We start from the raw sequence: 144179 nt of genomic DNA on the forward strand, positions 1-144179 counted from the left end.
CAAGATACTTCAACCACTCGCTTCCTAACTTTTTGAAAACTAACCCGGATAGATTCTGGCGGTACTTGAGCGATGCGCACAAAACACCAACCGAGATATCAGTAAATGGTTGTATTGTTAACGATCCAGTCAAAATTGCAAACCAATTCAATCAGTATTTTCACTCAGTATTCACTCAGGGAGATCATGCTGACACAAACATTATTTCTCTGTCTACTATATCTGCCGATTTCATAACTGTCGAAGGTGTCCTTTCACTGTTACTGAATGTTAAGACTAAATCTTCCGACGGTCCCGACGGCATACCTAATGCATTTTTGCAACGTTACGCCGAACCTATCGCGCATGTCTTCACCCATATTTTCCGTCTTTCGCTTCATAATTCAATTCTTCCCGATGATTGGCGAACGGCACGTGTTATTCCCGTATTTAAAAAAGGTGATCGCCTAAATGTTGAAAACTACCAGCCAATTTCATTAACTTTTTATGTGAAATTATATCAAAGTAGTGCTATTCTAGGTGCTCTTTGTAACTTTCCTTTGGTTCACTAATTAATTGGTTGACTATTTCAGCATTTCTCCATTTATTACTTCTCCATCTTTTCTCTTCCGCCAAACTCAACGCCATAAATTCTGCCTTCTGGTAACCATTGAAATTCCAATGGTCACCAAAGTATCCAATGTGCTACACGTTAACGTGTAGTATACTGGCACATTTCTATAAACAAACGTCCCAAAGTTGTGCGTTCAGACGCTGCCGACAGAAACAGTGATTTTTCAATAACTTAGTTTGCTTGGCGAGTCGTCTCATATCGAAAGGAAGAGGAAACCAGCGAAAAAAATAAAACAAACGAAGAGAGTGATTGAGAACAACCATATATTCATAACGCTTTCGATTTCGCGTAAGCGTTAACCATTTCAGTCCGCCTCATTATTACTACACTACAGTGAAAATACAGTTCGCGTCCGCTGTGATCTCACCTCTACACATTCGCACCTGTCTCAGCACAGATTAAGCATAGAGTAATAAAAAAAACTTTTGCTTTCTCTATGGATAAAGTGCAACAGGGGCGTAGCCAGAAATCTTTTTGTTGGGCGTGGGCAAGAGGTGTTGAACTATGTGTGTTCGTGCGCCCGTTAGTATGAATATGCGTTTATATACATATCGATAATTTTCGGGTTGTTCGAACCTCTCTGATCCTACCTTGGCTACACTCATTATGTGCAAGAGTGTTACCACGCAAGTTTCTGCTAATATATAAGGTCGGCCGAATACCGCTGATGGGTCGCATCCCAAGAACTGCCCGTTTACTTCCTGTCCTGGGAAAGTCGGTGATTTGATCAATTAGGGCTGGCCCGTTGAGAGAAACACGTCACTACACTTTATTTCTATTTTCACATCAATTGCGAAGAGTATTTGTTTTATTTTTTCTTACTCGACCAATTTGGGAGAAAAAGAGCGTGCTGCTGTAAACTCGCACCCCCCCTCCCAATGGAGGGCCCTGAGCACGCACGCATACGAGTGCATAAAAAAAAATGCCCGAACCAAATGGGAGCACTTGAACTGCCACATTACAATTTTCAGGCTTTCTTGCTTTCTTATTCTTTTTTTTTCGTTTAATATATCAATGGCGTAATATCTGGTTACTTGCAGCAGAAAGAAACCCATTAACAAATTTATTTATTTATTTATTTATTTATTTATTTATTTAATTATTTGGGTATTTTAACAATATGCCCACGAAGGCAGCAAAAGGAGAGAGTGTCTCCTGACTTAGCCCGCTCTTCGTGCGGCACCTCGGGCAGGTACAGCAAAACGGTACATAGAAATATTCAAGATTATACATGCAAATTATAAATAAACGCGGAACACTAAAACAATCTGAAAAATATCGGTTAAATATTCAAACAAATATGTTCCTTAGCAATACACACAAAAGGCGTCATCAGCATTATTAATGTTGAAATACATACAATTGGAATGTATTATGAAAAACAATGATAAAAAACAATGAATACAATAAATATATTTTATACATTGCCAATCTGCATCACACACACAATATAGGTGGGTTTCATTATTACGTTCATATTTCACTTCTTAAATTCTGTAATGTTTGTCGTCTCCCTAGCGTATTCAATTACTTCACGAATGTTGTAGCACAGTAAAACCATTTGGTTATCAATTCATTGTATGTCATAGTTAGTCCGACACATCAGCCCCACCAACGCAACAGTACGGGTTAAACCCATTCGGGGGGTTTAAACAGAAAGAAACGATTTAAACTGTGCGCGGTATAGGTATGGCCCCTAAAAGATACTATTCTGGGGACCATAGTATAAGAAAACCGTGGCTTTGCTGACGCAAAAAGAAATCGTAGTTTTCTTGTGTTGAGGTTTATTTTCGCCAGCTCGAGGAATAATTATGTGTTTTGTTAATCATACTTATTCCTCAGATATTCATGCATAGCTTGTGTGTAACATATTACTGCTCGTTTCAGAACTACGTACGTTACGAACGGTCACTGGAGTTTGTAATTTGCACGTTAAAAAAAAGTGGTCAAAACTAGTACGATGTGCTCCCGTAGGGCACACTGCGGTTTTGGTTCGAAAACCGCCAGAATTTCGTTGCCCTCTTTTCATTTACCTCATTCACTGCGACTCTTTCGTAAGGTGGCCATATGACAGATAATTGGAATGCTGTTTGAATCACATAAACAGGATCAGTGAGGACACAAGTATGGGATACGTGCAAACAGTATCCCCCTCCCCGCCACGCCCTCAACCCCCAAAGCAAAATAGATATTGCACTACCCCTGATAAAGATGATGCGAAATCGCTTGGTCGCGCAGCGTAGCAGAGCGCTGTCTGCTACACTCCGCGACGCGATCGCAGCGCCACTTTTGTACCACCATGCTTAAGTTTGTGCTGCCATCTCTGAAGAACTACTATAAGCTTTATGTGAAACGTTTTCATAACTTTGTAAAACTATCACTTATTCTGATGCCGTTTGACCTCACTTATTTAACTAAAAAGTTATATTGTTACGTTTTCTTGTTTGAATCGTAACCAGTGTGTTTGATAAACACAAGAATTGATGGTGGACGCCATGTTGGACCTGGCTGGTCAATCGTGGAAAGTCGAGCCCCTTCCGTCAGCTGCCGCGACGGGCCAATCGCCAGCAGCAAGTGTAGACACACCTCCTGTTCGGTTACGCGCGTATGACAGCTTTGCAGTGACGTCAAGACCACACGTGACGCCTTACATTCGCCCGGTAATCTTCCCCGTCGCGGCCAAGCTACATCGAGCTTCAAAATGCACTAGCGAGGCTCTCCCGACTCCAGTGTACGATTACTTTAGCTGCCCGCATCTCGGCTGCCCGACCTGCGCTGCCCCGAATGCAAGCAATTTGTCGTGGTGCTCTTTGACGACAGCTTCCATCCGTAGGCCAACATGAGAATCACAGCTCGCCTACTTAAGGACATCGGGAAGATGTTGGACAAATACTCGCGCTTCCACCCGTCGCCGCTTTCCATCAAGCAGTTCATCGATTTCGGTGAGTATTAGCCCGCTATTTAAGGCGATGTAGGCTTCTGATGGGGGAATTTCCAGCAACTTGGAGCAGCTGATCCAGGTGATCAAGCTTCGCTGAGCAGCGGTGCTCCATGTTGGCACGCTAATTAGTTTCAGAGTTTCGTATCTCGTTCCATAGAGCAAGCTGGGCATCAAGTACGGAAAATTTGCATGTGTTTGCTTGTTGTAGTGAGGTAACACATTGCCCATAAGGCACTTCTCTCTCAGAACGCTCATACAGGCTGTGTCTTCTTGTTTTTCTGTTGGGACAACGCAGTAAATGTTGTGGCATCGTAGCACCTTCAATTATGTTTGTATACACAGCGTTCGCAGCGCATGGACGCGGCGTTGCTCTGATTCTCAGGTTACGCTCCATGATAGCTGGTATTCTGGTTCCGCTGTCGTCGATCGTATGTAGGGCACCACACAGGGACGATCAAACGGAGGCCGCTAGCTGCAGCAGTCTGATGCAACTCGTAGCGTAATCGCTCTACAGCGCGAGTGCGGCTGGAAGGGAAACACGCGCCGTATCAGGATTTCGCGAGCGTCATCCAATGCGTTTCCTTTGCAGAAATTGCCCCTGCTGTTTCCTTTTCCTTGTTTTTTTTTTCCTTGCATCACTTCAAAGAATAAACGAGCTACTTTTGCTGGGTGGTCGATACTGTTCCCGTGAACAAGTTGGAGTACACTCATGTGACGAATTAAGAGGTCAATTGCTGCTGTTATTTGAACACCTATCTCATGCATTGTTTGTAAACTAGCGTTAGTTTTTAACATTTACGCATCATCGTACACTCTGCAAACGACTTTAACGCTTCAGCTTGTTTCATGTTATTTTTTGCCCCGCCGTGGTGGTCTAGTGGTTAAGGTACTCGGCTGCTGACCCGCAGGTCGCGGGATTGAATCCCGGCTGCGGCGGCTGCATTTCCGATGGAGGCGGAAATGTTGTAGGCCCGTGTACTCAGACTTGGGTGCACGTTAAAGAACCCCAGGTGGTCGAAATTTCCGGAGCCCTCCACTACGGCGTCTCTCATAATCATATGGTGGTTTTGGGACGTTAAACACCACATATCAATCAAATCAATCAATCATGTTTCATGTTATTTTCATAAGTGTTGCCATTCTTCTAAACAACATTTATGCCAATTTATATAGTTTTTCATTATTTGCCTGTGTGTGTGTGTGTGTGTGTGTGTGTGTGTGTGTGTGTGTGTGTGTGTGTGTGTGTGTGTGTGTGTGTGTGTGTGTGTGTGTGAGAGAGAGAGAGAGAAAGCAGCTGCTGCTTTATGCTATAGTATTATATGTAATGCAACATGAAATGAACTCAAATATATTAAGTATAGTCACGCGCGTTTGTTCATTGTGCTTTTTTAGCCAATTATAGTTTTTTTAAAAATTGGTTCGTCTTTCTCGCATTGTCAATTCGGCATGGTAGCACGCTTATATTTTGCAATAAACGCAGAAATGTTGCGGACAAAATAAAAAAAAACTAATCTTACAAGTTCGTTTGATGTCAGGGATAAATAGATACTGGTTACAGCTATTGTGAAAAGTTCATACTGAGTGGATGCTTTCGACAGCTCGATACTATTCCCAGTTCTACCAATATACTTACGATCACCTCAACTTACGTGGGAAAGATATTACGGTAGTAGTTATTCAGTGCTTTAAAAAAAAAACAGATGCTTTAGACGAAAGCGCTGCTGACGTGATATGTGTGTTTAGGGGAGCTACGATGCGTCACCGCTCCAATCAGTATGAAACGTCATGTGGGCGCGCCATCATTAGACAGACAGAACATCTGCTCAGCTAGTGTTTGTTTACAGTGAAATGTCCTCCGTGTGTCCATCATATCTGACTCGCTTCCGTTCCGTTGCGCCCTCTATCCAGCCGGAGTGCGACTGCTTTATTGCCGTTGCACCTGTGTTATACAGCAGGCTCGTGTAGCACTGTGGAAGCAGCTTGTGGCCGCAGCAGCAGGCAGCCATCCGGTTTCCACCGGTCTGTTTTTTCCGTCGAGCAAACCGGCTGACCGGCACTTTCCGCCCTGCCTCTCCCTGCTGTAACGAGAAAGCCACTCGCACTGCTTCGCTTTTGCCGACTTCGCGATCTGAGCAAGTTCAAGTATTCTAGCTTATCTCTAGCGCATAACCGTTCAAGCTCTCTTTCGTTGAGTGTCGCACTTGACATATACGCAAATTGAGAGGCGTGTCTCTGCCGAGAAAAACAAGGTTGGAAAAAAGTATCAACCTCGGCACAGGTAATCTCAGAACGATAAGCTCGAGAGGCTCGGCGGGGTCGAAAGTGAGGAGAATGAAGCCTGTTATCAAAGGCTTGACCGAACTGTGCCAGCTACGGGGTGACGTAGCTTCCTACTGATGTTATATGACTCTGACTGCTCGGGAAAAGAATGCATAGACATAAGTAGAAAAAAATAAAAGCTTTTGTTTTCGTGATCTTGTCGGATCTGTGCGATTTGTTAATCCTTGAGATTGGGAAAAATTTGTTTTTAAAAATCGATGCACACACCTACGCTGCGTTGGCTGTCCTGCCGTCGCATTGCGTGCTAGCAAAAATAAAAAAAGAGCATAAAACTCGACTGGCGTAAAATATTACAGCTTGTATTGTTGAAATGATCATGTTGGAGTTTTAAGAAAAATAGTGTTCTGTAAGTACGGTGGTTGGGGGGGGGGGGCGAACAACAATTAAGAGAGTTGTCGTTGCCTATTTATATATGTACTAGGTTACAAGTATTCTTACTAACCTGCTCATACGTTGCACATACAAAACAAAAACCCCAAGAACCGAGACCGCGCTTTTGTAGTCCGAACTTTCCTTTTTCAATAAAAGTGACAGCAAGCCCGTCAAGTTCGTCGGTCGACGACATATGCGACCCTGAGAGACTGCCTTTTCGTAACAGCGTGACATTCGTCGAGATTCGTTACTCAATCATGATGCCTTCAGCGCGTAAACAGAGTGCCGAGCGGCGTGCGAAGGCGACACGTGGGCGCGCATGCGTAGAGTTTACAAACAAACTGGCTCCTCCGACCGGTGACCTTGAGCGAACCGGGTCGGTCGTGTCGGTCGCTGTGGCAACTTCCTGTTCGCCGCCGCATCCGTCGTGCTTGCTTCCAGGATCGTCTGTACGTCAACAAAGTGTCCGTTTCTTTCTCCGTGACCGAAAAGCGAGGCTCGCCGGAGCCGTGAAGAAAAAAAAAAAAGAAAAATGCGGAGTTGTAGTAGAACGTAGACGTGTGCAGGGCTCTCCATTGAGTGGCAGAGGGGGTGGTTCAGACTTGACGCCCTCCTACCCCATTCCTCCCTTTCCCTGAAATACAGAAGCTCCACAATTGATACGAAGGCGAGGAGAATGCGATGACTATAGCTTCTCGCAAAGGCTTGCGATTGGTTTCAAGCTTTCCGGCCACCCGTCCTATCTGTTCTCTTCGTTTCCACCTTTACTCCCAGGGTAAAAGATCCAAGTTAACAGATTTTCGTATGGCATTATCGTAAAAAAAAAAAAAGAAAAACGAAGCCGCTCCTCTCCTTTGCTCGCGTACGCCTATGTAGTAGCATATATAGTTATAAAATGCTCGCCACAATTTCACTTCGCGTTGGATACGCTTTTCTATCTGTTTTCTTGCCCATACCTGCATCCGTGCTTTCGCTTTCAGGCCCGCTTTTCCGGTGAACGCGCTTACTGTTATGCCTAGTTCACACTGAAACATCCGCTTTCTAGAGCGACCGAAATTCCCCTGCCGCCGAAACGCCGAATATGCCATTCATCATGGGGCGAATGCTGGACGGATGCGCTGTCACCCGGTCGTTGTCACTTCTCGCAAACGCTACTACGCTATCCGGTGGTGTACAGTTCGACAATTCTCGTACGCAAGAAGCAAGAAAATACAGTACTGCTTACTTTGCTGGCAAGGGGCTGTCTTGTAATGCACGAAGAGCAGAAAAACCACCGACGCCAGCGGCGTTGGTGGGTTCGTTCTGCTCTGCAAGACCGCAACAAGCTCGGTCACCTCTTCCACGAAATACGGACGCGAAGTAGGCACAGAGTAGGTTAAACTCCCGTTGGTTACAACATTCAGTTACGTGCACTGCGACACAACAGGTGAGTAGGGCTTGGCCACCATTTTTCAAAATTCCTTGACTAGCCCTCCTATTGGTCCGCGGTGACCGATTCGGCGGCAGACGCCGCAAAAATCGGTCCGAGAGCGATCGGCGCGGAGAGGGCCCTTTCGGCGGATCTCGCCGCCGCCGAACCGGATTCGGAGCACTTTCGGCGGCCGGAATGCTCACTGTGAACGCGGCCTTACACGTGAACTATCCTACATAGACGTTTCCAGACTTTCCCGAGTAGTGAGAAAAAAGGATGTGAAGTATGTGTACAAGGTACAAGCTCGTTTCCGCGTATTCGGTGAATGGCGTTGTGGACGATATGCAGGTGGCATGCAGCGGGCGAAAGAGGGGGACGATTGTATTGGAGATATTCACGTGACTTCATCCACACGGGGTGGTAGCGCAACAGTCGCCTCACCAGTGGTCTCGCGCACGAAAACCATCGTGGTGTTATGTTTGTATCTTTTCCAAGAAAGCGGGTTAGTGAGGTGCAGTGCGGCCAAAGATAACGCTGTCATATGCTGGGTCACTGACAGAACACGGTTATGGCGGCGCACTTGATGGCACCGCCAGCTGGCTGGAAGAGCTCAGTTGCAGTGCAGATAAAAACGGCTAATTATGACTGTTTGCACGCTCTGTGCGACTCTCATAATAGGTAACACGGTTAATAAATGTTCTCCTTAACGTGGCATGAAACGCTATAAATGACTCGTACCATAACGTCGTGACACACGCCACCAAGTTATGCATGTACAGTGCTAAGTTTTGGTTCGATGATTATCATTGCCCACAATACCCATATTATGATATTTTATTCGGAGTCCTCCAGGACCTGATCCTCATGCCTCATCATATTGTTTGGGCACTTAAAATCATCAAAAATGTTGTTAAGAGGCTTGTATGGCCTTCTCGCTACAGGTCGTTATTACAAGCGTTCGCAGTGAACCTGCAAGTTCATTGGAGTTGCCGTAACGCAAATTCTTGAGTCAAGCAATGAAAATAACCGAAACCACCCCTTTTGCATCCGTTTGTGTTTTGCGCTAATTTCTCTGCTTGCCTGTTGTGAGGTGTATGTTTATACACGTGGAAAATGTACTGCGTTCGTTTTACTTTCCAGTCCTATACTTTCACTCATATTGTACACTCGCATTCCGTGGTTTGAGAGAGTCTAGTGTTAATTAATAAATGTTGACACACGGCTACAGTTTAATCACAGACCGTTCCCAACGTGGCAGCAAACAGGCCTTTAGAACATTCATGGTCACTCGTGACGCAATCGGCCTCTCTCTATTACACTTGTCTGCAAATTTCTCAGCACGTCTCAAGCTCCCTGGATGCAACTCCTGAGATAAGATAGCCAGCCAGCTAGGCAAGCGACATGCATCATCATCATCTCTATCGCTATCGTCCTCATGCATGCAGTAATGGCTAAGCACTGCGAAATTCTCGAGGACTCTTTCTCTTATCGTGCTTCTTCAGCTCCGCACCGCAGAAGCGCACGTTATCGGCTTCGGCAACATCATACGTGCTGTCGTAACTTCGGACGCCCATTCGTCATGGTATTATCGACGCATAATCATCTATCTTGTTTAAATTGTCCTACTGCAGTCGTTTAACTGAAAGACGCGCTGTCTGTGTGTCTGTGTGTACGCGTTTCTTCATTTTCCTTTCTTACGTGGCTTAGTATAACGATGCGACCAACTGTACACAAGCAAAACAAGGAAAACATCGCACTGAGTGTAGAGAATGGAGAAAACATTTGGCAGTGGTTCTGTCAAGTTAAAGACCGTCTGTCTTTTTTTTCTTTTTTGAACACTGTTGTGCAGATGAACACGCTTAGCGCCTGTTGCCGCAGTCGTGGGACTCGTTTTGTTCCGAATGTATGCAGCCTACCTAGTAGACACGCGCTTGCTATACGTGGTGTAACGATACAAACGTCATCGCTTGTTTAGACCAATAAGCTTTAAATGTTTCCTGTTCTTGTAGTGTTATCGGACGATTTCTTCCGATTTGTCAATTGATTCTTCGGTTCTTCCTTTATTATTAAACCGACCCAAACTAAACGTAACCTCATCTTTTTAACGGAACTGTCTAAGCCAGCCTTAATTCGTCGCAAATGCACCCGAAATTAGGGTACCCCGGGGTGAGAGAGAGCAACAGGGACAGAGGAGGCGTTAAAAGAAAGAGACAACAAAGGGGATAAACACACCGATAGATAGAAAGGCAGAGAAAGACATATACATATGGACACTGAAAGAAACAGATGAAAAAAAAAGAAAAAGGATATAAATGAGAAAACAATCAGATAAAAAAATACGACGAACACACGGAAAGAAATTTAAAAAAGAGAGAAACAAGAAACGCTGCGCAGCCCCGCTCTTCCTTCAGGCTTGTCACCGTTATGATGCGAAACTGGCATTTTTTTTGTTTATTTGACGTGCCGCTTTTTTATTTGACTTACCTCGTTAATCAAGCGAGAGCACGCGGTGAATTGTATTTCTTTTTGTTTTCGCTGAAATCCCGATCAAGTCGGGCACAACCCATGCACTCGTTCGCTGGAAAGTGTTTGTCCACATGGGGCTTTGTCCACATGGAGCTTTGGCCGATCTCAAGCGCGCGCTTTGGATGGCTGCACGTGCTTCGCTACACTTCCATATGCTATCTATCGGCAATGCTTTCGTGGCTGCTTACCGTCGTGAAGGAGAATATAGTCAGTATTGAGGGTCGCGTGATTGACCCTGATACCGCTCGCTCCGCAGTGTCTATTCTTCTATAGGAGTTTGCAACATGTATAAAGGGACATTCGAAGACGTGCTGACAGGGTGCTGTGGGGATTTAAAAATAAAAAATAAAGGTTAGTCGACGCCTGAATTACTAGGCTGAAATAGAATGAAGCCAAGCATGGTGTTATAACCGTAGCATTTAGGCAATACTCGTATTAGCACTCAACACTATAGGGTTAACCAGCACTATAGCCAATCAGTGCTAGCGAGGGCTGGCAGAACGCTAGCAAATACGGTATATTTGAACTCTCGTGCTCAAAGGCGTGCGCAGGGTCCCCTTCAAGAGGGGAGGAGTCGTCTAGCGCCCCCCCCCCCTTCCCTATTATATAGTATGAGGCTTACTTTGCGCCCCCCTCACCCCCCTTCCTTCCGTGCACACGCTCCGTTAGACTGCATTATATATATATATATATATATATATATATATATATATATATATATATATATATATATATATATATATATTACTGGATCGGCCCATAGGTTTTGTCCGCGTTCGCATATTGCCGTGCTGTAAAAGAATGTGCGTGAAAAAGGCCAGTGATGTTAGTGTTGAAAACACACATACTGTCTTTCTATCTCATTGCCTCGTAAACTTCGTAATGGTGTTTTTACACTCCGTTCACAAACAGCCTTTTGACGTCACTGATGTCAGTGTTCTTGACTTCACGCTATAGCTCTTGTGAAAGTGAACCGGTACGACTGCATACCAGTAACAATGAACGCATTGTATTTCGTGCGAATAACGAGCTGAACTGAAGTGAACCGTATAGGCCAACAGACACATTCTGTCTCGTCGGAATGTATCCTCCTACGCGCTTTTCGTCGCGGCCTCATCCATCATTACCCAGTGAAGCCTTCAGTGTCATTTTTCTTCATTCCGTTACCTTCGCGTTTTTTGCCAATTCCTCTCTAGACAGCCGGCTCGGCAGTGCTAGCTTATACAATTAAAAGCTTGCTGGCCGGCTGGCAGCGGTTCAAAACGTGTCCCCGCTGTCTGTTCGCGATAAGCGCCGCGCCAGACAGCGTCACGTTAAGCTCTTGCAAAAGCAACGCTGTCGCCTGTCGTTGCCAGGGTTAATGCTACACGCTTTGAGGTACGACGCCCACAATGCGGGAAAGGGCGGAGCGCCCTTTCAAACCGTCGGTATTCGACGCGTGGTTGCAATTGTGACGCCGCAGATTTTTTTTTTTTTTTTTTTTTTTTGCACGAAGCTATTAAGTTTCATGGTCGGCGTCTGTGCGCATATCATTTCCCTGGAAACTTGCTGTCGGCGCGCATACCTCGAAACTTGCGATGAAGCTAAATTCACGTTGAGCGCGTAAACGTCAAACATCCAATGTGCAGTGTAGATTTCGCCATCTACAGTTAAGCACTGAGTGAGGAGGAAACGGAAGTTCGCATTTTTTTTTTCGTGGAACCCGTGCTCTATAGAAACTTGAGTGACGGAGAATACGTTTAGCGCCTATGCTGCAGCCCTGCTTAATTGTTTAAGGGGTGAATTCGTGTGTCACACTTCATGCGCATGCGTAATCCACTCGCGTAGAACGCTATGCACTGACGTTAATTTATTTGTTGTGCTGTGGAGCCGCAGGTGTTTCTGAGCCCGCGTACGGAGCATATGTCTAAATGTACGTTAAAAAAAATAAACAATAAAGATAGCGTGTCGTGAAGTTTCAGTGAGCCTTGAGTCCCCATTATCTCCCTCCCTCCGTCCTTCCCATGTGTATTTCTTTCTGTTTTGTTTTTTTATGATTCATTTTTGTGCTGTCCAACATATTTCATGGCATTGATGTTCTGCAATGTTGTTTTAGTAGGCGTAGCAGCCGGTGGGGGGGCCCTGAGATTTTCGACAGTGGTCACTCTTGGCTACACGCTGGTGAAACCAACTATTAAGGCGTAGTTTTCCATCACAACAGTAATCACTTAAATATATTCTTACAGGAGAATGAAGTTATTAGGAGGCTATGCTCCAACATTATTAAATTTTGCCTACATTTCCGCTGTGATGATTTTTTTTCTTGTAGGCTTATATATATATATATATATATATATATATATATATATATATATATATATATATATATATATATATATATATATATATATATATATATATATATGTGTGTGTGTGTGTGTGTGTGTAGAGAGAGAGAGAGAGAGACGAGCGAGTGAAGTAGGCTTGCCCCCCCCCCCCTCTCGTGAAATAGTTGGTACGCCACTGGTTGTTTTGCACGTGTAAAACCACTCCAGCCTGAGCATGAAATTTCCGTTTTGGGCAGAAATGTGTTATCCGCACCATATTAAAACGACCGCAATGTAAAGTGGTAAGTTTGGATTATTAACCTCTTCGCAATAGACGCTGCTGAGACGCAACCGGGCACTATCGTGGTACAGGAAGAGTGATTCGCCAGTGTTTGTGTGCTCTCGCTCCTTGTCGGCTTTCTTATCGGCGTGCCGCACATCGCCCGGTGTGGAAGGTCGCACGCGCCTCCAACGTCGGCAGTCGTGCGATAACGTGCGCGGTCATCTCCGGTTTCGCTTATCTCGCGTCGTGCACTGTTACGGCTGCGAAGGTCAAAAAAAGGCGTTCTTACCGTATTACAATAACGTTTAATAGTAGTTGCAGCAGCTGTTGGTGATTTATTATAAAAACGACCTTAGCCCGGCCCATTAATCTGCCGTACAATTAGTAAAGTATTTGCATCCATCCATCCATCCATCCATCCATCCATCCATCCATCCATCCATCCATCCATCCATCCATCCATTCACCCATCCATCCATCCATCCATCCATCCATCCATCCATCCATCCATCCATCCATCCATCCATCCATCCATCCATCCATCCATCCATCCATCCATCCACCCATTTTGAAACCATAATATACGGCTATGAGAGACGCCGTAGTTCTGGGCTCCGGAAGTTTCGCCTATCTAGGGTTCTGTACCACGCACGCAAGTCGAAGCACATGCGCACACGGGCATTTTGCCACCATTTTAATGGGGCTGCTGAGGCCGGGATTCGATCCCGCGACCTTCGAGTCAGCACTCGAACAACTAAAAATGGTGGGTGAGATACGGTATACTAAACTTTCACACGTCTCTCGCTACATGGAATAACAAATGCACTATCAATTTCACTTCTCCATGACACTTTTCTATACGACAACACCCAACCGACAAAGAGCCACGTGTGCGTCGAAGCACGAGCTCTTTTAATCCTCAATCAAGTAGCCGACCAGCCGGCTGCCTATGTTCGTCAGGCATTGTCCCTGCTAGCCGGAGGATGAGACGTCGTGTCGCCACGACGCCGTAAACCGTCCGAGTGAGGACAACAAACAGCATCTTCCTTGGAAGACACCGTGGCGGCCGCCGCAAATCGCCCCGCTAATTGAGCGAACAAATCGGCGGACCCTTTGATGTATGCTGTCAGGAGCTTGGGACTTCTCGACTAGCGGCACACACACGACGAGGAAGAGCACCGCTGGCGCCACCTTGCAGTGCAGTGATCACGACTCAATATTAGACGTTCACGTGGGCCGTGCATGCTCGTCCCCCTCACCTGTTGTGTGTGTGTGATTGGTGTTCCACTCGGAGAGGAGGAGCCCGACAGGGCTTAAAACGATGCCGCCGAGTGTTGGACGTCGCTCTGAACCATGTAACGTTTCAACCACCACGCTCGTGGTTTGTGAAACCACTAACCTTTCTTTGCTGTAAATAAGTGTAAATAGTGTCATAAACCTGTTTGTTTTCGTATCCTCTTCTTGTCAGCGTTCGTTTCCTCCACCCGGTTACACCACGCTACCACAAGAGACCGGGTAGACCCCCATTCGCAACAACTGGTGGCAGCGGTGGGATGCCATCAGCAACTTCCTCCTTCCGACCCTTAACAGTATATGCAGCAGTGCTAACGCCATCGGCACCGGCCACGGTGGTTTAGTGTTAATGCTCTCTGTAACACTCAAAGGTCGCAAGATAGAATTCCGGCCTCTGGAGGGGACACGCGAGCCCCGTATATTTGGATTTAGATGCAGGTCGAAAGGGCCCCAGGTGGTCGAAATTTCCGGAGCACCTCACTATGCGGTGCCCCTCATTATCATATCGTGGTTTTGTTTCTTTAAAACCCAGCAGCGATTATTAACGACATCCGCAGGGCCATCTTTTGGCGGAGTGCCGTTGTAGCGCATGGCCACTGCAGGAATACACACGTGAGGCGCTGTCTCCTACATTCACGCATACGTCACGTGTGTACCCTTGTTGTGCGTTTTGTTTCAATCGTGCGTGCACGTTCCTGTAGAACCACTTATGAATACTTCGCATCGTAGAAGTATATATATGAGTCTTCGTTATCATCATCATCATCAGCGTGACTACGCCCACTCCGAAGCATCTCCCGTGTATCCTTTATAGTGTGTCATCATCAGCCTGACTACGCCCACTGCAGGACAAATGCATCTCCCATGTTCCACCAGTCAACTCGGTTCTGTTCTTGCTGCTGCCCCTTATATACCCGCAAACTTCCTAATCTAATCTTCCCATCTAACTTTCTGTCTCCACCTCACCCGCTTGCCTTCTCATGGAATCCAGTTTGTGATCCTTAATGACCAGCGGTTATCTTGCCTTCGCGCTGCGTGCCCTGCCCATTACCATTTCTTCTTCTTCGTTTCGACGATATGATGTCCCTAACACATGATTGTTCCCTGGCCCTCTCTGATCCTTTCTGGTTCCTTAGGTTTACACCTTAGGGTTGTAATTTATATATCTGAGTCATTTACAGACTAACTATGCAGCGTAAGCGGGTAACGCAAAAGTATTGTTTATAGGATGTCCGTCCTTAAAAGCATTGCGGTAAACATCGACGTGGTGCTGAAATATACCGTATAGTTCAGTAAAGTGAGCTCGGTACGTGCTTCGATGTCAGTAATGATGGTAGGGTGCGCATACTTTACTACGCTCTGAAATATATCAATAAATAGTGATGACTAACTACTGTACCAAACTTTACACAAGCTTGCCACGTGATAACTCGCAGATCTCTCTACAGGCGAAGCATCTTCATGGATACAATGGTTATTACGTGTGCGGGACTTGCATCCTATGTATACGACACGAGCAGGCGTACGACGTGATGACACCGCCTTTACATACAATTGTAAAAAGCGATTCTATAGCCGCAGGCAATCGCCATTATAGGTATACATGCAGCTCGTCGCGCGCACCCTTGGCAGTTCGTTCACTCGCGTGAACCATTTACTTTCACGAGTCTTTGAAATGTCTTATACGCGAAGCATCATATATCATTTGCGAATGTATATACGCTTGTCGCTTCGGCAATCGTCTTCTCTGCCGCATAAAAACGGCGGCGGACGCAGTGGGTATATACTGCTGTCTTTAATGACATACGCTGGCAAAGCACTGCTTCTCGTGAACTACTTTTTTAACATTGTTTTATTTGTACCCTTTGATCTTTACGACGAAGCGACTGCGCTCCTTTGCGGGTGTTATCAGTAACGCGCGACAGACGGCGACTTCCCGCAGAGACGATATCTTGGCGTCCTGTTACTGTGGCACGTATACGCACTGCCTCGGGCTGCCGCAGGCATGTGTGTGGTATACATTCACGAGACACTGCAGCCAGCGCTCTCCTGCGAGCCGTTTATTTCCTTCTCACTTTCCCGTCTCGTTTTCATCCTCTCCAGCTGTCCTGAGTTGTCAGGTGCTGTTGTCTGTATACAGTCAAGGCTGTATAACGCCCCGTGCAGCTGGGCGAAAACCTGTTTTGAGGTGCATTGCCGCGTCTTTCGTAAGTGAGGAATTGAGGAATCGCAGGAATCGCTCATTATGTCTGTCTACTTTTGTCTGTATGGTCGCTGCGTCGCTGTATTCGCCCTTGGCAACGTCGGCCAACTTTGATCAAATGTGTGTCACGTGTGCTTCGTAGTTAGCTCGACCTGGTCTCGTTTGTACGCCTTTTCGGCTTACGTGGCAGCGGAGACAGCTGAAGACTTTCAAAAGTCAAAACGCCCGCTGTGGCAGTGGCAAAGCTCTGTCGCACCAAGAGAGAGTGATCATTACGAAAGCGACTCTTCTGAAAGCAGCTCGCGCGATTTGGAGATGTTAGACAATGTTCACGCCATGAAGCGTTCCTCATCTACCGTGGCATACGGGCGAGGAGGGTAGAGGGGTATCCCCGCATATGTGATCAACCGTACGTGGCCAGAGTGTGTGATTGGTCAGAGTGACCTATCGCACACAAAATCGCGACGTTGTTCGTGTATACAGAAGTTAGCAGTGATTGGTGAAATAAAGTAAGCATTAAACACGATTCAAAGTGCCTAAACGAAACCGCCTCTTTTATAGTGCTGATGTCGCTCCAATTTGCCTCCTTTGATCACTCTGTCCGTTTGGTGCGTATTGTGTAATTGTGCAATATTGTGTAAAAGGATTGTGTAATTACATGGCACTCTAATAATATATTGAGCGCCAAGTGTCACTGCTTGTGACTGCTTTCACTGTCGGTCGGATCTGCAACTTGTTTGTGTGCCAGCCTGATCGCCTATACGGGAGAAGCCATACGAAAAAGTCTCGCTGAGCACATAATGCTTTGCGCATCTATTCGCTTTGCCTCCCGTGAAATCGTGACAACGCTGTCAGCAAAGTATATATGGTAGCAGCCGACGCACTCGCCGAAAGCGAACCGGGAAAGGTAGCAGTGCCCCTCCTCGAAGGAAACTGTTGCGCATTACCTGTTCCTATGCGCCTACGCCTATACCATGCCGCAATTCTCCTTTGCTGCAGGGTCGTTCACGTAATCGGAAAAAAAAGACGGATAAGATGGGATGCAATAACTTTGCAAGCCACTGTAAAGTCGCATAAGCTTCCGGGACGTTTTGGAACGTAACGGAACGTAAACATTTACGAGCACTCCTTTCAGTGCTCAATGCAAAGTTTGTGTTAAAAGCAGAAAAAAAAACGTGTGCGTCTTGTGGAGGAAGTGATAACCGTTGCGGTTTCACTAACCTATCACTTAATCGTTTAATAGAAGACAGACGTAAAAGAGGGGCCAATACTGACTGTCGCACAATTTCGATATCGATCTTGAGGCGCTCCTGTTACAAAGTTGTGTGATAATCAGGACTCATGGCGCACGTTTTAGGTCTTGATTTGATTGATATGTGAGGATTAACGTCCCAAAATCACCATATATGATTATTAGAGACGCCGTAGCGGAGGGCGTCGGAAATTTTGACCACCTGGGGGTGCTTTAACGTCACGTTTTAGGTCTGTTTTTCGTTACGCGCAAGCGAAATCCGCTCCCCTATAACTATACCGCTACAGGATTCATTGATTTATATGTGGGGTTTAACGTCCCAAAACCACCGTATGATTATGAGAGACGCCGTAGTGGAAGGCTCCGGAAATTTCAACCACCTGGGGTTCTTTAACATGCACCCAAATCTGAGCACACGGGCATACAACATTTCCGCCTCCATCGGAAATGCAGGCGGCGCAGCCGGGATTCGATCCCGCGACCTGTGGGTCGGCAGCCGAGTACCTTAACCACTAGACCACCGCGGCAAGGCGCCACAGGATTCACGTATTACGAATCATGCTTCTTTAGCATCGCTTAGATTCGATACATCTTAACGGAATGGCATTATTCGGATTCATTTGACTGTGTTTAGACAGACTCGCTATCTCTTAGGACAGGAATGGCACGGTTCTTACAAGAGACGGCTATCTTTATTACTGCACGCACGCGTTTGGATAGGGACTCTTTTCTTTTTCCCCTGGACGTCTGAGCATCCCACTGCGAAGTGCATGCGTGATACGAAATTGTTTGCCATATATAGGTCGAGAAAAACTGCGCTGAAGGATTTGCGAATGCTATAGGATCATCTTTCCTCGCGATGATAAAACCGTGAACGGATCGCTTTAGCCTCGCTGTGCACCAAAACTGTTAATATAGGCAATAATGAGGACATATTGTAACGGTAGGATGAGAACGACGAAGAAGACAAAGAGGAGGACGATGTTGTCAGATCTGTGAGCCAACTGGGCGCCATCTTGTCCACCACCGAGTTTATTCCTCGTTTTATAAAGTAAAGTTATTCTCCCGTAACATCATTGGTGGAGGTGCGGGGTACTCACTTCACGCAAAACGGAGCTTCGTAGCGGGCGCCTAGTGGTCTCCCCCATGGCGACTGCAGTCAACAATGCCGACCCTTCCCCCGACTACCGTGCCTTCTCCAACTACGTCCGTGCTTTCTCCAACTGGACCGTCAACCCTCATCTTGGAGCCTCCGAGAGATCCAGGTACCTTTTCTGGCACTGATGGCATTGACGTAGAAGCCTGGCTGAAGTCATACGAACGAGTGGGTGTACGTATGCGATGGGATCCAACGCTCATGCTGGCCAACGTGATTTTTTATCTCAGAGGTACCGCAAAGGTCTGGTACGAGACGCACGAGGAAGAACTGACTAGCTGGGAGTTATGCAAGCAAAAGCTCCGGGAGCTATTTGGCAGGCCTGTGGGAAGTCAACGCGCCGCCCAAAACGAGCTCGCACGTCGAGTTCAGACGTGCACCGAATCATACCTCACGTACATTCAGGACGTGCTCGCTTTGTGCCGCAAGGTAGACTCGCAGATGTCCGAAGCCGATAAGGTTGGCCATATTATTAAGGGCATAGCAGATGACGCCTTTCACCTTCTTGTGTTCAAGAATTCATCTACGGTCCACGACATTATTTCTGAATGCCGGCGCTTTGAAGAAGCGAAGAGCCGCCGTGTTCTCCACCAGTTTGCCCGGCTTCCAAACACGGCTGCAACATCCACATGCGAAGACCCTCGCCTGCCTTCTACGGAAAGTCCCGGTGACGTTGTCCGTATTGTCCGTCGGGAAATAGAAGCCGCAGCTCCACTCGTGTCAGCCTCCCCCAACTCCGAAAGCTATCACGCCACCGTCTCTCTCATACAGACCGTCGTGAGGCAAGAACTGGCCAACGCCGGCTTAAACGTCTGCTCCATTCATCGTCCAGACTACGCCACACCAAATCCACCCGTGACTGTTCCGCCCAACCGACGTTTTTCTGCCAGCCCACATTATCGCGACCCGGCGGTATGGCGCACCCCAGACGACCGGCCGATATGCTTCAATTGCGGTCGTGTAGGCCACATTTCGCGTCACTGCCGTGCTTGGTCCAGCTCTGCTCCGCCCCATCGCCCACCTGTCTGGAATTCACGCTCATCACCGAAAACAGAGCCGCTAACGCCTGAGAATTCCTCGCGCCCCCGATCCAGCCGCTCCCCTTCGCCACAACGCCGTTTCTCCCGCTCGCCCCCATCTCGCCGATCGCCGTCCCCAAGCTCGTTCCGGCGTTCACCTCCGGAAAACTGACGGGAGCAGCTCTTGGAGGTGATGCTGCAATACCGACCCGATGCCAAAATCCTCTACTGACCTTGCCCGCACATCAGAACCTTATCAATGTTGACGTCGACGGTGTACCTACTACAGCCCTCATTGACACTGGCGCACACGTGTCTATCATGAACGCTGACCTTAGAGCACGGCTGAAGAAAGTCCTTACTCCTGGCCCAACTCCTGTGGTCCGAACGGCCGATGGTGGAAAAGTCGCCGTAATTGGTGTGTGCTCAGCTCGCGTCAGCGTCGCCGGACACCACACATCAGTTCTGTTTTATGTTTTAGAACACTGCCCTAATGACATAATTTTGGGCCAAGACTTTTTGTCTGAACATTCGGCCTTGATAGACTGCTCTGCCGGTATAGTGCAACTCGCTCTACCTAATGTTGTTGATCCTCCAAGTTGCCCTCCAAGTCGGCTTTGTTCTACAGAACACCTGCGTCTCCCTCAACGAACAGTAGCTTACATAGGCGTCTCCCCTGTTCCACCTGTCCCAGACGGTGTTTATATTGTGTCCCCCAATGTTGACGTCCTGCTTTCGCACAACGTTGCGTTTCCTCACACCGTCATCACTATTACGGCCAATGCATCCTGCCTACCCTTAGTGAATTTTTCACTATGTACACAAGTCCTCCCTCGTGGTATATCTCTAGCCGAGATCGTGCCGGCGGCAGAGTGCCATATTTGCACTCTAAGTTATGACAGCATCCCGAGTGCCGAAAAAACTTCGTCTACTCCTCCATCAGACCAAAGTGTGTTAACCAAGATGATTGCCCCCGACTTGCCAAAAGAACAAGCTAACGACCTGCGTTCCCTGCTTGCATCTTTTTGGGACATCTTCGACCTTGGCGACCGCCCACTCGGCCAGACGTCCGTTGTTAAGCACCGGATTGATACAGGCGATACGAGTCCCATCCATCGGAGACCCTACCGTGTTTCCCATGCAGAGCGGCGCATCATCCAACAGGAGGTCGACAAAATGCTTTCTCGGAATATCATCGAGCCTTCATGCAGTCCCTGGGCGTCCCCTGTTGTACTTGTAAAGAAGAAGGACAACAGCTGGAGATTTTGCGTCGATTATCGCCATTTAAACAAAATAACGAAGAAGGACGTCTACCCTTTACCACGCATAGACGATGCCCTGGATTGCCTTCACGGCGCAAAATATTTTTCCTCCATTGACCTCCGCTCTGGGTACTGGCAGATTGCCGTTGATGACATGGACCGTGAGAAGACGGCGTTTATCACTCCCGACGGCCTTTACGAGTTTAAAGTGATGCCATTCGGTTTATGTAATGCGCCCGCCACATTCGAACGTATGATGGACGCTCTGTTGCACGGCTTCAAGTGGTCCATCTGCCTGTGCTACCTGGACGACGTTATCGTTTTTTCGCCTTCTTTTGCGACGCACCTTGAAAGGCTATCGAAAATCTTATCTGTCTTTCGTAAGGCGGGCCTGCAACTCAATTCGGCAAAGTGCCACTTCGGCCGTCGTGAAATTTCTGTCCTCGGACACCTCGTTGATTCCGTGGGGGTTCGCCCTGATCAAGATAAAATACGCGCAGTAAGAGATTTCCCTGTACCAACCTGTACCAAAGACGTTCGCAGTTTCGTTGGCCTCTGTTCTTACTTCCGCCGCTTTGTTAAAAACTTCGCCGACGTAGCACGCCCTCTCACTCAACTTCTCAAAAAAGACGCTGGCTTCATCTGGGGCCCTGAGCAAGCAGATGCGTTTCAAAATCTAGTGTGTCTGCTTACGTCTCCGCCTATCCTCGCCCACTTTGATATTTCATCTCCAACAGAAGTTCGTACAGACGCAAGTGGCTATGGCATCGGTGCAGTCCTCGCCCAGAAACAACAAGGACGAGACCGTGTTGTTGCTTATGCCAGCCGTCTTCTTTCGCCTGCTGAAAGAAAATATTCAATAACCGAACGGGAATGTTTGGCACTTGTTTGGGCAGTCGGTAAATTTCGTCCCTATTTGTACGGCCGGCCATTCACAGTAATCACAGATCACCACGCCTTGTGCTGGCTTTCCTCCCTTAAAGACCCTTCAGGCCGTCTTGGCCGTTGGGCGCTGCGCCTTCAAGAATTTGATTACTCAGTCCTGTATAAAACCGGCCGCCTGCATCAAGATGCGGACTGCTTGTCCCGGTATCCTGTCGACCCTCCAGACGGCGACTCCTCTAAAACCACCCTTCCTATCGACGTTTTCTCTCTATCCGCGTTTCATGACATTGGAATCGAGCAGCGACGAGATACTTTCTTGGACGGTATTATCCGAAGGCTCACATCGGTGAGGCCCGACCCTTCCCTTCGAATGTTTGAAATACATGATGGTGTATTGTACCGTTGCAATATGCGTCCTGACGGCCCCGAAAGACTACTCGTCGTTCCCATTCAATTGCGTCACACTGTTCTCGCCCAGCTTCATGATGCACCTACAGCGGGTCACCTCGGCGTGTCACGGACCTACGACAGAGTTCGCCGGCGCTTCTTCTGGCCTGGCATGTACCGCGACGTCTGCCGTTATATTGCAGCCTGCGACCCTTGTCAACGACGGAAAAAACCAAATGCCCCTCCGGCCGGACGTCTTCAGCCACTGCACATCCCACAAGACCCATTCTACCGTGTTGGCGTGGACCTGCTTGGCCCTTTTCCTACGTCAGCTGCGGGTAATCGGTGGATTGCAGTAGCAACCGATTATGCTACCCGATACGCGATCACACGGGCCCTTCCAACCAGCTGTGCAACTGACGTGGCCGATTTCCTTTTGGAGGACGTCATCTTACATCATGGCGCCCCTCGACAACTCCTTACCGACCGAGGCAGCTACTTCCTTTCCAAAGTGGTTGATGACCTCCTCCGCTCCTGCGCCACTAAACACAAGCTCTCGACTGCTTACCATCCACAAACAAATGGTCTAACGGAGCGCCTCAATCGCACTCTCACCGACATGCTCTCCATGTATGTCTCCGCCGATCACCGCGACTGGGACACTACGTTACCGTTTGTAACATTCGCGTACAATTCTTCCAGACACGACACCGCTGGGTTCTCTCCTTTTTTTCTGTTGTTCGGCCGTGACCCTGCGCTACCTTTCGACACCCTCCTGCCGGCCGGACTAAATGACAAGTCTCAGTACGCTCGTGATGCAATAATGAAGGCCCAAGCGGCACGCCAAGTTGCTCGACGACGCTTACTGGACTCCCAGGACAATCAGAAGAGCGTATACGACGCCCGCCATCGTGACGTCCACTTCACACCCGGAGATCTCGTTCTGTTATGGTTCCCCTCGCGCCGCGTTGGACTTTCGGAGAAGTTACTCCCACGCTATTCAGGTCCCTACCGTATCTTACGCCAAGTAACTGACGTCACATACGAAATCACCCCTACGGACCCCGCCATCCTTCACCCTCACACTGACGTAGTGCATGTTACGCGACTCAAACCGTATTACTCCAGTGCCTCCTGATTAGCACCGGGTCGGTGCTCCAGCCGCCGGGGAAATCATGTAACGGTAGGATGAGAACGACGAAGAAGACAAAGAGGAGGACGATGTTGTCAGATCTGTGAGCCAACTGGGCGCCATCTTGTCCACCACCGAGTTTATTCCTCGTTTTATAAAGTAAAGTTATTCTCCCGTAACATCATTTTTGTGCACGCACAATTTATGGGGTCGCGGCTCGTATTTAAATTAAGGTATCTTTAGTACAGTCTCTTAATTACCGATGTCGAGAAACTTCCATCTCTCTATGACATGCGATCCCAACGAAGCAATGATGTGCACGTGCTTGTGCCTATATCGATTTGGGTGCACGTTAAAGAACCCCAGGTGGTCGAAATTTCCGGAGCCCTCCACTACGGCGTCTCTCATAATCATATGGTGGTTTTGGGACGTTAAACCGCACATATCAATCAATGCTTGTCCCTATATAGACGTCATGCGAGTGGCGTACGGATAATCGTCCTGGTTTCACGTGCCACAAATCGTATGGTTATGAGAGACGCTCTATACTGGTGGACCTGAAATTGTAACCGTATGGTGTTCTTTAACGTGCGCCTAAATCTAGGTACTCGGGCACTAAGCATGTCACCTCCATCGAGATACGGCCACCACGGCCTGGATTAGATCCCGCGACCTCCGGGCCAGCAGCGGAGAACCTCCAGGAAACTGCGGCGGGTCCGAAACACTCGCTTCCAGGGAACTTGCTGCCAGAACTCTCCAGTGGGCCCGTGTGGCGGAAGTTGCCAGCGTTTATGCGACCGTGAGGCAAGTCCACTGCGGACGGCGTGTTTACAGTTGCGGCATTCTCGGAAAGCGTCGACACGCAGCGATGCGTTGCGTACGTGGGTTCATCGTTCGATGTGTCATTACTGCCGGTGGTAGGACGCCGCCACCACGTCCGGAAATGGGATGCGGGAGCGTGGGTGACCTCTTGGGTATACTGTACGCACCACTGATCCTATAGGCTTGCAGCGCGGCACGTCGGTATTATCTGCCGCATCTGATAGCGTTATCTCGTACATCAAAAAAAGGCTGACTAAGCTGGTTCTGGTTACTGTCGTTTTGTAGGCGTGGTCATTACTTGAAACTTCGGAGGAATATAAAGAGAAGGATGAAAAGAGATGCAACTGGTCACGTCTAAGCGCTAATGTATAGAGGCTCTCTGTGGAATTATACAACTCATACTGCGTGTATGTATACCGCACGCTCGACGACACGGTCCTCAAATGAGGTTTCAGCTTGGCTGCGCTCGGTAAAGGGAACGCGGCGTGCAGTAAAATCACACTCAAAATACTTGGCAACGCTGTGCCAAGTTTCGTATATATATATATATATTTTTTTTTGTTACGCAAAGTTTTCTTCGCCGACGTACAGGTCGGTCGGCGGGGTTCCCGCCAAGTACACGCTCAGCAAGAATGCACTGTCGCTTAGTTAAAGAAGGCATCTGCGGGCTTCACAGCGACAGTGATTATGAGGTGACAAGGGTCCCCGTGCGCCGTAATCGTCTGCCGCCGCCGCCGGTGTCCGCAACCACTATCGCGCGAAAAGCTAATAAAAACCACCAAGGACACAATGAGATCCCAACCCGGAACCCCTGCGTGCCAGCCCGGTATTCTATCACAGAGCCACGTCGGTGCTTGAAACTTTGTTGCAAAGTGGACCTAGGCAGGCTTGGTGTCGGGAAACGAATCGCGTTAGCATGAGTAATAAAGTGTTTTAGAACAGCAAAGGAATAACCAGGCATCGTACAATGCGAATTTCGTAACGAGTGGGTCGTCGGATGCTCTCCAATCCATTACAAAAGCTTCAGGCATAATTAATCATCGTCGTCAGCCACAGCATCAAAAGAAAAACTGCTCAAAATTTCTTGCAATGTGTGTAGCGGGTACCACGCTTTTTTGAAGAATGACGAAGAATGGCATAGTGAACGGCTCTTACTACACACAAATTATGACGATTTATGGTGTAGTAGGTACCCTGCAAATGTGCTTGTACCAGTTGCCCAAAGATTTTTTTTTATTTTTTAAGGTTTTGAAAGGCCTTTCTTCTAGCTTTCTCAGAAGTGTGGCAGCTTGGGCTAGTTGGTATGACATGACGATAGTTATAGCGACGAAACAGAACGACGACAAGAGACAAGAAGGACATGACGATAATTAAAGAGTGAGAACAGAACGACGGCAAGAAACAAGGACACCAAGGACACTCTTTCGCTCTGATTGTGCGGCCTGGCTTTTTTTCTTTTTTAAATCGAGGTTCTAATATTTCATGCGCAACATTCAATTCAAAGCCTCATAAGGCTCATGACGCTCTCAGCTTTATGTCGTTCTTCGCCCGGAAAATAACAAACGGGATTGACAATCGCCCCTGAATCATGCGATTTTGTGAGTTGCAAGTTGTCGAAGCTTTCAGAGAAACTTTTTTTCGATTGATAGAGCTCGCGAATTTTGCACAGTATACACTACTTTTCGTAAAACATCTGGGTGCCGCCATCTTGGACTGTTAAGCCACGGCTTTCTCGTTTCTCGTTTTTTGTATATCGCGACTTGAATTAATAAGGCCATGAAACATTGTATGCATCAACCCAACCGTTTTATGTGGATGGGTCTACCGTAACACTCGCCGTTTAGTTGACAATGCAAGGCACAGAAGTTAGCAGCCCAATATGGCGGCACTGGGAACCCTTCCGTAAAATAGTCTATAGAATATTGACCGTTTTGTCGCAGCCTGTAAAAAAGTCCCGAAACTCGAGCTAGTCTGCTTTATTTTTTTCATCAGTACCTGTGTTTGTGTATGTGGGGTTAGGGCGTAGTTGGGCTGAGCAAATTGAGGCACACAAACAGGACAGATCAACAGAATGAGACAGGCAGACAAAAAAAAAATTATGAACCGCAATAAAAAGTATTACACGCGCGAACTTTCTTGGTTACTTTTAAGTTTTCCTTTTCACGTGTCCACTGAATTTTTGTACAGCTGTTTCTATCGGCGATCTAAGCAGTGGCTTCAATTCCTGTTCGGGCCTAGAGCCTCATTGATAGAACCCGGCGAACAGTGTATACGAACAGTTCGGTGCCGTTCCACTCTTCCGTGCAAAGGTGTCCGCAGTGTTCCTTATTGAAGCGGGGGAGGGGGGAGTTTCATCACAGCGTGCCCGCCCCCTTTTCTTCCTTGGTCGATTGCGAACGTGCTGCCCCGTCATGGATGCAAAAATAAAAATGAGGCGGTGACTTTTTTTCTCGCAATAGCCTGCCGTCAGTCTCGAATCATTCAAAGGATAAAGGCTATGAAGTAAACCGTTCCGTGAACGCAACATCAGGGATCCTCGATCGCCATTATGACCAAACATGCGTAACCATACCTCTGCGCTTTGAAAAAAAATAGCGCGGAAGGCCCAACTGAATGAAAGACTAACCCCCGTATTCTAGAGCGTCCCTTCACTCAGTGCTTCACCTTCACTCGAGAAAGCCGATGGGAGCGCCATCTCTAAGAACGGCAAGTCACTGCATATCAGGGATAATCTGCTGCGATTCTAGAGTAGCGCAGCGTCAGTTTCAGCCGAGCAGTGGCGCACTGCTCAACTCTGTCAAGTGAAGGCTGAAAGTCGAGTCGAGGAGCGTTTGTGAATACGGGGGTGAATCCGCGTGGCCACCCCTGCGTTTCTATGCATCCGACATGTGAAACTGTGCACGAATTGGGCGAGCATTTGCCAATCGTAAAAGGGCCAACGAGCCGGTCCCGCTCGCTCCCTTTCTCTCCGTCTGTCTCGTCCACCTTGATTTTTGCGTTTTGTTTACCACGCGCTCGTGGCACGTGCATGACACCTGTTTGCTGCGCCCTGTCGTCCCGCCCGATCCGGCCGGCTCCATGCCAGGTCTCAAATCGTGACGTAGTCGTTCGCTGACGTCACGCGACCGCCGTCGCCGCGACACCAATGGCATCCCTCCTGCCACCACGCGACCCAGGCGCGGTCACGTTCGCATTGTGCCCGCGTGAACCGAGCCACGATATTCGCCGCCCCCCTCTCCCACTACGTCGCGTGTTTTCGCGTCTCGCCGTCGCCCTGTTTTGTTTACATTTAGTAGGGGGCTGACCGGGGCCTGTGTTTTCGCATTTTATTTCGTAATTTACATTGTACGCTCTCCACTTAGCACCTAGAACGGGTGTCTTTTTTTTTTTGTTCTGTATAATCCTCCATCATTCATGCCTTTCCTTGCATTATCGCCGCGCGCCTTGCGTTTCCTTGTCGCTAAATACAAGCGCGTTATCGGCGTGATGGTCATTTTAGGAAAATAGAGAGCGCCGAGTTTTCAAAAAAGAAAAAAAAGAGCCAGCCAGATGACGAATATTGTTGTAGGAAAAAAAAAACACATTTTTTTTTTTCTTTTTTGCTCGATTTAGTGTGCAAGTCGAACAGTTCTTTTGGTGGAGTCCTTAAGCAACGTAACAGTAAGCGTCCGATTCCCTTGCGATTGCTTTTCACAAAAAAAGACGCGCAGTGATTACGCAAGGAAAGAACAAAACACGGAGTTTTAGAATACCGTTTGCAAGCGCTGCGGGCGTTGCGGGCGCCATATGAGTTTTGGAATAGCGTTTGCCCTGCTGCACCGCAACGCACGATCGCAGCGACACCGTAGCCCCGAAACCGGCGCTTGCGGGCCACATGCGGGCCGTGATCGCCGCGCGCAATTTCGGATTTTCTGCGTGTGGTCCGCGAACGCGAACTCGCGTCACGACGCATGCGCAGTGGCAGCGACCGTACTGCAAGGGCTCGCGGTGCGCTATTCTAAAACTCCCTAATATATATCGCGAATATGGTTGTTGAGGCGCTTCAATATGCGTTTCTCTCTCTCTCTCTTTCTCTCTGTGTGTTCCGCAGGTCGCGGGATTGAATCCCGGCTGCATTTTCGATGGGGGCGTAAGTGCTGTAGGCCCGTGCGCTCAGATTTGGGCGCACGTTGAAGAACCCCAGGTGGTCAAAATTCCCGGAGTCCTCCACTACAGCGTCTCTCATAATCATATGATGGTTTTGAGACGTTAAACCCCACATATCAATCAATCGATCGTGTAGGGGGGAGGGGGGTGTTAGCGTTTTATTTTTCCACCTCGTTCCATATAGCGTAAAATGCACGTTATGATGTTTTCTTGGACACAAAACAAAAAAAAAAACACTAAAATTCTATTCAGCGCCTCCACGCCATTAATTCCACGGTTAGCTCGCCGGGCCAATCTTGCTGGCATTTGTATCGGTGTGGCAGCTTGGGCTAGTTGGTATGGCATGACGATAGTTATAGCGCGAGAACAAAACGACGACACAGGAGACAAGAAGGGCTTTCACGGCCCAAGATTCCTAGATAGTGCACTACAATACGTACGTAAGCGTTGGCGGCTACCGGAGAGTTCAGTCTTTATGCGTCTATTTCCTTCCTCGTATTTCGCAAGACAGGTTCTCCTCCGCGCTTATTTTTGGCACAGGAAGCCATTTGATCGACCCTCTCGAATCGAGTTCCACGTGTGGGCCGATTTCCTCTCCTCGCTCGCGTTTTCTTTCTTTTTAGCGATAGTGAAATTGGGCGACGGCGTCGTGGTACAGAGAGAGACCCCACGATGTGTCTGGCTGCCTGATTATTCTGACGCGTGGCGAGTTTGAATATTCAAATTAACGTGGTCTATCATCACGCGGGGTTTAATTGGTGCTGCGAAAGAATGCCAAAATATGGCACTTAACTGATCCACTTTGTTCTTGGCTCGCTTGCAGACAGGACAGCGCTTATAATTGAGACTGTGTAATATATATATATATATATATATATATATATATATATATATATATATATATATATATATATACGTGCAGGGAAGTTCATTTTACTGGTTGAATACTTTTTCGCATCGAGCGCTACAAGGTGAAACACTGTTGCCGTGCTGTGAAAGGAAAAATGAGCGTGAGAACCAGCAACACGATATCCCGGCGACCTACTCGTCTCGCGCAGGCGCGTTCGGTTGGGCTTGTAGCCTAGTTGGTCAACGGCGTTAACCAACTTGGCTACAACGGAAACTGCTGCAACTGACGTCATGCAGTTGGGTTCGGCTGTATACTGCGCGAAAATGAGTTGTCCAGCCGAAGTAGAGTTAAGCACGGCGAAAGATGGGCGAAGCTGCTTCCTGGCAGCTTCCCTCTTTCTTATTGTTGTTTGTGCATCGCGCTCCGGTGCGTCACTCCGAGGATAAGTGAACCGTTAAGTCAAGGACGCCGTCGTTTCGTCACGTCTCTTGTCCTCCTCTCCCGCTTCCCCCTGAGTGCTTGTGCGATTGGACGCCGGCCAAGACGGCGGCATTCCCACTCGCGCCTATTGCTTGTGCTTTGCTGCCGAAAAGATATCAGTCAATAGGGCGCGCGACTGACAAACGCGTTTCCGTACTATCCCACGAATTTCTTGGCAAGCTTAAAGGGGCTCTGCAACACTTTTCGAGCATGGTCAGAAAACGCTGCCTATCGGTAGTAGAGCTTCCCGACAACACGCGAGCCAAATATTATAGCACAGCACGCGGCCTGGAATTCACAATGAATTATCAGTCAGCTAAAAATTGATTTCTCTTCTCTCGACAAATCATGTTATATGCCCAAAAATCACACGTCAACGGCCCATATATCAACCATTGGCTGATTTGAACATGGCGCGCTCGCTCGTTACAGAGATCACCGCGAGAAGCACTGAGATCACACTGAGAAAGCCGCGCATTCGAAGAAAAAAAAAGAAAAAGTGTTCAAGGTCGCGAAGCGCACGTGACGTTTTTCTGTGGCCCCGCCATCCCTCCCTGCTTAGCTTCCAGTGCTTTCTTCGGGACGAGAGAATGCAATTTCAGCATGCGACAAACTATTGTAACCCCACTCGCACTGGACGGATTCTTAAACTTTTTTTGCGGCGTTGAATTCGTAAGGAAATAAGCTCTTCCAGTGAATTCATTCCATGGTTACTTGAAGAAAAAAAAGTGTTTCAGGGCCCCTTTAATAAACGACAATGACGAATGTGAGACCCAATCGGAAGAATAGCATTGTAAATGTGCAATTTTGGAAGAACCTATCTTTGACTGCTATATGCGCAGCCCTTGTTGGTTGTCACAGACATTGGCGTAGCGCTTGGTGAACAGGCTATATCAGTCCGCCCCGGTGGATCAGTGGCTATAGGGTGCTCGGCTGCTGACCCGAAGGTCGAGGGTGCGATCCCGGCAGTCGCGTTTCGATGAAGGCGAAATGGTAGAGGCCCGTGTACTGCATGTACGTTGTCAGTGCGCGTGCACAATAGAGGACGTTGTCTGAAATAGCCTCTTAATAATAACATGTGGGGTTTTACGTCCCAAAACCACTATATGATTATGAGAGACGCCGTAGTGGAGGACTCCTGGAATATCGACCATATGGCGTTTTTTAGCGTGTATTCTCAGAAAAGCGAGAATGGAATACGCGCATTCCATGTAACACACGTGCATCTGGCAACAGGACATTGGTAAAGCAAAATCAAAGAAAGGGGATGGGAGAGACGTCGCTCCTTCCACATTGCGTATCAATTGTCAGTTGTACTTTGTTCTATAGACATGTAGTATACTGTTTGGATGAACCTGGCGCGAACAAGCTTATAAATTGGTGATATCACAACTATCGCACGTTTACTATGTGGACCTCACTGTCATCACAGTTAGTCTAACTTCAACCTCACCCACTTCTGTGCTTTCAAATAAAATCCTGCTTTTACAGCCCTGGTTACGTGAGCTACTCAGTTTTTCAGGTCTCGTTACACAAATAGCTGTATCCATTCCATAGCGGTAGTTGCAGATGGACCTTAGCAATGCAGCAGACGGATGAACGACGCGATTTCATGATTTTTACGAAGACGTCTGAACCTCTTGTCTGAACAGACCGCAACAATGTAGTTTGTGCGAACGTATTCCCATAAAGGTATTAATTCCGCTATCTGAATTGTCTGTCGCAATCCCTTGGGTATCGCTCACAACCTGGAACAAAACAAAAGACCAGACCGATCGTGTTTTCGTAGACGCTTTCACCTTCCTTATCGTGGATATCTCCAGAGCACTAAACAGGATTAGCCGGAAACCCCACGAGGAAGGCCACGCGGTGGTGACACCGTTCTCTGTCAGCCGCATTTGTCAACGTCCATCCGTTGCTTGCGTCATCGTGACGTCGGGATGCTGCGGAATTCTGCTTTTGGACTGTCGCCATGGCAGCCGCGGTCGCTCGCGAAACCGCGACTCTCGAGCAGACAGAATGTGCGTGCGTGCGCCCCAAGACCGTCTGCTTTCTACGAAACGCAGTGCATAGCACGTCGCTTGTTTCGAGCGAGACGCGCGTCGGCGATCAATAACGGTATAGCGGTAGCTGCGCTGATCTCTAGGTAGCCGTGCTGTAGGGGCCGATGGGAGGAGCGCGTGGATGTTTGGCTCCGATAATGTTTCTCTTTTTTTTTTGTTGTTTTGCTAGCGGTCTACGCGACATTATCCACGTCTCTCGGTCGGCGTGTGCGCCCGTTTCGTTTAGTCAAATGCTTATCTTTTCCGTGTGTCCGTGTTCAATCATATCTCGTATTGTTGGCTTTACTAAAGCTCTCAGTGCTCTGTTGACCGAAAAGCTTAAACGTATAGCTCTCATTTTACGCGGCGTATTGTTACTTTTTTTTCTTTTTTTTTAATCGTTTCTGGTTTTGTATAAAAGCCACTCCTGCAGTTAGCTGCTTGTGCATATGTGAATGGTTAACAAAACTCGGTACTGGGAAAAAATGGTGCGTAACTTTTGACAGCCGGATGGTGGTGCCTGTCCTGCGCATCTCGGCTTTGTGAGTGTCTACTTTGCGCTTACTCTTTCCCAGAAGCTTCTAAATGCGTTGTCTGGCGCCAGACGACGCGCAGTTAGTGCGAAGCCCAACGCCGCTTCGCAGAGCTGAGAAACGGTCGTCCCTATATATCCGAGCACAATGATGGCACGACTGAGTACGGTGATGGCAGGAACTGCGCTCTTTCCGGTCTCCCTTGTTGTTTTTTTTTTTTTCAAGTTTGCGCAGCAAGTCGACTTTAGGCGAATGTTCATCACAGCGCCCTCCCCCCCCCCCCACCCACCTGTAAAGTAAGTGCATGGGAAAGCCCTCTCGTGCTCCCCTCCTCACGTGTTTCAAATCAAACCGAGGGGAGGGGGGGGGGGGGGCGTGACCCCCACGATTCGCGCCAGTGGTGCACGCTTTCTTGCATCGTGGCTGCAAGCCGTGTGGCAGTCGTCGCGCAGCGTCTGAGTCAACGACGACCCATATAAACATTGCGCCGAACCTGTTGACGTGGGCGCTGTCTAATCAACGTCGGTATACTGTATACCGTTCGCGCTGTCAAGCGCCAGAGTCTGCGCGATATGAACCGCGCGTGTACCCGCGACCGGCTCGATAAGCAGTTCTTTCGCTCAGAGATATGGAAGGGGGAGAAAAAAAAAACGCTGAATGTTATCGGTCGGGTCACTGCTCCACAAATGCTTCCTCAGCAGCTGCGCGATTGTGGAATGCGCGCAGTCACGGTAGGTTGGACTAGCGTCATGTATAACATTCACTAAAGCTGCATCTTTTGTAAAAGGAACGAAATTGATTTGATTGATTTGTGGGGTTTAACGTCCCAAAACCACCATATGATTATGAGAGACGCCGTAGTGGAGGACTCCGGAAATTTTGACCACCTGGGGTTCTTTAACGTGCACCCAAATCTGAGCACACGGGCCTACGACATTTCCGCCTCCATCGGAAATGCAGCCGCCGCAGCCGTGATTTGAACCCGCGACCTGCGGGTCAGTAGCCGAGTACCTTAGCCACTAGACCACCACGGCGGGGCTGAAAGGAACGGAAGCCACCGTAATAAGAAAGTGTCAAAGGGAGCAATTGTCATATTTTTTTCGAGACGCCCAGAATGAGCGAGCATCGTTATATCTACAATGATAATAATATTAATTATAGGAGTTTCACGGCGCCCCGAAACTGCAATATGGTAATAAGCAGCGGTGCTCCGTACTGCGACATCCACTCCGCCCGTCGCGCTTGTCTTTCCCTGCGTACACTACCGGCCTGGCGCTTTTGCCTCCGCGGTCCCCAAGTCTCGGTGTTAGGCCCCCGAAACCTCGAAAATAGCGGCCTCCCTCGACTCCGCGCGCCCGCTGCTGTTTGTGTCAGGTTCCGGGCTTCCGACAAGCGCCGCGTAGTCCTCGCAAGTTGCGCGATCGTTACTGCAGCGCATGCTGCCCTGCCGGAGGCGGCGTTGTCTGCGTGCGCTCGAGATATCCCGTACCCGCTAGCTGGCAATGCCCCCGCCGCATCCAAGGCCGCGGAAAGGTACACAGTGTCTAACGGACTCGCTCGCTGGATTCCGTCCCGACCGGTTGTGCCCTGGCGATCTCCGACTACAGCGTAGCTCTGGTCGACTGCGTTGGTCCTACGCCACCTCCTGCCGCTGGTCCCCTACAACGATAGCGTAGCTCTGGCCGACTGGATTACCCCTACGCCGTCTCCTGTCGCGACAAGAGCTCTCGCCAGTGGTGCCCCGTCCTCGGACTTCTGCAACCGTGTCCTTCTTTCCCGTCTTCTCCTCTCTTCCGTCGCTCCCTGTCCCACCACCTCGCTCTCTCCTTCCTCTCTATCTCTCTACCTTTTAATCCTATCCTTTTATTCCCTTATCTACCCACACCCCTCGTGAGCTACTGTTGAGGTGTCCTCCCACTGAGAGACAGTTACGGGGGCTCACTTTTCTTTTGTTTTTAAAAATCACTTCCCCCCCTGTTTACTGCACCCGTGTACTCGTCGCGTTTACGAAGCCATGCGACGGCATGCGTTTCACGTGCGAGCAGCGCCCATGCGAAACTTGGCTTGTCATGGCTTGTCATCATGGCTTGTCATCACTTGGCTTGTCATCAGGCTTGTCATGGCATCGTTTGGCAAACCGTTAATAGCTGACCTCGACAGAGCGTATGAGCTATGTAACGGAAAGGTGCGCATCTTAATTGAAGCCTGTCAAGTTGTCAATTGGTTGGAGTGCACGTGTTTCTGGCGCGCCCTGCGGACAAGGGCAGATAAGTGGCCACACACTCTACATGCGACAGCAGCGCTGACGCACAGACTGACGAGAGGAAGCGGCGAAGTTGGGCAGTGGCTACCGTGGCCGAAGACGGTAGAAGGACCCAACGCGCGCGCAGTCATGATAAGACCCGATTCTGGCCAGTGCGCGGTGTCCGTAGAAGTGGCGTTCCCCATTTTTTCCCCACGTTCTGCAGAGTGAGGATGACGCGCGAATTTCGAAAATGGCGTTATCTGTGCTGCCACAAATAACGGTCAGCCGCCTCGACGCACCCGTACCGAGAAATAAAATGAAGACAACCAAAAAGTAAAGCGTGCGGCACGGGCTCGTAATATGCGTGTACTGTGCAGTAAATGCAATCTGCCATGAACGTAGCGTGTATTAGCGCAGTACATAAAAAGAAAGGGGCACGACACAGACGTAGAGATAGGTAGGCGCTACCTATCTCTACGTCTGTGTCGTGTCCCTTTCTTTTTATGTACTGCGCTAATACACGCTACGTTCATGGATGACCAACTCGCCCGATCAGCAACCCAGTCTGTCATGGTAGATCAGTGGTTGCGGTGCTCGACAGACCGGAAGGTCGCGGGTTCGATGTCGGCCGCGGCGTTTCAATCTCGGTGGAAGCGAAATGTGTAGAGGCCTGTGTACTGTGCGATGTCATAGCGCTTGAAAGAACGCCAGATGGTTGATATTTCCGTAGGCTGAACTTCACTACGGAGTGCCTCAAAATCATGTGGTGGTTTTGGCACGTAAGACACCAGGCATCATCATCACGCCTATATATGATTGGTTGCGCCCGCGAGCGAGCATCTAGCCTAGCCTAGCCTATGCTGTGTGTGTGTGCGTCAGACCGCGCGTGTACGTGCTCGAGGGCTCCGGTTTCCGCGTTGTCGAGCGCTGGAAGGTCAGTCAGGCGTAACGTCCCCGCCATGGCCTCGGAAGGCGCAGATGGCGTCCCGGACCGATTAGGCGCGCTGTCATTTACAACACTTTCCCTGTCTGAAGCTGCATCGCCGCGAAATTTGAAGAACCGATACACAGGCGCGTTGTAACTGCGTGCACTCGCTGATCAAATGCGCTCGTATACGTTTGTCCATACAGTATGCTTCAGAGAGAGAGAGAGAAGCAAACGTTTATTTTCTAATTAGTGCCCCGAGCAATGCCCGGTGTCCACCCTAAGGTGGGAGGGCTCCTTAGTCCAGGGACCCTCTGGCTTCTACTGCCCTCTTGGCCCTGGCGACGAGTTGTTGTTAGTCTTCCAGGTCCTCGAGAACGAGCTTCACCTCCCACGTTTCGGTTAGGTCTTCGTTCGTCCGTCCTGCTTCATTGTCAGTCGTGTGTTGTTGCAGATTACGTCTGGCAATACGCTGGCATGCAAGAAGCAAGTGTGCCAGGGTGTCCGTTACGCCGCAGAGCGGGCACATAGAGCTATATCTCGTTGGGTACTTTCTGTGTAGCTGGGCAGGAATGTGGCATATACACCTTTCCACATAAGGCTGTTTGGGCACCAGCAGCGTAGGCAGAAATTTTTTCGGGGAGAGAGGGGGGGGGGGGGCGAGGGGCGTTCAACTATACTTCATAAATAAATATTCGCGCGTGAGTTTGTATTTGTATGTGTGCGTGGATATATAAATATGCGAAACTGAACAATTACTGGTAAGAGGGTGCGAATACCCTCCCTCGGCTAGGCCAGTGCTGGAACCAGGCTCTGGGCTCTGGCAAATAGGCGTGGCCTCCCGAAAATGCGCTGCCAAGGCCATGACGTTAGCCTTCGTACAAACATGCCACAGTCCAGATAGAACGTGCTTAATTCAATCCTGCTCTTCTTCTACTCATCTTTCCCATGAAAATAGAAATTCAATAACTCATACCATTGACACTGAGGGCAGTTCCAACAAAGGATTTTGGCATCATTAAAAAAAAACTAAAAAGATTTTGTATAGGAGAGTAGAAAGAAAGCTTTCTACTCTCGTATACAAAATCATTTAAAAAACATGTTGCACCCTTTTCAAATAAGCCAGTGAGGTCATTCAGTATTTGTTGGGTATACTTTATACAGGTGTATGCAGATCATTTAAATGGATCCTGAACTGCCCCACAGGCTTGGTCAAAACAAATATTCTATCAATAAAATGCACTGCTATGAACAGTTCATTCAATGTTTGTAGTTGTGTGAGGCATGTATACTTTACAAGTGGAATGCGAGGTTGCCACTTTCTCACACGCCCTTTCTCCATCATCACAGAGGCACCGTCCTCACTCACTTCAGTGGGTGGGGCGCCATCTATCTGTGCGTCATCCAATGGCAGAGACTGATAGCTGACATAAATCGGGAGTGGCATTTTGATACTATGCACATTTTGTCAGTGTGTGTCCCCACATGCCCGCTTCAGGCTCTGTAGTGTGCTAAAACTACACAGTTACGCAGCATGCATAGGAATTGCAGGAAAAGAGAATGATTACGTTTTATGGGTGTGTGCTCAAGGTCACAATGTGCACTGGCACAGCTTCTTTTCCCCCTGTCATTTGTACCTTTGTAGCTTCCAGTCCACTTTTTGGGACAAATGAAGAGCGAAAGTGCTTAAAGCGTGCAATGAGTCCTTGTAGCCTTGCTCTTTCTTGATGGACTTGAGAAATGTTTGTGGTGATAGACTCGTGAGGCAGCAATTGCCAATACTGAGGTCATTAGATTGATGATTACGTGAAGAAGTGGTTCAGGACCCCTTTGACAATTACTGAAAGTGTAATCTTGCCCTGAAGTCTTAGTATTATTCATATTATGACAATGTGGGAACAATAATTTTTAATTGTGATTGTAATAGAGTTGAGTAGTGCCTAGGAGCAACTACTTTTGTTCTGTTTACATTGTAGTTGTAAAACAGCAAAATGTTTGCCGAGTCATCATAGATATACGTTGTAGTTGACTTGCTTTCAGACTAATAGACATAGCAGCTTTACACTTGCGCATCAAGCTAAGGAAACGGCCCACAGGTCAAATTAAGCAGCGTGTACCGGACTTTGAATTTGTGATGAATTATGTGTGCTGCAAATCCTTTTGAGCCTTTGCTTCGTCAACCTGTGTGCTCTGGCAAGTGATGCAAGACTGGTTCTCTACAAAGTTCTACTAAGACTGGCTCTGTACAAGCTCGCAACTCAACCAAAGTTACACTATTTGATCATATGGCTCTTTTTTCTTTTCACAGGTGAAAATGCTTGCGAAAAGACGTCATTTCTCTTCTTGCGCAAAGAACTGCCAGTGCGGTTGGCCAACATAATGAAGGAGATCCACCTGCTGCCAGAAAATTTGCTGAGCATGCCTTCTGTGGAACTTGTCAGAAGCTGGTAAGTGGTACAGCATACTGATGTTATCTGAAAGATAGTTGTTTGTTTTTTGCTTCACTCCTTTGAATGCTTTCATTCAAAACACAAGTAGGCAGCACGGACATTCTGTATTAAGGCGAGTAAAAATTGTGTGTCCGACCTTGCTGTCATTCATTTGCCAAAGTTATAATACCAAACTTGTGTTTGCCATTCAAAATACATGTGCCAGGTGAATGCAAGTATGGAGTTGTTATTGATTGCGTAATGTTGGGACAAAAGAATACAAACTCATGTGGCGGTGAGTAACGACACTGCTAAGCACCAGCCATTGGCCATGCGTATGATAAAGCAGTACTATACTATATGCTATTTTTGCATAGACAATGTGCTGCTTACAATTCTTCATGTCCTCACTTGTCCCAACTGTTTATATCAGCCAGATTAATTCGCTGTATGGTCCTTTACTATTACTTTTCTTATTCAAGATTGGAAGGTTGTCTTTCTGCTTGAAAGGCCCTTTTCTTTTTCCAAACAAATTGTCATTACATAATGAACTTACAATAGATGGCACCTCATCTCGCAGCCCACGCAGGGGTAGCCCAGCAGTGCTGAACTTCCAAAACATTAAAAAATATCTACATTGCGGAGAAGTTTCTTTTCATTTTGTAGTGCGTGTTCAGCCAAGGTCCTATTTTCTGATAAATTGTTTTACTTTTCATTCTACTTTTCTCGCCCTCCATCTTTGTCTCAGGTACCACTGCACAGTTGTTATCTCGAGGGTCAGCGACTCAGCATGATAAAAAAAAAACAGAAAATTCAGTAGAATGTTATCAAAAAAAGATGGCCATTGTTTTTGTAGCACAATATAATGAGCTCTGTTTCTTGCTCTTTTACTGCATTTGTGAAATGGGCCATTTCATCATTTCATCGTGCTGTATAATAAGGATGCACTTCGCTACTATACATTTGTACATCACTGAGTAACATTTTTATACATTGCACGAAAGCACCAAACAATGCTCTTAGTGCGAGTGTACTATTACAATGGACTCGGCATTTTGTTGGACTGCATGTGCGGCATTCATTGTGTCACTGGCATTGTTCTCTACAGGTATGAACGGAGTTTTGAAGAAATACTTGAATTTGAGAATGCTGGGAGCGACGATCAAAAAGCCATGACAAAGTAAGTTGCTGCAAAATTACGCTCCACAGATTGCATGATGGTTACTGCAGCATCACCTAGTGATGGCAAATGTTTACCTAACTGTGCATCTGCAAAACAAATCATTAAGAAGGCTGTTCATACTCTCAGTGCACACGAATGTTTTGATGCATTTAATGGCATTTTTTCTTCTTTTTGATGTAGAAATCCTACGTTAAGATGCACAATGTGGGAATTCTGTCATTCCAACATTTAGCTCTGAAACAAGTTCGGTAGGCTGAGCTGCCCTCTCCCCCCCTTTCATAAAGGGCTTGTTAGCAATTGAGGAGAGCTTGCCTAATGGGGATTCTGTAGATAGCATAATCTCTAAAAATGTCACTCACTCTTCTTATGTTTTTTTATATTACCTGTGACACATAGAGGAAATGGGTAAACTTTTATTTTTAGTACATCATGTCTGCACAGAAGTGCATCCACACCACAGCTACACAATGAATGAAGCATGAGACTCGCAAATGTGCTGCCTTTTGTTTTAGAATTTTGTTTCAGTGCTTTGTTTTACCTCTGTGCGTCACTGCTAATTTCTGTGCACGTTTCGAAGGGGAAACACTCGTTTCTTCGCGCGTCTCATTTAAGGTTTTGCGAGGCGCTGATCAAGATCAGGAACCGCCACTCAAACGTCGTTCAGACGATGGCCCAAGGAGTCATTGAGCTGAAGGAGTCGCACGAACCAGATCCAAAGACGGAGCACAGCATACAGTACTTTTTGGACCGCTTCTACATGAACAGGATTTCTATCAGAATGCTCATAAACCAACACAGTAAGGCCTGTTGGCACTTTATTATATGATATGCACTGTATGCACTCAGCAACAGTAATCACCTAGCATTGATCTACAATTAGTAGACATAGAAACTACTCTGAGTGATGGGAAATGTTTTTCCAGGAAAAACTTATTTATGTTTTATCAAGCTCTTGAATGTGTATGTATGTGTAGCTTTACACAGTTGGCATGCATTAGTATCTTCCTGTAACAAGGTGCGGGGTAATAAGTAAGATAATTGTTGTCTATTTTCATTATTATTAAGTAGTTCAGAGTTGATGGATACAGGTGAGAATTTTGCATCTGGCAAAATTGTACTCATCTGTATAGAATTGCTGCCAAACTGGTTCACATTTGCGGTAATCTTCAAAGCAATTTGTCTATCATCAATTAACTTTGCCAGTGTAGTGTGGCTGCTTCTCATTACTTGACAGGGTTCTAAAATGGGACACTAGTGATCTTAAATCCAGACAGCTGAGGAAAGCTCGAGCTGTATATATAGCAAATGGCAGATGATCAGCACACAGTAAAACTGTAATTAGAGGCAAAGTTCCAGATGAATAGTACTTGGTGTGCTCCTTTCTTGCCAAGTTTATTTGGTAGTTTCTGCACCTGCATTTAATTACTAACTTCGGCTGTCATTAATATTTTAATTACTTTATTAGGGACAAGAACTAATTTTCTGGGTCTACCCTTCTTCAGTGTCATGCTCTCGGGAGGTGCATATACAGTGCGAAAAAAGGAACAGTGGCGTGGAGCCACGTGCATTTATTGTAGCTGCCGATTTGTCGATACGTTTTTTTTTTTTCTTGTGGAATTGTGTCTGTGCATTCATTTTACTGACCGTATAATTACATAGTATTTATACCTGCGGATCATACTTTCTCCCTCTAGCTTCCTTGTTTGGAAACGAGAACAACACCCATCCTCGTCACATTGGTTCCATCGACCGTAACTGCAACGTTGCGAGTATAGTTGAAGGTAAATATTTGTGATTGCGCACAAATTTGTAATTGTGTAGGACAACCTTTGCCTGCTGTTTATTGATGCAGCAGGAATGACATATAGCTTAAGTGCGATAAAGGTGATTGGTGGACTTGTGTTTTCAAATGACACAGATGTGCCAATATCGTGGCACGATTATGAGGGACGTTTTAGGGGGGGGCTCCACAAATTTCAACTTGTGGTGTTCTTTAACGTGTACTGATGTCATACAGTACATGGGCCTCTGCAGTTGGTCTTCTCCGAACCCGGAACATTTGGGTCAGCAGCCGTGCACTATAACCGCTATACCGTTGCGTCGGACCGTGATACAAATTTCAATTATGTATCATGAACATTGGGTTAAGGAGAAGTAATCGGCAATAATGGCAGAAATTGCTGGCATTATTGTCTATTTGTTCGCCTTAATATTGTGCCTAACAAAGAAAAAAGGCCCTTACATTTGCACTTTCTTTCACGAATATAGCATGGAGTGTATGGGTACATATTATGTATACATTTTTTGTTTTGATGCAACATGATAACGATATTTGATTGCATATAATAATTACTTTTATAAGTTGGCTTGCCTATAAACCTAGCTTTCTTACAGTTAATAATTCAGAAAAAAAATGTGAGCATGAACTTGTATAGTACTTGTAAAACCGAGATAGCTATAATGTTAATTTTTTGTTTGTTTATGTTGCATGATTTCTTCCATAAAATGTTGAAGCTGTACTGTTGGCCGCTGCCACTATAACTACAATAGACAATTTTGTTTACTGTGCTCAAACTAAGTGTTATTTCGCAAATTTTCAGATGCTTACGAAAATGCAAAGTTCCTATGTGACCAGTATTATCTCACATCTCCTGGCCTCAGAGTTGAACAATGCGATGGTGGGTGCCCCACTTTAGCCTTTTATCTGTTTGCCATTATTTTTCATTCTGCCCGCTAAAGTTTTTAGCACTGGCATCGTGGCACCTTTTTTTTCTTTCTTTGAGTACGTATTTATTTCTGTGCTCTCTTTCTTTTCCAGTGATAGCTCCGAATGCTGCCATCTGTATAGACTACGTACCATCACACCTGTATCACATGCTGTTCGAGCTTTTCAAGGTGAGCTTCTTGAACATAACATTGTCTTTGCATTGGCTCTTATACCGAATTGTGTAGCAAGTACATTTCAAAAGTAGTTAATCACCAGTTTACACACACACACAATCTTCACTCACGACAGAACAGAGGTTATTTTTGAAGTTTTCAGCAGATGAACCTTAGTCATCACATATCGTGCATAAAAATGCATCTTGATATCCTATATCTATTATAAGTATGTATGTAATGCAGTACTCATGTTAGCAAAACCTAAGCTCTAGGCTTGCCTCGTTATTTCCAATGATTTGTTGTATTCATGTTTGGTACATAAGGTTTGACACTGAACAAGGAACACATCCTCAAAAAAAAAAAGGTAAAATGTAAAACTTTTAAAGTGTTATGTAACTCTGCTCACATCTGTGCAACTGATGTGAGGCTCGATTTTTGTTTTCTCGTAAACAGAACTCCATGAGAGCAGTGGTAGAGTACCATGGGGCCGACACCGAATCCAACGACTTGCCCCCACTGAACGTGCTCATTGCTCGTGGACGAGAAGACCTGACCATTAAGGTTTGTTTCACACGTTTGCATTTGAGAATGCTAGGGGCTGTGTTTGTAGGTTTGCTTCGTCAGAGCTGGTACTATTTATGAAAGTAGAGCGTTCCTTAAAGTTTGTACGAGAGAAGCACGAGCATAGATGAAAGAATCAAATTGAAGGTAGCGGCCGGTTTGATTCTTTCCACCCCGCCTGTCACAAGGCCTCAGTTGTGACCACGCTACTTCAGAGAGCTAAGATTTTATGCTCCAATGACATGGAGCGAAAGAAAGAAGAGGCCCGCTTAATTGTGAACCTCACAAAAAACGGATACCCAAAAAACTTCATTCGAGCCGCCACTCGCCGTGTAGAGCAACAGAGGATACGAAAACCCCAATTAGTATTAATTGGGAGCCCTCCGAAACGTGCACCAGTCCCATACATTAGGGAACCAGCGAGAGGTTGGCGCAGATCTTCAAGAAGGAAGGGGTTTGCATCACGCACGTGCCGTCGTGTACGCTGGACCTCCTCCTCTCCCACCCGAAAAACCGGCCAACAATGGACAGGACCCCCGGTGTCGTTTACAAAATCCCGTGCGCCGAGTGCCTTCTTCGTATATTGGTGAGACGAAAAACCTACCGGAACAACTCAAGCAACATGCCGATGATATGCGGGAGTTCTGCAAAGAGCGCAGCGCACTCGCCGAGCATGCCGAGACGTTGGACCACCCGGATAAATTTCGAAGCAACAACCATCCTTAAAAGCAAAGCGAACTGGAGGAGAAGGTTACTACTCGAGTCATGACATATACAGCAGACAGCCCAAAGCATCAACCGCTCTCTCGGAGCCCTTCCCCCAGTTTATACACATGGACTGCGTTCCACGGCAAAATGAGAGACAGAGAGAGAGGGGGGTCATTATCCCCCCGCTAGTGCTTTGAAGATGCCGCTGCTACGTAGTCCTGCAGTCTCCCCTGAGGAAGGAACCAAGTCGGTTCCGAAACGTCGAGTTTCTTCAAAAACTTTAGGTTGGAGTTTAAAAAATCTCCCAATACGGAAGCTAACGTCACCGTATTGAAGGCGTCTCTAGTATCTTATACAGTAGACTCTCGTTAAACAGAATCTGAAGGGACCAGTAAAATGTGTTCCATTTAACAGTAGTTTCATTTAATGAGAAGTGAACAAGGGAACCAATCATGCTTGAGGCGGTTCTGTTTATCGGATCGCAGTTTTCTGAGAGTCTACTGTATATGAGTCATTTCCAAATGCGACTGGGTGCCAGGATTCTAACAACATTCTAAGGACAATGTACTTCGTTTGTAGGACCTAGTAGATGCTGTCACAATCTGCAACCACGGTGTTTGGTGCGCAAATTTCAGGATAGTGTCACCACTCGCAGTTTCTTTTCGCATGTTTTTTTGCTTACCAAGCGTCTTCTCGCAGCAGGTGTGGTGATTTTGGAATTGTGGATGAGTTATTCATTAATGAGAAAAATTGCTTGTCTCTTTAGTGTCCCTTCAGAATCCACAACTTCAGCTGCACTGCTTGACAGTTTGCTTCCATTATATATTTCCAGCTGTCCGACAAAGGCGGAGGCATCCCACGGTCATGCACAGAGATGCTGTTTCAGTACATGTACTCCACTGCTCCTCAACCCTCGGCTTCTGGACTCAACTCTGCACCTCTGGTAAAGATTGTTGTATTTCATGCATAGTTTGCACAGCTTTTGTATGTTTGATGCATGGTATACTTTCTTGCCAAGTAGAGAATCTCTAAGTCGAGTCCCATGACCTTGAAGCCGGAATAGTGTTCCCAGGTGCATGCTAGGGAAGAGATGCTCACTTCAGCATTGTATTTACTTGTAGCCTATCATTTTTCTTCCTCAAACTTGTGGAGTTCTTGGGGATCGCTTCCAGCTACTTATAAATAAATCAAAGCTTCAGAACACATGAAGTATTTCACTGTTGACATGTGAAACATGGCACTATCCATCTCACAGTGGTCATAGTTTTTATCTTTTTCTTTTCTTTTCTTCTGGTTACGAGCATCCTTGTTAATGTAGCCTTTACCCATGGTAATACAACATTTACAGTATTTTTCATACTTTGTGACAACTTATTTTTGTGCATTTGTGCATTCAGGCTGGCTACGGCTATGGCTTGCCCTTGTCTCGGCTATATGCCCGCTACTTTCGTGGGGACCTGATCCTAACATCCTGTGAAGGTTATGGAACTGATGCCCTCATTTACCTTAAGGTAAATGCCTTTCAAATATAAAGTGTGTACATAGCCTAATCAATGCAGCAGCTGAAGCTTGCATATTCTGTTTTAATTGTGGGTAGATGGTGTAGAAAAGTTTCGAGTTGCACTCAAATTTGTCTGCTTAGCTGCTGTTCAAAGGCTGTTCACAAAACTGAAAAAGCAGCATTAACAAGATTGCCTGCTTTGACCATTAAGCTGGCATTAACAAGGTATCTTGAAATTTGTTGAGTGATGCATGACCTTGAGATGCAGCCTTGACTTTACTTGATGAAAGGGTTATTTTTTAAAGAAAATCAAACGCTGGACTTCAACTATTTACCCTGTGCACATTGCAGTGATGTAAGCATCATTGTTGAAAAATTCATGGCATATTTTTTTTACATCAGTCTTTGTGGGAAGTCTACAAAAGTAGGAACATATTGTTATTGCTAAACCTTTAAACAAAAACTGCTGGTGTGAAATCATTGTTTAATTCTTATTTTTCATTACAGCAGTACACCAAGCCTAGCACACATGTATTTATGTTATGTATGTATTATGTAAACATGTATTATGTTTGTTAATCACTGAATTTTAATCTGCCTGTTTTTCTTAGCTGATAATGACTTATAATGACTTCTTAATTAAATATCAGTCTAAAAAACAGAGCACAGTGTCTCTTAGGTACAAGTAAATCAGGTTTAGCAGGTCATAATCGTTGGTAATATCAACCCATTGTATCTAAATCATTAATTTAAAACTCGCCTCAAGTGGTGGGCCACAGTCACTAAATTTAGTCTCCTGCAAGGGTCGGTAAAGTAAAGGAGATTGTGGGGTGAAGTTTGAACAAATTTCCAATGAACGTTGCAGGGTTGTTTCACAAGGTGGTGACTGGATCAGATGTCTCACGGGAAAAAAAATGTGTTTTTGTAGCTCATTAATATACTTTTAAAAAAGTAAAAAAAAAGGGGGGGGGGGGCAATGACCATTATGTGCGATCAGGGCCTCTAGCAAAAGGTCCACTAGCCACGTGTTTGAAACTTCTGGTATAAGTATTGCCCCAAGGCGAACCTAATAGGCAAACAATCAAATTTTAGAAATATTGCATATGATATTGAAGATTGCATGGAATCTCTTCTAAACAGAAAAGTGTCAACTGTAGTAGTAGTGCTGAAAACAGACGGCACTATAAACTGAATCAATGAAAAGTATTGAAGGCTGGGCCAGTTGGTGCAGTCGTGTGTTTGAGTACAGCGCGAGAATGACTACGGTAGAGTCCCTTCTTTTCTATTCCATCTTCGCCATTCTCGCACCATACCCAAACGCGAATCGTGAAACTTGGGTTTTTTCTTTTTATAATATGTAGTACTAGTACAGCTATCTCTTCTTCAAAGCTTGCCACTGTGAAATGTTCTTGTTGCAGGCACTGAGCAATGAGGCTAATGAAATGCTGCCCGTGTTCAACAAGACGTCGAGCAAGCACTACAGCTCGGCTGTGGGCGCCAGCGACTGGATTGCACCGCCTCCGCCAGCACCAGCCGCACCCTCGCCCCAGGGCCTTCGCCAGATTTCCAACTGGCCCTTCAACGTCGCCAAGCAGTCGGTACTTGCACGCAAGTTCTCTCAGCAGCACAAGAACAAGTGAGTGAGCAAGCACATAGGTTTGGCTTTGGTACCATAGCAAAGCCCAATTTTTAATGCTCTTAACAGAAAATTGTTACTGATCTTGCCATCATACGCTTTTATTAATCTTCCTATGATAGGCTTGTTACTGGTAGAGAAAATGGCAGCAGCAGTTTGGCTTGGGCACCATAGCAAAGCCCAATTTTTAATGCTCTGAACAAAACATTGTTACTAATCCTTCTACCAAGACAGGCTTGTTACTGCAAGAGAAAATGGAAGTTTAACAGTTGAATTTGGCTTGAGATTTTATCAATTGAGTTCGAGTGTGATTGCAGGAACGTCGCAAAAAATATATATATATATATATTTGTATTTTGGCAATGGGAACTAAATTTACTAAAATATGCAGCGTTGGGTTCGTGGCAAGTTGTCAGTGCTTTTTATTTTCTTCACAATTTTATTTCTCTCCATTCCAGAACTCTGTGAACAAGCAAAGGGCCGTCATGGATTGTTCTAGAAATTGGACGGTGTCTGTAAATACATTTTATTTAGAACTGTACTCTTTCATACATTGCGTAAAAAAAAAAAAAGCGTGTGACCACTGTGTATCCTCCACAATTGTTTTTTTTTCGTTATATCAATGTTGTGCATTTTGGTTGGACAGGGTGAAAATGCAAATTGTTCGTCCTTGGGTAACATGGAAACTCAAGGTCTCTTGGTAGATGCGTTAAAAGTACAATGCACTTGTCATGCAACGGTCGATAACGCGAGTGCTATGCGCTGGTTGTCACGTGTGATGTTTTATCATTGCTTGCATCGAAGAGTTAAATGTGAATGTCTTGGATATGTTCGCAGGGCTTCTCATGTACATAAACTTTATAGGACAGCTGGAGGTTTAATTACAGCTGTAACGAATGAAATGCCTCTGTGATTACAATATGAAATCATTCATACCTTCAAAGACTTTTGTTCATTTTCATACTGTTTATTTTATGTGTTATGAAGTTACTCAAGTCGATTAAATAGGAAATATTGACCAATGTAATCAAGCCACAAAAAACAGAAAATGAAAGCAGTGTGCGATTTTTATGAAATTTGTCCGATGTGGTATACTGCTAATAAGAGAGCAGGAAAATTAAGTTGAAGTATAGCAAAATACCACTAGTTGTGCATTACAGACAAATGCACCAATCTGTTCCTTCAACTGATGAGTAAAAATTGTAATACCTTTTACTAGTTTGACTGTGGTTGGTTCTATATTTATTTGCCTTTAAGTTTTAACAATGCGGCAGTGTCTGCGGAAATAGGTACCAGATTGAATGAATGGGAGAGAGTAAACTTAAAAATTTAGGAAGATTATGGATTTTCTATTCACCTGGGTTTCGGGATGAGAGCTTACAGTAAGGCCCGTATATTGTGGGTACTATAGAGCCAGTAAGCAGGATGCATTTCTGCCTGCATTCTTTATATTCAACACTGTTCACTGTTGTATGCACTGTGTGGTGTGGCTTGTCACACCGAAGAAGAGAGGAGAAAAAAATTGTGTAGAAATGTAACAAAATGAATACTTCTGTCAACTCGATATAGTACATTTCATTCATTGCAGGCAATGCTACACAACCTAAGTACAATATTAATGTTGCATCATAGTACATGATGCATGCCCATGTCTATTTCACATGTTCCCTATTCTATGGTTGCGAACTTGAACTGCGACAGCACTCTCCATAGCTTTCCTAGCAATGCCTGCTATATATCAAAAGTTTTAAAAGTCAACTTACAAAAGACAAAGGAAAAGGCAAGACAGTCGTTCAATACCAGTCAGCGATTGCAGACTTTTGCCTGTCCTCATCAGCAAAGCACTGTTTCCGTTAGCCATGCGTCTAAAGATACCCAAACCTCTCACATTGTAGTTTTCTAGTTTGTTACCATAGTTTAAGGCCACTGCAAACAATGTAATCTCTTTTCTCGAGAGTTAAAAAGACTGTTCTGCCACTATGTGTAACACACCCTTATACCCAACACTTCATAGACGTTCGTGTCATTAAAAAAAAAAATGCAGGACCGAGGAGAGAGAAGACGCAACGTACCTACTGATTTTTATCTTGCACTGTGCTGGTTGCATTTGGGCTTGCCACCTGGTGTTTGAAATAAAGATGTCATTGTTTTGTTGTGAGGGCCGGGCGGGCTAGGCATGAAGGCTGAGAGGCGTTGTGAATCGAGAAGAATGCGCTTTATTCGAACATGAAAACGTGCCGACCGCGCCGGAGGCGGGAGCGAGATTGATAAAAACGTGACCCCGGCCCTCGCTTGGGCTTGGAGTTTATCTGAGTAAAGGCGCCGCAGGTGGCGCTGCCGATTAGATAGGCCGCTACGCTATAGTGCGCATGCGGGCGCTCACATCCGGCCCCTCCTTGTCTGACCAAGTCCCATTGGTCTAGGAAAGGAGCACTACTTGGTGGCTTCACTGCGAGAGAGAATAGTCCTTCAAGCGCTCGGGTGGGCGCTTTTGGCGGTGAGGTCGCGAGGAGGGTACCGCTGGAGGCAAAACTGCAGGGCCAAGGGAAACTGGTGGTTGAGATAACTCATTGCCAACACTGGGAGAGCCAGATAAGTCACACAAAGGCCACTCTTGGGTTTTCACAATGTAAGGCTCGACATAAGGTGGCACGTAGTGCTTGAGTTGAGAGACGTGCACTATCCTGTCTTGGAGTCGATCACGAGGACCTTGACCAGTTACGCGGCTAACGACAAACGTAACGGGTGTTTTCTGGTTGGTGATTTGGTATATTCCCTTGAATTTGGGTGCCAACTTTCCAGTTCCATCTGCTACAGGCTCTTGGCGGCGCACCCAGACGAACTGGCCGACTTGGAAGGAGTGGTCTCGATGGGACTGATCATATGCTGTCTTCCGTTTCCCTTGTGCTTCCTCGGTATTACTTGCTGCTACGGCCCGGTTCTGAGACAGCATTAGGAGACGGTCTTGTAGGGTCCTGGCTGTGGCGGGACGATGGCGTTGATATGGGAGCTTGGGGACGTATCCATACAGTAGTTCAAATGGAGAGAAACAGCTGCTGGCGCTATAGCTTGTGTTGATGGCAAAAGCAGCTTCTTCGAGTTTGCTTGCCCAGGAGGTCTGGTCCGTTGGACACAGCTTACGAAGAACGGAGACTAAAGTCCCATTGCTTCTCTCTACAAGACCATTGCTGGCTGCGCGGTATGCCACTGAATAATGAATCTCAGCACCGTGCATGTGCATGAAGTGCTTAAACTGGTGAGATTCAAAGGCTGCTCCATGGTCAGACATGCAGTCATCAGGACAACCAAAGCGGAAGAACACCGACTGTAAATGTGCTATAACTTCCTTAGCTGATGTTGAAGTTACAGCCGCTGGGACAATGAAACGCGTGGCAAAGTCAATGACATTCAAAATGTACTTCTTTCCTGAAGCAGCCGGCATTGTGATGTGATCAATGGCAATTAAGGCAAAAGGAACATCCGACACTGGCATGAGACCCATTTTGCCAACACTTTTAGATATTGGGCGGTTGTTGCTTTGGCAGATCTGGCATGCTGTGACGTAGTGGGTCACTGAAGACGTAAGGTTTGGCCACCAGTAACGTTCTCTCACTTTGGTCAGTGTCCGGGTTACATCCATGTGGCCTCCACCGTCATGAACAACCTCCAGGACAGCCTGGCGCATCTTTGCTGGCACTACAATAGCTTGAGAACCTGAAGTCGCGTCACTATGGTACAGGATGTCATCAATTATGGCAAGGTCATGGTCCCACGATTCTGAAGATGACAGAGAGCGACGAAGGTCCTGGCACTCTTTGTCTTCTGCTTGCATAGCTGCGAGAGACTGTGTCTGATGGAGGACTGCTGCAGATAATCGTGACAGCATGTCAGCAACCACGTTTTGACGGCCTGGATGGTGCTGCACAGTGAAGTCGAACTCTGTAAGATCCATCAACATGGTCGTAAAACGACGTGAAGGCCTGATGTTGGCTGTTAAGCATGCAACGGTCCAGTTGTCAGTCAACAGGCAAAATTTCTTGCCGAGCAAGTAGTGTCGGAACTTGATCGTAACCGCCCAGTGGACACCAATACACTCCCAAACGTTGCTATGCAACTTCTTCTCTGCGGCCGTGAGTGCACGACTCGCATATTCGATCACAGTTTCTTTTCCACACTGTTTCTGAGAGAGCACAGCACCAATTGCGGTTCCTGAGGCATCTGTTGTGACTGTGGTTTGGGCGTCTGGATCAAAATGACCCAGTACAGGTGCCTCTGTTAATGCTGTGCGAATTCGCTGAAAGGCTTCATTGCAGTCGCTGGTCCAGGCAAACTCCTCAGACCGTATGAGACTCTGCAACGGTGCTGCTATCCGAGAGAAATTCCTCACAAATCGGCGATAGAAGTTTGCTGTCTGGAGCCATGACAAAACTGCTTTGCTGTTTGCAGGCTGTGGGATTTTCATGATGGCTTCGACTTTGGCAGGGTCAGGCTGCTTGCCGTCCCTGCTCAAAATGAATCCGAGAAACCTGATAGACTTCAAAGCAAACTTACACTTGTCAAGTGAAACTTTGAATCCACTGGCAAGGAGTGCACCAAGTACTTCGTCGAGTAACCTTGCAAACTCGTCAAAAGTTGGCGCAAAAACCAGAACATCATCCAAGTACACCCGCACACCGCACTTTGGGCAATGGGGCTGCAGGTTAGCAAAAATTGACTGCATGGCTCGCTGGAAAGTGGCAGGTGCGTTCTTCAGCCCAAATGGCATGCGGGTCCACATAAAGGTGCCATAGTGGGTCACAAAAGCAGTTTTTGCCTGGTCTTCCTTACGAACGCGAACTTGCCAGTAAGCAAACTTTAGGTCAAGGCAGGCGAAGTACTGTGACCCAGCAATGTCATCCATGATGTCATCCGCATGTGGAAGTGGTTGCACGACGTTCACAGTCATCTTGTTTAGGGGCACATAGTTAACACAAAGGCGCTTCTTGCTACCTCGGCTGACAACCACTGCGGGGAATGCCCAAGGTCCTAAGGCTGGTAGAATGATGCCTTGCCGAAGGAGTGTGCTTATTTGAGCCTCAAGAAAACGACGGTCTGCAGCAGAGTAACGGTAAGGGGATCGACTGTATGGCACAGCATCGGGAAGAAGGTCGATTGAGTGTTCAACACCCTCGTACAGACCTAAGTCATCCTCTTCACGAGCGAATACTTCAGCGTGCTTCGAAAGAATGCTCGTGATTTCCCGTTGTTGATGTGCTGGCAAATGGCTACCAACCTGAGCGGCAGGCAAGGATGGGTCAATGCAAACCTCTATTGTTGAAGAAGCACCTCGCCTGCATTCAGAAGACGGGCCGTTGGTGTTTGAAACCTCATATTGACAAGATAGTGCTAACCACGGGGGTTCATCTGGGCCTGGGAGTGGCATTCGCTGGAGGCCTGCTGAGCTGTGGTGTCCAGATACATGGTAATTGAAAGATGACCCCTGGATCATAACAGCGTTCGACATCCTGGGCAACAGTCGCTCATAGCACCGCACACTTGTTCCTGTGGTGGGATGACGAATTTCAGTTGGCATGGGTGGCTGGAACACCAACTGTGCGTGACTGGCAGCAAACCAGTCTTCCCCCAATATAAGTGGCATGGCATTGTTATCGAGGACGGCGGCTTCCACCAAACCGGTGATGGGTCCCACAGAGATCTTCAAGCAGATAGCACCAGCAGGAGCCACTGTCGTTCCTCCAACGACAACTAGAGGGGGTCTGGTCCAGGGCAGGAGGGGCAAAGATCTGACAAGGTGACGAGAAACAAGTGTCACCTTGGAACCACTGTCTGGAAATGCGTCCACTTGGCCGCTTCCAGCAATTGTGGCGTTTACAAGGGCGCATTGGACCAGCGATCCATCAAGGGTTTCGGAAAGTGTGCTGTGAAGAGCTGGCGAAGGATGCGTTGTAGACTGTGTGGCAGTAGCTCTGGATGGGCACTTTGAAGCTAGATGTCCTTTTTGGCGGCATTGAAAACACACGGCTTCGGCCAAGTTCTGGCCAGAACGGTAGGCAGGAGCGCCGTGCCTCGTAGAGATGGTCAGGTACCGAGCCTCTTGTTGGTCTGGTGGTAGGGCTGCGATTCGCTGCGGCTGTCTTGTTTTGTCTGGTACCGCCTGAACATTCGTGCCCTCTTCACTGTGGTGGGGCACCTGTGGGCTTGGCATTACTAGTTTGGTGCTTGAATACCCTGGGCGTGGGAGTCGACGAGACAAGTGGCTCAATGTTTGGTCAAGCTGCGTTACGATGTCCATATAGGCGGCGACGGTTTCTGGCCGTTGTGCTGCTATAGTAGTGGCCAGGTTCTCGTCGGAAATGCCCTGAAGGGCGTACTCTATGCGCTGAGTGTCGGTAAGAGTGACTGGGCATCCCGAAATGAGCTTCAACTTCGCCAAAGAATAGTGGACCAGGTTCTCTCCGTGCGCTTGCACGCGACAAGTAACAGCTTGTTGCCACTGTAGTAAGGTTTGCTTGGCGCTGAATTGGTCCAAGAAAGCTTGCCTGAAGGCTTCCCAGGTGGGACACTGACGGCCAATGACTGCTTTCCAATCCGCGGCTGCTCCACGGAGCTTTCCCAGAGCGACGGCGAGTACGGTTGAAGGCTCCCACGAAGCTAGGTTTCGAGTTCGTTCCAACTCTTCAATCCAGTGGGACGCTGAAATGCTGCCGTCTCCATTAAATGTAGGAAGCGATGCGGACAGGTCTGGAAGGGTCGTGACCTGAACTGGCGCTGCAGCGCGTTGTGACACTTGAAGGAGCTGTTGAAGTAAACCCGTCAGCAACTCGGTACTTTGGGCTGCATCGAAGCTCGAAGGAAGCGGCGTAGTGTTCGGGCGCTGGCTGGACGCTGAGGAGTCTGGGGAAGGCGACAAAGGCGTCATTGAGCGGTTTTGGGCTATATCGGCGAGGAGACGATTGATCACTTCTTCCTTCGGCCCCGTAGCGTCCAGGTTTCGGCGAACCAACTCTTCACGGAGGAAGTCTGCTGTAAAGCCGGCGAGGTCCTCAGGCGTAGCCTCGTTCCAGTTCACAAGCGGCATGGCGTTCACAAGAAATTAGCAGAAGGAGCACAAGACTCACGAGAGACGAAAAAGGCGGGCAGGTCAAGTTGGTTCGGCTCTGCAGGCGAGCTACTTCATCGGGCGGGTGGGCGTCAGCACGACGGTCGGCGAAACAAAAGGCAAAGGCACGAAATGACTCGGACGAAGCGGCCGAAAGGCGTATCGGGCGGCGGACGGTAAACACAGGACGGAGCGCCGCGCGGCTAGTCCGGCGGATCACTTCACGAGGCGGGCAAAAGGCGACGTTCCAGGCATGGTTCGGAGTCGACTGCGCCAGTTGTGAGGGCCGGGCGGGCTAGGCATGAAGGCTGAGAGGCGTTGTGAATCGAGAAGAATGCGCTTTATTCGAACATGAAAACGTGCCGACCGCGCCGGAGGCGGGAGCGAGATTGATAAAAACGTGACCCCGGCCCTCGCTTGGGCTTGGAGTTTATCTGAGTAAAGGCGCCGCAGGTGGCGCTGCCGATTAGATAGGCCGCTACGCTATAGTGCGCATGCGGGCGCTCACATTGTTTAACCATTTGTAGCGCAGACCTTGTATCTTGCAAAATAATGTGACAAAAGCCTATTTTACTTCTTTCAACCAATCTAGCATGGCTATTGTACAAACAATAAATGATGCTGGCACTGATTGCACATGCGCGTTAGAGGTATTGTTACCTACTGTGTTGAAGACAGTCATCTCGCTGTTCAGTGTTTGCTAACGAGTACTTCGAGGCTATAACTGCAAGTCATAATATTAAAGGGACCTCCAGGTACTTGACCCAACACTTCAAATTTTGCACAGTGCCAAATGCACTCGTGCGAAAATGTCATTTATTAAAACAGCACATAGAATTGTACACATATAAAAACATCAGCACGGTTAACATAAAGTCTAAACACGCCATCTAAGACAAAAACTGAATGAAACAGCATAATTGAGAATTTTTTTTTTGAAACCTCCAGGAAGTGCTGTGAATGAATTGCACTGTGCTGCCAGTAAATACGGTGCAACATGAAATCCCTGATCAGCTGGATTTACAGAACACAACTTTTAGCATCTGTACAAAGCAGGCATTTTTAGTAGGGTACAAGACAGAAAAAATGTACATGCCCCTTCTCACCTTTTATTTTCCTGCTCTAATCAACGCATCCACTTTTTTTTACATGCACTTTTAAATTTGACAAAATATAACAATGTCGCAAACTCTGCATGTGCTACACCACATCAATCTACATGGGAATCGCTTAAGGCATGATTGGGCCTTGTTGAAATGATTATACCACAGCAAATTGCTTGGCAAACACATCATTTAAGCCATAGACAGCTCGTTATTTTTTGGGTATAATCAGGCAAGCGATTTTTGTGATGCATAGTTTGTAATTATGCAAACATAGACTTTGCTCCAGGGCCTGTGATCTTGGCAATGATGGCAAGCATGTTAGCAAAAGATCAGCAATCTTGTATTGACATTAACATTTGCCTTTAGTTTGCCTTTGTAGAAATATGCATCCAGAACTGTAGAACTCCTTTCACAGCTGCCGGAATGCTACAAATAGCGCATACTAAATCATCTACACTCTCGCGACTTTCAGCATTGTTTCTACAGTCAACTGCAACTTTAGAAGTCTGCAGCATTTCTTCCTCAAACGCACACAAGTCTGCACCGGTGAGCACACACACCAGACTTGTGCCTCGAGCTTGATCGCCGGCAACCCCACCTTCAAGCAATGCTGCCAAGTGTATAAGCGGGTCTGCTGCTCTTTGGTTACCCAAGCCTGGACTCGGGACTTTTTAAGTTGTAGTCGACAATAGTGTCATTCCGGTCAAGCACTGGCTGAGAACTTGGGGCGATATTGCACTAAAATAACCTCGAGTTGCCAAAGTGCCAACTGGGCAAGAAATATGTTGGGAATGTTCGTAGTAACACTTTAAGAAAAGCTGGGGATGCCCCATATCTACATAGATTGCAAGCTGCAAAATATTTATGAATGCTGGGCGGGTGCTACTCTAGATCACCTCCAATGTACAAATGCAGTAGTCCACACTAGGCTAGTACTGTTTGCACAGTACCAATAGCACTGGCAGCAGTAATCGTGTTGCCTGCCTCAATGCTCGCTGCATTGCTGAAGATTTTACGATAACTTGACAACGCTAGTTCATTTATCCATGTTGCGGCACAATACCTGCACGCAACAATGAAGACAAGATAACTGCAGTCACTTTGAAGATTAGCACTGCCCTACTGCTGCCTTATCATTACAGGACTATTGCACAAGCGTTTTCTTTGCCCTTGCACCAAAACCTTAGCAATACTTTACACCTCAAGAACCTTTTCCACCTCGACTTTGTCTCGACTCAAATTGTGGTTAGCAGAGTCCACCTACCAAATCAACCAGTTGTCCTTTCAAACAGTTGATAATCTATCTGGTCCCATACTGCAGCGAGTAGTACACAAAGCCCCAATGAAGAGGCCATTTCTTGACCACCTTTTATGGGAAAAATAAAATAGCCAGATGCAATTATAATCATCATTAGAGGCAGCTGTGCCATTACTGTATTTTCGGACGGAATCGACAGTAACATCGCATCAATGGTCCAGGAGGTACATGAGCAGATGTTAAAAAATTTAAAAATAAAACCTGCACGCAGTTGAAAAAACAAGAACATGGAGATACTTATCTATCATAATAAGAACGCATACAGTTCTTGCTTGCATTCAACAATAGAAGCCTTGTCAGATATCGTGTTTTTGCCAAGTGATGCAAAAGCAAATACTCGGAACTCTCAATGACCTAGTAACAATCATGTTACAGTTCTGTATCAATGAAACCACAAAATTTACACAGTGGCAAGCGACTTCTCAAATGACACCTTGATCAAAACTGCCCTTCAACAAACTGAGCAATGCAATGAATGCCTCATCACGGTTTCAGTATTCTGGCAGGACCACCAGCTGTCCTGAGGCATCTATGCTTTGCTGCTATATGCGGTATTAAATTGATCCAGAGGAGGCACAATGTTCTTACTGACAGATAAGCTGGAAGGTACTGCATCAGAGGACTTGCAGAGTTTTTATTTGTAAAACGTTGCATGATCAGTACTTTTGTTCGCATGTGTAACATGCATTCAATTCTACGACTCGTGCCATGATGGCACACTGAGCTACAACCCGTTGCTGAGCCAATGGTCCCAGATTCTATCATCGGTTGTAGCAACCGCAATTTCAATATGGAGGAAACGCGAAATAACTTTTTGTATACTCGGAGCATGAGAATGTCATTGACCAGCTAAATCTTGTGCCTCTCGTACCTGCAGTGTTATTTTACAGTATCAAGTTGCACAAGTCAATGGGCTTTTATTAACTGTTGACAAACTTTTACAAGTTGTAGTAAAGGCATGCGAGTGGGGACCTCATTGTCCTGCATTTGCAAAACGTTTGTGCAATGCTCCTTTAATGCTTGTGCCATTTTTATGTTTCTTTGAGTAAATTACGCTTCTGGTGTTAGTGACACAGATGTTGTTTTCAAATGTTAATCTACTAATTCAACTTGCGAATTGCACTTTAAGTCCCCTTGAAATGGGAGTGCACACTATTTCTCCCTTAGCACTCGGCACAGACGATACAGAGGATTTGGAGAAACAACTTCCTACATTAGTTCATTGCTGAAATTACCACCAAGTATTCAAATGCGAGGGGTGCAACAACCAAAATAGGATTTGTAGCAATTTTGGGAGCTGCAAAATGCTGCCTTTGGAGCAGAAAATTCCAGATTGAAGTAGTGGAATTTTTTTGCATGAAATCCGAAATTTGGAGCAGTGTAACAAAGAAGGCTTGCTTTTAGTAAAGAAAAAAAAAATATTGCAACCTACTCTCCAGTTTCGCCTTTGAATGGGTTGCGATAGCATAATCGAGCCTTGTGCACATCTGCCTTTTGAACCGCTAACCTGCTTCGGTTCTCGGTGCATGCCTCAACCGTGCCACAAGGAAATGAACGATGAACGACTGTGCATGCAACAAACTGTTTCAAAGCATCACTGAATGCCTACTGCAAGCACAGCTGTCAAGTGCCTACTACACCATAGCTATTCATTTCACGAATCAGCGTAGGGCCCACTGCATGTCCGTTAGGCAACACTCAAACCTACGCAGCTGTTCACTTTGTTGATGGTTTTGCTGATGACAATAATTAAATATGTGTGAACACTTAGTAATGGATGGACCACTCACCACTTAATTTGCATCTTTTGACGGCTTGCGCGATTCTATGTATCTGCCACACAACATATGTTGAACTAAGGAGACTCTTTCCACTACATGGCATTTATATGGTGTTTCTTAGCAAAGAACTTTTCAACAGATCTCGTAGCTCTGTGGTAGAACAGCAGCTTGCCCCGGGGTTCGACCCACACTCGGACCCAGTAATTTTTATTATTAATTTTATTTGCATCTTTTTAGATTTTTCAGTCATGAACAAGACGATTGTCACTCACAACCAACAACACCGGAATTTCTGTGAAACGAGCTCCTTAGTGCTATCATGTCAAGATGTACAAGCCATTCAACAAACATCAGTTAAATCGTGCAAGCGCACATAAGCCCTGCTATATCAATAAAAGCAGAACAATGAACCACCCCACAGTCCTAGCAATGACTAAGTTCACATTAGCATTCACAGCGTGCTTGAGATCACTTGACAAGCGCTGCAAATCCGAATGCAAATTTGCTAACCTGGTGACCTAGAAATTCAAGAGATACGTAAGGCAGGGGCAAGTGGAAGTGGCAAAAAAAAACATAGCATTTATTTATTGTCTTTCAGAGTCGCAGCAAGAGATACGTAAGGCAGGCGCAAGTGGAAGTGGCAAAAAAAAAAAAAACATAGCATTTATTTATTGTTTTTCAGAGTCGCAGAAACATCATACACAGCTCTGAACGATCGCCACTGATTTTCTATATTTCAGCGATCTATAATCATCAGATGGCCCAAGCATGCATAGGTAATGATGGAGCAAAATGTGCTGTGTCCTGTGACAGCTAGTACGGATGGCCCCTTCTACACTTAAGCACACCTTTCTGCAGGGCACTGGCGTACCGCGGCAAAAGTGGCTAAATAAAAATTATACTACACATAATAGAACAAGGCCAGCAAATTGTAGAACCACTGTTCCTTTAGCTTTTCTTTCTCAGTTTGGCTAGGATTGAGGTGATGACCTGTGCATCCGGATGGAACTGCATGATGCCCAAACTTCATGATGCCCAAACTGCACATGGCCATCGCGGCATCCATTTCTTGCTAATTTTGAGCAACTGATAAAATTTTTTGAAGATGGTGGGGAATTTCAGCACAGCATGGTGCCATTTCAATATATTTCGTAGTTTTGGCTCAGCATAGTGCAAAAATAAGGAATCGTATCAAATCAACGCAGTCAGTTCAGCTGTTGCACCCTAGCAAGGACCACGCAGAATGATAAGCAGATGTACAGCATATACAAAAGAGAATGCTTACAGCATACAAAAAAGTCGTTTACATATTGCACATACTCGTGAAATCTCGCAAGCATAGAAGATTTACTAAGATAGCACCTAAAGATGGCAAGTTTTAGATAAAAAAAAAGCTATACTAAAAATAAATGCAAAACTAAAATTCTGGGAGTCTTGTGCATTACATAACTTCTTCCACACGCTAATGCTCCAGATGCTATGTCACCAAACACGACTTGTTCTACTCACGGGCATAAAATTAAAAAAGATCATTTGTGCCAAAAATACCATCAACTGCAGTGGACCCAATGCACTCTAGGATGACATCGCTCGAACAGTAAGGGAGCACATGTTGCAGTACAGTGTGCTGGCAAAAGGTAATAGTGGTGGTGCCTTGCCATATTCATGGACAAGAGGACATGCGAACCACCCAGGTATGTTTCTGAAAAATATGCGATCCACTGAAATGGGATTCCCTTTTTTTTTTTCTCAACTATTTCCCCTCACAAATCAGTGTCAATGTCAGCACACAACGATTCTTGCATCAAAAAGGCATATGTTAGACTGGCTACAGCTGTATGTCTCACATTACAAGATACGAACGAAAAAGGCTGCCATATAACCAGTGTGCATGGAAACTGCACTGAAACAATAACAGCCAGCTTTCGTGCATGAGGAATCCAGATCCTCCTTTTTTTTATGTGTCGCATTCGTTTGGGCTTTCAGTTCTGCGTTCATCTGAGATGCCTGCCTCTGCGATGACTGAGAATGTAAAAGGCAAGCTGAAAAACCACGGGCCAGGCAAACAAGAGCACCAGGACGTGTGGTGCAACACCTCCAAAGAGCCACCAGCGCTGGTTTTGCGGTGCCTGTCGAGAAACAACGAATACCAGTGAGCCGACGGCACTGGCTAACGGTTGGCTACGGCGTTCCAACATTCGCAAAGTGCCATGTCAATCGACGCTTACTAAATGTGCATACCAGCACTAAATACTACTTGTAATACAGTTGAAACCTTTTATAAGAGACATGCACCGGAAATCAATCGTCGTCTTTCATATGAGGCGTCATATGAACAGGGCACCATGTGTACATTTCCTTATTGACACCCATTTCAATGTAGGCACACTGATGTGCCCTATACCCATTCGTGTATAGATCAGCATCTCTATAAAAAGGTCAGACTGTATATCATAGAAGTGGGTGCCTAATAGAAGAATCATAATAATGCCATAAGTAAACTGAAGATGCCTTCAATGTGCAATATATTAGTTTTATATTGGAAGATGAAGCCTTGAAGTAAAAATAAAACATCGTTCAACAGCAAATTTTGCTGCGGTCAATGTTCTGACAAAGGGGCTTGTCAGGGCAGCGACTGTATCAAAGCGTTACCTCCAGTAACATTCACTAATGAACAATTTTTTCATGTACATTTAGTTATAAGTATATATACATTTCAGCCTGCTTATAACAAATACCGGTTTTACCACTACATTAGTTACAACAATTAGAACCTGCAACTTTTTCATGATTTCCAAGGTAAGATAAACCACTTACTACAATGCCCCTATACTGCATTATCAATTATATAGCAATGAAGTCGGGCAGTGGGGCGTCTATTCTGAAAGGCAATGGAATGCAAAATCCTCTATCAAGGCACAAAAAATGAATTTTTTTCATTTATTGAAGCATATCAACTTTCTAGGACAAATGTTTGTATCATTGCTATCTATTCACATCACTTTTTCAAAATCTTTATACAGTTTGTATTTATCGTTATAAAGTTTATCTTTATATGTTTTGAATTTATATTTCTGTAATGACAGCGACATCGTTTACGGAAAACCTGACGTTGGGGTTGTACAAAAATAAAGTTCCCGAAGGTGTGCCGGTTACACACGTATTTGTAAGTGTCATTTTACAATTACTGATGCTGTGTCAATCATGGGTTATTCAGTGATCAGCCAGTCCTGATACTATCATATATGGCAATATCACCGTATGTCGGTTGTTACGTCACGCAGCGACGTTGCACAGATATGAAAGCACGATGGTTGTTGTTGGCCGCAGCAACAGAAGTGTTGCGCTGTTAAAGCACATGAATGGAGGTTCAATGCCTGGCATGGGTGGAGGAAAAAGTTGGAAAGGTGTATTGCACAATGTGGTAGAAAGAAAAAAAAGTATTCAAGTGGGCACACACGCCAAGCCACCATTTTCCTAGTAGAAGAGAACGCATCCCGAGTTTTTTCTTTCCCCTATACAGTGTCGTTATTTGGTGGGCGCAATCACCCAATTCCTCTAAACGTAACAGCGCAACATTTCCACCGCAACACAAAAATGTAACAAGTAGCAGCTCGACTGAGAAAGTAACAGATCTTTAGATAGAAATTACGAGAAAAAGTTGCTTGTTAATGGGACTCTGCTATCAGCCAGTGACGCACCCACCTTGGCATGCTGAAGGAGGGTCTCGAGAACCTCGAGGCGCGCCACTACCTCGTCCATGGTGTGCTGCAGCCGTAGCACGGCCACGGCAAGCTGCTCACTCACTTCCAGGGCAAGCTGGGGCCTGCCACCACTGCCGCCACCGCCACCCGTGCCACCCGTCGCACCAGGCAGCCGGCCAGCTGCCCGTGAAGGCCACGCAGACCCTTCGGCTCCACCGTCTGCGAGCACAGACACTGAACCTCAAGCCGAAGCAACACGAAGGCAGGAAGCTTCGCCAGTGTAAAGAGAGCCACACTTAATTCTAAACAATTTCATTACACAGTTATTGTCCAGCACTCGCAACAATGTATTCTGGTAGTACAAAGTCAAGGTGCCACTATACGCCATGAGAAGATTGACCAGGAGGAGGATCGGTACAGAATCGCTGTAATACTTGATCCCTGATGCCGTATTATGTGACTAATATTCCAATTTATCTTTGTCTTTTATCATTTGTACTTTAACATATAAGTTTACCATTTGCTTTGCTCTCTTGTGATGTTGTACTGACCCCTTGCTTTCATAAAGCTGCTGTGTTAGCAACTTGCGGCAATGAGTGATATGAAGTTAACAGAACCAATGAAGAAAAACTCTTTGGCAATACAGTACACAATCGTTGAGCGGAACCCGAGGGGACCAGAATAAATATTTTCTGTTTAATGGGAGTTATGTTAACTGACAGATATACAAGGGCACAGACATCCAAGTATTGATTGATAGATATGTGGGGTTTAACGTCCCAAAACCACTCTATGATTATGAGAGACGCCGTAGTGGAGGGCTCCGGAAATTTAGACCACCTGGGGTTCTTTAACGTGCAACCAAATCTGAGCACACGGGCCTACAACATTTCCGCCTCCATCAGAAATGCAGCCGCCACAGCCGGGATTCGAACCCGCGCCCTGCGGGTCAGCAGCCGAGTACCTTAGCCACTAGACCACTGCGGCGGGGCCAGACATCCAAGTATGAAACCAATCATTTTTGAGGCCACAATTTTATTTTTAAAGAGATACTGGTGGAAAACTCGAAAAACAGATTACAACATAGAAATTCCACTTGGAAGATGCCACTGTTCCAATAAGCAGAGTGTATGTCATGTATTTTTGAACAGTTGACAGCATTCTTGGTGCACGAGCACCCAAGCCGTGATGTCACATATTCTGATGCGCATGCGTGGTGCACGTGTCCCTGTCCTTTCTCCACCTTTCCTTTCATCCCACTCTTCCCCTTCCACAAAAAGCTGATGCTTTACCAAGGTGTGGAGCATTTTTCACTACCTGGTGGTTTTGGGAACCGTAGTGGGAGCTGAGCGGGTTGATAGTGCAGGTGACTGCTGACATTGTTGGAATGCCCGTTTCCAGTGAGTGTAACACCGCCAAACGTCAAGTTTGTGGCTGTTTGTGAAAAAATCATTAGATTCATTATTTTCCTGTAGTTTCTGTCTGAGGTGGAGGTTGTGTGTATTGATTTCAACACCCAATCTTTCAATTTATACAGAACATCTGTTGACAAACATTTTGTTCAGTATCCCTTGAGATTTCCATTTACAGAGAGTCTACTGCATGTATATTCCTGCAGCTATGTTACAAAACAAGATGGTTAGCAGAAACTCACAAGCTGGCAAAATAATGCAGAGATACCACATCCACCTGACCACTCTCCACAAAGTGGTTTCAACAAATTAAACAATGGCACTCGCCTCTACGGCGATGTGATCGGGGCAGGCGTCCAGCCCCAGGTCCGGATCTGGGTAATGGCGCACCCCTGTGAGGGTTGTCGTCACCTCCTCCCCTCACAAAGGCTAGCTCTCCATTGGGCGGCTTAGACCCATCTGGGTAGAATGCCCACAGCTGGCTTTTGCTGTCTTGCACCAGGACCCGGTTGGAGCCATTCATGAGGGCCTCATTAACCGCAGTGGCCACCATACCAGTGGCTTCTCGTTCTCGAGGCTCGGGTGATCCACTCTCGTCCTCCTGGTTCAGTACGTATGAAATTTCCTTAATATACCAATACCAACATACTTTTCAGATATTCTTGACGATTTGGATGCCTCTACAGCATTTCCACTACATAATCGAACAAATTTACAAAGATATCTGAAGTTCTGGATGCTGAGAGACTTTGCTGTCCCATTGTTCAAACATTCTGCAGCGATTGCAGGTCCCGAATGGCATTATTCGAAGTCACCATTTCACTCTTATAGTACCAGTGTTTTAAAGACGATAGCCTTTCTTGGAAACCGACGAAAAAATTTTGGTCTGTCTGTCTGTACGTTTGTCTGTTTGTCCACCCCAACAATGCCTCAAACGGCACCAAACGGCCAACCCCATCCGCAGTGCCAACCAATATTGCTCAAGGTTTAGCGTTCATAGTCGTGCAACTGTCAATTAAAAAGCAATTATTGCACATATCTGAGGCACCACAACAACGCTTCGATGTTTTGTATATATACCAGAAGAAGCACACACAAGTAACTCTAAGGAATGCAGCGTTTATCGCGCTGCGCTGACAGTTTGAGTTTGAGTTTATTCAACCACGTGACAAGTACACGAAAATACACTGTATACGTTGTGTGGTACGAAGCGAAAAAAAGCTGCATTTCACAGCTTGACTAGCAGCCCCTTCACCCAGAAAAAATCTAAACTACAAATTTACAAAAATTACAGGCAGCGGAAAGCGACAATACAAAAAAAAAACACGCATGTGGCCCATGACAGCAAATAATAGAATGACAACTCTGAAATACATACAAAAACATCATAACAAAGCAATGTATGAAAGAGTAAAAACTGAATAACCATTACAGAAATCACCCAACATTCATTTACAACACAATCAGCACATCCGATTTAACATTTCAGTTTTAGACAATATACGCAGATTATCAGTTGTTAGTTTCTATTTGTTCATCACACTTCGAAGGCGGTAATGTAGTATTTGTGCGAGGACAACGTAGTTTGTGCGAGGACAAGGTACGTGCCAAGTCTCCGTACACCGAGTAATGCGACTGGCAGGATTTGGGTTGCAAGGTAGCCAAGGTGCGTAAAAAGATACTTCCTCTGCGTATTTCTGATTTAAAAGCTGACAGAAGCTGGTATTCGTAATAACAGATAATTCTTAAAATTCTATATTTTGCAAATATTGAAGCAATGTGTGCGTTATAGGATACACCATCAATGCACCGCAAGGCATATTTTTGTAACACGACCAGGTTCTTTAGAGATGTTTTAGAGCCTGTAGACCAGACCAGATGACAATAGTGTAAATGTAAAGAAAAAAGAGCATTGTACACTAATATTTTTTCTTTCACAGGTAGTATGTTCTGGCATCGATGCAACACACCTAAATCTTTACAAAGTTTGTGACTAATATGTTCGACATGGTAATTCCATGCCATGTGTTTGTGAAAATGGACATTGAGAGTTTTAACTGTTTGACAAATTTTAACTTCAACGTTATTAAGTATTCATTTGTGAGACGTTTCGCACAGAACAGTACAGCCTTGCTTTTAGAGCAATTAATGTGTAGAGAATTTGCCACAGTCCAGGCATATATTTTATTTAGTATTTCATTAGCAGAAACAATGAGGTCATCAGCCGTTTCCCCAGAAAAAAATATACTGGTATCGTCCGCGTAGATTACATATTTTACAGAGCTGTCAATACGTACAATATCGTTGATAAAAATATTAAATAATAGGGGTCCCAAAATGCTACCTTGAGATACACCATTCTTAATGTTCATGGATGATGATAGCTCTCGATTTATTGATACACATTGTTTCCTATTAGATAAGTAGCTTCTTATTAAAGCTAAAATGGTACCGCGAACTACATAACAGCCAAGTTTTTATAGCATAATATCATGGTTTATTCTATCAAAAGCTTTCGAGAAATCTAGAAATATTCCTAGGGTAAGTTTTTTTGCTTCTATATTTCTTAGAATCAATTCCTTTTGGTATAGTAAGGCACTTTCGGTGGAGAGGCCTGACTGAAAACCAAACTGTGACGGCGTAATAATGTTGTGTTTATTAAAGAAATTAGATAACCGAATAAAAAATAAGTTTTTCTCACCCCTTAGAGAAAACTGGTAAAATCGAAATTGGCCTGTAGTTTCCTAAATTGCTTTTGTCCCCACCTTTATATATAACTGTTACTTTGGCGTTTTTCATTCTCGGAGAAAACAGCCCAGTGGTGAACACGAGATTATAAATATGTACTAAGCAGGCGCATATGAGACCTAAAATGTATATTATAGGTTCTAATTTTAAGCCATCTATGTCCTCGCTTTTACTCAATTTAAAATGCTGAAAAACGCTGATGACCTCTTGTGCGTCTGTAGGATTAGCAAACACAGAATTATTTAAAGCAGGAGGCAAATAACCTGATGAATCACAATTATGACTACTGTCAACTAGTGAGGTAAAGTACTCGTTAAACTTGTTTGCTAGTACTGCACCCTTGTATATTTTATTTTTGATCACCAGCTCACTAATATCATTAGACACTTGTTTGGTAGATATAATAGCATTAAGTTTGTTCCATAATTGCTTAGAATCGGTGACACCGTCAAACATCTTGAAGTGATAATCGCGTTTAGCTTGTTTTTGTAGTTTAGTGAGTTTATTTCTGTAAACCTTAAAAAGTTTAAATTTATCCGGGTCTCGCTTTACCAGAAACTCTTGATACAACCTATTTTTTTCTTTTATCATTTTGAGTATTGCGGAAGAAATCCAAGGTTTGCGTGCCCGTTTTGGTCTCTTCAAAGCTTTGTAAATAAAATGTCTTTTATACACAGAACGTAGAGTATCAATAAAACAATCATAAGCAAGATCAGCAGAAGAACTAGATAGAACATTGTTCCAATTTAGAGTTCTAATTTCCTCTCTAAAAGAAAATAGCGTTCGCGGATTAATTTGTTGAAAGTGAACGGCAGGAAGGATTTGACTCCTTAGACTGGTTATGTTTTCTATGACTATGATATATTGGCAAATGATCACTTATCGAGGCACGCAGGACACCTGCCTGTAACGCACTGTTTGTACAACTTGTGATAAACAAGTCTAATAGAGTATAAGTGGTATCAGTAATACGTGTTGGAATGGTAATTATGTTTGTTAAGAAAAAAGAAGCAAGAAGGTCTGAATAGTCTCATCTGTTTATGTGTGTCACACACCATATCTATGTTAAGATCACCTCCCAGCACTAGCTAGTAATTAAATTGGTTTACAACGGAAAATAGGTTTTCTAAATATTGAATAAATGAATCGAAATTGCCACTTGGTGGCCTGTAAATTGCAACAAAAATGTAGTTGTAATACTGTAAAGTTAACGCCTCAAGGTCATGGTGCACAGAGACAGATCTCCACGATACTCATACATTATTTCAGCTTTGACATACAAGCATACACCCCCACTAATTCTCAATTTTCTATTTTGGTACACAACATTATATCCGTCAATACAAAACACGTCTGTTTCACTACGGTACCAAGTTTCAGTCATCATAATAACGGAAAAGAAAAAATTGAACTCATCAAGAAACAAAAGAGAGTTTTCTTCTTTCGAACGAGCTGACTGCATATTAATGTGAAGGAATGTCATGGGCTGCCTATAACGGCCACTAACATACGAGTTCAATTAAGAAACGCTGGAATACATTGCCATTGTTCACAGCAGAAATATAAGTCTACTATTAAGCTAGACAACTTTAGCCAGATCCGCCTCAGAAGTTACATTTAAAACAGGTGTCCTGTCTGCTTTCCGCATGAAGATCCTGCCCTGTGATACCCATACATATTTCCATTCTCTTTCACGCCTTGCTTGCCGCGCCTTACTGAGCAGAACCTTTATTTCCATGCACAGGTGTTCATTTATATATACAGGGTTACTGTTGTCAAAACCAAGACGAGTGCTATCTAGTTTAATCTTTTTTGCTGCGGACAACATCTTGTCTCGCGTCGTTCTGGTGAGGAATCTGACGACCACATTTGATTTCTTTTTATCTTTCGATAGTACACGGTGCGCGACGTCAATGTCGTTTACTGTGACATCAGTTTCTAAGCACTTTCGCATCACATCAGTTTCTAAGCAGTTTCTAAGCACTCTAAGTTTTCTCCAAGTTTTCTTTTTCGATTAGCGGAAGACCTTGGATTTCAATATTCATATTCCGGCTGTATTGCTTCAGCTCAACAATTTCCCGTTTAGCTTCTTTCAGGTCCCTCCGCAGTGCAACGCGATGCTCAAAAAGGTGTTTCCAACGCTTCGCTACGACATCACGGTGGTGGCACTTGCCCGTGGCTTTGCGTTCTACACCTTATCACCTCCGAGACTGGCGCGAATCTTTCTGCGTGGGCTGCACGTTTTCGTTTTCGAAGATAACTGCCAGATGGCACTTGTGTCTAACGTGCCTCAATGCGCTCGTTCCCCTCCGCTACACGCTCGAGGCACTCTAACGCAGCGTCTCCAGAATACCATTCACCGATTTTCTTGCACAGAACATCAAATAAATGTCTTGTTCACTCTCTCCAGACGCAAAACTATCGTCTTTTTTACATGCTGATCTGTTGGCAGCAGTAGCACGGTGCGTGGTCTGCACAACGGTTGGCCTAGTTGAAGCGACATTTCGTATCAAGCTTCGTGTTGTTCGATATTGCTCCGCAAAATCTACTGACGACTGCAATTAATCCTCAGTATAACAAATGCTGGTGAAATTGATATTCACTACAATAAAATTGGGCCTCTTTGGAGAAAATATAGACACATTTTTCGTTTGCTTTTTCGTTTACAAGAAAGCAGGTGCCAAGACGACTGAGCAAATGCAGAACCCCAAAGTTCTAACTTACTTTCGCACTAAACTATAAATAATATTGAATATAACAATTAATAGTACACAAATAATACATTTCACAAATTAAAATAGAAATTTACTTAAAAAGATACTACAAGCTACACCACCTAAAACATTGCAAGAGACAAGAGGTGGCCAAATGCACATTAACAAGGCTGACTTTAAATGTAAATTATTTTTCCCCTTAATTTAAATGCTAATGCAATTGACTGCTAGAGCAATGTACACTTCACAACATTCTTAGTATAAAATACTTTACAAATCAAATACGCTGCTATCTTATTAAAAAGAGGCAAATGTGTAAGCCCGCAAGAAACAATGGAGACGAGATGAATGTGAGAAAACTTACATCTCCCATGTGGTCATAGGTGTCTGAAAATTCATCCTCATCGCTCTCGAAGTCAGATCCATGGCCATTCATTCCTCCTGCTAGAATTTGTAACAAGCGGAATACAAAGCACACTTTCAACTACAACATATCACGTTCAAGGAACAAATGCTAAACAGCTAAACAACATATTCCTGGCCTCCATGAACAGATTTGAAAGGCCATCCAGTCGATGGCCATTGAAGCATTGTCAGTCTATTGGCCACTGAGTGACTCGGGCGTTTTTGCAGAAACGGTGCGGCCCTGCCGATCTTTGTGTTTTTTCATATTAATGCCAGCAGAAGGTAAATTAGATAAAAAGATTATCACAAATATGTCAGTTATTCTTGGTCAGACAATTCCATAAACTGTTTAATTGTAGTTATGACAGCATAATTTGTTTTTAAGAGCTTCACCAGCAAAACTGTGGAGAATAGGACAGAGCCAGACAGCCCAACAAAGACAAGCACTTTGCTGTTATTTTATGTGCAGTTAGCACAATTCAAGTATCAGGTATGCCTTATGTAGTTCATAACACTCAAATATACTGTTTTTTTTTTCTTTTTCTCTATCGTGAGTACAAGCATACCGTGAATGAAAGGGCACATTTGCACTGTTTTTGATTCTGTCACTTAACGCAGTTTCGATGGTGGTGTGGGATTCTCTGTTGACTTGATGGCCTCCGAAACCCCCGATGTGGCAGATCGCGTTTGACCGCTGATTCAATAAACCATCAGTTGGAAGGCCTATCAAACATCCATGTGACAGCTGTATAAGAGATCTAAGCACAACTAAGTGCTGGCTGAATGATAGAGGCCATGTTGAAGGTCATCTTGCACAAACATACCATAAGAGCAGTTAAAATATGTTTAGCTATGCAACCTGCAAATAAGAACCACCCAGAAGTCGAAATTCAGTTGTGGTGGGGAAGTAGTGCACAGGTGTACAACGAATACGGGGCAATGAGAATTTTTCGAAACGATGCCGTAATAGAGTTAGACACATTTGATTATCCAAACGCGGTGATCACTCGTTGCACTTTTTCCTTTGCTACCCTCCATTGGTATCCTCTCCCAAAGCCGCTATGCCCTCTCGCAGAGCGCCCCTACCAATCTCGCGCGGCATGCATCACCGCCGACACGCTGCTCGAAATGCCGTCTACTTGCGCTTGCCGCGTCTCCGTCTCTCTGTAAACTGCATGCTCATACGAATCATGCCGGCTTGGACTCTGTGTTGCGTACAAGCCTTCAAAGGATCGCCAATGTGATTGATCCGTACAGCACCAAGCTGTGCCAGAGCACCTCCGCGCAATATGAGAAGTCACCACCACTGCCTTCCGCAGATTGTGGCGACGATGTGGGTTGGTACGTACATTCCGCGATGGTTGCCCACTCGTTGCTGCCCGTCCCACTGCAAGGGCATTATCAATGCAGGTGCAACATGACGAACAACAACACGGCACATGGGCGACAGGACGAACAACAATAAGCAGTGCGGACAGCGGCTTGCAGAATAAGCGGAAGTCGTCGACTCCTGCTCGATCAATCGCAGCATATATGTATTGCACATCAGAGATTCAACTTTTCCACGCTACATAGAAGCTTGAAAGGCCCAGAGAGGAGGAGGGATTGTTTTGTGAAATTTGTGGCACGCCGGCAGCCCGTAGCATTGCCACGATGCACTTGTTCACTTGAAGTGTTTGAAAAAAATAGCAGAGCTGGTTTAGGGGCCCTTCAAGTGTGCCAGCTCGAGTACAACAGCGCAATCAAAGATCATGTGCGCCATGGTACAAATGAATGCGGCCGTTCAAGGGTACAACACAGTCATTACTAGGCATGAACGGTGGCATGCCCCAGGAGAATGTAACTGTAAACAGCCCGACAGAGAGTTATTTTTCTTGGTCTAGTACATTTCATTACGTCACAATAAAAACGATGGTTAAAAAAATGCACATACTTGGAATGTATTTACTACAGCACTAAACGAGTACACTTTGCTGGAGCACAGATTCCATAACAAGGCCAAACGAAAGAATCTGAGAGTTTAATTTCTAAATATATGCGTCACCCTTACCCGTTGCTTTTCGTTCTGGCTTATCTTCACTCTGTTTCTTGTCTGCCTTAGAGTACAATGGCTGCTCTTGTTCTGCAGCTAGGAATGAAAAAAGACAGAAAACCTAATTACTGAACTTTCTGCGTATAAGACAGCTTGCCACAAAACTAAGCATTATGGTTTACACACAAGAAAGAAAATGGGGGCTCGCTGCCAAACTTGCAATAAAATATGCAAAAAAGGTCTTATTCTGGCTAGGAAACCAGCAGATCAGTGTATAAAACCTCACGAAAAAAAATGCTGGCACCAAAATTTGACACTTCTTCCAATTTGCCGGTTTCGACAACTGATTAGCCGTACTTCAGGGTCCCCATGGTTAATAATGTTGTTGATTATAGCTTGATTGCAAAATTATGCTCTAATGTTGTCGATTAGCTTGATTGCAAAATCTTGATTTAATGTTGATTAGCTTGATTGCAAAATTAGCCCCGCCGTCGTGGTCTAGTGGCTAGGGTACTCGGCTGCTGACCCGCAGGTCGTGCGATCGAATCCCAGCTGCGGCGGCTGCATTTCCGATGGAGGCGGAAATGTTGTAGGCCCGTGTGCTCAGATTTGGGTGCATGTTAGAGAACCCCAGGTGGTCAAAATTTCCGGAGCCCTCTACTACAGCGTCTCTCATACTCATATGGTGGTTCTGGGACGTTAAACCCCACATATCAATCAAATCAATGATTGCAAAATGATGCTAAGTGGTTCGATTTACCAAAATGACACATCATTATGAGGGATACCACAGTGGGATCATCCCAGTTCATCTGACCCCTTGCATTTTTCTTTATAGTGTTCTTAAATATAAGTATGCGAGAATTTTTAGTATATCGACCCCACTAATTTTCACTAAATACTGAGCCTATGTCCTAAAGCCTAATTGTGCCATTTCCTTTTAAAGCTACCAATTTAGCCCGTGATTACCTTCGATTGTCTCTATGTCATCTTCAGACTCTCGACTGCCATTCAATTTGACCTGTGGAAATGCAGCGGCCATCTGAGGAGGAACAGGAACAGAGTCAAACAGGGGCCCAAGCAGATCCACAAACTTGGCCACGTGATCGGTGTACGACATTGCCTCGACAATCTGAAAATAGAAATGATGACATGAAAAACTAGCAGGAAAACTTGTTGCACAGAACAGGAAGACTGAAGGGCCATGAGCTTAGCGTGAAGTTTCGGCTTTTCCTAGCAAGGCACAAGGTGTTCATTACCACAGCTCATTATGTTCAAGCAACAGTGCAAACGTGACAAAGACCCTGCCAATAACCAGTCTGCTTTCAATGCTGTAACTCTACCACCGCAAAAAAAAATTTCCAACTAACACTACCCAGCAGGCGTTCTGACATTTTCATTATTGGAGGGGTCAATGGGAAAAAAAGATTCATTTGTACCCACCAGGAGAATACGATACAAATTTAGCCGCTGCATCGGCAGCATTATTGTCCTTGCTATTATTGTCACGCCAGTATACGAGTGCTTTACACGAGACACGTCGATTAACTCGTCTGAATCTCTACAACTTGGGATGGCCAATTAATCAGCAACCCCCACAGTCCACTATCAACATCTGCACAAGCTGCAGGTGCCTTTGGAAAAAAAACTTACAATGACTAATACAACTCACAATTCTTGATGCAGGCAACATAGAAATAAAAGCTGCACAAGACATGCAAACGAAATCACATGTGCGAAGCCTACTCAATTTAAATTATCACTCATAGCCCCTCAGAATTAGACATATCAGTGCAAAAAATAATAAATACTGGCACCTGCTGTCAACTGCAGTGTTATGTAAACCCACAAACCCCTTATGTACCTAGCACAAGTGGTGAAGTGTATATTAGTAGTAAAAGCTACTGTTTTCACCACCCAAAACGATTGCCCTCTGACTGTAGCGTGATCACACTGACTTCGAGATTTAGGGCACGGGCAACAGAATCCAAGCAATGGATTACCATACAAGAAGAAAGATAGCACACATTGAACATATTTTTTATAATGTGATCACTGACAAGGGCAATCTTGTATTCCTTGCATTACCTTCAGCGAGACATCATGCTGCTGCACGAGAATCGCGCTCTTTTACAGTGAGCTTCGTAACTCACAAGTGGGACTGCAGTATGCACTGGTAGTAGTAGCCAAGACCTGCAAGGCATATCACTTTCAAAAAGGTGCTTATGTCACCTACTTCACTCGTCTTTGTCCACGAAAGTTTTGATGAAAGTGTACCAACATTTTATGGCTCTATTAAGCTGGTATCCCAAACTATTCCGGACCATTACAGATCTGCTGCAAATATTTATGGCCCCCTTAAATTACCCTCCGAGAAGTAGTTCAATACCTGCAAAAAGACTGCTAGAAGTATTAGTCTTTTAAAAACAAATCATTACTATTAAACAGCCCTGAACTTTGCTAGACAAACTGAAAAATTCTGCTGATATGCAAATTTTTCACCATGCTAGGGTTGCTCACAGCTTGCTTTATCGTGTATGAGCAAGAAGCAATCAAGTGACTGAAAAATGTAGACTAATTAATAGAAATTCTGTCTTGATACATTAAGCTGCAAATATAATGACTGCTACTTCTATATTTTCTCCTATGAATTCGCAGCTTAGTGAAGAATTTTTCTATGAGAAGCTTCCCTATAAGATTAATGACAAATCATGAAGCACGCGATAAAAAATAAGTCATGCATTCATCAATAGCTGAGTAGATCCCTTAATGCATTACATAACAAAAAGAGAGTTTTTAAAGGACAGATAGCATGTCAAGCATGGAGCAAGAAACACTTGGGAGCACAATGCGGACGAGCAACCTCCACAAATACAAGACGCGACACTATGTTGCTACAGTGGAAAGCGGACCTCCCTCAGTGTTTCTCAAAGCACACTCCCAAGCTAAACATACACTGTCGCATGCAACCAGTAATGACTAAATGCACTTACAGAAAGCCATGCATAGGACGAAGCTTACAAATTTTTTTTACCCGACACCACAAGAACGTGACAGTAAAGTGTTCAGACATGCAAAATGCAAGGCTACTTCACGCATTGGGCATTAAGAAGAAATAGTTAAAGATTTGAAATTGTAGACAGCAGGTTAGCTCTCCTAGTTATCCAGGTCAAAGTTGACTATAGTGCAAGACTTGAGCAGTTAGTTGCAAGGGTTAGGAAAAAAATAGAAATTAGATGTAAGGTGCCAGTAATATCAGTAAAATAACACAATCCTTAGGAAACATGGTGCTGGCATTATCTCAAAGTAACCCCGTGAACTTTTCCTTCCCATAAATTAAGACTTGCAAAGTAAAGGGAATAAACAGAAAAAAAAGGCCAATAGAAACAGACCGGTATTGTGATGCGTTTCCACATTCCGTTTTTGTCAATATTCCCTTGAGGCTTCAAAACTTCAAGACTTCTATGCCTCATTTTTGGCTTAAAAACCTTTGACTAAGGTTTTCGACTGAAGGATCTCAGTCTACGAATTCGCAGTACTGCAGCTCACATTTACAGCCTGAATTCAGAGATTCCCTATTATTCCTTACACAATTAAACATTTAAAATTTATGTTCTTCAGATGCGTAATCATACCTGCTCCTCTGTGGCAGTTTCTTGACACTTTTTAACAACCTGAAAATAAACAAAACAAGCAAAACCAAAATAACAGAACACAAGATAAATAAAAATTGTGGGCAACAGAAAAAAGGATGCATATAAAGTTCAAAGAGGCACATCGAAAGGGAGAAAAAAAACACAGCAAATCTAAATCAAGAATCGAAACCAAAAGAGTGGCATGCAAGAACTACTGAGAAGAGTGCAGGGATGCAATGCACGCAACTGCTGTGCTAAAACAAATAGGCTAAGCAGCAAAGCACGAGTGAACGGTGCACACAGACACATGGCCGTACAAAATACTGGCAGACCCGACATCCCTCTACTGGACGAGCAATACCTTAACGAGTTCCTCTACGTATTTCTCCATAGCTTCTTGTTTCGACATGTCGCCAAGCTTCATCCAAGCATCCCTGCAAGTGGAGAAGCAGAAATGTGCTTGCATTTCTGGATGCGACTAAACCATTACCTCGGCACACAGGACATAATTCCATGTTAATATGAAGTAAATGTAATAAAAAGAAAGAAACTCTTCTGCGCTGATAAAACAATGTGCATTTTGTTAGCAACATCGTGGAGAAGACTCCAGTATTTTCTAGCATTTTTAACATACAAGGTGTGCGCACTGATTACGTTGTAAACTAGTATTAAAATTTTAGACATGTTAATGATAAGAGTTCTGAAAAGTGGATAGGAAAATGACGCTTTCAGTTTTGTTGTGATGTATAACCGTTAGCACTCTTTTACTCTATGCTTAAAGAAAACTGGTCAAAACCATAAAAAAGGTGCGCATGGTGTAACACTGCAGCTCCGTTTCAAAAGTGAATTGGTGTTGGGCTGTAAAGTAAACCATTTAGAGCCAGCTGCCATCCATCCCACTGAAGCCAGTGTATACACTGCAGTGCCACCTAATAGACACCATCGTTACCCGCCATGGTGGCTATGGTTTTCAACTGCTGGCCCGCAGGTCGCAGTATCCAATCTAAGCTGCAGTGGCCACATTTTCGATGGTGGCAGAAATGCTAAGGCCGATGTGCTAAAATTTAGGTGCACGTTAAAGAACCCCAGGTGCTCGAAATTTCTGGACCTCTCTACTACGACATTTATCATAACCATATCATGATTTCGGGACGTTAAAACCCAACAATTATTATTACACACCACTGTAGTCCTAGCAGCAGAAAACCAAATGCTGCTAAATCGTGTGAGCAGAGCATGGCAGTTCGCCCAATTGGCTATGTAATTTTTATGGGCAATTCGACTTTGGGCCACTGGAGTCTGTAAATGTTCCAACGCGCAATGTTAATGCACTTTGAATGTAATGACAGAGTGGAAGCAACAACAGCCAGGACACACTTTGTGCGTATTATCACTACTGCAACAAAGCTGGTAGAGCAATAAACATATCTCATTCCTATGCCCTTTACGTAGTCAAATATTCCGGCTGTTTGAGATGCAGTGTCGATTCAGACCTCAACTATCGTGAGAAATAGAGCGACCAAATCTAGCATGATCACTCAAATAAGGCCAATCTACTTCAACAGCTTCATGTGCCTATATCGTGATATAACTCTGAATAAATTGAAGCAAAACAGCAATTCACCATTAAGATGTAATTACAAGCCACATGGTAGTAAGGGACCATGGATGAATTTTGACCCCCTTAGCAATATACATCCACCCAACACACAAGAGTTTTTTCTTCTCCATTGAGATCCCAACAAAACTTCTGAATGTCATTATCACTTTTTGGCAGTAGATAGTGTCATAATGATCAATATAGTTTTTTATTAAGCATTTCATGTGTTTGGGAAGCCACTTCTGGATAAACCATGCTTACAACTACACAAATATTCAGATAAACAAGTCACCTCATTATCTTTTTCGGAGAAATGTAACTAAACATGCAAATATAAACACGTACGCAGGTAAAGACATAGCCAGTTTTGAAGTCCCCAGAATTTTACAAGCACAAAAGAGGCAAGCACAAGTAAGGATCTCATGAACATCTACATTAGGCTTAGAGTTTTGTGTAACTGACGTCACAAAATAACAAAAGTATAAGCCACAAGTGCAAGTTCGCACATGTAACATAGTAATAACATCTGGCGCTTTACATCCCGAAACCACCAAAATATGATTATGAGAGATGCCGCACTCGAGGGCTCTGAAAATTTAGACCATCTAGTGTTTTTTAAGGTGCACTGACGTCACACAGTGCACGGGCATTTCGCCTCAAGTTTGCACATGCTTCAGTCACATCCTAAAAAGGCAGCAGAGGCAATCAGAATCAATTTGTACAATCACAGCAACTTATCTGCATTAAAACCTTAACATGTTAACAATTTGCCTGAACCTCTGCTGTGTCTGTTGCAGAAGAGTTATATAAACGAGACAGCAAGCAAGAGAACATTTCATGTATCTTGCTTTTTATGTTTTTATAATTGAGATGCACCATATTCTTAAATGAGTTAAAAAAAAGTATGACTGAAGTTTAATTGAAATTTTATGGAGACTTGGTTGAGAGCCAAAATCTTTAAAAAAATACAAAGAGGAGATAACGCACCAGAACGTCAACTATGCTCTGTTTCAGAAGCTCCCATCAGCACTGTGGAGGCTGCAGGCCCCTCAGCCCCTCCACATGTATTCATTTCCGCCGTGTCGTCTGCCGACCATATACACCGCGTCTGTTTAACGAATTGTAGTTATTACGGCTAGTTTATTAACTTAAGCGTGAATTCATTGCTCTGTTGAAGATTGGTAGAATCTCATGCCGGCGAATAGCTTCACTTTGAGGCTGTTTCTCTCCGACACTGTTCGTGGCTCTCGTATGTCTGTTGCTCCGTCGAGGCGTTCCTTCACGTCTTCCGCTGCAATGCTCCTTCTTTTTTTTTGTTTTCGCCAAAGGAGGCCTACTTTTTATGTGCAAGCGTGTGGCTTCCTTACACCCCGTAACTTTGGTAGTGCTGAACCAAAGTGTTGAAACAGAATATAGTTGACTGCAACGAGCAGCATCACCGAATCTAGTTTACTTACCCACAAATTGTGGTACTGCAACCTGTTGCACTACATTTGGTTAAAATCATTGGCATAAACACGTAGAAGAATCACTCTGCAGGATTGCCATAAGCCAACAAAGCAATCGTGTAATAATTATTTGCTCTGCAACACTGTTTAACACACATTTACATTGAAACATCGTAGTCCAAGGATGGATACCTACGAATAAATAACTTTATAAGTCGTATGGAAAACTGGAAAGAAACCTTGTGAATTCAGCTGATCATTATTGAAAAAAAAAAAATAGTACAGTACCATTTGGCATTGCCTACAATGTCCCAGAACCTGGGCTTGGGCACTTTGCATTCTGCTACGGGTCCGAGTGTCGCCTGCTTGTAGTAGGCATAGAACTTCAGCTGAAGCTCGTGTGAAGGCTGAAATGATCCTGCACGGAATGAAATTGCAGATGATGGTTCTCGATTCCCACAACTGTGTGCAGACACACGAGACAACGGGAACACACGACCGAGCAAAAGCACGTATCCTACAAAGCATTACAGCAGTGCCATTTCATTGTTGGTACGTATAACAGGAAACTCGCTTGCTGTAGGGTAACAGTGTACAGAATAACGATACCGTCACGTAGGCATAGCAGTCTTGCATAAAACGTCAAACTAACGGTACTTCCTTCAACAAAACAATGACGTGTTACGTAAGCACGTAATTATAAAGGCCCAGCGACTGTCCCCACAGGGACCTCCTTCCCTGCAAAGTTGGCAGGAGAACGTGTTCTAAAATATTAAAGAACTACGCCAAGTAAATGGCGTTCTATTTCTTTTGGGAAGATAGCTTGAATTATTGACGTTCAAGCAAAACGAAGCCCGTGCACGTTTTTGTTCCGGGTAGCGAAAGTCTCATCGGCACGCTTCGGAACACTCGCACTTCGCACTTCCGAAACTTGTGCTCTCGCGAAACGGGCATAAAGATAGCAACACAAGCGATACTGCCCGATGCGTTGCAAGGACACTGATCTGCGCGATAGGGTGCTTCAAGGAAACCGGCTTCGAACTGGTGACGCCACGGATACGTTGGACCGTTTTCTTTTTTCCTCGTTCAACCAATACTTTGCAATAATCGGCTACAGCATGCCGCAAACTCGCTGCTTGCACTCCGAATGGTCAAGACAATGGTTTCCTTCACGAATACCTTTCAGTACACACAAGCGCAATCTTTTCACCTGTTTTTTTCTTTGGCGCTATCGGTTTAGTTTTCCTCAATGCGTCGACAGGTTCTAAATGGGTTACTCGCGAGAAAGACATGCGTGTTTAACCTACCGTTCTTTGGAAGGCCGCGGATCACCTCCACAGCCGCGTTAAACCTTTCTTCCGTTGTCATAGTGGTGAACGGAAGCTACAAGATGCGAAACACTGACGCATGGGAGATGTTTACATGCAGCCAGGCAGTGGTCGCCTTGAACTCGATCACTACATTAACAACTCGCTTGTCAGATTGCCACTCGGAGATCTCTTTCCTCTCCGCCCGATGGTCGCGCCAGCTGGTGCATGGTGTGATACGGGCAAGAAACATCTTCACTATTATCACATTTGAAATCTTTTGTACTGATTTTTGCTTACGGTACCGAATAAATGACGTATTATGATTTTACACCAGAGGTGTTTTGTTCTAGACGTTTCCTTGAGCGTTGAAACATAACCGGATTGAGCTGGTTCAGGTTTTCTGCGTACCCGTGCCGCCGGACAAGATCTAATATGGTGGCCCTGTGAATGCATGGTACACGTTGCGAGCTCCCCTCTGTCCGAATCGCGGCTATTTATTTCCCCTAAAACTGAGTACCACTCTCATTTAGTCTCGCACGTATTCATTTAACCTCAGCGGAACTACGATGGCAGACTCAAGTTTAGACCAGTTCTTCGCGAAGAAAGACAAAAACAAGAAAAAGACCAAAGGGAAAGTGACTTCCGAACAAATCGCCAAGAAGATGGCAGATAGCGGCGAGAGCGCCGAGAAGACCGTCAAGAAGGACAAGGAAAAACAGGAGAACACGTCGGGAAAGCTGTCTGTCACAATCCCTTCGCTTGCTCAGGTAAGGCGGTTGCGGCGCGTGTCCATACGGCGCCGCTGCCGGTTCTGCCGTGACCTCGCTTCAACTCCCGGCTTCCTGGCCTTCCCTTACGTGACGGAGCAAATATGCTTTCCCACGAAGATGCGTTGTCCACATCTTCGTGGCTTGTATTCAGTAGCGAGCCGGTCGTCTCTGCACGCGTAGTGATACTACGTCATTGCGATAACTTGGATGCGGATGTATTTACATCCCTTAATTGCACTGACGGCTGATTAATCATCCCTGCGACCGCTAATCCTGGCGCCCTTTCTGTTCGTTTTGACTTCCAGGGCGAAGACGAGTGGAACGACTTCGAGGAGGAGAAAGAAGTGGATTACAGCGGTCTGCGTATTCAGGCACTCACAATTGCGTAAGTGCGCACGCCGAACAACTTTAGAATTAGCTGGCTTTCGTTCATTGGCCTAACTGACAACGCGCCGCGTATCTCTGTGCGTGTGTTAAGTTAGAATAATGACTTACCGCTTGAGGCAAGTTATGACGACGTACTGTGAGGTAACTGGCAGCGCCTGAACACAGTACGCTCTGCCCCCCGATTCCTTACGTGTCGTTTTGTGAGCTTCACAATTTCTGGAACACGCTGTACTCAAGTTTTTTGTAGCCTGATACCTTTAAGAGTGAAGGTGCTTGCATCTGCAGCTTCCAAAGCTTTTCGTAGCAGCAGGACAGTTCTTGGAACCATTGTGTAATGCTGTAGACTTGCAGAAATCTGCCGTGTAGCTCTCTTCATTAATGGGCCACTCCTTGTAAGGGGGGGGGGGGGGGGAGGGCAGTACTGTACAATTTTTACACACCTGTGGGAGTTCACCATAGTTGTGTAAAAATAGAATCATTTATATTTAGCTTTTCATTTTGATCAAGAGTTCATTTGTTGTTTCTAGTGGATATTCTTTCATTCTTTAAACATTTAATGATCGTCAATCTCTGTTGTATCTGCTACAGATCACGAATAATGCAAAGGGGGGAAAATGTGATTGACAAGGGTGTTGCCTTTTATTTACATTTGTTTCTGATATTTGAGATTTCCCACGCATTGTGCAACTTTCTATCCCCTACCTTAAGCTTAAAGATGCTGTTTGAGAAAGTCCACTGGTGCCATTATGTATTTCATCTTAGCAATATTGTTTGATTAATCTGTGCATTTTTTTCCCAATTTACACTTGCAGCAAAAAATTGTAAGTTACTAACTTTAAGTAAGTGCACTACTTCAACTGAATTGTGAATGGCTGCAAAAAACAGCGCTGTGTCCTCGTGTGTCAGTTCTTACATCCTGTTCTTTGCCAGTTGTCACACCGGATTGTTTCATGCCTCATTGCTTTTGACAATCTGGTTGATATGAAAGTAATGCTAACACGAAGCACGTCTTTTCCAACACTTATTACTTTTTGGACTTTCCGTGCTGGGCCAGTGCTCAGAGTGATGGTCCCCCCATGTCGTCATTGGTACCAGCTGGCCAAGAGCAGCGGATGATAGGACTTGCGTACAACCAAGCATCATGGTTTATGTTTAAAGACCAGTGCCGATTTATAGATAGCTTTCATGCAACGTCATGGTCGCAGCTCCATAACGTACTGGTGCACCAGCATGCTGGCCTTGATGACAATGAGGCAGCATAATTCCATTGTACTTGAATATGATAACAATGTGGGCTGAATTTTATTGGCCTTTATCTGTTGGTAATGAAAGAATTTACAAGTGATATAGTGATAACATGAGTGTGTGATGCCACAAACCTTGAGTGTGCCATGCAGTTCACCAACATGGTGGTTTCAGTGACGTCAAAGCAAGCCGTCTATTTGGTTACTTAATCAGAGATAGATTTGATCAGCACATGCACATCATGGCATTTGTGTGCCTATAAGCATTAAACGCGAGCTTGAAACGTAGTGTGCAAAGTGCTGACTACCTCTTCTGATTCTGTCGCAAAGTCGTTGAGGCATCTTTCTGCTGGACGTAAAGTTGTCAGCTTGATTCCTTGCCATGGCAGCCTCTTTCCTGTTAGGATGAGATGCAGTAAGGCTTTGGGTTGAACTTAGGATTAGTGCTACAACAAATGTTTCATTATTTATACATGTTTGTCTAATTCATATACTTATGGGCTTGTATGGCTGGATGAAGGAACTTCTCCGCAGGAGAAGGGGACAATTTTAAAGCCTTTAATTGACGATGAGATATACCGCGAGATCCCGAGCAAGTGCCCTGTTCCCATTTTTGGGAGAACCGTGCGGCCTCTTCTTTTCTCCAACCAATGGCTTTTTCATTCTCTGTTTTTATTCACCCGACGGGTACAAATGAAAACAGTGCATCAATGCAGATTCAGTAAAGCATTTGACCAGAAGCACGAGTGTCCATTCCTTATCTTTAGTGGCTCTTTCACCGTCATCTTGAGTTTTGATTCATGACTGAGCAAAGGCCCCGTGTACAAATGTTAAAATATCATCCACGGTAGGGGGAAGAGCGGGGCACTTGTTCGGGATTTTACGGTATGTTTGGTATACTTGAGCTGTGGTGACTAGAAGTGTTTTGCAAAAGATGCTGCAATGATCAGTATGTCACATGCTTGTAGAAGGGCCTCCAATATGATGAAGTGGTCTTCAGATGGTACATGACCTTGCCCTTTTGTTTTGAGTGGAACTACCCTGTTGCCATTACGATACTCACTTTAGTGCAGGATGATGCCGACCAGCTAGTATTTCTTGTAGATCTTGCTCTTAGTCTGCTTTTAGTACATACTAGCCTAGTCCCGGAGACTCCCAGATTTTGACATTTTCTTCCGTTTGTACAATTGTCATGATAATCTCCCAGAAATTGAAATTTCTACGTGTGATCTGGCCGCATTGACAAATATGCTGGTAGTCCACGCTAGGCTTTTTGCGAACCCACCACATTTTGTTATAAACGAATTTCATGAAATCGCTCAACCAAATTCCACTGTGTCCATTGGGCTGAGGTTTGTATGTTCTAAATACATTTCCTAATAGTGGCGTGTGATATGAACTTTAGTACCTCCTCACCGCGGTGGTCTAGTGGCTAAGGTACTCGGCTGCTGACCCGCAGGTCGCGGGATCGAATCAGGGCGGCGGCGGCTGCATTTCTGATGGAGGCGGAAATGTTGTAGGCCCGTGTGCTCAGATTTGGGTGCACGTTAAAGAACCCCAGGTGGTCTAAATTTCCGGAGCCCTCCACTACGCCGTCCCTCATAATCATATGGTGGTTTTGGGACGTTAAACCCTACAAATCAATCAATCGACGGACTTCAGTACTGAAACCGTAGAACAAAGGTCGATCGAGAGCAGCGTGCTACCAGCACCTGTATTGTCTTCTACAGTGTGCGTGGTTGTGGCCACAACCGCTGTGGACGCAATAGTGGACATTCTTGACACGATCATGTATGGCGACGTGTTAGGGACAGAACTCCGAAAGCGTGCGCGAGTCTAACGCTTGACCCCATCAAAGCAACGCGGCTTTTTGCAAAATCTAGACAAATTCGCGACATATGCAATTATAGATAGCATAAAATGACTTAGTTTTGAAGGCACGTACGTAGCCTACGCACGCAGATTGAAAACAGAACTACAGTTTGCCGCAACCGCCGTGCACAAAACCATGATCGCGGTGATGCGATAACGATTTACGCGCTCCAAGGGCACGTGGCTAATTCAGTGGTAGGTTAAAGGCATTGAAGATGTAAAAAAGGGCTACAAGCATTTTGGCGTTCCTGTGCAAAGAATCTAGTAGCGAGCAAAGCTTTGACCTGTGCTTTCACGGCATGCAGCTGCACCATCCCGTCCGTTCACGTGTGTCCCAGGAAGATAAACGAGAGTTGTTTTGACGGAAATATATTTTTCTGGTTGTTTTGATGCTGCGAAATTTCGGAAGTATTTGCACTCCTCCTTTGATACTCTCACCCTAGTGGGAAACCTACCTCGTGTGTTTGGCCACTCCAAGCCATTATAAGACCGCAACGCCTGTGTTGGCGCTTGCAATTGGGACTCCGCCCCTCTTGTTCTTGTGCGATGTTTTTTGTTTTGTTTTCTTTTGGTGCCAAGAAAATAGGGGAAAATGATAATTAAACGAGTTTAAACCCCCCCCCCCCCCCCCGTTAAATCTTTCAACTTGGCAGGTATGTTAGTACTGAATATGCAGAGTTCTGCCCTTGTTTGATCTTCTGTTTTTCCGTTCTCTGTGTGCACGCAAAAGTGTTACCCAAGACTGTCCTTTCCATTGATGGAGGCCTGGGATGTCTCATGGCTGAAGGTGGTTGTCAGGCACAGAAAAATGAGGGACATTTCTCACTCTTGGATCTAGGCTTGCTCCCAGCATTTGATGCCGGTGATGGTACACTCGTCAGCGCCAGTGATGATTCTGTAATGGTTTGCATTGTTAGGCCTCAATTTGTAGCCTGTAGTGTAATCATGACAGTTGTAGAGTCCACTATGGTATCTCCTGGTGCCCTGCTACTTTAGTTTGTTTATTCTTTATTCGTAACAGTATATCACAATGAATACAGACAAGAATCCCAAAGTTGAGAACTGCACTGGGACATTTAATTCTTGTACAAAGAGAAAAGCAGAATACAGCAGGAAATAATGTCAAATAAGCAATAAATCAGGGAACCTTTTGAGTATAGACATAAAAGCAATGAAACAATTTAATTATACAAATATAGCTGCAAATTAGAAACAAAATCTTTATATATATATATATATATATATATATATATATATATATATATATATATATATATATATATATATATATATATATATATATATATATATATGTGTGTGTGTGTGTGTGTGTGTCTGTGTGTGTGTGTTTGTCTGTATGTATGCTTCTGAAGTTTAAGTGGGCGACAGGACGATGCCATTCTTTTTTCTAATTAGTATGATTTGTGACTTCAAATTCCACCAGTATCCGTGATGGGTTTAACAGTTTTTCCTTAATATGCAGCGAAAAAGAAAAGGAGGAAGAGGCAGCAAGGGAGCAGCTGGACGAGGATGGCGAGGACTGCCAGCAGGCTGGTGACCAGCAGTCTGGACCTTGGAAAGTGCAGCAGCAGCAACAGCAGCAGCAGGCTGCTGCGGCGGAGCAGCCATCTACACCACCTCCCGAACCCGAGCCGCAAGCACCACCACCCAAGACAGGTTGGCCCATCTGTAAAATAGATTCTCAACAATACAAGTTCTGTGGGGTCAGGGTGTTTATTAGTATATATAACACACAGATGCATGTGAAACTGTCCAGTTTTAACACGAAAGTGTTTCCTGCTAGTGTCAACCACGACTCCGCTGACCTATTTTCATCACAGATGTGGTGTTGCAAAATATATACTAATAGATTGCAAACAAAAAAAAACAGGAAAGGTTCTGTCGCTGGGAGTCTGATAAGAACGAGGACTCGTGGTTGGAGGTCAGAAACGCGATGTTTACTCGGCGAATGTAAAAGACTGAGAACGACGCCATGCCTGCCTTCTCCTTCCACCTTTAATCCCACACTGATCCTAATGATGAAAGTAGGCGAGCGGTGCGAGACCATCTTCGTTTTCCATTTTAACATCTTCCTGCCCGCGACAAAGAAGGGAAAAAGATGATATGGCACACAAGCGAAAAGAATAGGATGGCACGATACAAGCCAACACTGCCGCGTCATCGCACTGGCTAGGCGATAGTCTGAATTCTGAATTCAAGCCCCTTGTATAACATGTTGCCCTATCTTCTCGTTTGCTGGCTGCAGAAAAGGTCGATAATTGACGCATGCAACATCTGGTACTAACCACCACTTAGTGTTCACAAGTTAGTCTTGCACACAGCCAAATGCAGTTTTGGGGAGTCCCAATTCGGTTCTAGGTTGTGCAATCAAGTGCGCATTATCTGGTTATTAGCGAGGACTTTTTTCTTCCATAGATGTTTGGAGTGCTTCCGAATTTCAGTTGTTCTTCCAACATCACCTCGCTGCTTGCATGCGGTTTGGCAAGTCTGTGGCTCGCCCATACTTGGTATGATGTCACAGCTCTCAACGTCTTTGTGTGCTCCTCCGTTCTTTGTTATCAGGCCTTTGGCATTCATGCATATTGACTGTCGTTTCCTTCTTTCTCATAATTTCTTTCGATTCACCAGAATGAGTCTCTCTCTCTCCAAGCTGTCGGGTACTGTTGTGAGGTTCTGACGTCGTTTAGTCCTGGATCATAATGGCTGTGTATCTTCGAGTGCATATCACGGAAGCACACTCTGTTGTTTAAGGGGAGATGCTACTCGAAAAACGATTTTCTTCAATAAGAGTCTGAATTTAACACAAATTGGCATGCTAATACAGTTTTTTTTCCTCTTTTCAATTATGTCATTTATTTTCATGTAGATTGTTTGGTTTTCTTTCTGCAGGTCAGATACTGCAAAATTATGGCCATTGTTATGCAACAATTCTGACCTATAAAAATTTGAGATAAAGCATGCAGATATAGCTGACTATGATCCTTTGGAACTGTAGAGTGAAAAAAGCTATATAAATTTTGTGTGTAAAAAGGTGAAATACAATAATAAAATAGAAAAATTTACTATGGCTCTGGTTGCCAAGGGCTTTCAATGTTATGTAATTTTTGAAAAACATAATCAAGCAGCACTGACAATCTGAATAGATACTTGCACTCTATGGGCCTTCATCATGCTATGTGCAAAATTTCATAGAGGTATGACAATTCTAAGTATACGAACTAGCGTGTATAAGAAGCACAGATCACACAAAACTGCAAAAAGAGAAAAACGCATTTGAAAGTTTGAAACCTTTTTTTTTTATCACAGAGTTGTTAGAAATGCATAATCTTTGGCCATAATGTTCAACAGAACTTTGAAAAGCACTGCAAGTTACTAGAACTGTCCTGCAGCATAGGTTGTGCCCTCATGGTCCTTGCGAGCACTCTCTTCTAGCCGTGCCCTTTTCACTCCACGACGTCGGTGGGCCCTTGCTTCTGCTGTCAGACGCTCGGACATTCTCTTGATGCGCCTCGCATCGCGGGAATCACTGAAAGTAACTAGATCTCTAGATGGCAGTATGTTGAGCTCTTCCAGGATGTGCTCGAAAGTAGCACGACCCTTGTTGAACCACAGGATTGCCATAGCTGCGGCAGTCTCGACAACCGTTCGGGAGACAAACTTAGTCTTGGGGCAAGGTAGCCAAATTTTGCTGTTCAGGGATTCCGATGCGTTCTGGGTTTTCCCTTTGATGCATCGAGCAAGGAGCTTCTCATCCGTTAGCCGCTTATAAATGGGCTAAACAGCCAATCCCTGTGCTTTTGTCAGGAGAGGTGTGTGGTGTGGTGCAGGTTCACCAAGTGCTTCAGCGCGTTGATGTTTGCACCACGACTCTGTTCCTGCAGGGCAAGACTTGTGGCTGCCAGCATTGTCAGTAGAGCATGAGTGGAAGTAGAAAGCCCATACTGCAGTGTACATATCCCGTACACTCCCCCTGTTGCTTGTTATGGCAATCTGATAGTATGTTTGGAGCTTCTGAATGGCTGGCTCTTTCATTTTCTGCCCTCGTGGTAATTGCACATGCAGCTTCCGTAGCGCGGTGCCAAGTCTCTTGGCCACATGATTAGTGCAGTCTTCTTTTTCTATACTGACAGCACCATAGACTTTTGACTCTGCAATTGCACTATATGCTTTGCTGTCACCGTTACTCAAGAATGTCATGAAATGCAGTGGGGTGTCATAAGTCAATGTTCTCTGCCAAATGCGCATTGCAGCCTCCGTTTCCATGGCATGGGAGGAACAGTCTGCATTTTTTTCACATACTGGGCCATGGAATGCCTGCCACACTTCCTCGTCTGGGCCCATATCCTTGTGCCTACTGCATGTCAGGCAGTAATTTGATATGACCTCGAAGTCTAAGCAGAGGCCAGTATCTAAGGAGATAACTGCGCCAATCCCGCTGTGGCTTTTGTGGCCCCTCTTCTGCCAAGTGCCGTCGAACATAACAGCCACATCAGTTTCGCCTGCTACTTCTTTCGTCAACTCTTTGGATCGGCGCAAGTTTTCACTCACAGCTGCCATGGCAGCGGTGTGCACCTTCTTTGCTATCGAAAAAAAATCCTCGGTGGTGCATTGGCTTTGGGAGTCCAATAATGGAGCAAAATCTCGACAATTGCTCATGCCCAATGCCGACAGCGCGTGCAGCCACCACCGCCTTCACATTTACAGCGAAACTATCTCGGGATCTCCCACTGTCGTACCGTTGGCTCACTCGGCTGCTGCCGTCCGCCGTAACGCGCAGTGACGTATAGAAGCATGAAAGAATAGTCGCTGAGCATTCGCTGTTTTCGCAATGAAGTTCGAGGAGCGACGAAAGTCCCTTGCGCTTTTCTGCCGGCTCCCGAACGGAAGTTTTTGAATACCGCAAGCAGGGCATGCCGCACCTACCACAAGTGCCGTCAGCAAGAGGGTGTCGCACAAAACTGTCGTTGCACAAACCTCATCGCACCGTCTTTCGTCTTTTTCGAAGAAGCCGAGCTTCTTTTCCGAAGCACTGACGAAAGAAAGCGCAGCGTGAATCCCTTCATCGCAGCCACTGTCGCTCGCGCACTCGTCGATGCCGCCGTCAGCCTAGCACACGTAGGCGCGCTCTCGTTCGTCGCCGTCGTTCGGGGCGCTTTACGCCGCCTTCTCTTGAACTTGTGCTTCGTTTGAAACTTCTGCGGTTTCATGTTGCACTTTTTCGGGCTTGTCATCGCGGAAATATGCGTAGACGCACAGAAAAGCAGACGGACCAAATGCCGAGGCGGCTTAGGGTGCCGCGCGTTTGAAACCGCTCGAACCACGTGATAAAAAGGCCTCGTTTTTTATTTCTTTCTGCCCACGTACGAAACTGGCGGTCGTCGGAGCTGTAAGAAGAAGGCCGGACGCAACTTTCCCAACCGATCGCGATGGCAGGCGGCACTGCGACGACGCGCAGTCAAAAATGGCCAATATCGGCGCAAATTCACGAAATTTTGAGCCACCGCGATGCTTTCATACACATTTTTTTGCATTTTGCGGTTCGAATTTAGTTTTGAAATTTTCACAGATGAAAGAAGAAGGTTTGAAGATTACAATGCAATAAAAATCAGAAATACGAGAAATTTTACTAAAAACGCGATTTTTCGACTCGCATCTCCCCTTAAGCTTGTCCTGAAAGTTGAGATCTTGATTCTTCTGGCTGGTAGGAATTTCCACGAGTCATCTTTAAAGGGATACTGAACGAAAATAGGAAAAACTGACAAAACTTCGAAATTCCACTCGGAAGATGCCACTGTTCCGATGAATGAAGTCTATTTTCCGTATTTTCGAACAGTTGGTTGAATTTTTGATGGATTGTGAGTGCGGGGCGGCTGCTCGCGAGTGCAAGCAGTGAAGTCAAACTCACCGAGGCATGTTCTTGTCCTCCTCTTCCTTTCCCCCAGCTGTCCTTTGACTCCACTCTTTCCCTTTCGCAAAAGCGCTACCGCTTAACCCCAGCCGGAAGCATTGTTCGCTGCTGTTGCCCTTTGTACCGATTCTGGGAACCGAAGTGGAAACTGAGGAGTCAAGAGATGCGAGCAATGGGCTAGCATTGTTGGCTTGCCAGCTTGGCGTCACCCAACGTCACATGCCCTAGTTCACGGCGCTGCCGTTAGATGCGACAGTTTGTGAAAAAGGCATTCAATTCATTATTTTACCGTAGTTTACGCTTGGATGAAGGTTGTCTCTATCAATTTCAGGACCCAATCTATCGATTTGGATGGAAATATTGGTGGCAAAAATTTTGTTCAGTACCCTTAAAAAGTGTTTGCATGTCTTCTTTCTCTTTAACTCGTAATTGTTCTTTGCTTGGTCGCCTTGTCTTTGGGAACACGCTTGGCACTTTTGTTGCAGTGGAGCCAGATCTCAAGAGCTTCAATAACAGAGTAGCTCGAAATGTCTTCAGGGTTTCCATAAACGGCAGCTGATGTAGCATGACGTTCTATGACATTATTTTCAGTGCCGTAGTTAGAAGTAGATGCAGACAGCTTGTGCTAAACCGCAGCTCGTTTCACTTTATCTTCACCATCACTTCTGAGAGTTACATGGCTTAGGTCTTGTTCAAAGTGGTACCAGAATTCCTCAAAATTGCAGCCCTTTTTTCGTTGTCATCGACGGGCATTCTCTCACTCTGTGACATACTGTAGCTCGGCTTAGACTTCACTGATATTCCTGATGGTTGTGCGAGTGCACCAAATGGTCTCCTTTGTAGTTCCTCTAATTGACGCTGTAGGGCTCATAGCGCTCTTAAGATGTCAAAGTCAAAGGGTTCACAATGTTCCACATCTCTTTCTAGTTCTCCAAGTGTATATTATCAAACATCTGGTGGTCGACTTTCTAGAATTCGTCTCGTCGATTCAAGGTATAAGCAATATTCCTAGGCCTTGCTTATTCGCGGTGGTGTAGCCGAAAATGCTGCATCACTTTCTTTTAAGGATTCATCAGGTGCTGTGTGCAATGCCTTTCAAATATCTTGAAGCTGCCTAATATTCTCCTCAATCGTTTTGTCTTTCTTCTTAGCGCTCATTAGTTCATTGGCTTTACGCGTAAAAATCAACAACGTTGGTGTGATGCAATATAATTTAAGGTTAGGGTCTTCATAACTACTCTCACTAAAAGGCATCAGTATTCCGACTTCGGGATCGTTTCATTGACTATCCTCGCGCAAACAGGGCGAGTCGGGTAATCAACAGTTGGTAGCTTCGAGGGTAGACCTGCAGGAAGGGCGTCATCGTAGCAACACTTCATCATCCTGGCCTCACGAGGCTTGAAGTCGTCGAAGAAGTGAAAATCAAGTTATTGGGAAGACATCTTCAGCTGCTCCGAGGGCTGGGCTGACAGGACACAAATCTCTTATCTCCACGGGCATCCTAGCCTTGCGAACCTCGGGTCGTCCTGAAGGACAAGAGCAGAACAGAGCCAAAGTAATCGTGATGGGCACCCGCCTCGCGTCCGGGCGGCGAACGCGCTTCTTCAATATATTTGCCATCATGGTCTCAGTTCCAGCCTAAGCTGTAGTCCCGGCTTTCAGCACCAAATGTAGAAGACTGACCGCCGTATTCATAAACCTAACTTAGCATTCATTATCCTTATCACTTAAGTCAGCCTTAGCCATAAGTTTGCCCTTAACGCGTTTCAAGAACCTACCTTGTACTTATCACAGAACTTCCCTCGTACTTAATTAAAGGTTAAGGTAGCCTATGACCTACCTGAGGGCTTCCTTAAACAACAAGGCGGGGCACGACAACTTTGCGTATTTCGTTTATTATGTGGACCACAAAGAAGAAATATTGAACGGCACAGCATACACGTCACCGCTGCGGCGAGTCCTCAGTGATTGACGAAACCTGGTTGAGACCTTTGACAAGCAGGAATTTTCGTGCCACTCCCGCTTCACAAAAAGTGTCGTGAAGAATGTGCTCACTATGCTTTTTCTGTAGGATAGTATCCATCCTGGTCATAGGTTTGTTTTGCCCCGTTTTATGCAGCTGCTGATCGCATCGCACTTTTATGGAGTTGGCACATTTCAACTTGGGAGCGATGGCCCTGTCAGTGTCTCGTAGCTGATGGTTTCAAAAACACTTTTCTCATACCGGTAAAACTTCTCAAAGTGGCGCTCTAGTTGTTTGGTCAGCTATTCACGGGTGCCCATTGGGTCGGCTGTTGAATTTTATCGCGAGCTGCTTCCACGTTTTTTGTTTTCTCTGAAGGCACACGGCATCCGTCTTAGTACTTGCTCACGAAATTCCTTCGCACGTAGCCACTTCGCCGGTATGTCAAGTGCTCGCATTTGGGCGCACTCTACAGGTCGCCAGCTTTTGCGTTTCGATGAGTGCCGCCTCTATGGTGTGTGGTCTCTCCTGCACATGTGCTCATCAGACTCATGATTCAGGAAAGAACGAAGGCCACTTCAATCTCTGTCACAACCGCATTTACGAAAGGAGCACACTGCTCATACACCACGAAGTAAAAATTTTCACAGTTGTTCACGATTGTCCGCTTTATACCTGTATGTTCATTTTGTGCATCTTTCTTTCTGTTTGAACAGCCTGCTTCCAGTGTTGAGCTGCGTTAACTGTGCTTGTCTGCGCTTGTACTGTGGATGCCCATTTCATGCGCACTTTCTGCTCGAGATGTGCACTGCAAGTTTTAAGCTGCTTGCCGTTTTTTGCGTGACTTGCAATTTGTTGCTGTGGCATTCATTTTTTCGCCCTTGTGGCAAAACAATGCACGATGAACACTCGGCTACCTCTGTGAAGTCACATTTTACTCTTGTGTTGTAGCTATTCCTAGAAAGAGAGATCGGCCACGTTCCTTTAGCGCCACATGCTTCACCCGCTGCACAGCCTACTACAGTGAAACCTCGTTAAACCGTAGTTGGCCGGAGCTCAAAAAAAGTACGTACTAAACGGTAATACTGCTTAACCGAAATAGTGTCAGGTCGCTCACCTGTCCAAAAAAGAAGCCTTCAGGGAGTGCGATGAAAAAACAAAAAAACGTGCAGTAATTTATTAACTTTGTGTGACGGTCTGTAATCTTCATTTGACGACGCAACGGCCTAGCAGCAATGACAGCGGCCTCAAACTCAGTTATGCTGTGAGCCAGCTTTTCCGCCAGCCCCCTCTTCTCGGCGAATACCCGCATGACGCTGACGCAATGCGCAGCTTCGGCCACTGTCGAACCTGGATCACCCGTGTTGTCGCTTTCCATGTCGTCCTCATCACTATCATTTGGCGACACTTCGACAACCGAGGCAACAATGGCTTCGTCGGACATGTTCAGAGATGTCTGCACATCGCTGTCTGCGTCTCTAAAGTCGGGGAAAGAAATGCCTTCCGTGACGTCCTGCCGCTCCAGCACTTCAGCTAGCAGAGTTTTGCAAGCTTCGTCTACGGTGTCCGAAGTCTGGTCGATGGTGTCACTGGCGTCACCTGCGTCGCCCGCACACACACTGAAGCCAGCACGCTTGAAGCAATTTCGAACTGTCGTTGCTTCAACCTGCCGCCACGAGTATTCGAGCAAGTGAATCGCGCCAATCAGGTTGATGGAGAATAATTTGCCACATTCAATGGCGAGAAGAAATCTGCGCAGCAGGTTCTTCTTGTGGAGCTGTTTTACAGCTCGAATGATGCCTTGGTCCAAGGGCTGGGCAATCGCTGTTGGGTTTGGGGGCAGAAACGCCAACTTCACAGATGTCAGGTTGTCCAGGGCGACGTGTTGTCTAAAATAATAACTCTTCTGTTCTTAGCCGCAAAACGACGATCGATGAGGCGCACATACTCCTCAAAGAGTTTTGCCGTCATCCATGCTTTGGTGTTGCTGCGATAGACGACCCCTGATGGCAACCGGGCGCCTTTGAAACATCTAGGCTTCGCTGACTTCCCAATCACGAGGAGCGGAGTTTTGTCGGTTCCAGTCATGTTTACGCCAAACGCCACTGATATTCTGTCTTTTGCATGCTTGCCGTCGGTGCACGTCTCACCTTTGAACGTGAGCGTTTTGTCTGGTAGCAGCTTAAAGAATAGCGCTGATTCATCTATATTAAAGATGTCATCAGGTGTGCAGTCTTTCAAGATGTTCTTCAGCTGACCATTTTGCCACTGCTCCACGCCATCCACGTCAGCAGCAGCACCTTCTCCCGAAACAGTCCTCGTGGTAATGCCGTGCCTCGCCTTAAATCTGGCCAGCCAGCCATTGCTGCACACGAAGTTGTCATGGTTGAGCTGCGAGGCAAAAACCAGGGCCTTCTCCACGAGCAGGGGTCCGCTGATAGGCAGATTTTTTGACCGTGCAGCTTTTAGCCACTTCACCAGCGCCTCCTCTACATTCGGAAACGCCGAACCGCGTAGCCGCGTAGCCGGCACCTTTTCGCAGTTGCAGCAGCACTGCCGAGCAACTTCTCTCTGGAATTCCGAATTGCACACACCGTGGTTAACGGCAGGTCCTTTTCGCGTGCCAGGGCCGATTTTTTCGTGCTACCTTCAATACCACGAATTATGTCTAATTTCTCCTCTATTTTCAGCACTCGATGCTTTTGTCCCAGCTTCGGCCTGACGCAAGTACGAAGCAGCACAAGCACACATACACAACACGTGAAAAACGACGCGAGAGCTGTACGGCTCGGATCAACCAGAGAACACCTATGCACAGCGCCAAAGGAACAAAGAAATCGAAGCAAGCGCACACCGTGTTAGCGTGTTTGGGCAAAGTGCCATCGCGTGGACAACACCAGAAGCCTTGCCGGCCGAGTGCTTCTTGTTGCATAAAAATCCAAGAGATGGCGCTCGCCAACACAGCCCCCATCATCATCAACACAAACAAGCGAGGCGTGTTTTGATATCTGGGGCTTGCTGTTCTGTCGGGACGACCAGTGGGGGACGACATGCCGCGGCGAGTGCGCAAGGAAAATTGGAAAAACTACTTATTACCCGATACATACGCGATAAGCTGGTACGGATTATGCGGATGCAAAATGCATTATGTTCAATGGCTGCCGAGTCGGGGATTTGACTTCACTACTTTTAAAACGAAACTACTATTTACGCGGGTACAGTTTAACGTAGTTTCACTGTAGCAGCTTCAGGAACTAAGGCAAGTGACATTCAGTTCAGCGGAACGACCAAGTGGTAAATGCATTTCAGCATACTAAGGAGTCTCTTGCAAAAGCCGCCCTGCTCGCATATACGCAACTTGGGTTACCGCAATGTGTAGTGGTGGATACCTAAGGCACAGCTATTTGAGTTGTACTACAGCAGAAGTCACGCGGTAGGTGGTAACCAATTTCCTTCTTCTGCAGAAAATTGAGCCCGGCTGAATGCCGATACAGCACTTTTGGTATGGAGCTCCTGGTAATACACGTGGCTATATGACATTTCTGCCATTACAGTTAAACCTCGTTATAGCGAGACAGGCTATAACGAAATAATGGATATAACGAGCAAATTCTAATTCCCCTTGAAAGTCCCCACACAAACCAATGTATTCAAAACCTCGTTTTAACGAGGCAAAATTTGCCTGTTATGGGATATAACGAACAAATTTTGTTAGGAAGTAAAATTTTGAGCCGATGTCAGGACAGTGCACAACGCGAATTTGAGACAGCGCAACGCGAGAACTGTATTTAGCAGTTCAAAACTCCCGCCACGTGCCCTCCAGCAACCCGCGCAAAGCAGACGGCACGCGCTGTTTCCGGAGGAGAGGTCGCTGCACGTGCACCGCTTGGCTACCACCGACAGCAGAGCGCTCCGCGAACGTTTCGCCCTTTTCTTTTCTTTTGCGTCTTCTTTATATTCACCTCCTCTCCTTTCTCATGGCGCTGATGCGCACTTCCTAATCTTACATACCCCCTTCCCCTTGAGTAACCGGCTCCTAGAGGGCAGCGCAAAAGAGCACTCCTTCTGCCTCTTCCTCTTCACAGTTACCTTCTCTGCAAGTGTTGTCGCTCAGCGTCGTGAGCCGCGTTGCTTTTGCGTGCATGTTTCTTCTCTTTTTTCACCGCTTCGGCCTTATCTTTTATCGTGCTGCGCTCGTGATTCCAGCAACATGAATGCGCCAGGCGGGAAGCGAAAGCGCATAACGCTAGATCAGAAGGTGGCTATGATAAGAGCCGTCGAATCGGGGACCAAGAAAGGCAACGTGGCAAGAGACTTTGGCGTATCGACGAGCACACTGTCAACCATCTTCAGCAAGCAGGAGTCCATCATCGACGCTGATGCATGTGGCGTGAAAGGAAGTGCTAATAGGATGAGGGCACCTGCCTTTGAAGCGGTCGAAAGGGCCGTTTTTAAATGGTTCTTGAACACGCGGGCCGTGAATCTGCCGGTGAGCGGCACCTTGCTGCGAAGAAAAGCGAGAGACTTTGCCTGTATCATGGGCTATGACAACTTCGTAGCAAGTTCGGGTTGGCTCCAACGCTTCAAGGAACGTCACGACATTGTCGGGCGAAGGGTCTGCGGGGAATTGCAATCTGTCAACGAAGCAGAGGCTACCAAGTGGGCGAAAGAAAACGTACGGCTGCTAGAAAAATACAGCGCGAAGGATATTTTTAACGCGGACGAAACCGCTCTCTCTTTCACTATGTTGCCGCACTAGACGTTAGCCCTCAAAGGCGAGCTGTGCCATGGCGGCAAACAAAGTAAGCTTCGGATCACTGCGCTACTTTGTGCAAACATGGCCGGCTCTGAGAAGCTGCCAATTTTCGTAATTGGCAAAAGTGCATCCCCTCGCTGCTTTAAGGGGAAGAGGCAGCTCCCAGTCAAGTAAGTAGCCAATCGCAAAGCCTGGATGACCAGGGAGGTTTTTTCAAAATGGCTTTCCGAATGGAACGAGAAGCTGGCAAAGGCGAATTGCAAGGTGTGCCTTATTTTAGATAACTGCACCGCCCACCATACCGCTGCCGTGCTTCAACACATCGAGCTGCTGTTCCTTCCTGCCAACTGCACAGCAAAAATACAGCCGCTTGACCAAGGCGTGATTATGTCGCTGAAGGCAGGTTACCGCAAGCGTGTGATAGACAAACTCCTGCTCAACATGAGGATGAAGCGAGACATTGATGTTGACTTGTACGCTGCGCTCGAAATGCTTCAGGCGGCGTGGATGAGTGTGACGGCGACCACGATCGCAAACTGCTTTCGACACACCTCATTTGCCGCCGCACCAGATGCCAGCGATGAGCCATCAGACGAAGTCGCTGCATTATGGACGGCACTTCGTGACGCCGGTGTCGTGCCTGACAGCGAGTCGTTTTGTGACTATGTGAGTGCGGACTCGGAAGTGGTGGCAACGGAGCAGCTCCTGGATGACGATATTTGTGCGCGCTGTCAGTGATCGTAACAAAACCAGTGACGATGACTCTGTCGACGAACAGGAGACAAACGTGCCGACGGCATCGGAGGCATCAGATGCGGTGGACGTACTGCACCGCTACTTCGGCGCTCACGAGGGCGGCGAAGATAACTTGAATATTGCGGCCGCAGCTGAGCGAGCCATTGTTCGCATCAGGAAGATGCATCAACGTCCAATTGCGGACTTCTTTGCAGCTAAGTCTGCCTGAAATGCAAGCTGTGTATTTTGAAGTGCATCAAAACAGGTGCATGACTTTTTCCTTTTTATTTGGGAATGTGGTTATTTTGTTGCATACCACCGTGCGGCGGTATGCTATTTCGCCCGCTATTTTTTTGGGGTAAGTACAGTGCATAATATTTGCGGTAAATGCCCTGAAATAACGAAATATTGCTATAACGAAATATAACGAAAACTGCTATAACGAAATATTGGTTATAACGAGCAAATAGCGGCGTCCCTCCAATTTCGTTATAACGAGGTTTAGCTGTATGTACATGCTGGTTTCATTACCATTGTCACGGGGTATTTAAAGAAGCTAAAAATTGTTTTCTATTTCTAACTCAAACTGAGACAGTGACTCAGTGTTGGTGATGTGAGGGGCCAACATGTTCCATTCGCGAATAGCAACTGGAAAAAAAGAATATTTAAACACATCAGTGTTGCATTTGTATTGTACTAATGTGTGAGTGTATTTCTGTCTTGTGGCTCGTGTTTGTGAGTAAGATCTCTTGATGCCGGATCTCCGGTGCCGCAAACTCCGGTTGCAACAAGGGTGAATGAAGGCAACGGTGGCGGCAAAAAAAAAAAAAAAACAGTCGAGATTGTTTATATACATAATTGCTGTCGCAATAAAAAAAAAGCAAAGCTGAACGTCGTCGGGGGGGGGGGGGGGGGACGACGACGACACCATGCAAACGCAGTGAAACTATGCACGCGTGCAAGACATCAAAAATGAAATGCGAGCGCCACAGAGACAGACACGGATATCGCGGAAAACGATTAGGTGAAGCGCCCTCCGTATCCAGCGCGGCCCCACATATGTGACGCTAATGAAAAGCGTGGCACTGCCGACGCGCAAAATTTTTTTTTTTTTTTTGAAAGAGAAGGGGGGCACACCCGCACATGCTACCGCGGCGGCGAGAACGGCGGCAACGCCTCACCCGAACGCGTGCTTGCCTCCGAAGCGGCGGCGGGGCAGCCGTGGAAGATGCATGCTCGTAGCAAAATGCCAAAATGCGAAGCAAAATTTCTATATTGTCCGTGGAGAGAATTCGTTATGTCAAGGTTGTCTCCCGCAGTTGCTTTGTTACATAGAGGTCGCAAGTACATGTGCTTCTATGGAGCGACGGCGGGGAATATAAAAACTTCATTATATCGAGGAATTCGTTATATGGAGGTTCGTTATAAGCAGGTTTAAAGGAGCACCGACATCAAATTTCAATATCGAGATGTGCTTATCATTTCGATCACTTGGTATGCATAGGTCTTCTTGGCCAAATTTGAACGGCATCCGTCGCGTGAAAGTTATTTTAATTTTATGTCAAACAGCGTAGAAAACCTCAAAGTTCAAAGCACGGAAAAAGCGCAATGAGGGTGTCTTTTTATATCGCGCATGTTACACATCAACACGACAAGCTATCAAAAGTCGAACAGCGTATAGTCAGATATCTTTGCTAACAAGTAACACGCAGGTATCGTTGAATTTTAGTTCATCTGTAGACTGCGTCCATGTAAAAGTAGCAATACTGTGTTAATCGCAAGAGGCTGGATAGGTGGGGCCATCTGGAGGCTCAAAAAAGAACCTGGCAAGCAGGAAACGTGTTCTATTTCTCCGCTGATGCTCATTCGCTATAGCTATATTGCATTGACCCCTCTACGTACACCTGAACGCTTTGCGCGCCAAAACACACCAATATAGCTAACTGAGACACATGAGCGAACATGGCTAAAGACTGCATCCTCGGGCACCTCTGCAGTGCTACTTGGAACGACATTCATTTCGGAATTCCTGTTCTGCAAAAGGTCGATCGAAGCAAAAATAATTTGCGATGTCGCGAATCGCGGGGATTCCGAGCTCTAGGCTATAATATTGAACACGAGTCGACACTTTGTACGATGGCGACAGGAATGCAGGTGACAAGGCATGACTGAATGCATCCGCCTAGCAGACGAAATGTTTGCGGAGCAGCTGAGCAACACGGCACTCTTTTCTGTGGTGAAGTGGTCAGCTGTGGCCTGATCTGGAGGTGACCGCGAGGTAGCGCCACTGCTGGTGCTCCCAGCACTAGAAATGGCGGGATTACCGGCCGTTTCGAATAGTGCTAGATACCAGTGATATAAATCAATAAAAGTGATAGTTATTCATCTCTCAGTTGCGTTTTAGGTCGCGAATCGCTGCTGCGGGGTCTATAGCTGCTCGCTGATGCAAAAATCTTGGCATGAGTAAATTTGATGTCAGTGCTCCTTTAACTGTAAACCAATACAAAACGTCTCCAATCACAAGGTACTCTTGACAGCGGGTACACAACACAGCAAGATATACTCAAAACAATGGGCATAAACAACATGGGCTACAATGCAATCTCATGCACTGAACAAAACACTTAAAAGGCATGAAACTTATTCAGTCCAAAGTTCTTGGAACAATGTGGAATGATTTTCTTCAAGGAACCACTCACTCAAAGTCCGGCGCTGATTGTCGTTTCGTTGCTCCCGATGTTTCTCTTCTGGGTACCTCGCATCGTCAAATGTCCGCACTCCAATAAGAAAACTTCTTCGCTGGTAACACGTCGGCCACTCACGTGCTGCGGCTGCAGAACGCGACTTTGCCCACAAGCGGTAAGCACACCCTTTTCCTGCTTGTAATACAAGCCTTCAACCGCAGTTGGAAAACCTCTTCAACTCATCTGCTTGGTCATTGTAGAACCAGTACTTCGCCTGATGGCGGCAAACTCTCATCTCCTGCTCTCCACCCTCTGCTGCTCGCTTATATACGTTTGCCCTGAGTTCTGGAAGGTTCGTTGGCGTGCTGTACAGCCAAAGTTGTGGAAGGGATGAGACTCCTTTCGAACGATCCGCGACACATGACGCAACTAGGGAGTCACTCATGCTTTCTTTCACGGTGGTTCCGGAGGTAGCGCGCCGATAGGTGCGAGGAGGTTGGTCAGTGTAGCGATGAGATTGGGGGGGGGGGAGACTGCACTATCAAGGAGTCCTTTGATGCTTGTTTTTTTTTTTCTTCTTTTTTTACGCTGGCTTTTGGTGCGTCCGAGCGGTGCCTGGTATTGTCGCCATCGCTAGAATTAGGTGGTGTGCGCTTTCTTGAGCGCTTGTTTGTGACATTCATCACTGTTGTGCATCTCCTCACTTTGTGTTTTCTTTCACTGCAGAGCCCGAGCCCAAGGAGACCCGTGGCGCATACCGCCCACCACACCTGCGCTCGGGTGCCGCTGCTGCTGCACGCACCCCTGCCTCACAGGGATCCCGTCGACCTATGCGCCAAAATTACGACTTCACCAGCGAAGAGCAGTTTCCCACCCTAGGTGCCGCCATTGACACCAAAGCACCTAGGCAAGTGTCGACAGTTCATAGTTCTTTAAGCTTTTCCCAAGCATGACGACTTGGAAGCCTTCTATCATGTCATATACCAAATACGTTGTATGAGCAGCCTTCAATGTACAGCGAAATCTCGATACAACAAATCTCAAGGGACAACAACAAAGAAAAGAAAGATTCATTATTTTAAAAAGTAATTGTAGTGATGCATCAAACATTTGCGCAAATAATATAAATACAACCCTGTGAGTCTCCTACCTGTGCCATGTATACATTTGCGACCGTGTTACGCTCTAATAAGCACTAAAAAAACAAACACGAAAATACACGAATATTACATAACCAGTGCATGTTTATATGAGAAAGAGCGCGATCTATCCTGATGTGGGCAGCTTGACTGGCTCTGAAACATGCGCATCCTTCTTATGCACAGCTAAGCATCGGTGTTAAATACAGGTTCTTCGTGGTGGTTCACATGCACGGTTTCCATGTCAATGCTCACGTCGTTTCACGTCTAATGGTATGAATCTAATTGGTCGTCAGCTGAGCTCACATGCATGCTTCGTCGTCACACTGTGCGTAGTGATCAAGTGTTAGTAAAACATGCTCTAGCAGTCATTGGCGACTTCATCCCATAGGTGACTCACGTCGCATGTTTCACTGTCATAGCATTCCTTTCGTGCTGCTTTCGGAGCTCATCTCGAACGTTTAATCACAAACTGATAGGCGAGAAAACAGCCCTGTAACAAGCGCACAGGTAAAGCTGCCCGACGAAAACTAGAACTACAGGCGAAGCCTGACGTGAAAACATGCGCCACAAGCAAGTACCACGTGATGGTGGCAATAGGGCTAACGCACATTTGAGTCGGGTGGGCGCGTAGAGAAATACGCGGATGCTCTGAAGTTGAAGGTAGTGGCAGGGACAGAGCTGAGCATCCTTTCCAAAGCCACGGGTACCGTGAAAACTGAAATATACGTTGTACTGCAATGTTGGTGGACCCCCAAACTTTGAATCTTTGAAAACGAAATATTTAAAAATCTCAAAAGTATCACGCCACACCCTTATGACTATTGGTCTCTGGTCTCTTTCAAACTTTCAGCTGCAGTTAATTTTAACTCGAGCGTTTGCATTCTCCCAAACAGCCAACTTGCTGGCTCGGAGGTATAATTTTGACCAGATATACATATTTTTTCATATTTATCGCAGGCACTCAGATCATTCAGAGCATGTGCCGTACATTTATTTACTTATTCTATAAGATTGCGTAATTTTTCTACCACTCCTGGGTCTGTTCTATGAACGTAACATTCATTGAATGTTCTTTAAATCACCATGGAAAACCTGGAAAAGTTGGCGAAATTAAAAAAAGCAAATTGGTTGAGACCCTGTACCCAGCATACTGCTTGATGCAAAATACAGTTCACTTGAAGGTGAAGGCCTCAATCGATAAGAAAGCGTTAAACACAATGTTGCTGGAGCCAACGTTTTGATGAGCCCAGTTATAGAAATGTTGACCGTAATGACACTTCATGTGTACCAGTTTTTCATCAGAATACTGTATAATATGCTTTAGACCACTTAGAACGTAAGCTGCCCAACCTTAACAGTTTCTATAGTGTGAGCTGTCCCACACTATAACGGCAGGGGGAAAAAAACATCCTTTTCAAATGTTGCACACATGCAAAGCATGTCAACACAGCGGCGGCATGTATCCTGGAACAAGGCCTGTGACCTGGCTTTTTTTGCATTCGTTTTAAGTTTACAAATTTTATGCATGCAGCCAACAAGCGGCCACTTCCACGCTGAAGTAGAGGCTTCTTCATTGCTTAGGCACCGTTCCCCCTTCCTCACTTTGTGTGCAAGTAACGCGCTGCCTCCTCGAACGTTTACCGTATTTACTCGATTCTACCGCGCCCTCGATTGTAACGCGCACCCGATTTCCACCGCGGAAAAAAAAAAACGTAAGACACTGATTGCAACGTGCACCCATTTTTCTCGCTGGCCCGCACAATCACACCACTCGAAAAAAACTACTCCTTTCGAGAGCGTCTTCCATTTAAATATGAGGTACGGGCGAAGCTTGTGCCCATCTGACGTGTAACAAAGCATTGCCGTCACTGTAGTTTTACCGTGGACCGATGTCAGCACGCGAAGTTGCTTCGCCCCCTTCTTCTCGACGGTTGTGGTGCCAGGCATGTCGAAGTAAAGAGGCGTCTGATCGGCACTCCCGATTTGCCCAAGCAGGTAGCCGTTGTTGCGCTGCAAGATTAGGACGAACCTCTGAAAACTGTGAAGCTTTTCATCGTACTCCTCCGCAAAACTTTTCGCATATGCATGTTCCCCTTCGGAGGGAAAAGCCTTTCCTCTTCATAAAGTTAGTTAGCCAGCACCTGCTCACTTTAAACTGGCTCCGCATTAGACCTTTTTGTAAGACTAATTGCATAGCCCGCACTGGGAGCAGTTCTGTCGTCACGGGCCGCTGTGCCGCTCGCTGCTCAAGCACATACTCGCCGAGCAGCTCTTTGATTTGCGGAAACCGACCCGGCTGTGGTCCACTAAAGCCTTTGCGTGAAGCTTTGCTGTCGACAATCTTCTGCTTTTGTTTCCGCCGGTGCAGCACGCACGTTTCGGGAACTCTGAACGACCGCGATGCGGCCCGATTTCCGTTCGTTTCTGCACACGCAATGACTTTTCTTTTAAAAGCGGCATCATGGTGCACTCAATTTTTTGGAGTCGGCCCTTCCACGCCGTCGATGCTAATGCACTACTAGATGGCAAACTCCTCAGCACACGTATGAAGTGCCGCACATGGGAAACACATAGGCAGAAATGGCCGACGCACCATGCCGACGCACGTAGGGGGCGGCCATTTTGTATTTGTCGATGGCAATAGACTGACCGTAATTCTTTTGTTCGTACTCAATTCTAACGCCCATGCGATTTATGAACTCGCTTAAACCGGAAAAAAGGTGCGCGTTAGATTCGAGTAATTACGGTAATAGCAGAGCATTTCAAGCTTTTGGTTTGCCCATGTACCGCTGAGAGAAAGCTTGGCCGAGCTGTGCACCCCTAAACATTGCCTAGCAACCACCTGGCATAGGCAGAGCTTGGCCGTGAAATCACGGGCGAGTAACAGCTTGGAACAGCAGGGCACGGCGACAGACTAGAGCACTGCACGGGCTGATTTTTCCGGCCTGTTTCAGCCAAATATGTCATTAGCATAAACGAAGCACTGTCCAATCTTCGATTATTGTGTGGGTACCTGCAGCCCACAAGACAACTTGTAAAGAGGGTTTCGAGAATTTCTTTCAGGGCCACAACTTTTACTGTTTCCGCGTAAATTTTTGGTTAATTACCCGTCTAACACTTTTGGGAAATAATCATAGAGCAATGTCAAATAAATTGGAGTCATAGCTGGTGCTCTCATCTACGCAGTGCTAACCACGCTACCTCATTTTTGCATTTCAAAGAGAGAGTGCAAAGTATATCAGCCGCATGAAGTGGAAAAAATACCAGGCATTTACACTCAGACTCTATATAAAGTGCATATGAGCTGTGGCTATCGAGTCGATGTGGCAAGTCTCCTTCAAATTTCGTTTATTGCACAATGGAATAAAAAAAAAATGCCGCCTGAATCGTCGGGGGGGGGGGGGGGGGGCGCAAGCTAGTGCATCGCAGAGGGGGGGGTTTAGAATGAATGTTGCATAGTTGGGTATGGTATGGGAATGCTTAATTGTTCATCATCAGCCTGGCTACGCCCACTGCAGGGCAAAGGCCTCATGCATGATCCGCCAATCAACGCCGTTTTGAGCTTTCTGCTGTCACGTTATACCTGCGAACCTTTTACTACTTTCTGTCTCCACTTCATGCGTTGCCTTCTCTGGGAATCCGTTCAGTTAGCTTTAGTGACCAGCAGTTATCCTGCCTGTTGTGCTACGTACCCGGCCCATGCCCATTTGTTCTTTTTTTTTTTTTTGTCTTTATTATTTATTGAGTGAAAGAGAAGCGTTGAATTCAACGTCAATAGTAAGTTTTTTTTTTTTTTTTATTAGCAGACGCTGCCTGCGTCGGCCTTTCGAGGCTAGAAAGGGGGAAGGAAGTGGCATGTTTGCAGGTGTCTGCCTGGGCCAGCACAAGGCGGCAACTGCCGCCAACGCTGGAGCTCAAAGTGGATCTCGCGGCGTAGCTGCTCCAGATCTTCGAATTGAACATACAGAGAGCACTATATCTGTTAATGGAATAGACCTGTTGCGCATAGAGCAAAGAGGAAGTATTAGCAGAGGTGCTCCGAATCTGCCAATGAATGACACCATAAGAAATGCTCCACACTTAAAATGTGCTTTAGCTGCTTCTGGCAGGAAAACACCAGGCTGGGTAGCGTTTAGTAAAGCTTTCGTATCGACTCCTCTGTAAGCAACTGTCCAATCGTACACTATGTTCTTGCTCTTGAAACAAGTTTTTCACCCCACCCTTCTCCCCCGAATCACTCCCACCGCCTTGCCATGGGTCTGTGAAAGCAAGCCACCGTACTCGATGTTCCCTAACTATGCTTATCTCCTCGTCTTCGTGTGATCGCCTTCGATGTTTGAAAGTGTTATACCCTAAATTTAGCAAAATCAGATTAAGAGCTTTCCAAATAACTGTCTGTTAGGGCACCGAAGTTAACCAGCCTGCGATATCGGCACTTTCCTCCCCACAGTAGGCAGTGTGTCGAGTGTCCGGAGCGCGATCCCCCACTGGCACCGGAAGCTGGAGAGTGGGTGATCGATGGCCGAAGGCCTCAGCACGATCAGGGGAATGAAGTCTGGCTGTCTGTGGCCCACAGTATAATGGTCGCAGGCTTGCAGCTCGCGGCAGCGACAATAGAGGAGAATAAGGCTCATGAAAAAAAGGAAAAGCAACGAATACGGTGCGGAAAAAAAAAGGTAATAGGTAAAAAAAAAAATGGCAGATCCCACATATATAAGAATCAATTTTATGCGAAGTATGCCGAGGGAAGGTGACTGTGTTGCAATTTCTTTGATACGTTACGAAATAATGTCAAAGATGTGTTCAAAAGTTGTACGCAAAGAGTTATGTTGAACAATGGCATATGGTTTATATGAACAGTTGTTTACAGCTGTGTAAGGATACCAACAGCAACATAGATATTGGCAACCCCAGAAGTAGTAAGTTGATATGTCACGCTTGTGCTCGCAAGGATGGTAGCCCCGAACAATGCTGCATAAATCAACTTCAGCGGATGGCGCCCAAGTACAATTGGCATTAACTCATTGTGACAACTGTATCATAGGAGTACATATATAATGTTTATAACATTGAACATAGCCAGCACTGCAACCACCAGAAGAGGAGAACGGAAGTGGTCTGTTTGGAAGCAGCTCAATGTCGACGTGGCTACCCTTCGCCATTCGTTCTTCAATAAACATGCCCCATCGTAACTGTTTGGGTGAGAGGTGCTGGGTACGATAACGGCACCCCCGACGAACGACGACTCATCGACTGCTGAAGTGCAATGCGCAGAGCTTTGCCGAAGTCTATGACTTGCTGGTCTACCACCTGCGATGGCGTCTCACGACAACAATGACAACGAGCCACCTGCTTCTCGCATTCCGTGGCCGCCCTACATCCAGCCTCCATCCTTCGCTGAACAAGCTGGAGAAGAGGTTGACTCATGGCTCAGCTACCAACGGGCGAGTCCTTTAATGGCTGGGATGCCACCGGCCAGCTCAATAATGTGGGACTCTTTATCAAAAGAACAGCATCTGTATGGTTTGAAAACCATGAAGGAAGCCTGATGACGTGGCAGAAGTTTGTCAATGAAATCAAGTTGTGCGTCGGGGATCCGGCAGCGAAGAAGAAGCGTGCCGAGCAAACTCTTATGCAACGAGCGCTAGTCCCTAGGAAATTGCACGACGTATATTGTGAAGGTGCTCAAGTTGTGCAAAGCACTGGACCCCTGGATGACAGACAAGGACAAGGTTGGTCATCATCTAAAAGGGATCGCGGACTACATTTACCAGCTCCTCATCCCAAAAAAAAGTTTGGAGCGTGTAAGTGCAATATCTAGCACTGCCGTACATTTGAAGCGCTGAAAGTGCGGACCATTACACCAAAGTTCAGCCGCCTGCCCAACGTCACAATTGTCGCCAGCGTCGACGTGCATCCAACCTCATCGGATCTCGCGTCCATGATTCACCAAGTAGTGCGCGAAGAGCTCGACCTACGCGAGGCGGCTTCTCTGCCACCACCTAATGTCCGAGAACCCTTTCCTCCCTGCGATTTAAGCGCTACGATTATCAACGCTGCCTCCCTTGATGACTACAATATACGCCTCGTCCTCAAGGGCCAAGCCAAGCTGTGCTTCCGTACTACCCATTGTATGACGAATACGCACGCAGACCACCTACCGTTTATCAGGCATTAAACGACCGGGCCATTCATCCTTCTGCTGACATCAGCGCATCCGCGGTCATGTTGCCGATTCTGCCACGATCGTCGTCGCATGGCAGCGCCGTCCTATGGGCGACCATGCACTTTTCTTACAGGTGTAGCAATCTGCACGTTGACGAGACACCCTGGTCCTCACTCTGACAGCAGGCCAAATGATCGGGGGAATCACCACAGTGACTCACTGGCGTCTGTGCGGAGCTTGACGCCACCACCTTCACGCTACCAAAGATCCTCATCTCCTTGACGACGTCCCACTTCACCGCAGCCGAGAAACTAGGTGGCACGATCGATGGAGGTGAGGTCGCCAGTCATCTTCAGCTACACGCCGCTACGCCTCCACCACTGACCATGTGTCATAACAAGATCTGTGTTTCTGTGGACAATGTTCTAACGACAGCTTTAGTGGACACGGGAGTGTCTCTGTTCTGCCTCTGACCGTGCTCATCCAGCGCTTCGATGGCGCCGAGCATGTCATCGCCTACGCCAGTCGTTCATTGAGAAAGGCCGAGAAGAACTACACCGTTACTGAACAAGAGTGCCTCGCTGTGGTTTTTGCCGTGCATAACTTCCGCCCATATCTCTACGGGCGGCACCTCGCGATCGTGACTGACCACCATTCACTATGTTGGTTGGTTAATCTCCGTGACCCTTCTGGTCGCCTCGCGCAATGGGCGCTACGTTTGCAAAAATTTAACTTTACAATATGCTACAAAAGTGGCCGCCATCATGCAGAGGCCGACTGTCTCTCGAGGCTTCCCCTCCCAACCACTCTATGTTACGTCGACAGTTTTTGATGATTTTTTTTGCTGCCATTGACAATACTGCTTTTCCTAACCTCGCTACCTTCCAGGAAGAACAGCGCAACGGCCGCAGCTTGGATGATCTCTCTGACTCAGCCACTCAATCGATAGGTAGCCATGGCTTTATCGTCCGAGATCGCTTGCTTTACAAAAAAATTACGCGGCTGATGATGCCTGCCTTCTTTTAGTGGTCCCCAAGAATTTGAGAACGCACGTACTCTATGCTATGCACGACAACGCATCAGCGGGGCTCCTAGGGTTTGCCAAAACGTACCTCCCCCTGCTGGCTCGATTCTACTGGCCTACCATGCGATGCAATACAGAAAAGTATGTGGCCAGTTGTGATAAATGCCAGCAATTGAAGTGACCAAATACTACCCCAGTTGGTTTCCTCCACCCCTTAATGTCACTCTTGTCTCCTTTCGAAATGGTTGGTGTGGATCTTCTCGGTTCATGCCCCGCTCATTGAACAATAACTGTTGGAGTATAGTCTGCGTTGACCACATGACACATTATGTGGAAACCAAAGTGCTACCAACAGCCACGGCCATCGATGTTTAAAGGTTCCTCCTCTCTTCTGTGATACTGCACCATGGACCGCCTCGGATTATTCTGAATGATCGTGGTCAACAATTCGTAGCCGATTTTGTAGAAGAACTCTTGCGTCTCTGTGCTTGCCAGTTTCGCCACTCGACCCCATATCACCTGCAGACAAATGGTCTCGTTGAGCGTACCAACTGAACGTTTACCAAGATGCTTTCGATGTACGTTGACTCCAGGCACAAGAACTGGGATGACATCTTGCCATTTATCACCTATGCTTATAACATGGCAAAGCATGAAACGTCTGGCTACAGTCTATTCTATCTTCTTTATGTCACAACACCCCGTCACTTTCTTAACACCATTCTGCCTTTTCATGCGCATGAGGACTCTTTCATTGCCCAGACTCTCTGTCCCGCGCAGGAAGCATGTCGCCTAGCTCAGCTTCGTACTATGGCAACCCAAGACCTCTCCAAGTTTGCCTATGATTCACGGCACAAGAATGTGTCATATGAAAAAGGAGAAAAAGTATGGCTATGGACACCCTTTCGCAAGCGTGGTCCGTACGAGAAGTTCCTGGCTCGTTACACCGGTCCTTTTGTCATCGTCGATCGCCTAAGTGATGTGACATATTCAATCACTCGTCTTGTATCTTGCGGCTACCGTTCTAGGCAGGCACAGCTTGTTCACGTCACCCGCCTAAAGCGTTTTCATCCGCGTGACTGATGCGCACCCAGGGGGTTACGTCTGGGAAAGGGAGAATGTTACGCTGAAGCGTCATTGGTGAAGGGAGGAAGGGGAGAACAAAGTGGTCTCTTTGGAAGCAGCTCGGTGTCAGCGCGGCTACCTTTCGCCATTCATTCTTCAATTAACACTCCCCATCCTAACAATATGAAGCTGTCTCGCTAACACAACAAATCTGCTACGTTGGCATTGATAGGCGCGTCTGGGATAAGAGTCACTCCGCATCATGCACTTAAAGTGCCCGACAAACAGCTCCTGGTGTATTAATGACTCGCTAGTCGTGTCTACTAGTCTATGGAGGCATGCAGCTGAAAACAGGAGTGGGGGGCGTGAGAGCGTATAGCTGCATACTCGAATATTTTCCCGAGATACGCGTACATAATATATACACTACTCTAGGCAATGTATCGTTGCTCTTGCAGCAATACCACCTGGTAAACCTTTGCTTACACGGTACTCCATAGCGTCTTTCACTCAATGACGTAAATTCATTTTAAGAGTTGTTTAAAAGACATTTAGCATGCCGGTGGAGCAAAATTCTAGACGTCTTGTACTGTGCAATTACCGTGCAAGCTAATGGAGTCATGTTCTTAATTACCCAATGCCCTCATCTGTAGCGTTTCGAAAAGTATGTGTCACGTCGCTACATTAAACCCCACAAAACAAAGTAAAACACCGTAATCATGTCGTTATACCAATACGTATGAGACCCAGGCCCAATACGGGCCCGACGCTTCAGGCCCGAGCCTGATCCAACAACCCCTTACCCGACCCGGCCTGCGGGCTGGGCCGGGTTGTCGGGCCGGCTCTGGCCCGTGCAGTGCTCTACGACAGACCTCTCACCACCTTTATTCAGTGTGTGGGCGAGACTACCAGGGGAAGAAGAAAGTCTGAAGGGACTTACTGGTACACTCGTTATGCACCAAGTGAGAATGGTATCGACAACAGCAATTCGTAACATGGCGGCTTAGCTGCAGCTGAGAAAAGATGATGCTGAGGTTACACTGGGCTTGGCCAAGTCAATTTCCTGTTATTGTCGGCTCCACACATGTTGCATCGATCACTATGTGGGGAGTAATTCTCAGCATGACCGAACCCATGCAAGGCGAAGCTAAGCGCGCTAGCTGAGTGTTTACTCCAACCTTGCTCCACTAGTGAAAGCTAGCCACGTGTTTTTCCTCCCTACCTTCTCACACTCGGTTGGTCTGTGTCTTCTGCTCCTTTTTGTCACCCACCGCACTATTTCTCGGCCTGTGCAGCTACTTTGAGAAGCTTCTCGCCACCTCGTTTGTCAGCAAGACTTATTGGCAGCCATATTGTGACTGCTCTTTCATTCAATGATTTATTCACTATGCAGTATGCATATTGCATGTAGTTCTACAGGATGGTTAACAAGATTCATCGCATGTTAACGGGCTTTATAGCCGGTCCTGCACTATAAGCATGATTGGTCTTGAGGTGTACTACTCAGTATTTTCTTCTGCTCTTCATCCAAAGTACACTCAGACATCATCATAACAGTCACATCTGTCGTGAAAATACATTCTAACCTTGTTATTACGTACCCGCTTTAAACATAATAATGGTTAAAACGTAGTTGCGATGTAGTTCTAACCGAGTCTATGGAGACTAATTAACTCTTTCGTTACTGCGTGAAATTGGTTGTTTTTCATGTCTTAGGAAGACGGTTTTCGCCAGTCTGAAAAGTGCTCCAGGATGCGTCACAGCATACCAAATTTTGCACAATGAAATGCTATTTCGCAAAAATATATGTTGTAGAGCAACAAAAATATTTTAGAATGAATGAAAATAGGAAAAGTGTGGAATTTTCGGTTGCCCGGTGGTAAACAGTGCAATAAAAACACTATATATACAAAAATATTCAAAACAAAGAAAATTCAGAATATACATTTTGTAGATAAATGACCCAGGAAGAGTCTAAAAAATGAATGTTGTACAAAATGTTCCTTTTCACATAGACAAAGAAAATTAGAACCGAGGTGCTGCTTTATTGCTCGTGCCATGCGGTGAAGCATTGCGTGGTTTCTTGTGAGACACAAGTGTACTCGTATTCTTTTCTCAGTAAACTTTTGTTGTCTTGTCATAAGTCTCCAGGTATTCCAATATAGATGGATACCTGTGGTGTGAACAATTCCTCTATAAATGAAGTGTCCAATGAACTTCTCCCTTTCATCTAACAGCACTTCTTTAAATGAGCCACCTCACTCTGCATAGGTTGGCATTCTCATATGTGCATCCAAGCATTTTTTTTTTCATACATATCGTATTAAAGAAAAAGGGTAATATCGCATGCAGTTTTAAAAGGTTTCACACTGCTCCGTAGTCGGGGACAAGATCGGCTCCGGGAGCCTTTTTGTAGTTACGAGAAGCTCTGCAGCCAGCAGCAGCACACTGCACTCCAGTGAAGTGTGGACCACGCATGTAACCAGAGTAGCTATAAGATTGTGCACAAAGGTCAGAAGCTATACGCAGTTGTAGCAGAGAAGACAACTTGAGGATGTATACAAAAGAAACCCATGAACGGCTGTGGATGTCTCAGGCTGACGCAAAATATCATGGCCATAAAATTGGAAGCTGAGGGGCTGTCATCTTCGAACTCTAAGCTCGTCCTCACTCCATTCAGGTGGGGTAACAAGAGTTTTGACGAGCGCATGAGTGTTGCAGCGCTGGTGCACACCCATGTGCGCGTGACGACGGCGTCATAGTAGCGACTAGTGACACTAGATGCAACCCTGTGTCTGATGTAACAATGCAAGCAAAACTAAAATTGCTGGAAACTCATAGAGGGCCACTTCGACACTTTGAACATGCAGCAGACCTTCGCAAATATTTTTTGTACAACAAATTTTTTCTGACTCCTAGGAACAGCTTTCTATTGAACATCTGGCTTATTATGGCAATTATTACTGTTTAAGATTGTTCGATCGCAAAGCTAACACTTTACTTTGATATTCGGCTTGCAAAGGCTCTTTTCATTACAGAACTTTGATGTTACCGTACCATAATTACAAGGAGCACTCACTTCTGTCAAGTTCACCAGCCTAGTGCACTTTTCAAACAATACATGCACATTGGTCCGCGCAAAGGTCTGTCAAAAAGCACTATGTTGCCGAAACGGGCCAGTTCAAATTGATTCCTAAAAATGAGTGCCTGAACTAACTAGCACTAGAAAGTGCTGGGTGCATGAGAAACAAATGAACCTGCCAAAATCGACTATTGAAAAGCGTCGATCACCAGAGATCAATTTGAATAGGCGTGGTAATGAAAGACTTAGGTTGTAGTGGTTGTCATGCTTACCGGTTAGTGCGTACCAACTGTGTACCGCTGAACCTGCAAACACCACAATGTGCACAAATGGTTTTCCATCATTTCAGTATGTGTGAAGATTGGCTGTTTCAGGTTTCCGAGTCTCACGCATTCGCGACGATGCCTTTGCGGATAATCATGGGAAAAAAAATACGAAGGCCTGGTGGCAACCACCACAAAACGTGCCGGCATGACTTATTGCCGATTGCAAGCCTTATCACATTCCCAGCTATCTGTTCAGGCACGCCTTTCGTAAGCGACTGCCTGAACGTGCTGGGCCGACACGTTCACTGCCGCCTCGTTGTGTAGGACCATGTTGATGCACGCAACGCTTTGCACGAACGCAAGCAGCTCACTCTTGCAGAGGTCAGAATTTCAGGTGAGCACAGAGAAGCGTTCTAGTATTGATGCTAACAAGCGCATAGTATAGCAAGTGTAGCGCTGTTGTAACCGTACTGTGCGCTTTTATTAAGTTCCAGCTCAAACGCACCTCCGTGTGCTGTCAGGACTGCTTGCAGAAATCGCTTGCTTGATCGTTTGCCGAAAGCTCGTCATCGCCGTGTTAACCCAGCAGGCTACTCACCGCATCTGTGCACAGTCTGGAATGGAGTGGGCGTATTCTACAGCAAGCAGTCGCGGCTCGCACCGAGTAGGCCAAGCGCTGCACATAACTAGCCAGTAGACGATTCGGCTCTCTGCAGCTGCACCGTGTTTCGAAAAAAGTGTTAGTGCAGGGTATGTTTAGTGCGTAGTTATGCTGTTTTTCTCGGCAGGTACGTATTAACGAGGTCTCATTGTACTTACGTGAAAATTTCTTATAAATGACTACTTGTGACGCTGTATTTGTGACAAAGCTATTCTGCACGTCATTATATCCAAATTTGTTATATCAAGGTTTGAGTGTATGTAAATACACTGTGGTTATACTCTCAATATAAAGTGATAGCCATGCCATTCCTATGAGCAATCAGCAAGCAAGGTGTCCGCTTGTTGACTGTTTTCATAAACATAATGGCGGCAACATATGCATGCGTTGGTGTTGTTTAGTGTAGTTTATATTGGCAGAAAATGCATTATAACACACTTCTGACTCTGCTAGCTGCGATGCCGTAAGGGGAGTGCAGCTGTAGTTGCAGTCTAACCTGCATGGGAATGTTGAGTTCGGCAAACAGTTGTTTCTCCTAGAGGTACTTCATTCGTATTAAAACTTGTGTAAATTTGGAGTGGCCAACAAACTCGGGTCGAAGCACTCTGTTCCAGCACACCTGACGTTTCACGCAGTTTTCAGTTCTCAACCTGCTTGGCTTGAACTCTCGTGCACGCTGTATTTGGAGCCTAAATTTGAAACTTTGCCTTCTGTGTTTCGGTGGAAGTCGCACCCTATGTAAGGGTCCTCCCCTAGTCAAATGTGAAACCGGCGTGCGCTGTGTTCACAATCGACAAGTCGCAGTCTCTCGCAGGGGCCCCAGTAACGATCGAGCAAGCCATGCTCGAATCAGCCACAGGCTCATACTTGACCTGAGGCGTAATGATTTTGAGCCTGTAGCGTCATTTGTCAAGAAAAGTGAAAGCGATCTTTAGTTGGCTTTGTGAATTTATTGTGAATTCTAGGTCGTGTGCTGTACTATTGACACGCATGTTCTTGGGCCGATCTACAGCATTTTCGGACCATGCTCAAAAGGAGTTCCAAGGAGGCTTCTACAGAGTGGGCTTGAGAAAATGGAAGCTCTTTGCTGCATGGGAGATCAAAATTTCGCTGAACCATTCATAGTAGTGTTTACTATCCACAGAATGTCATTTTTCAACATGCCCAAGAGGTGCTTTAGGACCCCTTTAAAAAGTTGATCACCTTTAAGGTTATTAGTGATCCTAGTGCTATTGCACAAAGTATACATTATGAACAATACAATATATTGTGTAGATAAAAAGCACTTGATGTTGTAAGCAAGTAAACACACTTGAGAACTAGATAGTACATATCCCTATATGAATAAAAATTTTACTGCATTTCACTCGCGCATTTCATATCAACTCGCAATTTGTTGCAGGCGGGAGTATGCCGACCACAGCTTCACATCTGTCAAACATGGCCTTCGAAACCGGGAAGACCCCTCGCAACATCACCTACAGCTCGACTTGGAGAACAAGTATTCCGCCCTACATCAAACTGACGGCAACTAGGCTACTGTGCTGCAGACTTTTTTGTTGCAAAGGAGAAGACCGTTGATGCGGTCTTGTCTCCTACCTGCCATTGTCGGAAGTGAGGACTACTACACCACAAAAACGGAGCCTATCCCTCTCTCCTTGACATTACCAGTTTACCGCTTGAGACAAGAAGGTGGCAGGGAGATGTGAAGACATTCTGCTGCTGCTACCTCTTGCTGCTTGATTTCACACCTCCTTTTATTTTTTGTTTGTACCTTTTAGTGTCCTTTGTAACCAGCAGTTTCCCCCTCATTGATGTCCTTTTTAACCCCACCCATTGTCTGGTAGCCACCCTCTCCCCCACCCCATCTGTCGTATACCTTTATTGTTTGAATATTTTTTTTTCTTGCTTCTGTAGCCCTGGACCATGGTGATGAATAATGTCTGCACTTTTTGAGCCGCAGTAACTTCAGGGACGCCGAGGTGCAGTCTTAGGCACAACTTTTGAGCCACGCTCTATTTTTGAAGCGTGAAAGTTTTTGTGAAACCTGGTGGTGTGCTTAAAAGCTTTCGGCAGGAGTCGGTGCCATGCCAGCAGGAAGGAGTGGTTATGCTTACGATGGCGGCAGGATAGGCGTTGCCCTTGCTTGGCCGAAGTGCGGTCCCCTCTGAGGGTTGTTGCACTGTGCGACGTACTGTGGTCTCGAGCGTGTGCGTGTATTCGTGTGCCACCGTAAAATGAAGTGTTCTGTGTTTCAGGAAAGGTTGGTGGCAAGGCTGTACGAATATAACGCACAAGTGACCCTCCTATCCTCTAATTTTTATTGTTGAAGTGGTCTGGTTTTAGCCATGTTCAGTCACTTCGGATGCTGCCGCAACAGTCTGAGTGATGGTACAGCATGGGCTGAACAAGAGTGGACCAAGACTTCTGTCCCAAAGGGTTCGCTGCCTACAGAAGCAAAAGAAGAAAAAAAAGTCTGTAAAACTACAGAGCATGACAGCATTGTGATACGTAGACTAAACTAGTTGAGGTTTGAAGGACACGAGTTTAAGTAGCTGCCGTGTTGCTTGGAGAGCGAAGAGAGAAACCAAACTTTTCATTTTTTTTCTTAACCTGTGCAACCTTCAAGTGCCCTTGATTTGACGCTGCGGACCTATTGAAGCTGTTGCAACTGGGAGTGTGAGCCAGGTGTCTCGTAGCAGCCTCCCAGAATACAGTCAATAATGTAAAACCTGCCAGACCTGTTTCGCACATCTAAGGTTTTCAGCTGTACCCCTCAAAGGTGGGCTTCTAAATTTGTATGCCATTTATCCATGTTTAGTTTAGAAGTTTTGTGAATGCCTTTGGATTACAGTGAAGTGATGTGGTTTAGACGGAGTTTGTACTTGTCGAGCACTGGGAGGCAAGGGAGCTGGAAGGTTTCGTCTCGAGGCGTGGTCCTGTTGAGCAGGTGGTTTAAGTTGTTGCGAGTGGTACTTGCAGACATTTTCTGATGTTGATAGCTTGTAGGAGGCGTTGATTTTGGAGCACAGGCCTCGACAGTGCAAAGCTCTGAGCAGCAGATTGTACTATATTGACGCAATTCTTGGAATTAATGGGAAGGTTCTGATTATTGTGTACTGTCTGACAATGTTTTTGATGTATTGGTAATATGAAATTGCCACTATGGGAAAAAGATTTCCTGGTACAGCTGGCTGATTTTGTATTGGAAGTGCTCTGTACTTTAAAACACTATTTTATGCAATGTTTCCTTTATAATGTAGGTGTTATGAAAGTAAAGAATTACGATCGACCCTTGTATGATGTTCTCTTCTTTACTCTATTTCACACTGTCATTTCATGCTACTTTATGTGTGTGTTAATAATGACTGGAAGTGAACGTTACAAGGTTGAAGTACTTCTGTTCGTCCAACAAAGCCTACAAGGGAACAAAAAAGGGATGATTCGTAATGACATATCGGATGCCAAGTTGAAACATGGGTAGTAGAACGTAGACACTGACAGTCCCTGACAAGATTCTGAGGGACAATCCGTATGTTAACTCTATGTTTAAGGGGGCCCTGCACCACTTTTCTAGATGTTCAAATAACGCTGCCAATTGGTCGCTGAGGCTACCGAGAAGATGCGAGCCAAATATTACTGCATAACACGCGGCCTGCCATTTGCAATAAATTATCAGTCGGCTGAAAATAGCTCTCTGCAAGTGATGCCATAAGCTCAAAAATTGCTAGTGACATCAATTGGCTGATTTGAGCATAGCGTGCTCGGTCGTTACTAGGACGGCCGCGTGAGGCCGCCATTTGTCAACGCATGTTGTCAACGAAAATTGTAAAGGGCTTCACCCTATAGTTCAGGATGTTGGCGCAGAGTTCTTCAAAGCACTGCGGTTTAGGGACAGGAAGGTCAAAAAGACTTTAAGCGGGTAGAATTAACTAGAAGGAGGTTATCTGATTGGGATTGAAAATTAAACCCTTCGCTGCAAAGTACCAGTCCTCAACTTCACTATTTAAAGGGGAAAAAAGATATATCTAGTTTTTGGTTCACTAAGTATTACGGCTAGGTGGTGTTAGCCGCCGCCCGATCTAAAGGGCACTGCCATATGGGAGAGAAGCGTTGGGCTAGGACAATTGTCAGCTACTTGTACATGAAGCATGTTGATACTAAATGGAGGAAGCGAAGCGAGCAAGTATTCAGACAACGGCAGAATACCAAGCCAAAAGGAAACATCGGTTAAGATGGTGAAGGAAACGGAGAGGGACATGTGAAAAATTGGAAAGCCTACGAAATCATCAGTGGAGACCTACCGAACTTTCAAGCAGGAAATTGCAAAAGAAAAAATCTACGATAATTCTCGGGGTAGTTCTCTGCTGTTTGAGGCTAGAACAGGAGTATTGCGAACCAAGACGTACCGAGCCAATTACGAAGGCGCAGAAAGACGCGTACGTTATGTAGTGCGTATGAAGAAGAGGAGGCAACGGCGGAACATTCGATAATGTTCTGTAAAGGGCTCCACCCTATAGTCGAAGACAATGGCGTCGTATTTTTGAAAGCATTGGGGTTTAGGCGCAGTGAAGGCGAAATAGACTGTAAACGGGTAGAAATAACCAGGAGGAGGCTAGCTGATTGGTGGCTACAATCACAGCGCGAGTGCAATTCAATCCTTCAACACATAGGGATAGTACCTAACTAGATGTTCTGTGGCCCGGCCGCGTGTTTTCGTATCACATCCCAGGAGATGTATGGGGAAAAAAAGCAACGCCGCTATCAGCTGAAGGCAATCACGTGACTTAAACGTACTTGCGGTCTTTTTTCTTTGTTTTATGCAAAAGACGGTGGCGCGTATAGACGTTAGCAAACGCCAGTTTTGCAATAAGCCGTAGAAATTACGCCGAAACGTATGGGCTATTCGCTAACAGTGTCGCTGAAACGAGTTGTGTTCTTACGCAGCTGGTGTGCTCTGATTTTTTTTATTTATTACGCGTTCGTTTGGGCTGCCGGTCGGCAAAGAAGACGCGCCACTTCAACTACTCTGGATGTCAGCTGTTTTAAGGTAAATGGGTTCTATCACATGTGTAACTTACGCTGTGGCCTTCCATGCTCCGCGCCTAAACAAAGACAAGACGAACTTGTTTCAATGTTAGTTGTTTTGAGACGTTGTGCTGTTTGTCGCTACGCCGCGCGTTCGCTCAAGGGTCCTGAACTTGAGCGTTCGCTCAAGTTCAGTTTGGACTGGCAGGGTGGATGGACGTGTTTTTTAAGCGCTCCCGATCGATTGCGCAGATAAGTCGTTTTGCATGTTTTGAGTTTGCTTTTATAATTAATAAGGCATCAGTTGAAACCTTTGTAGCACTTATTACATTGTGCGGCTTTTTCGGGGGTCAGCCACCAGGTATTTACTAGTTTGTGCGTGCGTGTGTGTTTGTTTTTCTCTTGCCACCCCGTGGGGGAAGTGCACGTACACCGAACACGGAAATTTTTGTAGTAGAGCTTAGACTTTCTTTTTTTTTCTTTCGTGGGGCAGAGTTCGTCGTACGCCGTGTTTTGTAATCATCGAGTGGGCAATTCTTAAGGACAATTTATGTCAAAAAGACATAAGTAAAAAAAACTTTTAAATGTTCAGGATGCGGGGTGGGTTTGAGAATGAACCCAACTGCAGAAGCGAATGGAGAGGAGGCTGACGCCAAGTGTAGGCAATGTGAGGTTAAGGGAAAAATGGAGAAAATAGTGGTTGCCCAGAGTGAACTGCTGAAGAGAATCACCGAGCTGGAGACTGCATTGGCGACAGAGCAAGAGAAAACGAGGCCTATGGGAGAAAGGCTCAAGTCCGCCGAGGAGGCACTAGCGAAGGTGTACAAAGGAGTGGCCGACGGAGGGAATGGTAGGGCACCAGCAACCTGAACGGCGGAGAAGAAAGAGCAAGCAAGTGCGGGAAAAACAGGTTCAGCTGGTTCAATGGTCGGAAGACCCAGCTTCAGCGAAGTTGTGATGGGACTGGGAGGGGACAAAGCAGCTGGCGTCACAGGTGCAAGTAACCCCCAGGTGCGGGACGCTCCAGCTGAAAAGTCACAGCACGTGATAATCGCCGGGGACTCGAATTGAGATTGATGCGCAGAAGCAATCAAAAAGAGGGTAAGAGGTGACAAGAGAGTTGCAGGTGGTACGTTCCCAGGACGCAAGCTGGAAGCAGTCATGAGGCAAGCGAGCGCAAAACTCAAAACTACAGCTGATGGACGAAACCTCATGATAATTGCAGGCGGTTTAAATGTCTTATATTAAGATATGGCAGGACTAGCGACCACACTGGCGAAAGGAATCGATGACATGCGCGCCATTACTCAGGTACAGGTAAACGATACCGGAGGTACCGGTGCGTGACGGCAACCTGCAAAGAGCGGTTGCCAGCGCGAATCGAGCGATATGGCGGTTAAGTCGAGAGAGAGGCTTTGAGGTGGTGGAAATAAACAGAGAGGTGCATAGGTGGGATGGTTTTCAACAAGACAGAATTCACTTAGATGGGAGGCTAGGTCATGAGGTGGGTTGGTGACTTGCAGGACGCGCGGTTGCTTTTTTGGGGGCACGCGGACCCTTCGAGGGGCAGGAAGGCTACAAACGAACGAGGAAAACAACCGGGGAGACTTTTTGACTGGTGGTATAGGCAGATACGATTCCAAAGTGGCACCAATATCAAATACGCGTAGAGTCCGGGGCAGAAATCGACGTAGCCATGAGGGCGGAGCCAATTCAGACGTAGGGTATATTAACATGCAGGGGGGCAGGAATAGGTTGAAGTGGGAAGAGACAAAAGAACAGCTAAGGGGGAGAGGTCGACAGTATATAGTTTTGTAGAAACGCATCTCAGGGACAAGGAACAACCTCCGAACAATCCGGACTACGCGTGGGAATATTGTAATAGAACAGAAGGCAGCAAAAAGGGGGGTGGTTACGTGCAATCTCTGGCCCCGGTCTCGTGAGAACCTTGGCAGAGGAGGCGCTTGGGGTGGCAGTCGTGGTCGTTAAGGCCTTCGGCAGCGAGAGTGCCACACTTAGCACAGCGGTCCGGGTTAGGGTGGGGGCACCCAGACGGCCGATGGCCGATGGTGCTGCATCTAATACATGCAGGAAATGTCTTCTTATACCCCTGTCACACGGCCACCACTAAACTCCGTTGAACACCGTCAACGTAAATCTCGCCTAGGTGGTTCGAGGGAAAAGGAGTTGTAGTGTCACACGGCAATGAAAAGGTTGGAACAGTTGGCGCGAGGGGGCTCAGCTGGTGCTGTTTGATTTTCGGAAAAGTATTCTAATTTCCTCTCTACTGATTTTTTTGTGAATCCTCGTTCTAGGGTTTTTACAAAAAACCACTATTAAGGAGGTAAGAGGCTAACAAACCATAAAAATATTTTCGAAGAAAAACGAATTTGCTAAATGTAGCGATACTGCTAGTGGTGCTGGCCACATTGTGCTTTTAGTTGTTTTGTTGCCTGTGTTTATGTTTGTGTACGAAAGTTCTTGTGCTTCATTGCCTTGTGAGCGCACATTTTGTGTTCTTCAGCCGAGAGTGACACAGCGACGACCACAACCACACGCATGGACGAACTATTTTTCAATGGCTCCGGCCGGCCCGACTCGCGAGGCACCACGTGCGAGGCACGGAGTGTAGAGCATCGGTGTTGAGAGTAAGTGAACTCTTGCGGGCGTAAATATATGTAAACAAACACGCGTTGTGAATGAGTACTGCAACGAAAGAACGTTTAAGATTGCCAAAATGTATTATTCTTTCACTGCGGCCACTTAGTGCTCGAAATTTTTCTCTGACCTCTAGACTGCCGGGGACGAGAGTACCTCGTTGCGCTGCAAAGGGAGATCGTTGAACGTCCTTTGCGAAACGCTCCGTTTAGCTTCCTTTGGGTAAGGGTGGCCGTGTCACACGGACCGCATCTTCGTTGTCGTAAGGACGAGGGAGCTAAACGGTCTTCGCGGGTGCCCGTGTGACAGGGGTATTGTATGATCGAACGTACGTCAGCCCACAGTGGTAGAAAAAGAAGTGGGGTAGCTTCGTGCCCTCGAAGGTCACCCCCACCACCGTGGAGTGACCAAGCTTACGAACTGCAAGGACACTTTTTGGGGCCGGCGTACGACCACTATGAAAGAAAAAAAAATAACTCAAAAGTTGTCTCCATGCGTGCGCACGAACGTGTAATACATAACTTTCGAGGCATGTGCACGACGCAGTTGGGGCACTCCATGCCAAACGTCCCAGCCTTTTTGGCGACCATCTCAAACGTATTTGAAAAAAAATGTGTTTATTTACTACATTGAAAACAGTAAAAAGGTAGAATATTTGTGACAGAAAAAAATTTTTTGGTCGCGTGGCTGCCTTTTGAACTTCCCGAAATGTTTTTTGTGTTTGTGGAAAAATCTATTTTAAAAGTACTGCTCCTCCTTTCTGTACCAAATTTGGTCTACATGTTAAGTAAATATTTTAGGGTAACGTGTTTGAAGCTCAGTAACATTAGTGCAATCTTACTTAGAAGTGTGTTTTGAATAGGAGCTGCTTCTGCTAACTCCGGCGTATTTCAGTTGTAATTTAAGTCTGTTGATCAGTTTCCGCTGCTCCCTTGGAGGGGATGGAAGTAGACCACCCCGGGCGCCTGCCGGCACCAGCGGCGTCAGCGGCGACCGCCTCCAGGAAGCGGATGGGACAAGCGAGCGACAGTGACAGTGAAGATACTCATGCTTACTATCTCAGCAGTGAGGACTTCTCAGATGACGGTTTCTAACCTGTGCTGAGCCGCAAGGCGAAGAGAAGGAACATGAGGACATCTTCATCCTCAACTATTCAAACTGTAAGTGAAGCGCCAAAATCGAACACTTATACCATCCTGTTTCTGCCTGCACTTCCTACCGTCAGCATGAAACGCCTTAACAGACAGTCTGTGTCGAGGTCTCTGGAAACGCTCGTGCCAAAGGAGATCACGGACATAAGAGTGAACGCCAGAAAGAATATACTGGCTGTGGACGTTTTGCACGCAAGTGCGTAGGGCGTTCTGCGCAGTGTAACTGACTTGGACGGCAACCAGGTGCGCTCTCATGTTCCCTTGGGATGTGATGTAGTAACCGGCGTGATCTACGACATTGACGTCGCGATTTCCAATAAGGACTTACAACTTCTTGTCAAGTCAACAACTGATACTCCAATTGTTGATGTCACCCGGCTAGGCAAATCTCGCTGTGTGAAGATTGCGTTTAAGAGCACATCACTCCCCTCTCATGTGAAGGTGGGGTACTTCAAACATGCTGTGCGGCCTTTCATTCCAAAGCCTCTCCAGTGCCGTAAATGCATGAAACTTGGACATGTGAGCAGCGTCTGCGAGAATTCGGTGGTATGCCACCGTTGCGCCGAGCACCATGAAGCGGATAAGTGCGTCGCAACTGTCAAGAAATGCTCTAATTTCAATGGATCCCATGAAGCCACATCGAAGGACTGCCCGCGGATTCAGAAGGAAATTGCCATCTTGAAAGAGATGGTGCGCGATCACTCATCTCATCGAGAAGCCGCAGCTAAAGTCAGAAGGCGTCGTTCACGTCGACGTCAGTCTTCGAGGACGCCCGCTACCTCCTCGACACGTTTGCGTGATCCCTCATCAGTACCACCTCCTTTGCCTCCCAGACCACATGCCGTGGGAAAGGTTGTAAAGGACAAAGCCAGTGAGCATACCCTAATTGCGACAGAGTGTCCTGCACTTCAAAGGGAAGCAGCATCAAGCGAACCGAAGGAGCTTCATGACGGCCAGTCCGCGCTCCCGGTTCGAGATCTTTCCAACCAAGACAAGCAAGTGACTGCAATCGTCCCGGTTCGAGATCTTTCCAAGCAAGACAGGCAAGTGGCTGCAATCGTGCAATCATTAATTGCCACAATTCGCACGCTACTGAGCAGCATACAATCTCCGTCTGCTAAGAGAGCACTGCAAATACTGGATGCACTGAATCCAGTTCTTGCTAACTTCGTATAAGCACAATGGCTCAACAAAATCTCCACTTCCGCACTGAAGTCAAAAGTGCGTCGATTATTCAGTGGAATGCCAGAGGCATGAAGTCCCGTATCTCGGACTTTCGCCAATTTGTTCGGGCCAATCAATTCCCTATACTTGTCATATGTGAACCAAACGTATCAACGCCTTATGGATTGTCCGGTTATGAAGCTTTTTGTTCAGCCGCTTGCGAAGAACGAAGCAAAGTAATTGTTTACATTCGCACAGACTTGACTTATCTTTCGCACCCAATAAGTTCAAATGACGACAATCAGTACGTGTGTCTTCGTGTGAAGAAGAATGCAGTTTCGTTCACGCTTATTGGTGGATATATATCTCTGTCATTGCGATTTGACTGCGACAGATTAAAAGACATCCTAATGAGAACCGATGGGCCTTGGATCATCACCGGTGACTTCAACGCCCATCACATGCTTTGGGGGAGCACTAGGATGAATGCCAGGGGCCGGAACATTGTTACATTCGCTTCCGATTACGACCTTTCCATCATGAACGATGGTACCCCCACATATCTGCGGGGTCTCACATATGGCAGTTGCCTTGACCTGACATTGGTGTCACGGTGCTTCTCCCACAAAGTTAAGTGGTTTTGCGATATTGAGACTCATGGGAGTGATCACATACCCACCTACGTGACGATCGATGGTATCATAAAAAATTTCTCTTCCGGTGTTGCAATTGGCACTGGCTGGTCGATGTTTGCATCGCGTGTTGAGAACGCTTGCCAAGAAGGCCTCGCCTGCAGCCTGGAAAATACCATAGTGGAAGCTATGCAAGCGTCCAAATGTAAATTACCATTTTCGTCTAAAGTAACACAGTTTGACATCGAACTGGAAAAATTACGAGCTATACGAAGGCGTGCTGAACGACGATACAGACGCACAAGATCAATTTACGATCTGAGGGAAGCAAGGCGGCTCCAGAAAAAGATTAAACGACGCATTTACAAACTGGAGAGCGAACGCTGGAAAGCATTCTGCGAATCTCTAGACCCTCATAAACCGCTGTCATATATCTGGAGAACAGTTCGTGGTCTTCGCTCCTCTCCACAACAACGGCACCCTTTTAAAGCTTTGGCACTCCATCATGGAAAAACAGAACTCGAGGTGGCTGAAGAATTTTGCACGAGAGTTGCCGGGAATATTATGAACGAGAGCATCGACGCCGTGATCGTTCCTGAGACGCGATTACCAGAAATGGACATTCCGTTCACCATGGAAGAACTGGAAGGTGCGTTAGTCGCTTCTAAGCGCATGTCATCGCCAGGTCCTGATGGTATTACTTATAATGCGTTGGGACACCTTGGACAAAAAGCTAAAAAAGAACTTTTAACATGCTTCAACAACTCCTGGCTCAGCGGCAGTGTTCCCCGAGAATGGAAAATTAGTCGATTAATACCACTTTTGAAATCGGGAAAATCACCATTGGACTTGACAGCGTATCGCCCTATTGCCCTCGCAAGCTGCCTCGGAAAAGTGATGGAAAGAATGGTTCTATTTCGTCTCGAGTGGTACTTGGAACGATACACCAAATACCCTTCTTGCATGGCAGGCTTTCGTCGGGGCCGCTCTTCCATTGACTGTTTCCTTGATTTATCGACATTTGTTCAACAAGAAAAAAGTCGCAAGCGCATATCAGTGGCACTCTTTCTTGACGTGAAGGGTGCATATGATAATGTAGCTCACGATGCCATCCTCACTTCTCTCGCAGCAATGGGCATTGGTGGACGAATGTTTCAATGGATAAAAGATTATATAACTGGCAGTGGTTTCTTTGTACAAACATATGAGGGTACAACTGCCCAACATTACACCTACTGCGGAGTACCTCAGGGAGGTGTTTTAAGCCCCACATTGTTCAATGTGGCCCTCATTGGTCTGGTGAAGGTTCTGCCAAAGTCGGTGTGCCTATCCATATATGCCGATGATATTTGCCTCTGGAGTGCTGCAGTTACTCGCCCTCAGGTGCGTGCACGAATACAGCGGGCAGCAACACTCACAACAGCCTACCTTCAGAAACAAGGCCTAAATATATCAACTGTGAAGTGCGCGTTGATGGCGTTTACACGAAAACCAATGACGCCATACCCTGTTTACATCAATGGGCAGAGTGTCAAATATGCTCGGACGCATCGTTTCCTGGGCATAATAAACGACAGAAGTCTTTCGTGGAGCCCACATTGTGCGTACTTGAAGAAGAGACTGCTATCTATTGTGCATATCATGAAATTCTTGTGCGGTAAAGCATGGGGAACTTCTGTGGCGTCCATGCTACAGCTGTACAGGGCCCTATTTCTGGGTCTATTGCGCTACAGCTTGCCGGTACTGACTAACACTTGCAAATCGAATACTCATTCATTGGAGAATTTGCAGGGTCAGGCACTGCGTATCTGCCTAGGACTGCCCCGATGCACTTCTATTTATGCCACAATCATGCTTGCCAAAGACCATCCGGTCAGGACATATATAGTTGTGGATTGCCTCAGAGCGCACATTCGACATGCTAGCCGTGTCCCCGACCACCACTTGGCCCTTCTACCTTCCGGAAGACCACGTGCTACGTTTTCAGACGTCATAGCCAAGCACCTAAACAGCATTCCATCAGGATATACGCCAGCTGCGAAAACGGCATGCCCTTTGTGGTGCCTCGACCAGCCGCAAGTACGTCTAGAAATTCCGGGAATCAAAAAGAAAAGCAGTCACTCCAGAGTAGCATTGAAGCAAGCAACACTGCTATTATTACATGAGTTGTACTTAGACCGAACGCAGATATACACTGATGGGTCCGTCTCATCCAGCAGCTCATCAGGTGCCGCTGTATTTCCGGCTGCAGAAATGACAATCAAGTTTAAGTTGTCGCATATGACTACATCTACGGCATCAGAGCTTGCTGCTATAAGGGCTGCTTTACAATATCTCGTTCAAGAACGTCCAGGAAAATGGGTCATATTCTGTGATTCGAAGGCAGCGCTTCAGAGTTTGCAGTCTGCCATGCGTAGGAGGAGCCATGACCAACTCGTACAAGAAATAAGACATTGCCATCATGAAGCTCTAGCACGAGGGCATGATATTATATATCAATGGCTGCCTGGACATATCCGTATTACCGGAAATCAATTAGCCGATGATGCAGCCCGCTCAGCCCATGAAGAAACCCGTGTAGTCCCGATTCCTCTATCTAGGAATGATGCAGCAAGACAACTTTACCTGCTGGCTCGAGATCTCACACGCGCGTTCTGGTCGTCTACCAGCTTCCAAAGGGGTCAATTTTATGAACTGGATCCTTCGCTCAAGCTCAAGCTACCATCACAACTTTCCCGCTCCGATGCGACACTGTTATGCCGCCTTTGGTTGGGTGTTGCATTCACAAAGGTGTACTCCTTTTGCATTGGTATGGCAGACGCTCCTACATGCGACTACTGCGGAGATGAAGAGACCATCGAACACGTCCTGTGCAGCTGCGCTTGCTACGACACACAGCGATGCCAGCTACGGATGGTTTTGAATCGACTTGACCCCGGACCATTTTGTGTGCAGTAGATACTAGGACCTTGGGCATCTGCCTCAGTTGCGCAGAAAGCAACTAAAGCACTGCTACTTTACCTTAAGTCAACAAACTTGAGCGACCGCCTGTAAACTGTGTGTGCTCCCCGAGTGTGCTCGTGATTGTGTGTACCTTCTCATCTTTCTGCAACCTCTTTTCTCCCCTTTATCGCTTCCCCGGCGCAGGGTAGCAAACCGGATGTGCGTCTGGATAACCTCCCTGCCTTTCCTTGTATCTTTATCTCTCTCTATCTCTACTGGCACAGACGCCTCCAAGAATTTAGCCAAAACGTATAGTATGTTTGCATTTTTTTCTATTGCAATACTGCACTTTGTATGAATATCTGAGTAGTAAATACTTACTCCACAAAAGGTATATTTTGAGGAAAACATATTTGTAGACCTCTCAAGCTTCCAAACTTGAGAAAAAATCACAAACTTGGCAAAATTGTCATTTTTGTCCATATTCAGACGCGATTTGCATCATGTGGTGGTCCAATTAAAACTCACCTTCATACCTAAATCAAAAGCAAAGAAAGAGTTCTTTTTATATGGCAAATCTTATCATTCATTTTTTTATTTTAAGAAAGAAGACAATTTTTAAACTTTTACATGACGAAAATGAGGAATTTTCAGGCAGCAGCTGTCGTATGACCAAATGGGAAGATAGGCGCCAATGGGAAAGTTCAAAAATTATTTTCTTCCTTAAAACGAAAAAAAATGTAATGATAAGAATGGTCATACAAAAGGAACTGCTTATTTTATTTTGATTTAGATATAAAAGTGATTTTTAATTGGACCACCACATGGCGCAAATTGCGTCTCAATATGGACAAAAGTGAGAATTTCGCAAAATTTGTGATTTCTTCACGTCAACTTTAGCAGCTTGAGAGGTATACAAATATTTTTTTCCTTAAACTATACCTTCTGTGGAATAAGTATTTACTACTCAGATACTCATACAGAGTGCAGTATTGCAATAGGAAAAATGCAAACATAATACATTTTGGCTAAATTCTTGGAAGTGTCTGTGCCAGTAAAACTGCACTAATGTTACTGGGTTTCAAACACCTTACACGACAACTTTTACTTAATATGTTGACAAAATTAGGTACATAAATGAGGAGCTGTAATTTTAAAATCATTTTTACCACAAACAACACCCAAACGACATTCCAGGAAGTTTAAAGGCGCCACGTGACCAAAAAATTTTTTCTCTCGAAATATTCTAGCAGTTCACTGTTTTCAATGCAGAATCACTGTTTCACTGTTTTCAATGCAGTTCACTGTTTTCAATGCAATCGGCAGAATTTTTTTCGTATACATTTGGTATGGTCACCAAAATAGCTCGGACGTTTGGCGTGGAATGACCCAGTTAGCAGGCAACAGTTCGCTGCGTTGTTCGCAGGAGGAAGCTTCAAGGGAAACGTAACAAGAGTGATTAACGTTAGCTTCAAACACTCGCCGCCACTCGTAATCGCCTCATCTCGCAAGGCGGAACAGGCTTTAGAAGATGACGCCACGCGTAATGACAAGCGAAGGCGCAGTCCTCAAGGGCCCACATTGTAATCCGTCGAGTCCTTACAAAAATGGCACCGAGCGCGTATCGTACCTTTTCGGCGTCTTCTAGCCCGAAACTTGCCCAAAACCTTCCAGACAGCTCACGTGAGTCGGTCCGATCGGTCCCATTCTTGAGGCGGGTAATTTGAAGTGCGCTAACTCGATGCGAACCACCAAAACGTGATTTTATTTCAAAAGAGGTCCTTCCTTGGCACAAAAGTAATACTACGAGGTTTCTGGACCGCTATTTCAACAATCAACGTCGACTTAATAGTTGTCTTTAGTGTCTCTTTAAGTTTTGATCCATGCCACGTTTTAGAAAATGTGCACTCTCAGTTTCTGGCTCATGACTTTGTCTCGAAAGGAGAGGTCTCATCCTGCTACATGTAAAGAAGCTCTGCGAACTGCAGAAGGACCTTCTTGTGAAGCCTGTCTGTTGCCTCAGCCGAAAGCATGTATACCCCAACAATATAGAAAAAAAAATGAATGTTGCAAGGGCAATTCAGGTCATGTCCCCTGATTTTACTGTGACCTTGGAGCACCTCAGGGACTAAGCTGGGCACACCTGAAGTGCTCCGTTCGCAGCTGTGGGCCAGACCATCATTTTCATGCAGAACACTTATCGTTGGTTTGTGCTGCATGACACGAGCAATACGACCCAGAACCTCCACAAGAAATGGCCTGACACTCGACACTTCAACGATACCGAAGATGCCAGACTGGAGTGGCTTGAGGTAACACTGCCTATGTACTTAAACAAGCTGGAAAAGAGCTGTGGAAATCGAAAGGAATTTTTGACGAAAGGAACGTACGAAGAATCGCTTCTAACCACGTATTCCATGGTTGCCTGCATCAGGTACCTGCTCACAGAGGAGAAGTTCTTGTTTGTTCTCACTCGCAAGTTTAACAGTGACCCAATAGAGTTACTGTTTAGCACATTGCGATTGTCCTCCGGTTATAATGACATGCTGGACGTTCATTCTGCTTTGTCAGGCTTGGCGAAAGTTCTAGAAACTGGAATTACAACACCCAGCGTTACATCAAATGTTACTCACAGTGAACGGGTACAAATGTCCACAGGTACTATGCACACTGCAGCATCCCCTTCGCCAACACAGCAGCTTGCTCAGCTACAGAGAGCTGCGTGTGTTTTGCAACGAATCGCCACTACACTTCTACCATGACAGCTGCCTTCCCTTGAAATTTTGGCAACTGCATACGTTGAAGGTTACATTGCCCGCGTAATAAATGAGCACATGCAACGCGGAAGTTGCACTGAAATCTGCTCGAAGCCTGCAAGTAATCAACTGATCCTTACAGCCGGGATCGAGGCAGGCTTCTTACCCGTCAGACCAGTAGCTGTTCGCCCTTGATGTACTGAGGTCATTTGCTGATCGTGCCCTGAAGGAAAACTCCACTCTGCAAAAGCCATTGTCAACCCTAGTGAAGCATGCATGCTGTGTCAGCCCTGTGTGCTTCAAACCTGCTCAAGTGCCTAGAGGGTGATGACAATCGCAAAGTTAGGCTCATGGAACTAATATCTGTTCGGTTTTTGCGGCCCCTGCTGGCGAAATATGTCTTCAACGTCATTGACAAGAGTGATGCATTCAAATACTTTGCGAAGAAGCCCCTTCCAGAAAGTATGTGGAGCTTTAAAGGCGCTTAGTATATGAATGTGCTGGTATACATATTGTTACGAATAAATATAGCACCTGGTACTATATAAACTCTTTATTTAGGGCGAACTTGTGCCCGTAAACTCAAAGCTAAAGATGGTCAGCCAAGAATGCCTCTTGCTCGCTGACTCTAACTTCGTTGGTCTCTTCTTCTGCCCCTCGAGTCTCGTGCCTGTCCCGTGGCGTAGCATCGTGGCGCGCGCAAAACGGCGTTCCATGGCGCGGCTTTCTTGCTACTTGCTTGGCGGCTTTTACGAACGCGAATTGTGGCAGCGTCTTCTGCGATGTTCGAGCTGTGGCATTAGTCCCCCTCCTAGCACGCATCGCCCCGATGCGTAGAGCCGGTTGACAGTTTCTAAACAATAGGACTTGTCCTTGTGTTAGACGACGTGAGTCAGTTCACTTGTTGAGTTCCTGTCGTAGTACGGTTTCATCCATACTACATGTACAACTTCCGGGAGATTCCGGCGTCGTGCTGTGCATACTTGACCTTGAGGGATCACTTCGTAGTTTAATGGGCCTAGCTGACGAAGAACCCTGTAAGGGCCAAAATAGCGGCGCATAAGCTTTTCTGATAAGCCACGTGCACGTACAGGCGTCCAGACCCACACTTGGTCTCCAGGGGAGTACTGAACATCCCTTCGTCTTAGATTGTAACGGTGCGCGTCGACGTCCTGCTGTTGAATGATGCGGTTCCGTGCTAGTTGTCGCGCTCTTCTACTCTATCTACTTATTCGCTTATGTCAGGGTCCTCTTCATTCGTGCTGTTGACAGGCAGCATCGCGTCTAATGTTGTTTTTACTGTCCGACCATAAAGAAGTTGAAATGGCGTGAAGTGAGTTGTCTCTTGTACTGCGGTATTGTATGCAAATGTAGCATACGGTAATATGGTGTCCCAAGTCCGATGCTTGACGTCCACATACATCGCGATCATGTCAGCAAGCGTCCTGTTCAGCCTTTCAGTTAACCCTTTAGTTTGCGGATGGTATGCGGTAGTTCTTCTGTGGTCGGTGTGCGTTAGCTTCATGACAGACTGCACTAGTCTGGCAGTGAACGCAGTTCCTTTGTCAGTTATAAGGACTTTAGGTGCGCCATGTCACAGCACTATCTGGGTCACAAAAAACTGAGCCACTTCATTTGCCGTTCCTTTTGTGAGAGATGACGTCTCGGCATACCGGGTCATGTAGTCGGTTGCTACAACTATCCAGCGCTTCCCAAACGATGTCATAGGGAATGGTCCTAGCAAATCCATTCCGACCTGCTCAAACGGAATTTTCGGTGGCTCTATCGGTTTCAAAAGACCTGCTGGTGTACGTGGCGAATCCACAATGAGGTGAGATGGAGATGGCATCGACTGGGTGGCCATCGCAGTGACGCTTGTGCTTGAGGTCTCGACAGGTCTTGATGGGTCAATTAGGGGGCCAAACTCGGGCTGCTCACCACGTAGTCGGCGACTCGTCCGTTGGTGCACAGGTGTCATTTCTGCTGGCTCCAATCTTGTGGGATCTGGGCTTCTCTCCCTTGCCTGTGGTGGGCTTGGAATCATACCCAGCACGTCCACCAGATTGTTACGAATAAATATAGCACCCGGTACTATATAAACTCTTTATTTAGGGCGAACTTGTGCCCGTAAACTCAAAGCTAAAGATGGTCAGCCAAGAATGCCTCTTGCTCGCTGACTCTAACTTCGTCGGTCTCTTCTTCTGCCCCTCGAGTCTCGTGCCGGTCCCGTGGCGTAGCATCGTGGCGCGTGCAGGACGGCGTTCCATGGCGCGGCTTTCTTGCTACTTGTTTGGCGGCTTTTACGAACGCGAATTGTGGCAGCGTCTTCTGCGATGTTCGAGCTGTGGCAATATATACATACCTGTAAGCGGTCTTTGTTGCCCCGCCGCGGTGCTCTAGTGGCTAAGGTACTCGGCCACTGACCCGCAGGTCGCGGGTTCGAATCCCGGCTGTGGCGGCTGAATTTCCGATGGAGGCGGAAATGATGTAGGCACGTGTGCTCAGATTCGGGGGCACGTTAAAGAATCCCTGGTGGTCGAAATTTCTGGAGCCCTCCACTATGGCGTCTCTCATAATCACATGGTGACTTTGGGACGTTCATCCCCACATATCAATGAATCAAGTGTTCTTTGTTGTATTTTTTTGTTCTGTTTCCATTAAATATGTGTAGTATTAACATTACATCAAATTGGCTATGAGTCAATGTTGAAAATTTATGCACCACATGTCCACGCGTAGGTGCATTGCATTACGCGGTGCATAAAAGGCTTGATGTCGATGATTCCTTTTGCAGCTAGCTATAAGCTATTAAGGTTAACGTAAAGCATCTTACTTCACTTGGCGCACACTGAAGGTGGCTGAACATCTGGTTAACAGCGATGAATAGGTGTTTTCCACGCATTGAAGCGTGCAGTCACATGAACTTATCGGTTTGTCTACGAATGAAAGTTGGTAGAAAGCTGGTAATTGAGCAGGATGTTTTTAGTACTCAGTGTTTTGTTCTTCGCTCACGGGTGTTGTCAAAAGCTCGCTCTTTGAAAGACTAGGCAAGCTCATTCAGCAATTGTACCCGCGATAAAAACCTTGTGTGGGCATAGTGGCCGTAACACGCGCCCAAAGTTTGTGGTTTGAGCTCAAAACGTTGAGAATAAATCTGTTTTGTTTTGACCGCGGCGCCAAACCCATTGCGGCTCTGCGCGCCCGCCACCCGGTTTGAGTGGCGGCACCTGGTGACAAGGTGCTGCAGTTGCGCCGACGGAAAGTTCTTTTAGATGCGGAGCATCTAATACTCGAGGCTTGTAGTGCGGCGCCGTCTGCAAGCTTCCTCCTCCTTCTTCCACCATCTGTGCATCCCTTCCTCCTCTACACACCGCGCGCGCTTCACTCCTCCACCATCTGTGCACCCTTCCTCCTCTACACACCGCGTGCGCTTCTCCTCTTCACGAACATTCACTAGCTGTATAATGTAGCGCGCATGCGCCGTCACGCTTCGAGAACATCGGCAGCTGACGCGCGCGCATACGCCGTCGCGCTTCGAGAACATCGGCAGCTGACGCGCGCGCATGCGCCGTTGCGCTTCTCCCCCTTCTCGAACATTCGACAGCTGACAGTGCATGCGCCGTCGCGCTGTATATATACTCAAGGTCGGCGCTCGCTCGCTCAGTTGCCGCTCGTCGGTTGGTTTGTACGGCGCGTCGACGTCCAAGGTCGCGGTGAAATGAATTCCAACGAATCCACAAACACAATGATCGACGTCCCTCCTTCGACCAGCGCCGCCCTTTCGCATACGTGTGTACGTGTTCACTCATTTAACACCCCCTCCTACAACCACGTTAACCAATTTAGCCATCGACCCAAGTAAGTCGCAATTTAACACCCCATTTCACAACCACGTTAACCAATTTAGCCATCGACCCAAGTAAGTCGCACTTTAACACCCCGTTAACCAATTATATGCTCCGCATCCTCCTCAGTGTTCCCCCGAGGGAAGCTGCGGGCAATTTTTTTTCTCTCGCGCGCTTTTTCCGGTCACTTAAAGTATAAAGGAGGCACTGTCTATGACAATGATATAATATGGACCAACTCGAATCAAGGAACGTCTACAACCGACTGCCCTTCTAGTGCACACTTACGCCGCCTCTTGCGGCATGGAGTGCTCCGCCACCAAATCGGCCCTTCTATCGGTTTCACGCTTACCACCACCCCATATATCCCTCCCGTCCGGACCTGTCCCGTCCGTCCAAGACTTTCAGATTCTCGGGTTGCACCTCTCGTCTTCGTTGGACCCTAAGGGCACCATATCCTCTCTCCGACGCACCAGCAAATTAGTGAGTCGTATGATCTAGCGGGCCTCTACCTAGCGTGGCGGCCTCCGAGTGACCCACTCGTTCCGGTTGGCCAAGCGTTTGTAACCAGTCGAGTCCTCTGGGCCTCACCCTACCTTCGCCTGCGTCGTCACCACGAACACCAGCTTGATACTCTTCTACGCTCCATGTATAAACGTGCGCTGGACCTTCCCATTGCCATTTCCGATAGCCGCTTTGCACCTCTGGGAGTGCACAACTCCTTCGCGGAGCTGCGGGAAGCCAATCGCGTCAATCAACTCAATCGTCTATCGCAGACGCCTTTCGGACGCCGCGTGTTCCTCAGACTCGGTCTCAACACAATCTCTAACCCGGTCCCTCCATCCCCAGTACCGGAACTATGGCGCCAGAAGTTATAGGTGGAGCCGCTACCCCTTAACATGGACCCCGAACAACACTGCGGTCATAGGCAAGCGCCCTTCAGGCGCGTCGCTCCGATCACCTCGGCGTACTCTATGTAGACGTCGCGAGCCCTTCCACTTTGGATAATTACATGACCACTGTTATCACAGAGGGCCGCCACGTCAGTGGCCTCTACTTTAGAGCCGACTCGTGCAGAGGAGGTTGTCATCACTTTGGCCGCCTCCCACCCCACTGCTCACATTATCTTTACAGACTTGTGCTCAGCCTGTTCTAGATACATCCAGGATTTCATCACCCCATTGGCTGCTCATCTCCTCCAAACCGCTTCTTGGCGCTTTATGCCCCACTCGGTAAGAGTAGTATGAATTCCAGGCCACACAGGTGTTCGTGGCAACGAAGCAGCAAATGCCGCTGCCAGAGCTTCTCCCCTCCAGGCCGCTGCCTTTCCATGTCCTGAGTTGGATCCTGGGAACTCTAGTCCGACACGATACCATGTGTCACAAACGAGCGCTCAAGAAAGCGTGCGCCTCCGAATTCTGGCGACGGCGACGATACTGGACGCCAAACTGTCACTCCCGAAAGCCACAAAAAGAAGAAAACAAACATCAAAGGACTCCTCGGGCGCACCGTCTCTCCTACTCGGAAGCGCCCCTTCGCTGACCAACCTCTTGACATCGGTCGGCGAGAAAGATCTGAAAAAATCTCGAAAGAAAGGGGCATGGTGAGGCGGAGTTGCGTCACCTTACGAGATAGAGGTCCTGCCCTTTCCACAGCTCTGACGGTGTGGCGCATCGACAAAACGACTAGAAAGGTCTCGCCGAGTAACATCCAGAATCACGGAGAAGGAAAGCGTGAGTCACCCCCTGGGTTGCGTCACGTGTCACAGATTGTTCTCGTAAAGGCTCGCTCTTTCACCAGCCTTGGTCGTGCAACGCGCCGAAGAATTTTCTGGAACCTAGCGCGAAGGTATTTAGGCAAGCAGACCACGCCGAAAAGTGGAAAAGCGTCACGCAAATTCTGACCACCGCTCCCGTGCTCGCAATATTTGACCCACGACGGGAAACAAGGTTATCTTGCGATGCATCGAAGGACGGCGTCGGTGCCGCCCTTCTGCAACGTCACAATAACGAGTGGCGGCCCGTAGCTCACGCATCTCGAGTACTGACTAAGGCAGAAAAACTGTACGCACAGATAAAAAAGGAGGCCCTAGAAATTTGCTTTGGATGCGAAAAATTTCACCAGTTCGTCTACGGCCAGAAAGTCACAATTGAAACGGACCACAAGCCACTCTTGTCAATTGCTCAAAAGGAAATTAGTGACATGCTACCTCGCCTTCAACGGTTCTTTTTGAGGTTGTTCAAGTATGATTTTGTTTTGCAGTATATTCCTGGGAAGCACCTTGTTCTGGCTGACAATCCCGGTCAACTGCTGATAACCAAGACGACGCTGGTGCTACTACCGACGTGGAAGTTCACGCAATCCAGCTTCTAGGTTACCGTGTCACAGAAGCAACGCAGAAAGAACTGCAAGCGGCAACGGCTCGTGACCGCTACCTACAGTCGGTGATCACAAGTTTGTCGGCGGGGCTTCCAGTACAAGGTGAACTAAAGCCTTTTGAGCAAGAACTCTCATTTGTCAACGGAATACTTTTAAAGGCGTCGAAGGTTGTTATTCCGAAAAGCATGCGACAAACTATGCTTGAAAAAATCCATGCAGGTCACCTCGGCGTGCAAAAATGCAAAGAAAGGGCCAGACGCCTCGTGTTTTGGCCGAGGCTTAACGCTGAGATTGCTTCCATGGTGCAACTTTGTCCTACATGCCGCAAGTATGCTTACAAACAGCTCAAGGAACCGCTTCAAATGCGGCCCGTGCCAGGTTGTGCATGGCATAGAGTTGGAGCTGATATTTTTTTCGTTTGCGGGGGACTCTTACATCGTTGTCTTTGACGGCTTATCAAATTTTCCAGAAGTTCAGAAACTACCTGACATGTCGGCGCAATCAACCATCGCAGCACTGAGCGCTATTTTTGCCAGATTTGGCGTGCCCGTCGAAGTATGCACTGATAACGGCCCACAATTTTCCAGCCATGAATTTTTTTGTTTTCAAGGAGATACGACTTCACGCACGTCACTTCAAGCCCTCATTATCCGCAGTCAAACGGGCTTGCGGAAAAAGGTGTGCAGGTTGTGAAGCGCATCTTAAAAAAAAACTGCAGATTCGGGCGACGACTTCTGGCTGGCCCTGCTGGTCTACCGCTCTACCCCACTGGAGGACGGGCGATCCCCTGGTGAACTACTGCAAGGAAGGCGCCTTCGCGCCAACCTCCCGGACTTCAGTACGGTGACCGCAACCGACGTCAAAAAGCACAGCCAGGCCCAAGGGAAAAGACCTTTGCCTCCTCTGCAGAAGGGTAACGTCGTGAGGCTCAGAGACGCTGCATGGTCCCGGAAAGCTCAAGTGGTGGGTTCGCCATATCCAAGATCCTACCTTGTCAAAACGGAGGACCAGAAGCTGTTAAGGCGCAACCGTCGTCACCTACTTCAAACTGGCGAACGGTTTATCGAGGAAAGCGACGACGACATAGTACCACGCGTAGTGGTTCTTAAGAAAGAGAAAGGAAGAGAAAAGTGAGCCCCGTTATTGTCTGCTTCAGTGAGCGACACCGCCACAGGGCTCACTAGGGATGGGGTTGAGGAGGGATATAAAAGTTAGGAGTAAAGGTATAGAAAAGAAGAAGAAGAAGCAACAACAAACTGAGGGGATAGGAGAGACAGGAAAGATGGAAGCACGGTCACTGGAGTCCGAGGACGGGGTACACTTGCGAGAGATGTTGTCGGCGTCTGTAGATGGCGTAGAGCAGGTCCAGTAAGTCAGAGCTGCACTGCTGTCGAAGGTCGTCGGCGACAGGAGGTGACGTAGGGCGAGCCCAGTCGGCCAGAGCTACGGTGACGCCGAAGGTCGCGAGCGCGCGGAGCGCGCGGGCGCACAACCGGTCGGCACGAAATCCAGCGAGCGACTCCAAACATTGATACCAGCTCAGCGGACAACAACGTTGGTGGCCATTCGACAGTGGCAACTTCAACTTCGCCAGCCAATGGCCGACGTCGCGAATTTCCGACGTCGGGCGACCCTTCGCCACCTGTGCTGCGTCAGTCAACTTCACCACCGACGCCAGCTTTGAGAAGGTCAACTCGAACCGTAAAGCCACCACAGCGTCTTCATTATGACAAGGACTTTAACCAAGTGTATGATATCCTTTTTTGAAATGCCATGTACTTACCATTGTTTCGGTGGGTATGTAATTTCGTTGTTAAAAGAAAGGATGTATCCGGCAAGGCTATTTGCATCACGACTGCGCATCGGACATGCGCAGATACTCACGGCGCGCTATGCGCCTATATAATCAGTGACTGAATAAACCGATAGCACTTCTTGTTCTGGCCATCATGCTGTATCGTCGTCCTTGCTAGTTACAAAGACTGCTTCAAGTTTTTCGAAACCTGAAAGCGCCCTGCTCTGCTACTTTCTGGTGAGCAAGCATGGCCGAGACTTCGGCGCCTCCGTGACACCGCATCGACGCTGCTGCAACTTTCGGCACTTGGCCACGTTCGTGCGAACGCCGATCGCGTTGCATTGACATTCGGTTTGTGCCTGATCTCCACTGCTTCGGCATGACTTCTCCGGTTTCTACCATCGATTCAGCAGCAATGGATATTGCAGACACCAACGAATATCCAGTAGACCCGGACAGTGGTTCTTGCTTCACTGCTACCTGCCAACGCAAGCTAAAGACCGCATTCTGCACCCGAGCCCTTGCCTCCCAAAAATCGTCTGACCCCACGGCCGCCACCCCTACATGTGGATGACTTTAAGGTGGTCTTCCGACCGCGAGGAGGCCTTCGCCTGAGTGAATGGGCATATCACGTGGGGGCATGCACCATCTGCATGGCTGCTGGTCTTCCGGGAGAAACAGTCAGCAAGCTCCTTTTTCGCATACAAGCGGAACGCAACATAGCCATCGCGACACACCAGGCGAAACCATTGCTACAAAGTTGCCAGCCGTCACTGCGCTAAATCTAGAATCGCAGAGATATAAAATGCAAGCTTACGTAGCCGCTCCAGACAGTTGTTGAAATGGTGTTATCATCGGTCCCGAGAAAAATACTTCACCCACCGAACATTTACGCACCCGACATTTACGCACCCGATGCCGAAGTCCTGCCCCACCGCGGTGGTCTAGTGGCTAAGGTGCTTGGCTGCTGACCCGTAGAACGCGGGATTGAATCCCGGCTGCGGCGGCTGCATTTCCGATGGAGGCGGAAATGTTGTAGGCCCGTGTGCTCAGATTTGAGTGCACGTTAAAGAACCCCAGGTGGTCGAAATTTCCGGAGCCCTCCACTACGGCGTCTCTCATAACCATATCGTGGTTTGGAGGGCGTTAAACCCCACAAATCAATCAATCAATCAACACTGAAGTTCTGCAAGCCCGGGTGATGGGATCCACAAACACAGCATTGATAACTTTTGCAGGCGTTCAAGTTTCACATTATGTCTACTACTACCACGCGGAATACAGGTGCTACATTCACCGACTCGCAAACAAGTTTGCACAATTTGCCTTGCGTTTGCACATCGGGCAGATGTATGTCCAACTCCGATAAAACGCCGATGCCAAGCGTGTGGAGGTGAGACACCAGAGCCAGAGCATAGCTCTACAACTCAATGCTTCTACTGCAAGAGTGACCACCCAGCTACGCACCCCAAATGTCCTGCGAGGGAACAGAAACCTCCAAACAAGCATTACGTCAAGAAGGCACTGGAGGTGAAGGCGTTAGCACCACCACATACATCACCACCTAAGGGACACCGGCCATGCCCCATCGCGGTGGTCTAGTGGCTAAGGTACTCGGCTGCTGACCCGCAGGTCGCGGGATTGAATCCCGGCTGCGGCGGCTGCATTTCCGATGGAGGCGGAAATGTTGCAGGCCCGTGTGCTCAGATTTGGGTGCGCGTTAAAGAACCCCAGGTAATCGAAATTTCCGGAGCCCTCCACTATGGTGTCTCTCATAATCATATGGTGGTTTTGGGACGTTAAACCCCACATATCCATCCATCTAAGGCACACTGGCCCAAGTCCAGAACGAGGCGCAGCCTATCCGAGACTTCTGAGCCGAGACTTCTGTGCTGGGAAGTCTGTGCCGAGACTTCTTCCTATAAGGGAGAAGTCTCGGCACAGACTCTTGGTATTCTTAAACAACACCCCAGGAACTGCATCTAAAGCCAGCACCACCGCCCTGGGACTGATCGCCCAAAAGAACAGAGCCGCAAGTGCGGAGAGACCAGAATCGCCACCAGCCAAGAAACCAGCGCCTGCTGGACAGACGCCTCCGGCTAAAGTTGGTTGGGCAGCGGGGCTTCCCAGCCTGAAATTTTCTTTACCTCATTTCTACCATCTAACCTCATCGAACACCCACCTCAACGTACCTCTCACATCTAACGCACATAAGTTCACTAAGCAAGAGCCACCAGATGCTCTCAAAACACTGAGGGACTCGCTTAAGGCTCAAGTGACCAGCATGATCCCTCAGGCAAACAATTATTTCCGCGCAGAACTTAGGGATATGCTAAAGGTTCATACCCAAGCACTTGCAACAAAGCTAAAGCAGCACATACAAGAAAACTTCGCTTCATTTAGTACAGGGCCCCAAGACTCATTCCCACTAGCTTCAAACACCAAAAGTTTGACCAAGCAACCTCACTCTTACATCCGCCCATCACTTTTAACTCAGGACACAGACCACAAAGAGCAAGATGGGCTCCCCTAGTCCTGCCGTCACCATGTGGTAGTGGAACTGCAGGGGGTTTTGTCGAAAGAGGAGCTCCCTGCAACAGTACACTGCCACTTTCGCGCACCTTCCGGATATCGTGGCTCTGAAAGAGACGGACTGTACACCAACCCTCTGGGGATTCCTTACATACGCAGATCAACAAACACCGTCACTTGTCGCAATACTCGTATCCAAACACTTGACAACTATAGAACACACGCTGACATCATCCATTCCACATGTGCTTGTTGAAATTATTCCTCAGGCACACAATCAGCAGAGCTTGTTAATACTGAACATCTACAGCTCGCCTAAATCTAGGAAGGATGACTTCGGGTACCTTATAGCGGAAACGTGCAAGCTAGGGGAACAAGCTGTAGTGGTTGGTGATTTTAATGCCCCACACACGTCGTGGGGATACCTATCGGCCACACGTAAACATACCAAGCTAGAACGCCTCATCTGCAATCACAGATTTACACCGCTCACAGATCCGCAAGAGCCAACCAGAATAGGAACCAGCGCAACCAGAGATACGTGCCCTGACGTAAGCTTTGTAAAGGGAGTAAGCAATTATAACTGGTCAAATCTACATGAAACATCGGGCAGTGATCATTGCATCATTTCCACTACACTGCACACCTCCAACCCCCGTGATCCAGAGCGGAAGATCCGTCTCACTATTTGGGATACATTTAGAAAACAACGCGCTCAGATGACAACACTGGGACACTTTTAAGTGAACGGCTACACAGTGCCTGCAAGCTGACGTTGACAAAGCAACCAAGATAATAAGCACTACAATCGTATTTCCACATGCTTACAGGCACCTTCTACACCTGTGGGAAGCACGCAGAAGCTTCATAAGCTGCTGGCGTAGGCATAGACACAATCGCAAGCTTAAACTTCGCATTGCTCAACTCACGTTGCAAGCCGAACAATACGCCACAGAGCTCACGAGGAACAATTGGCACAACTTCTGCAAGTCACTTAATGGGACGCTAAGCACTGCGCGCACGTGGGCCATACTAACAACCCTTGTTGACCCGAAAAGTACCAAGTTCTACACGAGCAGTGCCATCCAAACACTTCTACACAAGCAGGATGGGGACAACAGTATCTTACAGACGCTTCAAGAAAAGCACATCGCTGCAGGCCCTTAACCAAAATATCAAAACTACCTATATACAGGGTCAGCATCGCTGGATGCTGATGTTACTGTGCACGAAGTTCGAGCTGCCTTGCTGAATATCAAGCGCAACAAAGCACCAAGGAAAGACAACATGCAAATCTTTCTCATTCGAAACCTCGACGGTGACAATCTAGAACAGTTCACAGATTTTCACAACACTCACTGGAAATCCGGAACGTTACCCCAAGAAGGGAGACATGCCAAAATAACACTGATCCCCAAATCCGGCAAACCACTAGAACTTGTAAACCTGCGACAAATCTCGCTGACGACTTGCCTTCACGTCGTCCTCCAGACTCACGTCGTCCTCCAAAGACTGCAACCATACCTTGAGGCCCAAGAATTTTTTCTAGACACACTGTTTGGGTACCGGGCTCATTTGTCCATGCAAGACTTACTTCTCCAACTAAAAAAGGAAGTAATGGGCAGGCTCAGTTTTGCGCAAACTAGAGCTCTGCTTGCCTTGGACATCCACTGTACATTTGACAATGTCTCGCATGACCGAATACTGTAGAATCTCGCATCGACACGGTGCGGACGACGAGTTCACGACTATCTGAAAGCATTTCTAACAAACAGGACGGCAACCATCGGGTTAAGCTCTCTTCGCAGTGACATCATCAAGCTCGCGGGTAAAGGCACGCCACTAGGATCTGCACACTCTTCACCTGATCTACCCTACGGTGTACAGAGATATATGCCCGTGGTGTGGAGCCACCCCAACACTCTTTCACATCACGTGGGAGTGTGCAGAGCACGACGAAGAACACGACTCTAATGGCACATGGGAGGAATGGGAGGCGCTGCTGTCTAGCCCAGCCCTGGTGGATCAGCTGCGACTGATCCACAGAGCTGAACGGATGGCTCGCGCCAGTGGGGCCCCGGAATCGGGGCACCACCCTGCCGGACAGACTTCGCTCTTCACCCTGTATATTCCTCGAGGCAAAGGAGTTCTAGTCGGTCTGGATTATGTACATAATAAAGTTTTCTACTACTACTACTACTACTACTACTTGAAATAAAAAGTTTTTTTTCTCTCTCTCTCTCGCGGGGGCAGCGAAACGACAGCAGCGCTGGACTTTGAGTGAGTGGTTCCTAGAAGAGAATTATTCAAGCTTTATTCCAAGATCTTTGGACTGAATTAGTTTGACGAACTATGTAGTTTTTAAGGGTTTTGGTCATTTAATGTATGTGATTGCATTGTTGCGCGTGCCGTTGTTTGTGTTTGTTGTTCTGGGTGTATCCGATTGTATTTTGTAGTCCGTTAGTCCGTTGTTTGATTAGTGACCTATTGTATTGGAATATTGCCGAGAGTGCACACTTGTGTGTTGTTCGTTCTGCCGTATTTGAGAATATATCTTTGTTTGGTTATAAAATCTCGGCTCTGATTCGTTCTTTGAACCACAGCTGGCATTTGCTAGCACGCCAAAAAAGGACCACATCTATTTTGTCTGTGCTTTCGTGGGGTGATACGGGGGTGGGGGGCGTACTTCAGCCCCTGTAATTAACCCGGCGATTGCCTCCCCAATTAACGGGACTAGTGACACCGTGATATTTTCGATTATTATCGCAGTTCGAGACGACTTTACCCTGGCCCCGCACGCGGTCTGGCGAAAGCAGGTGTACGACTGCTACGCCGCCTTCAGGTTAACACTTCTCTTAGTCCAGCGGTCACCCGGCACTTCATACCGGAAATCTCTGGCACGTGTCCAACTTGTCAAGTGTTAGCCGACAACCTTCACGTTGTGGCTTTGTGTCCTGCAACTCCACTCCCTTTCTCATCCCCCTTCTCCATCCCATCTAGAGAGGCTTAGAAGAAGTACCTACTCGGTGGCTCTACCTTGGATGCGCAACGCTCCTTGCTGGTGCGCGCTCGGGCAGCAGCGACCTCCAATGGCGCCCCGGACTAGGGACTGCCACTCAGACGCACAGGAACTCTAGTTTATTTCAAAATACAGAGTTTACTACCTTCACCACCACTACCTGCGCTTAGTGTCTTGCCCTTTCGGCCCTGGCAGTGTCAATTGACACCACCGCACGACATTTCCCCTAGTATCTCGGAAACGCAACGAATACTACTCATTCTTGAGGACATAGTTCTTCAATGATCCCCACTGCAATTGACACCAATATTGCGGCACGTTTGTCGAGGTAGCAGTCACAAAGAAGAAGAAGCGCGACCGAGGTCTTCCGTGAAGCCGAGGCGCGTAAGTTGAGGTGGGTAAGTGCCATTTTCGGGACGGCTTACCGAAGCTGTTTCAGTGAGTATTAGGCTGAAAACTAAGACGTTGGTTTCCATTTTGTGTATACCATTGTTTGGCTGGAAAAAAAGAAGCAATTTTTTTTCCTTTTCCAATCAGTAGGCCCTAATCACCTAATTTGACGCCACGTTAATTAATCCAAAAATGCTTGTACGAGTGGCTCAATTTTTTGTTTGTGAGTCTTCTGAGGTACTAACTACGAGAAAAACGCGCACAAAAAGTGTATCCGACCAAAACGAAAAATCCAGGGCTGAAAGGGCTTTTTCCACCTTTCACCGCCGCTAGTTCATGACACTGCGGCCCACCCCACGCTAAACCTTGCTAAAACCAGAAGAAATTAAGCACAGGGAGTTTAACGTGACAACCCTTTCTGGTCATATGGTTCTCAAAGTGTGTCCTTCTGATACTATAAAAGAATCGAATTCGATGCAAACTTTATTGGAGGGCAAGTCACCGATACTCGCCTCTGTAGGTAATTTAATGAGAAACAACTATGTTGTTATTCATGATTAACGTGCATGGATGTCCTCCTCAATTCAAATGAGTGCAAGCGTGCCGCTTCTCTAGTCCGGCCGTGGAGGTGGCAACTTTTTAAAACGTTGCACTACTACTACTACTACTACTACTACTACTACTACTACTACTACTACTACTACTACTACTACTACTACTACTACATTGTGGACGCACGGCCCACGGCTTAAGGAGCTTCGCCCCTAAAAACGTCATCGCAGCTCTGCTAGTCAAACATTCGTACCAGTCTCGCCGTGGTTCTTCCTTGCGTGTGCAGCACAAGCCGGCTGCAATCAGTGATCACTCGTCACAACGTCACGCCCTGTGCTCACTGACAGGATCCAGCAAGAAGCGCGTTCACTGTGTCACAGCGCGAAGAACACACATTAGGAGAACTAGACAATATATAACTGGACGAAATACAATGTACACCGCGATACGCCATGGCTAGTGGTGTAAAATATAGAACCGTACAGCGTTGTTTGTTAAGTAACGAGCATCCCACTTGCTCTTGTGTTGTGCAGTTTTTGTTCATATCGGTAACCATTTATTCTACTACTAATCTCGTTCACTATTGTTTCATTCACATCTGTTCACCGTAGCAACTAACCCAATCATTCGCTTTTTTATGAAACGTTTGAACCGTTTAGGTGGCGCTCCAGGATCATAAGCGAGGAGGAAAGGGGAGGGTGTCACTACCTTGGAAACTTGTTTTATCTCGGGACCTTACCTCGAAGGAATCTTGGGCGACAACGCTCCTCCTCTGCAAGTTTATGTATTGGGTGCGATTTAGTCTTTTGTCAAGGCGAGAATCTGGCTGGAGCCTTATGCGCATGTGTACTCGTTTTGAACCTTTTGCATAATAATAAATAACACCACCGGCCATTTGCAAGATCATGTGCAAGGAACGCACCAATTACAGACGCGGATGGCGGAGAAAAGA

General features: G+C 46.4%; 3 protein-coding genes across 5 annotated transcripts; 2 read left to right on the plus strand and 1 right to left on the minus strand.

Annotated features, from left to right (window-relative positions):
• Positions 1-3227: 3227 nt before the first annotated feature.
• Pdk (pyruvate dehydrogenase kinase) lies at positions 3228-59752 on the plus strand. 2 transcript variants are annotated; one of them, XM_075892553.1, is made up of 12 exons: positions 3228-3555; positions 37733-37871; positions 38962-39033; positions 39649-39833; positions 40731-40817; positions 41637-41714; positions 41855-41931; positions 42373-42480; positions 44021-44131; positions 44586-44699; positions 46108-46325; positions 59616-59752. In XM_075892553.1, exons 1-12 carry the CDS (start codon positions 3453-3455, stop codon positions 59629-59631), a joined length of 1308 nt encoding a protein of 435 aa, XP_075748668.1. In that variant the 5' UTR covers positions 3228-3452; the 3' UTR covers positions 59632-59752. The 2 variants fall into 2 exon arrangements, with proteins under 2 accessions (XP_075748668.1, XP_037278639.2); XM_037422742.2 differs by lacking the exon at positions 59616-59752 and adding an exon at positions 46784-47540.
• Positions 59553-78829, minus strand: LOC119171879 (acyl-CoA-binding domain-containing protein 5). Of its 2 annotated transcripts, XM_037422743.2 has the most exons (10): positions 78635-78829; positions 77616-77745; positions 74641-74713; positions 74280-74318; positions 71614-71776; positions 70663-70740; positions 68572-68651; positions 63073-63346; positions 61335-61552; positions 59553-59758 (listed from the first exon to the last, which is right to left on the minus strand). In XM_037422743.2, the coding sequence occupies exons 1-10, from the start codon at positions 78693-78695 to the stop codon at positions 59624-59626; spliced, it is 1251 nt and encodes a 416-aa protein (XP_037278640.2). In that variant the 5' UTR covers positions 78696-78829; the 3' UTR covers positions 59553-59623. The 2 variants fall into 2 exon arrangements, with proteins under 2 accessions (XP_037278640.2, XP_037278641.2); XM_037422744.2 differs by lacking the exon at positions 74280-74318.
• A 223-nt stretch (positions 78830-79052) lies between these two features.
• On the plus strand, positions 79053-114255 carry LOC119171880 (protein CDV3 homolog A). The gene is made up of 5 exons (XM_037422747.2): positions 79053-79404; positions 79713-79792; positions 84394-84587; positions 99704-99884; positions 113786-114255. Exons 1-5 carry the CDS (start codon positions 79204-79206, stop codon positions 113916-113918), a joined length of 789 nt encoding a protein of 262 aa, XP_037278644.2. The 5' UTR covers positions 79053-79203; the 3' UTR covers positions 113919-114255.
• The last annotated feature ends 29924 nt before the right edge of the window (positions 114256-144179 follow it).

Source organism: Rhipicephalus microplus, chromosome 4 (assembly GCF_043290135.1).
Source record: "Rhipicephalus microplus isolate Deutch F79 chromosome 4, USDA_Rmic, whole genome shotgun sequence".
Taxonomy (NCBI): domain Eukaryota; kingdom Metazoa; phylum Arthropoda; class Arachnida; order Ixodida; family Ixodidae; genus Rhipicephalus; species Rhipicephalus microplus.

Bases quoted from the DNA above. Each gene is read 5' to 3' on its own strand.
- LOC119171880 (XM_037422747.2), top strand. From the start codon at position 79,204: ATGGCAGACTCAAGTTTAGACCAGTTCTTCGCGAAGAAAGACAAAAAC. The intron at 79,793-84,393 runs GTAAGTGCGCAC...CTTAATATGCAG, and splicing joins ATTCAGGCACTCACAATTGC to CGAAAAAGAAAAGGAGGAAG. The intron at 84,588-99,703 runs GTTGGCCCATCT...CTTTCACTGCAG, and splicing joins AGCACCACCACCCAAGACAG to AGCCCGAGCCCAAGGAGACC.
- LOC119171879 (XM_037422743.2), bottom strand. From the start codon at position 78,695: ATGACAACGGAAGAAAGGTTTAACGCGGCTGTGGAGGTGATCCGCGGC. The intron at 77,746-78,634 runs GTAGGTTAAACA...CATTCCGTGCAG, and splicing joins CCGCGGCCTTCCAAAGAACG to GATCATTTCAGCCTTCACAC. The intron at 68,652-70,662 runs GTAAGGGTGACG...TACAAATTCTAG, and splicing joins GCCAGAACGAAAAGCAACGG to CAGGAGGAATGAATGGCCAT.
- Pdk (XM_075892553.1), top strand. From the start codon at position 3,453: ATGAGAATCACAGCTCGCCTACTTAAGGACATCGGGAAGATGTTGGAC. The intron at 39,834-40,730 runs GTAAGGCCTGTT...TTCTCCCTCTAG, and splicing joins AATGCTCATAAACCAACACA to CTTCCTTGTTTGGAAACGAG. The intron at 41,932-42,372 runs GTGAGCTTCTTG...TCTCGTAAACAG, and splicing joins TGCTGTTCGAGCTTTTCAAG to AACTCCATGAGAGCAGTGGT.